General features: G+C 38.1%; 1 non-coding gene and 2 pseudogenes across 1 annotated transcript; 2 read left to right on the top strand and 1 right to left on the bottom strand.

Annotated features, from left to right (window-relative positions):
- The first annotated feature begins 23,179 nt into the window (after positions 1–23,179).
- On the top strand, positions 23,180–23,943 carry LOC150042540 (TATA box-binding protein-associated factor RNA polymerase I subunit D pseudogene; annotated as a pseudogene).
- Positions 23,944–24,959: 1,016 nt separating this feature from the next.
- On the top strand, positions 24,960–25,091 carry LOC150042539 (small nucleolar RNA SNORA40). The gene has a single exon (XR_016533620.1). It is a non-coding gene; the product is annotated as a small nucleolar RNA SNORA40 (small nucleolar RNA).
- Positions 25,092–85,266: 60,175 nt separating this feature from the next.
- Positions 85,267–127,222, bottom strand: LOC150042538 (vomeronasal type-2 receptor 116-like; annotated as a pseudogene).
- Positions 127,223–144,179: the final 16,957 nt, after the last annotated feature.

The raw sequence follows: 144,179 nt of genomic DNA, 5'->3' as shown, positions 1-144,179 counted from the left end.
AAATTGGCTCAGGGACAGCAGGCAGGCTCTCAGTTCAACTCAGTTCAAACCCAACAATGGGCCAAAACCAATTAAAGTGGCTAAGAATGAACCAGATAAAAAAGAAGAGGCCATTTTAGGAATATGCAAGTCTGGAATTCCCTAAAAGGAAAAGGCAAATTTACATTATGACTCTCAGATTCCAGTTTCTTTGTATGTATCTAAGGTCAAAGAATGTTTGTGTTATGCTAGCTCAGCAAAAAGCAGGGTTATACCCAACAAAATCACTAAATGGCAAAGGGAACTAAAAAGACTTATCAAAAGAAGAGGTTAATATGGCAAAGAAACATGAGAAAATGCTAATCATCCATAGTTATGAAGGAAATGCAAATAACTCTAAGATACCAAATTATCCCAATTAGAATGTCACATATTCTGAACTCAGACAATGACAAATGTTGACAGTGTAGTGCAGGTGGGAATGTAAACTAGTACAGCCATTCTGGAAGGCAGTTTGGGGATTTCTCAAAAAACTAAAAATAGACCTTCCCTAAAGTCCAGCTATAGCCATCCTGGGCCTCTACCCTGATTTACATAAGCCAGGAATTGAGAAGGACACCGGTTTGTCGTTGCACTATTTACAATAGCCAAGTGATGGAAAAAAAACAGATGACCCACTATAGATAAAAGGATAAAAATGTGGCACATATATACAATGAAATTCTACATAGCCAACAGACAAGATAAAATAATGACATTCACTGGGAAGTGGATGACACTAGAGTAAATCATGTTGAGTGAGATAAGTCAGGAGCAAGGGAACAAAGGGCTTATGGTCTCCTTGATATGTGGATATCAGATCCAAACAGTAAAAGAGTGATACCTCAATATTCAGGTACCCAAGTTTATTGATATGGTCTTGGAGTTATAAATATAACTACATAGACATAAAAATCTATGATGGGATATATACTCTATATTAGACATGATATATTATATACATTAATATGTATCTATGACATACAAAATCCCAGGTTTATTTAAGTTAAGTTCTAAAATCGATATGCCAGTAATTACATATAGAGAGTCCCTTCTTTTTTTAAAAAATATATCAGATAACAAGGTTAAATATTGTAACAATATGAGATAACAGGCTAACAAAAGAGATGAGAGATAACAAAGTACATTAAGGACAACAATCACTCATTATATGGCTTTTGTGTCCTTATCCTGGAGGTCCTTACATTTAGTGTCATACTATTTGGCCTTTTATCTCTAGATTTTGTTCTGTTATAAATATCTGCTAGGAGAGCCAAAGGTTTCTACTGATTATGACAAATAAAGGAAACCACTGAGCCTATGTTCCTTTGAGTCTGGCTTACTTCACTTAATAAGATTTTTTTCTAAGTCTTTCCATTTTCTTACAAATGGGGCAATGTCATTCTTTCTGACAGCAGCATAGAATTCCATTGTGTACAAATACCACATCTTGTTGATCCACTCATCAACTGAGGGACATCTGGGTTGGATCCATATCTTTGCTATGGTAAATTATTATTATTAAACAGTCACAATGAAAACCTTTCATAACATATAAGATTTAACAGTATTATATTTACCGTTGGAAAAATGAATTCTTTTTTGTCTTTTTGGCCCAAATTTCAGTTTTTTAATCAATTAAATTAAAAAACCTAAATATTAATGTGCAGTTTATTTAATAGACATGTTCACATGTAAGTTTTCCTTAAAAACTTCACCTAGAACTGTAAACATGAGAAAGGATATATAAAGGAAAAACGTCCACGATGAAAACAAAAGTCATTATGTAAATGCACACTCAGTAAGAAAAGTTTTGGATTGGAGTGGCAGAAGTCTTGCCCTAGCTGTGTAAGACTTGGAAGCTGCGGAAATCAGAGTTCCAGTCCAGTTTTCTGTGGATATTAGTATCAGTAGTGGTGCATGCCTCTAATCAAAGATATGGTGGGAATACAAAAAGGATTATAATCCATTTGTTCACAGAACCAGGAAATAAAAAAACTTATTACAAAAATATAAAGAGTCAGCTGTGTGCTGGTGGCTCATGTCTTCTCAAGAGCCCAAGATCTGAAGACTGCAGTTTAATGCCACCCTATGAAGAAGTGTCAATAAGACTATTTTCTCCAATGGACTATCCAAAATTGTGACATGGTACAATGGTTGAATATGCTAGATCATTCACCTTGAGCAAAAAAGCACAGGATAGTGTCAAGATTCTGAATTAAAATACCAAGATTGGCATAAAAATTACTCAGGTGGAAGATACATGACAGGATTTTGTTGGGGGTAACATTACCAGATAAAATTTAAGATAAAACAATATACTACAGATAAGAAAATCAATGACACATTTCTCTTAGGCCTTTATCTTTCTTCCGTCAATAAGCTATAATTGACCAATTGGATTGTATTGAACTAAAATCCTTGGCACAACACAGTAAACAGTCAGTAGACTGAGTAGATGCCCTTCAGAATTAGCCAGATAAACATACGACAAATCAGTCTTCTGTGCAACTCACATATGCTGCTAAGTACTTTAAAATGTCAAGAGATAAAAGTCTTACACAATGTAATGAATATGCAAGTAAAATAGATAAGTAGCAAGCTCATGAGAAGTTTTCTTGGTCATGCTATTTTAAAGTACAGATGCTGTTCAGTCCTTTATTTATGAGACACATATTTTTTGATATCCACTTCATGATTATGGCAAGTATATCATAATGTGCATCCATCATTATGACCTTATACAGAGTATATTCACTGACCTGAAATAACTCTGTTTTCTTGGCCACTGTGGTCTCTGCATTTTATTGGAGTCTAATATATTTTGATGAGTATAATAATCAGGGATGGTTTTGATATTGATTTATTCTTCTGATAGAGAAAAATTTCCTCTATTACCGCATGTTCTTAAACCAGTGCATCATAAAATATCTTGATCCACATTAGCATCTGTAGTAAAAACTGCCAGCATGAATGTGAAAGTTCTGAATAATAATGTATAACTCAATTTTGGCATTGATCTTTACATATTGTGGTTATCTTATTGAGGGTATTTTTCATAATACTTTGGTCTGAGAAGATGTGCTAAGAAAGGCAATTGTTTTCTGTTACTAGACTAAATCAATATCTAAACCAAGTCTATGTTTTGTATTTGTGAAATGTATTAGATACAAATTCCAGGAAAAGATTTCAATATGGAGCAGCATTGCTTCTAAGGAAATAGTAAATAAGTAAGTATGTGGAGGCCTAGGAACATAGTATGCTTATTGAAACTTCCATAGACCAACCTGAACAATTGTGTGGCTGTTGTGCACACTTGGTTTGTTAATAAAACCTCTGGGATTGATATCCTAATAACTTTATAGCTTTGATAAATATCTCACTTGCAAAATTTTTTTCTGGCCATTTCACAAAGAATCCTCTGATATAATATAGATGCACAGTCCCAATGGCTTTCAGACAAATAGTTTCTTAACACAGACTCTAGACCAAATATAATCAAAGATGAGTTCTTCCCTGGGCCCTTATTATCTGTGCTTTTGGAGGAAATCATAGCACCTGGGAAGAAGGAGAATTTGCAACCAGGTTTTTAAACTCTTATTTTTCTTCTGGATGTAAGGTCTCAGATGCAGAGCCTCAGGGAAGATTTAAACCTACTTACTGACAACTCACAAGACAGTTCATTGAAAGATGGGCTACATTGTACATCTCTGTCAATTAAAGGACATATATGCACATATAACAAGATAAATGAATATATACATATATATGTATGAAACTGTGGGCCTCAATTAGAGCCAGAATTTCAGTTTGACAGAAAATTCAGGGATGAAGCCTTTGACTTTCACATTCCTTCTTCTCCAGATTGCCCTCCCTGTCAGATCCTTGGTTAGTACAAGCTGCTTTCTACAATGAAGAAGAGAGCATACATGCATGGAAATGTGATGATTGCCTGGTTTTTCCCTCTCTACACTTTGGGAACAGACCACAGTAACAGTGATGCTTATGGGAAAGAAGTGTAAAAGCTGTAAGTAACTCTTCAACTTATTTCCATTTACTTTTTTATTCTCTGGGTAGGCAATGTATGAGGAAATTTGGGTATACACACGAATGCTCTCTTTCTTCCCAACACTCACCACTCATCCCTGTTGCCCCCCAAATAACTTATTTTCATTATTTTATCTCACATCTATTGTTGAGTAATTTTCTACCTGTTAGCATAAACGAACTCTGGTTTCATTCCATATAGCTTCCTTTTCAGGACTCTAGGCTCTTCACTTGATTCCAGCATCTCTGAATCTTCTCCATCCCAGCAGTCACTGCAGGGGATGAAGTGATGATAACTTTTTACCAGTCCTGGACTTGAGCTCAGGGTCTGTGCACTGTCCTTGGGGTTTTCTCAAGGCTAGAGCTCTAGTGCTTGAGCTACAACATAAGTTCCATTTTTTTTCTGTGTATGTGTTACTGAGGAATCTTCTTGTTTGCTAGGCAAGTAGTCTACCACTAGGTCAAACTCGCAGCTCTGAAGTGATGATATTTAAAAATACAAAGTCAATTGCATGAGTTTTGTCTTAAACGTGCAGACACACTACTTATCAACAGGCCAGAAAATTGAAAACTTTTCTTTGTAAATACTATTATTTGAGAACACTGATAAACATTTTTAATGTAGGCTGCTGGCTCATAATTGCAATCCTAACTATTCAGGATATTGATAACTGAGGATCCGGGTTTGGTAACAGCTTGGACACTTCCAACCATAGCTGTAAGTATAGATTTGGGTCAAGTAGCAGAATGCTATGCTTGAGAAAAAATTGAAACCAGTGACTGGGCTCTGTTCTGATTCTCTAAGGCACACACTTACTCACTCTCTGCCTCTCTCTATCTGTCTGTCTGTCTCTGTCTCTATCTTTCTCTCACTCTAACTCTCTCTCTCTCTCTCTCTCTCTCTCTCTCTCTCTCTCTCTCTCTCTCTCTCTCTCCCTCTCCATCTCCTCTCTCTCTCTCTCCTTTACTGTAGATGAGCAGTTACTGTTGAACTAAGCACCATGTCATTATTTCATGTCAGATATGCTCCATAAGCCTGACCTTACCAAGCAGGTCAGCATTACATACAATCCCTTAATGGAGAATTTTATTTGCCCAGGATGAAATCTGCTTTAGTTGTAGACATAACCTTTTCTTTTCTTTTATTTTCTGTTGCAGACTGTCCAGTTATAAATGGCTGTACTAAGCAAAATATACCAAAAAATCACAAAATATAGAGCTGTGTGCCAGTAATTCACAGCTACTCAGGCTGAGATCTGAGGATCATGGTTCAAGGTGAACCCAGGTGTAAGCATCCATGAGACTCATAATCTCAAATTAACCACCAGAAAACTGGAAATGGCATTGTGGCTCAAATGGTATCTTGCTAGCTTTGAGATGAAGAGCTCAGGGACAGTGCCTATGCCCAGACTTCAAGTCCCATTACTGAAAAACAAAACCAAAAAAATGAAAAGAATTATAGAAAGAAGACAGAAAAACGAATTTACAGAATTTCAGGAAATTCTAGCAACCTATTTGATGTGTGTTTTAACAGAAAATATCATTGGCTCTATCATTTGCACTCATTTTCAAGTGCTGGCATGAGATGTATAGCTTGAGATAGTTGCCCACAGTTGGGAGCAGAGATGGCAGGGTAAGAATTACTCTCTTTCCTACTATGGAAGATATATGTCCTTATCATATATTTCACTGGTATGTTCATCTTTTTTATGCTACCGCTGAGATCTTAGGGCATGTGCATGGTCCCAAGCTTGTTTGCTCAAAGACGGTGCTTTACCATTTGAGCCACACCTATATAAATAGTTATTTTGTTTGTTAAGTGGGGATAAAAGTCTCACAGTTATGCCTGTCAAAGATGGTTTCAAAATATGATCTTTAGATCTCAGCCTCTGGAGTAACTAAGAAACAGATATGAGGCATAAGTGTGTGGCTTTCCTCATTTTTCTTATTAACCAGTCTTTAACTATGTTTAACTGATTTTTCTTCTCTTAATTTTCCAAATTATGTTTGAATATTTTGCTTGAGAATAAAGCTTCCAGCCAATGGATTGATAAGTACCTATAGATATGAAGTATGTATGAAGATCTTCTCCCACTCTGTAGGCTTCCTGATTAGTTTACTAGCTATGTCCTTTGCCATACAAAAGCTCTGCAGTTTAATGCAGTCCCACTTACCCAGCTTTTCTCTGATTTGTTGTGTTTCTTGGTCCTTATTAAGAAAGTTTCGACCTGTGCCAAGGAGGCCTAGTGTATCTCCTATTCCTTCCTGTAGAGTTTTCAGTGTTTCAGCTTTTACCTCCAGGTCTTTGATCCATTTGGAGTTAATTCTAGTGCAAGGTGACAAAGAAGGATCCAGCTTCAGTTTTCTGCAGGTGTTTAACCAGTTCTGCCAGCACAACTTGTTGAAGAGGCTGTCTTTCTTCCATTCTATTTTTTTGGCTCCCTTGTCAAAGATTAGGTGGCCATAGGTCTGTGGTTTAATATCTGGGTCCTCAGTTCTATTCCATTGGTCTTCAGGCCTGTTCCTGTGCCAGTACCAAGCTGTTTTGATAATTATGGCTCTGTAATAGAGCATAAAGTTTGGAATTGAAATTCCTCCAGTGCTGTTCTTTCTGCTAAGAAGTGTTTTTGCTATACGGGGTCTTTTATTATTCCATATGAAATTTTGGATTGCCTCTTCTATTTCTTTAAAGAATGTGATTGAGATATTGATGGGCATTGCATTGAATTTGTAGATAGCTCTTGGCAAGATTGTCATTTTCACAATGTTGATTCTTCCAATCCAGGAGCATGGGAGGTTTTTCCATTTCCTTAGTTCAGCTTTAATTTCCTTTTTTAGGGTTTCAAAGTTTTCGTCAAAAAGGTCCTTTACATTCTTAGTTAAGCTAATTCCTAGGTACTTTATTTTCTTTGAGGCTATTGTGAAATGAATTTCTTTCCTGATTATTGCCTCGTTCCTCTCACTGTTGGCATAAAGGAAGGCAGTTGATTTTTGAGGGTTGATTTTATAGCCTGCTACTCTTCCAAAGCTTTGAATCAGCTCAAGGAGCTTGGGAGTAGAGTCTATAGGGTTCTTTAGATACAGAATCATGTCATCTGCAAAGAGGAATAGTTTTATTTCCTCTTTCCCTACTTGGATCCCCTTTATGCTTGCTTCTTGCCTTATTGCACTGCCTAGGAATTCTAGTACTATGTTAAAGAGGAGTGGAGAGAGTGGGCATCCTTGTCTCGTTCCTGATTTTAGAGGGAATGGCATTAGATTTTCACCATTAAGTGTAATACTAGCAGTAGGTTTCTCATACACAGCCTTTATTACATTGAGGAATGTTCCATGGATTCCTAGTTTCTCCAGAGCTTTTAACATAAAGGGGTGTTGGATCTTGTCAAATGCCTTTTCCGCGTCTATTGAGACAATCATGTGATTTATGTCCTTGCTCCTGTTGATGTGTTGAATTATATTAATTGATTTGCATATGTTGAACCAGCTTTGCCTCCCTGTGATGAATCCAGTTTGATCATAGTGTATAATTTTTTTGATGAGTTGTTGTAGACGGTTGGCCAGTATTTTGTTGAGAAGTTTTGCATTGATGTTCATCAAAGATATAGGTCTATAGTTCTCTTTCTTTGATGAATCTCTGTCTGGTTTGGGGATGAGGGTTATACTGGCTTCATAGAATGAGTTTGGTAAGGAAACTTCATTTTCAATTTCGTTGAAGAGCTTGCGGAGTATTGGTGTGAGCTCTGCTTTGAAGACCTTATAGAATTCAGCTGTGAATCCATCTGGCCCTGGGCTTTACTTAGGTGGAAGTTCTCTGATTGCCATTTCTATTTCAGAGCTTGAAATAGGGAGAAGATCTTCACCAACCAAACAACGGACAAAGTCCTCATATCTAAAATATATCAACAACTAAAAAATTGAATCACTCCAAAACTTACCTCCAAAGTAACAACCATCCCATTAAAAATGGGCCAAAGACTTAAAGAGAGTCTTCTCTGAAGAAGAAACAAAAATATCCTATAGACACATGAAGAAATGCTCAACATCTCTGGTCATAAAAGAAATGCAAATCAAAACAACTCTAAGATTCCACCTCACTTCAGCTAGAATGGCCAGGATCAGGAAAACGAATGACAACAGATGCTGGAGGGGATGTTGCCAGGAGGGATCACTACTACACTGTTGGTGGGAGTGCAAACTCGTTCAACCACTATGGAAAGCAGTGTGGCAGTGCCTCAAAAGGCTAAACATAGAACTCGCCTATGACCCAGCAATTCCACTACTTGGCATTTACCCAACCACCCAGAAACAAGGACATACTAAACCCACTAGCACAACAATGTCCATTGCAGCAGTATTCACCATAGCAAAGATATGGATCCAGTTGATGAGTCCCTCAGTTGATGAGTGGATCAACAAGTTGTGGTATTTGTAAACAATGCAATTCTATGCTGCTGTCAGAAAGAATGACATTGCCCCATTTGTTAGGAAATGGAAAGACTTAGAAAAAATCATATTAAGTGAAGTAAGCCAGACTCAAAGGAACTTAGGCTCAATGGTTTCCCTCATTCATCATAATCAGTAGAAACCTTGGCTCTACTAGCAGAGATTTGCAATAGAGCAAAATCTTGATACATAAGGACATATAATGTGAAGCTAATTGAAAGGACCTCCAGGATAGTGAAACAAAAGCCATATAATGAATGATTGTTGTCCTTAATGTACTATGTTGTCTCTCATCTCCTTTGCTGTCCCTTGGTTATCTCATATTGGTATAGTATCTCACTTTGTTATCTGATATATCGAATTTATTTGTATTTGGATATTTGAAATTTGATAGGGAAGGGGGGAAAACCAAGACGGGTGGGGGGTGTGGGGGGGAGGGAAACGGGTACCAAGACATGTGAAAGGGTATTAATGTATGTGAATTAATGCACCTTCTATCTGGCAAATATCATGTAACCCTTTTACTAATTACAATTAAAAAAATTAAAAAAATAAAAAATAAAAAAAAATTAAAAAATGAAGTATGTATGATCTGGGTTAGTAAAATAATATTCATAGTACTCACTACAGATAGCAATTTTTATCCAGGAATCCTTTGTTGCAGATCAGTGGAGCAAAGAATTTAGACATCAGTAGGTAAGAGGTTTGTGTCACCTGTATACCCACTGATGTTAGGACCACTTTTCTCAATTTTCAAAAACTGTGGTATTTGTGCCAAATATCACGTTCATATTGTAGTTCCACACACTGCATGTCATATACTTGGATTATAGTCACCACTATATTATCATTTTTCTACCTTGTCTCACATCCTTTTTCTCTCACAGATTACTGTCTTGTTTTTATTTTCAGTTTCCTGAGGTAGCTGAATTTATGGTCATGAACCACTGGTGCTTGGCTGCTTTTGCACTCTTGGTAGCTCTTTTATCACAGGCTGATGCTCTATCAATTGAATCATATGTCAACATTTTTGTTGTTTTTGATTAACCAGAGATAAGTTTGTTATGGACTTTTCTGACCCAGCTGGCTTTGAAGCAAAATTCTTAGATCCTTATCTGCTAGGATTGCTGGCACGAGCCATCAACATATGTAATTTTAAATTCTCGAAGTATCTCCAATCTTCAGTATTTTGTGTGTGTGGGGGTGTCATGCAGCTTGAACTCAGCCTGGAGGCTCTCCCTGAGCTTATCAGCACAAGGATACTGCCCTACCCTTAAGTCAAGCCACACTTCCAGTTTTCTACAGGGGAAAAGCAGATAAAGAGTTTGAGGTCTTTTGTACCCAGGGTTGCTTTGAACATTGATCTTCGGATCTCAGCCTCCTGAGTAGTTAGGATTACAGGCATGAGCCACTGCTCCTGGCCAGGTTGTATATACCATCATGAAAACTGAAATTTTAGGGGGAGGACTAATTTAGAATTTTATGTTTTTGAATTAATATAGATTATATTATGAAGGTTTTTCTTTGTGATATTCCACACATACACAAAATTCATTTGAAATAAATTCATCTTCTTTGTTGTTTTCTAATAAAGAAATTCAGCAATTTTCAGAAGTGATATATGTGTTCCAGAACGTCTGTAACACAAATGGCTTGCTTGTTTTATACAGTGGTAGATCTGGGTACAAAAGACAATGAGTCATAGGATTGTAAGTTATCTACCTGTGAATATACTTAAAAACAATATTGAATTGAGGAGGTTATAGTTCTTATGACCTTTATGAGAAGAACTTTATCAGGAAAAAAGGCAAAGACTGTGGAAATGAATTCCATTTCCATAGAGCTATTTCCTAACAAAAATTTTAAGAAGAGGACGAAATTAATTAGGAAGCCTACAGAATGGGAGAAGATCTTCACTAACCGTACAAAGGACAAAGGCCTCATATCTAAAATATATCAACAGCTCAAAAAATTGAATCACTCCAAAAGTAATCTCCAAAGAAACAACCATCCCATTAAAAGATGGGCCAAAGATTTAAAGAGAGTCTTCTTTGAAGAAGAAATAAAAATGGCCTATAGATACATGAAGAAATCCTTGACATCTCTGATCATAAAAGAAATGCAAATCAAAACAGCTCTAAGATTCCACCTCACTCCAGTTAGAATGGCCAGGATCAAGAAAACTAATAACAACAGATGCTGGAGGGGATGTGACCAGGAGGGATCACTACTACACTCTTGGTGGGAGTGCAAACTCATTCAACCACTATGGAAATTGTATGGCAGTTCCTCAAAAGACTAAACATAGAGCTCCCCTATGACCCAGCAATTCCACTACTTGGCATTTACCAACCCATACAGAAACTAGGGCATACTAAATCCACTAGTACAGTGATGTTCATTGCAGCACTATTTACCATAGCAAAGATATGCAACCAACCTAGATGTCCCTCAGTTGATGAGTGGATCAACAAGTTGTGGTATTTGTACACAATGGAATTCTATGCTGCTGTCAGAAAGAATGATGTCGTCCCATTTGTTAGGAAATGGAAAGGCTTAGAAAAAATCATATAAAGTGAAGTAAGCCAGACTCAAAGGAATGTAGGCTCAAGGGTTTCCCTCATTTGTCATAATCAGTAGAAACCTTGGGCTCTACTAGCAGTGATCTGCAATAGAGCAAAACCTTGATACATAAGGCCATATAGTATGAAGCTAATTGAAATGACCTCCAGGATATTGAAACAAAAGCCATATAACGAATGATTGTTGTCCTTAATGTCCTTAATATCACATTAATGAATTAATGTCATCTCTCATCTCTTTTGCTGTCCCTTGGTTATCTCATATTGTTACAGTATTTCACTTTGTTATCTGATATATTGAGTATATTTGTATTTGGTTATTTGAAATTGGATAGGGAAGGGGGGAAAGCAAGATGAGGAGTGGGGGTGGGGAGGAGGGAAATGGGGACCAAGACAGGAGAAAGGGTATCAATGTATGTGAATTAATGCACCCTCTATCTGGCGAATAAAATGTAACATTTCTATTACTTACAATAAAATATATGAAATATAAAAAATATTTTTAAGGAGATTAACCAGTATTTAATTAACAAGTAGATTAATATATATGAAATGGCTAATTTTTAACTTCTACAATAGGGAAGGAACATTTAAATATAATGTTTCTACCATGTTTCTCCAGCTCAGAAGTCATCTCAGTTGTTATGAAATCGATATCATCATTCAAAACTGCATACTCTTTCTGCCCCAACTCTCATCTTCCAACTAGTAAATGAGAATTCAACTTACTTTTCTCTGTTCATGAATTTTCAGCTTGATATTTATTATCCATTCCTTTACTTTCCAGATAAATTTTTCATTTTTAATGAAAAGACACTTTTAAGTTAATAAGTGTTCACTGTAGCTGTGAACTGTATTGTCCTAACTGAAGCATTGGATTAGTATTTGTAATTTTGTTTTTTTCCATATATATTTATTGTAATTAATAGAAGGGTTACATTGTATTTGACAGATAGAAGGTGCATTAATTCACATATATTGATACCCTCCTTTCTCATGTTTTGGTCCCCATTTCTCTCCCCCAGCCCCACCCCTCATCTTGTTTTCCCCCCTTCCCTATCTAATTTCAAATAACCAAATACAAATATATCCAATATATCAGATAACAAAGTGAGATACTATAACAATATTAGATAACCAAGGGAGAGCAAAAGAGATGAGAGATAACATAGTACATTAAGGACAACAATCACTCATTATATGGCTTTTGTTTCTATATCCTAGAGGTTCTTTCATTTACCATCATGCTATATGGCCTTATGTGTCTAGGTTTTTCTTTTTTTTTTAGTTTATTTTTTATTGTAATTAATAAAAGGGTTACATGATATTTGCCAGATAGAAGGTGCATTAATTCACATATATTGATACCCTTTCACATGTCTTGGTCCCCATTACCCTCCCCTCCACCCCCCCCCAAAGTAACAACCATCCCATTAAAAAATGGGCTAAAGACTTAAAGAGTCTTCTCTGAAGAAGAAACAAAAATGGCCTATAGACACATGAAGAAATGCTCCACATCTCTGGTCATAAAAGAAATGCAAATCAAAACAACTCTAAGATTCCACCTCACTCCAGTTACAGTGGCCAGGATCAGGAAAACGAATAATAACAGATGCTGGAGGGGATGTGGCCAGGGGGATCCCTACTATACTGTTGGTGGGAGTGCAAACTTGTTCAACCACTATGGAAAGCAATATGACAGTGCCTCAAAAGGCTAAACATAGAGCTCCCCTCTGACCCAGCAATTCCACAACTTGGCATTTACTCAACCATCCAGAATCTAGGGCATACTAAATCCACTAGCACAACAATGTTCATTGCAGCATTATTCACCATAGCAAAAATATGGAACCAACCTAGTGCCCCTCAGTCGATGAGTAGATCAACAAGTTGTTGTATTTGTACACAATGGAATTCTATGCTGCTGTCAGAAAAAAATGACATCGCCCCATTTGTTAGGAAATGGAAAGTCTTAGAAAAAAATCATATTAAGTGAAGTAAGCCAGACTCAAAGGAACTTAGGCTCAATGGTTCCCCTCATTTGTCATAATCAGTAGAAACCTTGGGCTCTACTAGCGGAGATCTGCAATAGAGCAAAACCTTGATACATAAGGCCATATAGTATGAAGCTAATTGAAAAGACCTCCAGGATATTGAAACAAAAGCCATACAATAACTGATTGTTGTCCTTAATGTACTATGTTATCTCTCATCTCTTTTGCTGTCCCTTGGTTATCTCATATTGTTACAGTATCTCACTTTGTTTTCTGATATATTGGATTTATTTGTATTTGGTTATTTGAACATTTTTAATTTTGAATTTTTAAAGCATCTTCTCATGACTATGCTCTTTGAATTTTTTTCCTATTGGTATTTTTATTTTACACTCTTCTCTTAATGAATAGCTAGTAAGAGTTACAATCATTCATTTAGCTGACCCACTCTTTCTTTCTTTGTCCCAAATCATTTCAATATTATGCATCCACAAGTACTTTACATTTCCAGTATTTGTATGGAATTTAGTGCCTTGTGATTGACACAAAGGAGGCTTAGCCAAACCTACTAGTTAATTTTTCTGCTTTGGATGGTCATGGGGTTTGAAGTCTGAGCCTGGGCACTGTCTCTCAGTTCTTCAGCTCAAGGCTAGTGCTATACTACTTTCAGCCGGTTTTCTAGTGCTTAATTGGAGATAACAGTCTCATGGACTTTCATGTCAGGGCTGGCTCTGGACCATGGTACTCAAATCTCAGCTTCCTAAGTAGCTAGGATTACAGGTGTGAGCCACAGATTCCCCAGCTGTACAAGTTAATTCTTGATAATATCTGATGAGCTATTTGAGTTATATTAAAGTTATCAGCATATATATGCTTCCCCTCATTTTCACTCCTTGTAACGTTCCTGGTCAGTTTTATTACTTGTAAAGTCTCTGCCCAATTTTGAGCTTACAATATTACAGGTTGAAAGATAGTTTAAACATGTGCTTTATAGATGGATACCCCGTTTAACAGTGTCACACCTTACTTGGAGTGCCATCTTTAAGACACATATTATTTATCAACGTCTCCATGTATTAGATATCTGTACTTGTTTGCAATTATTACTGTCTTACATTTCATTGATCTATGTGTCTATTTTAATCATGGTTCTCTTTTTTGCCTAATAAGGCTTCACAGTATAACTGAAAACAACTGTAATTATATTTTATTATGTCTTTTGTGTGTTGAGAGGATTTCCTTTTTCATAAAATTTTGTCTTGCCCTCCATTTCTGTCTAGGAAGTAATAGGAATTTTAATGGAGACTACAATGTATCTGTAGGTGTTTTTCAATAATTTGGCTAATTTCATCGTACTGATTCATTTCATCCCAAATCATGGGAGGTATATGTCGATATATGCAATTCTATTCACTTCTGCTATGATTGTTTAAATTTTTACTTGTGTTTTCAAACTTTCAATTTTTTTCTACTCATGTTTTTCATCAGTGCTTATTGCTATTCTTTTTTTTGCCAGTCCTGGGCTTGAGCTCAGGGCTTGAGCACTGTCCTTGGACTTTCTCAAGGCTAGAGCGCTACCATTTGAGCCTCAGCACCAGTTCCGGGTTTTTTCTATGTATGTGGTACTGAGGAATTAAACCCAGGTCTTTGTGCATGCTGGGCAAGCACTCTACCACTAGGCCAAACTCCCAGTCCCTACTTACTGTTATTCTGTTTTTATTTTCTATTTCTTTTTGTCTCACTTGAATATTTCAATTTTTCTACTAATTTTGGGTTTGTTTTTCTAGTTCCTTGAGGTGAAGTGTGGGTTCTTTACGTCAGTGTTTTAACTCTTTCTTTAAGCAAAGATTGTTAGTTTGCTTTTATGCCTCCTTTTCTATATCTATAGGTATCTAATACTCTGGGTTTTACAATATGTTCCATGGATCAATGTGCCTTTAAATAAATTGAATAATTTTAATTTAATAGTAGATTAAGTAATTGATGATGGTTGAAAATTTAGTTACTTAATTTTCATGTTATATGTCCTCAGTAGAGGTTTAACATTTTTAGAAACTAGGTGTTTTTGTCCTACCCTGTCATCTCTCCCATATAATGTTCAGTATGTTAATGAGACACATTTCATTCAAGAGAATTTGGTTGAAATATTCTGTGGCTGTGTATGAGGCATACACGATTGAGGGTGAAATGTAATTCTGATGCATTCTTGTTAATCTTGTCTGCAAGGACTCTCCATAAAGTCCTTAGCTATTATTGTATTGAGGACTACTTCTAAGTCTCCCAATTTAGTTCAATTCTTGGATAGTGTGCCTTATTACCCTTAAAATTAGTATTTCATTTTATAAACTTGATCTTTTCTTCATGGCAAAATAATTGCCAGTTTTCAAAGATTTGATTAAAATCCATTTGATGTAATGTTTCGTAGCCGCAACAACTTTCTTTCAGCTTTCATTTGCACAGAGTGCCTTATTGCACTTATTTTTAAATTTTTCTTATACTTATTTTAAAGATGAAGTACACAGGTATTGCAGTTACGTAAGTAAAGTAATGAGTATATATAATGGTGAACTTTGTCACCTCTTCCCTCAATTTCTCCCTGATTTTATCTACTAAAATTCTTCCCATCAAGTTAAATAGTTCCCATTCAAAAGTGCCTAGTGAGTGCCTGTGAGTGGCACATTTTTTCACCCTTTGTTCCACCACTTCTGTGCTTCCACTTACTCATTCAAAAACAAATAATTTATATATAATACAGAAATCAAAAACAGCAACAAAGCAGAAAACAAACTAACACAACTACAAAGAAAATTGATAAGTACAACTTGCCTTCATTTCTTGGAATGCATTGCAACAAACATCATTTTAAGATCATAGGCATGTAATTATTGAGCCTATATGATAATCTCCGCAGAATATCTTCTCTTGGTCTCACTTTGTAATTGTTGAGAGTTCTATATGATTGATCATGTAAAAGTTTAATTTTTCAGGTTTCTTTCAACTATGTTTACTTGTAGATACTTTAAATATATATATATATATTATAGGTATACTTTTCCATTTATTTTTATTGTAATTAATAGAAGGGTTACATTATATTTACCAGATTGAAGGTGCATAACTTCACAAACATTGATACCCTTTCTCATGTCTTGTTCCCATTTCCCTCTCCCCATCCGCACACCTCATCTTGTTTTCAACCCTTCCCTATGCTATTTCAAATAACCCAAACACATATATACACATATAACATGATGAAATACTGTAACAATATGAGATAACCAAGGGACAGCAAAAGAGATGAGAGATAACATAGTACATTAAGGGCAACAATCACTCATCCTTTGGCTTTTGTTTCTATATCCTGGAGGTGGGGAGGGTGATGGGAACCAAGACACGTGAAATGGTATCAATGTATGTGAATTAATGCACCTTCTATCTGGCAAATATTATGTAACCCTTTTATTAATTACAATAAAAAATTATTTAAAAAAAAAGGAGGGCTGGGAGTTTGGCCTAGTGGTTAAAGTGCTTGCCTAGTATGCGCGAAGAACCAGGTTCGATTCCTTGGTACCACATACATACAAAAAAAAGCTGGAAGTGGTGCTGAGGCTCAAGCGGTAGAGCTCTAGCCTTGAGAAAGTCCAAGGACAGTGCTCAGGCCCTGAGCTCAAGCCCAGGACTGGGAAAAAAAAACAAACAAATAATAAAAAAAAAGGAAGGAACGTGGCGCGGAGACAATAGGGACGCTGCCTAGCTCTCTCTCACAAAAAGAGAGAACCAGGGAATCCCACAAGCCAACTACCTTAAGAAATCCACAACAACAAACTCAAACAGCAACAGAGAAGGACTCAAACCAGAAAAGAAATCCAGATAAAGCTTACATCCAACTTTCTCAAAGAATTCGGAACGCGAGGACCCCTCCCCCACCTCTCTCCACTGGCTGCAAGCCACAAAAAGCTGCAGCTGGCGCCGGCTCCAAGCCACAAAAAGTGGCGGTGGGTGGAGGGCGCCAGACTGGGAACCCAACTGCTGCAGAAACCAGCACAGACCGGGCCAGCGAATGGCGGAAGCAGGCCCTAATAAAAGCTTTTAAAAATGGTAGGAACTAATAAATATCTCTCAGTCTTAACACTCAATATCAATGGACTTAACTCTCCAATTAAATGGCATAGGCTGTCTAGTTGGATCAAAAAGCAAGAGCCATCGTTCTGCTGTCTTCAAGAGACACATCTCACCCAAAAAAAACAATCATCTTTTGAAAGTGAGAGGTTGGAATAAACTCTATCAAGCTAACGGCCCCCATAAACAGGCTGGAGTTGCCATCCTCATATCAGATAAAATAGACTTCAAACTAAAATTAGTAAGAAAAGACAAAGAAGGTTACTACATACTACTAAAGGGATCTTTCCTCCAGGAAGACATAACGATCCTAAATATTTACACACCCAATCCCAGAGCTCTGAACTTCATCAAGCAAACTTTACTTACAATGAAACCATACATAGATTGAAACACAGTTATTGTCGGTGACTTTAACACACCACTCTCACCTATGGACAGATAAACAAGACAAAAACTCAACAGAGAAACCTTAGAACTGAACAACTATATAGACCAACTAGATCTAACAGACATCCTCAGAATATCCCACCCAGAAACAACACAATATACGTTTTTCTCAGCAGCACATGGAACATTTTCCAAAATAGATCACATCTTAGGCCATAAAACAAACCTGGACAGATTCAGAAACACTGAAATTATTCCATGCACACTCTCAGACCACAAAGGCATCAAATTGGAACTGAACACACATCTCCACCAACGAAAACCCTGTAACTCATGGAGACTGAACAACACATTGTTGAATCACCAATGCGTCATCGAAGAGATCAGAACAGAAATCTAACAGTTTATGAAATTTAACAGTATGGAGCACACAACATACCAACTCCTTTGGGACACAGCAAAGGCAGTACTCAAAGGAAAATTTATAGCGCTGAGTGCCTACAACAACAAGTTGGAAAAATTGCAAACCAACAAGTTAATGTCTCACCTTAAGCTCCTTCGTTGGTAGTTATTTGTCTTAAGGTCATGACCATGTTTGCATTGTCTCTGCTGAGAAATCTGTGGTTATTATGATAGGTTTTCCTTTGTATGTGATTGTTCTCTTCGCCCTGGAATCTCTATTAGGATCCTTTCCTTGATCTCTATTGATCCTGTGTGGATTATAATGTGGTAGTGGGTTGTCCATTTTTGGTCAGGTCTGTTTGGGTTTCTAAAAGCTTCCTGGGTCTGGATGTGCCTGCCCTCTGGAAATTTGGGAAGTTCTTTGAGATGATTCCCTGAAGTGTATTTCTAATTCCACTGACCTCTTTCTCCAGGCCCACCTCTATACAAATTAGCCTTAAAATTAGGCTTCCCAATTCTATCTTGGAGCTCCTGCCAAGATCTCTCATATTTCCTAGATTTGGTTTGACTCATTTTCTGTTCTTTCTCTATAATATCTAGATTATCTCTTCTGCATTGTCTCACCTGTTGTGAACACTTTCTACTTTGTTCTTCATCTCCCTTCTTCCAATTGGTTATTTTTGATGCCTTGTATCTCTTGTTTTAGATTGTCTATGGACTTCTTTACCTCCTTGATTTCTATTTTTCTGGTCCCTTTGAAGTCCTTTAGCTCAGCAGCTTTATTCTCATTGGCCATTTGTTGGAGTTCAGTTAGCTTTTTGTTTGTGGATTCTATGAATTAACCCATTTTTGACTGGCTTCCTCAGTCATATATATCCTTCTTTATGGCTTCATCACATTTATGTATATCCTTTTTTATGGCTTCCTCTTGTTCTCTTATATCTTTCTGTATATTTTCAAATGTTTCATTAATAATGTTTACCAATTGCATTTGTATAGCTTTTAGAAAACTCTCCTCTCTGTTTGCCATTGACTACTGTATTGCCTTTTATATTGGGTATGAGATTCTATTCCTTGATTTGCCAGATTTCTTGAGTTTTCTTGTCTGTCCATTTGAAAATGGGAGCAAGACTAATACCACACAAGATTTCAATTTTATGATATAACCAACCTAGAGCACTTTACCTGGCCAGATAATAGAATTTCACAATTGTAGACTGATATTATCACTATTCCTCTTTTGGAGTAATTACAGACAAATCTAAATACTGCCATCCAACACAGTTTTATGACCAAAAAAACCCCAAATCCAATCTCTATGATATTTAACTCACTCTGTACCTACTGCATAATTGAACACATACATATACAGTCTTGGTCAACAGCAATCAACTGTAGATCCATGCATTATAAAAATTGAAGGAAGAACAAAGAAAGAAAGGTAGAAAAATAGTATGAAAGACAAGAGGAGAAATAAAAAAAGACTAATGTAGGAGTGTAAGAATAATATAGCAATGAAGGACAGGAATAGAGTGAGGGTAACTGACCTAAAGTGATAAAAAGGGAAAATCATGGAATGCAAATTATAGAAAAAATAAGATAAAACTTGTAAAAAATAAAAAAGGAATAAAAAGAATATATGAAGATGAAAATACATATGAGAGAGATCCATTGATCTTATTGATGTTTATTTTTTATAATAATAAAAATTAAACAAGGGGAGAACACCTCATAATTGTGAGTCCTTAAACAAGAAAAGGTTAAGAACCAACAGATTAAAAGGCAGAGGACTGTATCAATAATAATATAATTTCTAACAAGTCTGTACACTGTGCTGTCACTATGTTCTAGGAATGACCACAATGACAGAGGAAAGAGAAATAAAATTAGAATTAAAAAATTATTAAAAAAGAGGGGAAAAAAGAGGATGAAGGTAAAATGGCAAAAAAGAACAAGTAAAAATGCAAATGAAAAAAGTTGCAAAATTTGAAAAAAATATGGTTAGAAAAGAACAAAAAGGTATTCTTTTTTGATGGACTGGTGGGAAACTTCTGTCTCCACTAAATTCAGGATCCAAACATTATTTTTTATTAAAGAATTTATTAACATTGATTTTTACATCATATTTCAAATGACATATTTAACAAACAAGTATTCAAGAAGAGAATCTCTATATACAATCACTGCCACTTAGATTTTAGAACATAATTAATATTAGTTGTTTTTATATTTCCAATACCATGTCCATAGAATTGAGTACACAAATAATTATTTCTCACTCTTGTACTATTTAGGGATCCAAACCTTTTAAGAAGTCTTTTTCTCCTGTTATTTGGCTTTTCAACTTTTCTGATCAGTTGGCTTGATTAGGCAGAAAATGTTCTGCCTTACATATTTAGTTTGGGGACTCTGTGACAGTACACCCAGGTTAATTTACTGGTAGGACAGTGCACTTTAAGAGTCCTGCAGGAGAAAGTTGACTATTTTTGGTAGCTTGAGCTTTAGTCAGTAAGGCAGAGAGCCTGGGCTTTGTTTACAGGGAGAGTGGCCGTGCTCCAGAGGAACTACTTCCGCTAGAGCCAGGAAGTGTATGTCTGGTTAAGGTGACTCTGGGAAAAGCATTTTGAAAGATTGCACTGCAAGAACCACTTTTCAGGCTCCAGCTGGTATGGCAGGATCTTGCCAGTAATCAAGATGGTGCTGCTGTCTGCTGGTGGGGGAGGGGCTACCTTCCCAATGCTTTTCTGTGAGCATTAGTGAAAATGTCTTTAATGAGATACTCACAATTCCCTTGGTTGTCTGAGTCTGTGAAGCTGGCAGGTCTGGGCTGCAGATAGGTGACAGGCTTGTGGCTCTGTCAGGCTCTGTCTGGCATGTCTGAGCTGTCAGTGGGAGGCTTTGTCTCAGCAGAAACAGCTGAAGCTTCAGCTGCCAATGGTGTCAGCTCCAAACTTTCTTCTTGGTCAGGCTGCCTGACTTTTTCCTCTCTTACTGAGATCTCTGTGGTGCTAAATTTTACTTAGAATTAATCATTAGGTATAAACTTTCCACTATGATGATAGAACTAGTATCTTGGTGAGAACTTACACTCACCCTGAACGCTGCCATCTTCTGCCAATCTCCCATGAGTACAATTATTAATGAAGCATATCTCCTTTGGTTGCTCTCTCCCAGTCTTTATCTCTCATACACACCCACAAACTATCCATATTATCTTCCACATTTTCTTATGGGCATCATGTTGTCATTTTTATTCTTTGTTCTACCTATTATGTGCCTTACTTCCCCGCTTATAAATGGAAACACACATACAAGACAAAAGAAAAAGAAAAGAAAATCAGCAATAATGGCAAAGAATGGCTCTTGCTTCCTTTTCTTTGATTTCATTTCATATATTTTTTGATATTTTCATCTGTACATATTTACTGAGCTTTTGAATATTTCTCCAAAGAATAGCTTAATTTGTCACTGTATGTGGTTTTTTCTATCTTTTTCCTTTCCCATTTCCCCTCTCCTCTTCTTACCTTCCCTTTCCCTCATTTATGTACTCCAGCATACTAATCCTCTGCCCTCTTGTCCATTTTTCTCCTCTAATTCACCTAAAACTGACACCACTGCATCACAAATACACTCCACAAAATTATCCATCTCCATCCTAACCTTACCTCACAACCTCAATACTGTCATCAGATAGTCAAAATTTAACAGTAAAATTCTACAGCATAACTGAACCCTTCAGGAAAATGTGACAATTCTAAGTATCTACATACCAAACATTACAGCAGCTTCATCAAATACATACTACTTGACATAATACATAGATCAAAATACAATGAATGTTGCAAACTTCAGTACATCATTTTCATCTATGAATGCATCATCTAAAGGAAAACTAACCAAAGCAAAGTTAGACTGAAATAACTACATTAACCAAATTGATTTAACAGATATGTACAATTTATTTCATCAATTGGCATCAGAATATGTAATCTTCACCACATCCCATGGCTTAAGTTCCAAAATAGACCATATTGTATGCCACAAAGCAAACCTATACAATTTTTTTAGAATTGAAATTATTCCCTGAGTCCTATCAGACCACAGTTGATTAGAATTATAGCTCAATAGAAAATGCCAGAAACTCATGGAGAATGAACAACACGTTGTTGAAAGATCCGTGGATCAATGAAATTAGAAAGGAAAGTCAAATGTTTATGGAATTTAATAAAAATTAACACACAAAATACCAGCTATTCTGAGACATAGTAAAGACAGTCTCAGAAGCTCTGAACATAAAGAAATTGGAGAAAAGTCTAATCCACACTTCATTGATGCACTTCAAGTACCTAGAAAGGCAAGAACATGCCAAATCCCAAATCACAATAAAAACTAAATCAGAAATAAAAGGATTAGGGGCTAGGACTTTGTACTAGTGGTAGAGTGCTTGACTTGCATGCACAAATACCTGGGTTTGATTCCTTGGTATAACATACATAGAAACCAGAAGCCGGAAGTGGTGCTGTGGTTCAAGTTCTGTACCCTTGAGAAAGCCCAAGGAGAGCACTCAGGCCCTGACTTCAAGCCCCAGATTTAGCTAAAAATAAATAAATAAATGAATTAGAGGATTATTTTTAAGTATGTCGAATATTCAGCAATATAAAATGCTCTTGTTTGACAAAATGAACAAAATGTACATACCTTAAAATTTTCACGAAAGAAAAAGAATATAACCAAATTAATAGCATTGGAGATAAAAACTGGAACATCGCAACAGATATATACAATGTTCATAATATTACCAGGGAATTCTCAGCAAAAGTTTATGTCAATAAATTTGTGAGTCTGGGAGAAATACGGTTGAGGAGGGAGGTGGCTGCTTTCCCGCCGAGCGGTTGGGCGGAGGGCAGGTTGCAGCTGGGTTGCACTGAGACCTGGGGTTCCAGCCCTGGACAGCATGTACACACCGCGGGCTTGCATGAAGGAGCGGGCCATGGCTCTGCACTCGGCCCTCATTGCTGCTCAGGATGGGAAGCGTTGGTCCTAAAGGTGTAGCTGGTGTAGTTACTGCTGGAGGGAGGCCCCAGCATTTCAGGATCTGATCCCGCCAGAAAACTTAAGGGAAAAGAAGTAGATGAATCAGAAATGGATTGTCATGACTGTAGATCACTTGATAGAGCTATGGTAATGGGAATTCAAAGTGAACACTCCTCCTCTGGTGGCAGTTTGTTTAAAACACAGTGTGTTCCTTTCTCACCTAAACGGAGTCAAATAGACTTTCAGAAAATCTACTCTTACTCATTTGGTTTTTAAAGTGTTGAAACAGATACATCAAGTGATCCCTTTATAGAACCAAGACCTTTGACTTTAAAAGCTATTTTTGAAATATTCAAGCAAAAGAAATGGAAACGTAAAAAAAAAGAAATGTAAGCGAAAATTAGGACCAAGGAAAAGACCAAAAGTCAGAACAAATGCTAGAAGATCCCCAATAGATAAGAAACAAATTAAAGACCAAGGACCAAGGTTTCCATTTTTACAGACTGAGAGTGGAGAAAAAATATTACCATGAAGGAAAATTTTGACCTTTGACAAAGCTGTTGCAAAAAGATTTTTTAAACCACATTGAAAAACTGAAGTATGAACACCACCATAAGGAATCATTGAAACAAATGAATGTTGGGGAGAATTTCAAAAAAGATCTGGATAGTTGTAGATACAAATACTTGGATGATGATGGATCCATTTCTCCTATTGAAGAGTTAATAGGTGAAGATGAAACTGCACACCGTGAAGATGGTTGTGATATCCAATTGGTGGAGCACAATTTTTTCATAATCAGTTCTAAATTCCCAAATAAAAGGAAGGCAGATTTATCAAAAAAGAGTAATGAAGATACATTTTCTAAGAATAGAACTTCTAAGGCTAAAATTGGGAAGGAAAGATTGGCCTGAAAAGGAGATGAATATCAAAGAAGGTAATCAATACAGAAAGGTTAAATGTGAATGTAGGAGTCACCCTTGGATGAAGAATTTGTATATCAAGAAACACCCAAAGGAGAAGAATAAGAACATCTGAAGAAGTGTGAAAGAGAACAAAATTATTAAAATGTGAAACACTGAGAAAAATATTGGGATATTGTTCCCTAAACAATAGTCCTGTTTTGGGACCAATGATAATCATTTTAGAGCAAGATATCTTACAGATGTTACAACTTGAAATGATGAAGAGAAAGTCACATTTTTAAAATAATTTTTATTTTGATTAATAGAAGGGTTACATTATATTCACCAGATAAAAGGTGCATAACTTCACAAACATTGATTCCCTTTCTCATGTCTTGGTCCCCATTTCCCTCCCCCACCCTCACCCCTCATCTTGTTTTCCCCCCTTCACTATCCAATTTCAAATAACCAAATATGAGGGTCGGGCCTGGTTGGTACTTGGATGGGAGAGAAATTCCCTTTTATCCAACAATCGACTTGTTTTTGAGAGGTCTAATGTGTAGTTCAAGCTGTCCTTGAAATAACTGTTTTCATGCTGCAGTGTTAGAACTGTAGGTATTTGTCACCATGGCAAAGTATAATTTAGATAAAAGTGATCTATGAGCCAGGTGTTTGGCCTAGAGGTAAAGTGCTTACCTAGCATGCATGAAGACCTGGGTACAATTCCTCAGTACCACTACACAGAAAAAGCCAAAAGTGGTGATGTGGCTCAAGTGGTAGAGCTCTAGACTTGAGGGAAAAAAAACAAAGGACAGTGTTCAGACCCTGAGTTCATGACCCAGGACTGACAAAAAAAAAACCAGTTAGTTTCCCCATGCCTTGGTGATTAGGTTTCACTCATTAAAGTTCAAGACCATAAGTTCAATCTCTAGCATCATAAAATACTTCCATTCTCATATGTGTAATACCTTTACTTTCAATTACTGTAATTACATTGTTCTGAAATATGTATTGATGTATCGTAGAGCATTTGTGTGGGTATATCTTTGTTTAATTTGTAACAAAGCTTTACAGACAGGTGCAAACAGTAAATCCTCTTTTACAACCCAGAACTCTTTGCTGAATAAGAGATTTTAGTACGAGTAAGAAGGAATACAATTCCTACAACAGTTGGCAATGTGGGGTTGTTAATTCACAAGTTGGCTCTGAGAATAAAGTTATTGTAAAAGCTAAAAAAATTGAAATTAAAATAGAAATAACAGCTCTCTCCTCCCAAAAAAGCACAGGAAGAGATGCATCAAAACCTGAGTTATATAATGTCTTCTGACTATAACTCATACCCATACTACTCATATTCTTCAATGAAATAGAAAATAAAAGGTCGCTAACAAACTCATTCTTTGAATCCAGAATAATGAACCTCCCCAAATCAGATAGGAAGCCATCAATGAAAGAAAACTGTAGACCTACCATCTTGATGAGTAGTAATGCAAAACTCCTCAACAAAATCTGGCCATAAAAAAACTAACCAAAAAAAGTATAGATTCTGATCAAATGAATTCATTCCATGGTTCCAAGATTGGTTTAATATATGCAAGTCAATTAATATAATTCAATACATCACTAAAAAGCACTTAATGAAACTCAATGGAAAGTACCTCAATATAATAAAGCCTCCATAGGACATATATTTAATGACCCAAAAAAGCATTTTGTCTAAAATTAGAAAGAAGACAAAGATGCCTATTCTCTCACTCCTTTTCAATATTCCTAGCAAGAGCAACAAGAGAAGAAAAACATACAAAAGAAATACAAATTAGGAAATAAGAAGTAAAACTGTCCTTCCTTAAAGATCCTGTATCTAAAGAACCCTTAGGTTCTTCACCAAGATATTTTAGTTGATTCAAAGAACTGGCAAATTAGTGGGTTACAAAATCTGCCATGAATTTTTTGGTTCCTCTCATCATGCTCATGAATTTCCTTGCAAAGCCTTTTTTTTAAAAAAGATGTAATTATAGAAGGATTAAATTATATTTGCCAGATAGAAGGTGCATTACTTCTTAAACATTGATACCCCTTCTCATGTTTTTGTCCCCTTTCTCTTCCCCTATCCACACCCCTCATCTTGTTTTCCCCCTTCCCTAATTATTTCAAATAAATAAACATATATACAATTTCAGATAACAAGATAAGATACTGTAACAATATGAGAATAAGCAAGGAATAACAAAAGAGAAGAGAAATAGTACATTAAGAATAGTCACACATTATATGGTTCTTGTTTCCATATCCGAGTAGCCTTTTAAAAAAATATTTACCATTTGGAAAATTATCTTCTAAGATCTTCATTTTCTGTTCAATAATATCTTGTTTATTAAGCTTCCTTTCATTGCCATTTTTTCTTGTATTGATCTTTTTTATTTAAAACAGTTTTGGTTTAATTTTCTAGGTGCATGAAATCTTTCTAATGCTTTCTTCACTGTGTTTTTGGTTTAGCAGCCAGTTGATGGCTTACTATTCCTTAAGGTTTCTTTATCTACTTCAGAGTTTGTTGACATATAAATTTTAGGATTAGTGTTCAGTTGCATTGAGATGCTATTACATTAACACTGCCTATCAGTTGGGGAAAATTGCATTGGTTATTCAGGGGAGGTTTGGAGAGTAGTAGATGTTCAGAGAGAAATATGGGTTAAAGGAGTCTAATGTTATAGAAGATTTAACTGTAGAGCATGAAAAAGAGGGTTGGTAGTGGCTGCAAATGTGCAAACAAATGAGGGAGAGAGACCTTGTAGTATAACCTTGTAGTATGCCCCTCTGAAGAAAATCAAGTGTGGAGTCTGCATCGGACACCCCTAAACACTAATATTGACTACAGTGTGAAGCCTGTCATCCTTGTAACTATTCCTCTATATGAACAGATCTTAATTTTGGGATGGGAGAGACAATTGTGGTGAAGAAAGTGTGAGTATTTGTGCTTGTAACTGATATTAAATTCAGTTGTAAGAGTCAACATAAGAAAATTCAAAATTGCAACCACAGAAACAAAATCACCCCATAACTGAAACCACAACAGGAATACAAACACTCTAATTAAATAGACCTTAATTGAATAGACTGGAAATTAGAGAATTTAAATTGTAGAAAGGGAATTTTCTATCAATGTCAAGCTTCACTTTTGTTTCAGATAGGGTATTATGATAAAAAATGAAAATGGCTAGATAGATAGATAACTACATGCATAGATATACAGATAGAAATAGATGTAGATTTACAGCTACACAGATATGTGACCAGTGAGTAAATCAGTTTTAAAGTTCATAATAAACCAAACAACAAAGATTATAGAACAAGCCAATTACACATAGTGAAAATGGAAATGAAGACAATCAAATAGAAAAACTGGGATGAAATGAAAAAGAAAAGAAAGAAAAAGAACCAAACAAAAGGATAAAATAATAAAAGTACAAGTAATACAAATGTAGGAGAATATAAATAAGGAAAAGAAAAAGGTTGAATAATAAAAAATGTATACAGTATTAGGCAGGCACACAACTAATAAACTGGCTTGGCAACTTCCATAGACATACAATACATATAATACAGCATACACACAAAAAAATATAAGTGCCTGCTTAAATTAATCATCCATTGTGCTTACTGGTCCATTTGTCTTCAGAATTGCTGTATTAAGAATCTTATTGGAGTCACTGCTTTAGTTACTGAGATGTGCATCTTTTCTTATAGCCATGGTCTGCGCACCATTTTGGGTTGGATTTCCTTAGCTCACAGGTAAGAAATTTATTTGATTATTGTAGATTGGGTTCCAACTTATTAAGTGCAGGGGACTGGTGCTTTGTCAGCTTTCAAGAAACATTTTTTTCTACATCTACAATACCATGTTACCTAAGCTGGATAACTGAAGAACAAATATTTTTTCACATACGCAGAGATAATTTCCCAAAGATAAAGGTAACAGACTATCTGGTGTCTCATTAAAGCTTTTCATGTTTAACAAATAGTCTTGTCTTGTGCTGCATTTGGTGGTGAGTTAAAATAAGCTTTCTCATGACTTATATAAGTTTCTGAATTTCATTCATGGCAAATTATCTTCATGTCCTTCCCTAGTTCTACACATACAAACATTAGACAATTTGCTCAAATTTCATTCTAATTGAGGGTAATATTTATCATATTGATTGGGAAAAAAGTAATCACTCAATCTATCAAAATCCTAAGTTTTAAAACACTCCCCTTAAATTTCTATGGTCATTATGCGGGTTTTTCTTCAATAATTACCCGTTTGTTTTGGCCATGGCTTTTGCTGTTGAAGAGATAAAAAAAAACAACTTACCTTTTACATAACTTAACTCTGGGATTTGATATATATGATGTTCAGTATGAAATTTTGGTAGCATTCAAAAATCCTTTCATTTGCCTCTTTGGAAAGTACAAGATCCCAATCTATTCCTGTATGAAAGACAGCAAATCTATAGCAATACTTACTGGACCATCAGGATTAAAATCTGCCCTGATTGGGACACTGTTGGACCTCTACAAGTTTCCACAGGTGAGAGTGATAAACAGGTAGGGGGTTATTATAAAATATGTAATTGAATGATACAAGAGTTATAAGAAAATTAAAAGAAAGACTGGATTTAGGAACCTATAAAATTTTGGGATATCAAAGAATAACTATGAAAGATTATCAGATATTTATTTTGCAATTTATTTGGAAAAGTGAATGGAAAACTTTAGCACAAAACATTTAAAATTTATCAATAATTTTCTTAAAGTTTTAGGAAACTCAAAATGACCTTAACTTGTGATGATATGTTTAGCTGGAGCACTCACACCTATAATTCTGGGTACTTAGGAAACATATCACCAATTAACATGAAAAAGTAGGAAGTAATGTGTGCCTCAAATGTTAGAGTACTGAGTCCTAAGGCAATAAACCAAGATGAGTTTGTGGCCATGTTCTAGCACATACATACATGTGTATTCCTATGTAAAATACATTGAATGAATTTAGCTTCATAAAGTAATAAATATGCAATAGTAATATATATCAATATATTGGTATATTTATGATGTTTTAATTTATGAGTAGTAGCATGTATTACATATTGATACATATATAATATTAATATGTGTAATTTTATGTAAAGTAATAAATATGTAATAGTATATATAAAATATGAAGATGAAATATGAAAAATGTATAACAAATGTATTAATTTACATGATGAATTTGATGACAGTATGGTACATATAGAGGTAGAATTTAATGATGTTTCCTTTCTGATAAGCTAATAGTATAAAAATTGGACAGCAGAAAGCTAAAGCACATCTTGTCTGAGATGGGTAAGTGTTGACTGTCTGTGAAAAGAGGCTTAAAATAGTGAGTAGATAAATGGGCAACTAAATATAAGATTCAATGTACAAATGTGAAAATGGAAGTGGTAAATAAGGGGATGGGTTGGGGTGATATAGATTGGAGAAACTGATGAAAACTGTAACAAAATTCAAGAACCACTATTCTAATAAACTGATACATTGTACAATACTATTTTTCAAATTTGGGGTACCTGAAATTCTACATTCTTTGTAGGCTGAGATCTGAGTATTGTAGCTCAAGGGCAACCCAGGCAGAAATGTTCTTGAGATTCTTACATCTACTACTGAGAAAAATTAAAAGTGGCACTGTGGCTCAAATGGTAGGTCCCTGTCCTTGAGCCCAAAGAGGTTCCAGGACATAGCCCACAAACTTAGTTGAAGACTCCCGATGGATTAAAAAAAATTGAAATGACAACAAAAAAAACTTACATTTCTTTTTTTCCCAAAAATTATAAGGAAAAGTAACCTTTCACTTACTTCAGATAGTTATATAGTATACATCATGACGGTGACTGTGATGCATGGACATATTCTCTTTGATGGAGCATTCAATATTCATTCCTTTTAGCTTACTTTTGGACCTTTTGATCATGCTCTGAGAGACCATAACAAGTTTCCTGCTTTCTGTCAGATGGCTCGGAAGGACACATCTATAGTCACTGCCATGTTCTCATTACTGCTTCACTTCGGTTGGAACTGGGTGGGACTGTTAATCTTAGAAGATGAGGATGGTTTGTGGATTCTTCCTGAATTGAAAGAAGAAATAAACAAGAACAGAATTTGTGTTGCCTTTGAGATAGGAATTCCAAACCATATTGTATCATATATCTTTAAGATCATGGCACATTATAGCCAGATTAATAAATCTTTAGCAATTAACCTTATCATATATGGTGATAATGAATCCCTGCTCTGTTTAATGATGTGTGTTGAACAAATTTTAATAAAAGGCAAAATTTGTATCATGAACTCCCAGTGGGATTTATGCACGAGGAGCATATACGCTATGCTAGGTTCAGTCCATGCATCTTTTATTGTTTCACACCATCACCCAGATGTTCCTGTATTCACAGCTTTTATTAAGACTGTTCACCCATCTAAATAACCAGAAGATTTTTTTCCTTGCAATGCTGTGGTTTCACTCCTTTAATGGCTCAGATTCTGAGTCTGACTGTGTAATGTGGGAAGACTGTCCTCATGATGCTTCAATGGAATGGTTGCCTGGGCATGTTTTTGATATGACTATGAATGGACAAAGTTACAATATATACAATGCTGTTTATGCTGTGGTTCAAGCACTCCATGAGATGCATATTCATCAAGCAGAAGTAAAATTGAGGGGAAGCATAAAAGTAACACTACCTTCCCCTGAACAGGTGAGGCCTACTGTTTTGGGTGGCATACATCATGAGGTAATAACTTCCTAGAAGGTATTTTTACTGTACATATTTAATTGAGGCATTTTTCTAAAACCTAACCAATTATACTTACTTAAATGTTTAGAAATTCTCTACACATGTAGTCATGTACTCTAAAGGAAAAGCAGGCCAATAGACTGTTTTCCATGTTTTTTAGTTACAAATGTACTCAACATTTACATAGATAATGTTTTTAAAACTATATATTCAATATTGCACTATGGGTTTCTTAAGTTATAGCAAAATATAATCTACTAACCAGAATTAACCATATTTTCATAAATAATCTAGGATCATTGTATTTTATGTATTAGAATTTTACCATGCTCAAATTGTAGACATTACTAAAACTAGTTACAGTCAAAAACTGGAGCTAGGCAAATGTGAATTTTCTCATTCATGACTATTTTCATGGAATTGGGTTCTCTTGAAAACACACCTTCTACTTCTTTGCTGAGTGACCAGGTATCAAAAAAAATAATTTAATTATGTGTTACATGTATGTATATATATATGTATGTATAAGAGATTATTTAGATTAAATATTATATGTATGTATATGATTTCTTCTGATATACCTTATTAGGTTTCTGTGTGATTTTTGAATTCTGAATCAGAAAATAAGGCATTCATGAGCTTTGTTTAGTTCAGGTTTACTGTTTTAATTCTAACACACACTTAATAAGATTATACATTTCTTCTAGCTGCACCCTTTTCTGAAAAAATCTAATTTTATAATCCTGCTGGAGATCAAGTGATTTTGAATGAAGAAAGGAAATTAGAGGCAGAGTATGACATTTTGAACATTTGGAATTTTCCAGAAGGTCTTCCTCTTGAGGTGAAACTAGGAAAGTTTTCTCCATGCACTCTAAATGGTCATCAACTATCTTTTCTGAAGATATGGTACAGTGGGCCATAGGAACTATAGAGATGTGTGTGCAGCATAAGTAAGCAAAGTTCACTCTCAAAATTTATGCCTGGCTGTGTATGACAAACCCACTGCTAGTATTATACTTAATAGTGAAAAGCTAAAGCCATTTCCTCTAAAATCAGAAATGAGACAAGGATGTCCACTCTCTCCACTCCTCTTTAATATAGTATTAGAATTCCTAGCCAGAGCAAGAAGACAAGAAGCAAGCATAAAGGGGATCCAAATAGGGAAAGAGGAAGTAAAACTTTCCCTCTTTGCAGATGACATGATTCTGTATTTAAAGAATCCTATAGACGCCACTCTCAAGCACCTGGAGCTGATTCAAAACTTTGGAAGGGTAGCAGGGTATAAAATTAACCCTCAAAAATCAACTGCCTTCCTCTAAACCAACAGTGAGAACCCTGAAAAAGGAAATTGAAGCAGAACTGAGGAAATGGAAAAACCTCCCATGCTCCTGGATTGGAAGCATCAACATCTTGAAAATGGCAATCTTGCTATGGGCTATCTACACATTCAACTCAATACCCGTCAATATCCCAATGGCATTCTTTAAAGAAATAGAAGAGGCAATCCAAAATTTCATATGGCATAATAAAAGACCCCGTATAGCAAAAACACTTTCTAGCAGAAAGAACAGCACAGGAAGAATTTCAATACCAAACTTTAGACTCTATTACAGAGCTATAATTATCAAAAGACCTTGGTTCTGGCACAAGAACAGGCCTAAAGACCAATGGAATAGAACTGAGGACTGAGATATTAAACTACAGAAGTATGGCCACCTAATCTTTGACAAGAGAGCCAAAGAAAGAGAATGGAAAAAAGACAGCCTCTTCAACAAGTGGTTCTGGCAGAACCGGTTAAGCACCTGCAGAAAACTAAAGTTCGATCCTTCCTTGTTACCCTGCACTAGAATTATCTTCAAATGGATCAAAGACCGCGAGGTAAAAGCTGACACACTGAAAACTTTATAAGAAGGAACAGGAAACACACTAGACCTCCTTGGCACAGGCTGAAACTTTATTAAATGGACAAAGAATCACAACAAATCAGAGAAAGGCTGGATAAGTGGGACTGCATTAAACTGCAGAGCTTTTGCATGGCAACAGACACAGCTAATTAATTAATTAGGAAACATACAGAATGGGAGAAGATCTTCTCTAACCATACAACGGACAAAGGCCTGATATCTAAAATATATCAACAGCTCAAAAAAATAGAATCACTCGAAAGAAACAACGATCCCATTAAAAGATGGGCCAAAGACTTAGAGAGTCTTCTCTGAAGTAGAAATAAAAATGGCCTGTAGACATATGAAGAAATGTCGACATCTCTGTTCATAAAAGAAGTTCAAATCAAAACAACTCTAAGATTCCACCTCACTCAAGTTAGAATGGCCAGGATCAAGAATACTAAAACAACAGATACTGGAGGTGATGTGGCCAGGAGAGATCACTACTACACTCTTGGTGGGAGTGCAAACTCTTTCAACCACTATGGAAATCAGTATGACAGTTGCTCAAAAGACTAAACATAGAGCTCCCCTATGACCCAGCAATTCCACTTGTAGGCATTTACCCAATTGTCCAGAAACAAGGACATACTAAATCCACTAGCACAACGATGTTCATTGCAGCACTATTTACCATAGCAAATCTCTGCTATGAGAGGCCAAGTTTTCTACTGAATATGACAAATGAGGGAAACCATTGAGCCTAAGTTCCTTTGAGTCTGGCTTACTTCACTTAATATGATCTTTTCTAAGTCTTTCCATTTCCTAACAAAAGGGGCGATGTCATTCTTCCTTACAGCAGCATAGAATTCCATTGTGAACAAATACCACATCTTGTTGATCCACTCATCAACTGAGGGACATCTGGCTTGGTTCCATATCTTTGCTATGGTAAATAGTGCTGCAATGAACATCGTTGTGCTAGTGGATTTAGTATGTCCTTGTTTCTGGACAGGAAAGACTTAGAAAAAATCATATTAAGTGAAGTAAGCCAGACTCAAAGGAAATTAGGCTCAATGGTTCCCCTCATTTGTCATAATCAGTAGAAACCTTGGGCTCTCATAGCAGAGATCTGCAGTAGAGCAAAACCTACATACATAACGCCATATAGTATGACACTAAATGAAAGGACCTCTAGGATATAGAAACAATAGCCATATAATGAGTGATTGTTGTCCTTAATGTACTATGTTATCTCTCATCTCTTTTCCTGTCCCTTGGTTATCTCATATTGTTACAGTACCTCACTTTGTTATCTGATATATTGGATATATTTGTATTTGGTTTTTTGAAATTGGATAGGGAAGGGGGGAAAACAAGATGAAGGGTGGGGGTGGGGGAAGGAAATGGGGACCAAGACATGAGAAAGGATATCAATGTATGTGAATTAATGCACCTTCTATCTGGCAAATATAATGTAACCCTTCTATTAATCACAATAAAAATACATGAAAAAAAGTGATTCTTGACATTTTAAAACTGTCAAGGGAAAGTAGGTAAGGAGGAGGATGAAGAAAGAACCTGAAATGAATAAAGAGAGGGAAAGGAAATGGAGGTATATGGCTAAAGTAGATGAGTGAATAGGAAAACATAACTATTATAAAAAACACAGTCTAATTAATGTAAGGAATTTTGCAACTAGTTAAGAAAAATATTGAGGAAATTATACAAGGATTAAAAGGCATAGTGCTATATATGCAGAAATTTAATGCATGTTAAAATTTAGGGAAAATGTCCATAATCCCAGATACTCAGAAAGCTGTGATCTTGAGGTCAGACTTGGAAGACCACGTGGGCAGGAATCCCCATGAGAATGTTGTCTTCAGTTAAGCAATAGAGAGCTAACAATGGATCTATGGCTCTATTGATCAAGTATGAGATTTAGCCAATTAACTCAGAGACAGTACGCAGGATTTATGTTCAACTCCAAGAGTGCCAACAAATTAAACTGTAGGCAAAGCATTAAGAAATCAAAATTAGAGAACAAGTCAATAGTAAAAGTATATTACAGGGAATGATGAAATAAGCATAGAATTAATAAGAATAATAAAAATATATGGAAGAAAATTCAAATATAGATGGCTACAACTTGTGAGTGTACCAACACAGGTAAAATGAGTAATCACTCATATACTGATGTGATTCAGAATATAATAATAAATATCTGAAAGAAGAAAGGAATGTTGACTTACTCTAGACCTTCTGCATATTTGATCAAACATGTAAGTTACATCTTAAGAGGAATTATTCCTCCCAGCATGTTTTTGTCCTGCAAGCCAACCAGACAATTTCTGTTGCCAGGGTCTGATCCTTTTCTCCACAAACTCTCTCCTTGGGTGGACAGGCATTTTACTTTCTTCCTATAGCACATGTCAGTTTACCCTTAGACTTTATGAGTACTAGGTTTTTAAATGTGTTTTTTAACAGTGATATTTTAGAGATTTTGGTTTTAAAATACCAAAGTGCTCAATTGACTGCCTGGGATGGAATTTGTCAAAAATGTTAACATTTTCCTTTCTCCCTGCTCGGGTATCATGAGATTGCCTCTTGCTGGCCTTGGAGAGGGTCACTGGGAGAGGTGGTACAAGGATAACAGATTCCTTTATCCTTTTCAAAAATGTGTCACTTCTTTTCAAGTGTTTGTGGGTTAGGTATGCTGGTAGCCTCTTTGTCATTTTCCAAAAGGTCCACCTTCTCGGTGGGGGAAAGGAATATTGAGCATATGCTCTTCTAGTGGTGAAAGATTCGCTTGTTGGTGTTTGTCGGGAGCAAGAGTAGAATCAAACTGTACTTTGATTTGCATCAGATAATTGCTTGATTGTCTTATTGTTTTTTGGCCTTCTCCTGTTCAATTGATCTGAGATTTACCATATGAATGTAACCCCCAACAGTTCCCTGATTAACCATCTGGATATAACACCTGGCAGTGCCCTGGTCTCAAGAAGGGATATAAGCTTTGGGTGGAGAATAAACGAGGCGCTGCAGTTTTTGCCTGGGCTGCAGACCTCCCGGACCCGATGTGTTTGTCTCTCTTCTAATTTTTCCAGTCCCTGCCCCCTATTTCAGGAACCCCAATTTGCTGCTGGTAGGCCCCGGCATCTGGCGCCCGAACAAGGACCCTGAAAATCTGGGAAGACGGTGGAGGACCCCGCTGTGGTGAGTAACACATCGTAGGACTATTAAGAGAGGATCTTAAGAGAGTGTATAGTCAGGAGTAAAAATTATGGGTCAAGTTAATAGCCATAGGTCATTTGTACCGATCTTAGCAGACCTACTTGAAGCCCACGGAATGTGGGTGGAAAAAGGGGTGCTTCAGAGCTTCCTACAGTTTGTTGAGGAGGCATGACCGAGGTTTTTAGAGGAGATATTCCAAAAAACCTGGCAGCAGATAGGAAAAAGAATTCAAGAATATTATAATGTATATGGCCCTGAAAAGACCCCAGTAGAGGCTATTGATGTATGGAATCTAGTAAATGAATGCCTAGATCCTCAACATGAGAATGCTGAACTTAATCTTGAATTAAGGGAAATTTATGAGTTAAAGGACCCTTCTCAAAAACCTGAGGCTGAGCCATATGCAGCAGCCCAAGACAGTCTAAGTGAGATCTTGAAAAGGGAACAACAACCAGTAGATATTGAGTATCAGAATTCAGGTTTGAATATCAAGGAGGAAAGTTATGATGAGTCAATGGAGGGCCGGGTGGCTACGATAGAGAAGAAGTTAGAAGAAATGCTACATTTTCTATCGAAAATGGGGATGGAGCAGAGAGCCCCCCCAGAAGTAGGAAAGAAAGATGACCCTCAGGCCACTATGATGTCTGATTCTAAACCTTACCCCTCACACCCACCGCCACCAGCTGCAGCCTTACGGCCTCAATCCCTTTTTCAACCTTTAGGCAAGCCTAAGGCCCTAGCAACAAGTCCCTTTTAACAGGCACCACAACCAGGCACAGTGCATCGCAATTAAACCTGACTCAGGCTGCTAGAGAGAGGGAAGATATTTCAGGGCCTTGATGCTTCCCTAGTTTAGTTGATCATGATGAACAAGTATACCATCAACCTGTTCCTGTTAAACTATTACAAGATTTAAAAAGTGCCTGCTCCCAATATGGGCCAACTGCCCCTTTTACTCAAGTAATATTGGAGGCCGCGTGTGCTGGTATTGCATGCCCAAATGACTGGAAGCAGCTTGCCAGAGCATGCCTTAGTGCAGGAGAGTACTTATTATGGGAGACAGAGTTCACTGCACAGTGTCGGGCTAAAATTGAAACAAATAGGTCTAAGAACCTGACTTACACTGTTGATCAGTTGTTAGGAGAGGGAACCTATAAAAACACCGAAGATCAATTGGGTTATGCAAAGGAGGCCTATTTACAAATAAATGCTGCAGCAAGAGAGGCTTGGAAAAGGTTACGCAATTCCAATCGTACAAAAAATCTAGTAGAAGTTAAACAGGGACTGAATGAACCTTATCTAGAATTTTTGTCTCGATTAATGGAAACTGCAGACCGCCTAGTACAAGATGAGAACGCAAGGAGGATTATAGTTAGACACATAGCCTATGAAAATGCCAACACCGCCTGTCAGGCGGCTATCAGACCCCATAGGAATAAGGGAGGAATCACGGACTTTATTTCACTGTGTGCTGATATTGGACCCTCCCATATACAAGGCCTTACTTTAGCCGCCGCTCCTCAAGGAAAGACTGTTACTGAATTTCTAAAATACAGAAGTCAGCGGCATTCTCAGGATGCTAGACCCCCAGGGCGTTGCTTTTCTTGTGGACAAATAGGACATTAGATGACGCAATGCCCACGCCAGGCCAGGCAAAAGAGAGAAAAATCACCTGGCACATGTCCCACACTGTGGTAAAGGGAAGCACTGGGCTAAAGATTGCAAGTCAGCAACAAATCGCAATGGCCGCCCGTTTTCGGGAAACTGGAGAAGGGGCCAGCCCCTGGCCCCGCAAAACCATGGGGCAGTCCCTCCCTCTTCTCGGCCACAAGTGCATCTTCTAACAACCCCCAAGATCAGTCTCCAGCCTCCTCCGTGCCACCCCAGGCAGTGCAGGATTGGACCTCTGTTCCTCCACCTGCTCAGTATTGACCCCAGAGATGGGGACACAAGCTCTCCCCACGGGGGTCTTCGGCCCCCTTCCCCCGGGAGTGGCTGGATTGCTGTTAGGGCGAAGTAGCTCAGCCCTTAAAGGGATACAGATTACACCTGGCAAAATTGACCAGGATTTTACTGGAGAAATCAAAGTTATGGCCTCTGCCCCGAAACACGTGGTATCGATCCCAGCCGGTCAAAAATTAGCACAATTAATACTTGTGCCTTTACCTCCCGGGGAGACTGCTAATTCCCCATGTGGACAGAGAGGATTTAGATCTTCTGATATCTATTGGGTACAAAGCATAAAACAAGAGAGGCCTGAGATGACAATATTTATACAAGAAAAGCCCTTTAAAGGAATATTAGACACTGGAGCAGATGTGTCTGTGATATCTAAAAAACATTGCCCCGCCCAATGGCCCCTGACAACCTCTATGACTTCCCTACAGGGGGTTGGGCAAGCAACTGACCCACAGCAGAGCAGTGCGATCCTTGTTTGGAGAGATGAGGAAGGGCACTCTGGTCATTTTCAGCCATTTGTCTTGGATCATCTGCCAATTAATTTATGGGGTCGTGATATCATGGAAAAAATGGGAGTGTATATGTTTAGTCCTAGTGCTGCGGTCACTAAGCAGTTACTTGATCAAGGCCTCCTCCCCTTTAGGGGACTAGGCCGAGCAGCACAGGGGGAGCTAGAGCCACTCCAACCCCAGTCTCACCCTACGAGACAAGGATTAGGGTATTCCTTAACGGGAGCTGTCGTTTGTCCTCCCCCTCATGCTGATCCCATAAATTGGCTCTCGGAAGAACCGGTATGGGTCGAACAGTGGCCTCTTTCACTAGAAAAGATCATTGCAGTACAGCAGCTGGTACAGGAACAGCTGGACTTGGGACATGTGGCCCCTTCTAACTCTCCATGGAATTCTCCAATTTTTGTTATAAAGAAAAAGTCAGGTAAATGGAGGCTGTTACAGGATTTGAGAAAAGTGAACGCGTCAATGGAACTGATGGGGGCCCTACAGCCTGGCTTGCCTTCACCCATGGCAATCCCAAAGGATACTTATAAGATTATTATAGATTTGAAGGATTGTTTCTATACTATACCCCTGGCGCCTCAAGACGGTAAGCGCTTTGCCTTCAGCGTCCCCTCTGTTAATTTTAAAGAACCCATGAAGCGATATCACTGGCTTGTGCTTCCACAGGGCATGGCAAATAGCCCAACTTTATGTCAAAGTTTTGTAGCTAGAGCCATTTCTTCCACTCGTGAAAAATTTTCTTCTGTTTATATTGTTCATTATATGGATGACATCTTGTTGGCTTGTTCTGACCCTATCGTCGTACAACAAGCCTTTGGACAACTAAAGCAAGATCTGAGCCTGTTTGGCCTTATAATAGCAGCTGAAAAGGTTCAGGAACACCCCCCTTTTACATATCTAGGCCATATATTAGGCCCACACTATTTTAAAAGCCAAAAAATACAATTAAAAACTTCACACTTAAGAACTCTTCATGATTTTCAGCAATTCTTAGGAGATATAAATTGGCTTCGGCCTTATCTAAAGCTCTCCACAGGAGAGTTAAAACCCCTCTTTGATCCCTTAAAAGGAGATACCAACCCTACATCCTTACGCGAATTAAATCCTGACGCCAGGAGGGCCATCCAAGTTGTAGAAAAGGCAATTTCCCAGCAACAAGTGAACTATTGTGACTATTCTAACCCATGGGGAGTTTACATTTTAGCTACTTCTCACTCCCCAACTGCTGTATTGTGGCAGGATGGCCCACTTTTATGGCTTTATCTACCATCAACACCCGGCAAAGTGCTGACCCCCTACTACGAATTGGTAGCTAATCTGATACATATGTGCCGAGTGGATTCCCGTAAATATTTAGGTCAGGAACCTCATTTTATCTGTGTCCCATATAATCTACAACAACAAGATTGGCTATTCGCCCATTGCGATCCTTGGGCCATTGCTTGGGCCAATTATACGGGAAAAATTTTACATCACTACCCGTCTAACAAACTTCTCCAATTTGCTGCGTGTCATACGTTTCTATTTCCTTCCATAGTACAGGCCTCGCCTTTATCTTCTGCCGCTTTGGTATTTACAGATGGATCCTCTAATGGATCGGCTGCTTTGACCATTAATGGGAAAACTCAATCTTGGGTTACGGGTTTTTCCTCCGCCCAAGAGGTGGAATTAGAGGCTGTTTTACAAGCACTCGTCCTGTTACAAGACGAGCCCTTTAACTTATACTCAGACAGTCAATATGTAATTCGTGCTCTTCAAGTCATAGAAACTGTTCCCTTTATTGGAACTACTAACTCCAATATCCAGACCCAATTTCACCAAGTACAAACTTTGCTTTGTTCTCGCAACCACTCCTGTTTTTTGGCTTTGTTCGAGCTCACACTAATCTTCCTGACCCTTTAAGTGAGGGCAATGTGGTTACTGACTCTGCCACCAGAGTTTACTTAACTCAGGTTGAACTTGCTAAGCAGTCACATGCCATCCATCATCAAAACAGTCGAGCCTTGCGCCGACAGTTTAAATTATCTAGAGAAGCAGCACGACAAATAGTTAAGACTTGCTCCAACTGTGTCCCTTTTTCTCCAGCCCCCCATTTAGGTATAAATCCACGAGGACTGCTTTCTAATCACATTTGGCAGATGGATGTCATGCATGTTCCATCATTTGGCCGATTAAAATATGTTCATGTTACTGTAGATACTTAATCTAATTTTATCTTGGCCACCCCCCTTGCTGGGGAAGCCACTAAACATTGTATTTCTCACTACATTCGATGCTTTGCTGTGATGGGGATTCCCTCACAAATAAAAACAGATAATGGCCCTGGCTATGCAGGCCGAGCATTTCAATCCTTCTGCCATTCATATAATATCACTCATATTACAGGCATTCCTTACAATCCTCAAGGTCAAGGCATCGTGGAGAGAGCTAATGGATTATTAAAACATCAAATTGCTAAAATACAGAAAGGAGAGTCGTATCCCGCTACCCCTGTGAATGTACTTAATCATGCTTTATTTGTTTTAAATTTTTTGAATTTGGATTCAAATAATTTATCTGCTGCTCAGCGATTCTGGGAAAAAAGAGAGCAGCGTGCTTTTGCCTTAGTAAAGTGGAAGGATCCCCTAACTGGTGCTTGGCATGGACGCGATCCTGTTCTAACCTGGGGTCGAGGGCATGTATGTGTTTTTTCACAAGGAGAAAATGACGCCTGCTGGCTGCCTGAACGCTGCGTTCGGATCGTGGAGAGTGACAGGGGCCATCCAAGCAGCGACTCACTGGGCCTACACCCCCAACCCTCCAGTGGTGCATCCTGCGACGTGGGAAGGACCTGAGTTATTTGTGCATGTCAATTGGGACTGCTACTGATCCACTTGTTCCACACATTCATATGAGCTGTGTTTCTCCTCCTTTTACTATTATGTAGGGACCTTTCAACATATTCATTGACTCTACACAATTTAATATGTGACATTATTTTGTCTTTACCATCCCTCTTCTTAATAACCTTTTTTTGTAAAAGATGCCCAGGTGAAAAGCAAAGGCCTCCAGAGGTAAGTAGAAGTCGGCCGACCCCCTGTATGTCTGTGTTTTATTTTATTTTATTTTATTTTTGTTTGTTTGTTTGAAAAGGTGCACTGTGGGCCTAAAACAGAGGCCTGGGTGGTCAAGGGACGCCTTGACCCCCCCTCCCCTTCTGAGTTTCTTGTCGATAACAAGGCACACCTGAGAGTCCCACCAGCAAGACATGTCTAAATCTAAAAATAACTGTTTGGTGAAAACATTCATTTGAGCTCATGTTTTTTATGTTGTGTATCTGATTGAGTCCAAATTTCTTGTTATATGTCAATGTCTGATTCTGTTTAAAAGTCTCTGCTTCTCTGTCTTGTTCGTGTTACTTAGTTTTCCTTGGGTATTTTGTTTTGTTTTGTTTTGTTTTGTCCAGTTTTGTCTTTAAAATTGGTACCAGTTCTAAATATGGATCCTTATGGTTTTTCTGCGTGTACACAAGCACATCCTTGTTATCTTTTTGAATATTTCTGGGAAGTAAAAAGTTTTTCGCTCCACTCGGGCCTGGTATGGCCCCTCCCAATTGGCTGCAGCTGAGGTGAGCAGAGGCCAGACAAAGCAGCTGCAGTCTTCGTCTAGTTTCCTTTTTCCTACAACCTGCTGAAGTGACAGTCTAGAGACAGTTGGTGGCAGGACACAAACTTCAGTCTTTAATTTTAGCGAGTCGCTTTGTTAAAAAGGGCTTTGTTTTAAAACTTGGTTGTTACCCACAGGAATAAGATTAGCAAAAAACCTTCATGATACTAAAATTTTCCGGAAAATGAACGGCCGATTTTAATTTTGCGCGCTTTAAGATCTTTGAGTATGAATGTGTGTGCGAATGGGTGTGAGTGAACATGTTCAAGGTTAAATTGTCAGCATGCTGTATAAAACAATGGTTGAGCTCATTTGAAACACAAAGGGAATTGGGTAAATCTAAGTCTGAACTTCAAAAAAAATTAGTAGGTTTGAATGTTTCCTATATCTCAAAGGTTTATTGCATTGTCTTAAAGAAAAGCTGGTAAATATTTTTCTAGATCCTGAAATCTGCATGTTATTGCAAGGCATACAGCTGTTTACATTGTAAACATTGTATCCTGTTTAGCACAGAGGTGTTAGGGAATTTGGGATTTATTACTTTAAGTTAAAGTTTGGAAACATGTATTAGAGATCTCAATGTAAAATTGTTCATTAACGTCAGAAACTTTGCCTGTCTGTCTTTTCTTGCAAACTGACACTAGAAATCTGATGGTAAAATGTGGATAATGTAATTAGTATTTTAAAGGAATGTTTAAAGGTTTATCTCCATGCAATTGGGTGTATTTTAAAAAAGGGAAGGAAACTAAGTCCAGACTTAGGCTTTTGGTGCACTGATGTCTATAGTTCTTGCATTAGGGAAAAACTGTTATTTGAGTTTAAACTGTTGTTGGAGTTTTAGACAGTAATCTAAACTGCAAAAGAGCCCCTTTTTTCTAAAAGGCAAGAGGAGTGCCTTGGGCCCTAGGGGGCCTGAGGGCAGAAGGATTTCTTTGTGCCCTTAAAGGTTTTTCAATTGCAAATAAAGGCTAAGGTGTTAATTGTTTAAGCCAGTATCAGTAAAAGTTATTAAGAACATTGGAAATGGGTTTCTAAACAATATTTGAAAGTGAAGTTGTCTTAAATGTTTAAAGAAAGAGAAAAAAGGAAAATTAGGACTACCAAAGTAATTGCTTAATTGCTATTTCAGCTTGCTCTTGTAAGTTACCTTATACCAACTTCCAGCTAGCCCATGGAGAAGGACAGCAATCCTTATTCAGATGTAACTTTGGCTTTTACCAGGTTCTAGGTAAGCTCATGCTTAGAGACTATTTCTGTGTTGACCACCTTGTTGCTTTAATTGGAATAACGTGGCCTTTTGTAGGATTCATTGATCTGAAAGCCGCAGCTTTGAGCCTGCCCGGGCAAAGCAAAGTCCCTGTGAGATTGTGGTGTCTAATCTGGCAGCAGAGTGCTATTAAGGCAGAGTTGCTTTGGAGCTCGTAGCCGCAGAGTGCTAGCTCTGAGCTAAAAGCTGGGGGACAGCACTCAAGCACCCAGCTCAGGACTCACTGTGGCCGAGTGCGAGCCTTGAGCTGCAGAACTGAGGTGCGGCACTCAGGCCCTGAGTTTGGGACTCAAAAGTGGCAGGGTGCTAGCCTTGAGCTGGAGAGCTGAGGGACAGTGCCCAGGCCCTGAGTTCAAGCCCAGCAACTAAGCAAGTGAAATGCCAATGGGACATTTATCCCTGTGTGGAGAAACACTACTGGGACACGATGCAGAAAGCCTCTGCTTGGATGGCAGAGATGGTGTCAGATCTTAGTCACTTGTGCTTGGCCAATCAAATTAATCAGAGCCGGGAGGTCATAGAATAGTTTGTAAGCATGCCTTACTAGTGCCCGTGCCTTTCATAACTGGGCAGGAACTTGTCAATCTTCTGTGATAGTGGGTAGTTTAAAGTCCTAATTGAGCGAAATTTTTATTTATTTATTTATTTATTTTTGACACCAACCACAAATTCAGGAAAAGTTTGTGGATCTGAGGCTTGTGTCTCTATTAATCTGTTTAGATCTGACAACTGAAGCATTGTTAAGGTTGCAGAAATTTAGTTCCCCAGACAATCTAGAAAAAGCCTTTGCAAATGGGTGCTATGTAAGCTACACTATTATAGCCAAAGATGGTTTGTGCAGTTGTTAAATGTTAAATATGATCTCCAGTTTGGAGCAAATTATTATTCCTGATATCTAATCCTTGCAATCCCTGATAAAACAGGCTAGGCTTCTTAAGGTCCCTGGTCAAGCACAGAGACAATGCCCTTGAGTCAGCTTGAAGAAGTCACAGAAGCTGAATCTCTGCCCATCAATCCCCTTTAGATGAAGGGATCAGTCATTTTTGGAAAGTGAGACAGGATAATTAGAGATATTAGAGATAGTGGAAAGAATAGAAATTGCACTTGTGTTTCTTTTAAAATAAAAATGGGGGATATGTCGGGAGCAAGAGTGGAATCAAACTGTACTTTGATTTGCATCAGATAATTGCTTGATTGTCTTATTGTTTTTTGGCCTTCTCCTGTTCAATTGATCTGAGATTTACCATATGAATGTAACCCCCAACAGTTCCCTGATTAACCATCTGGATGTAACACCTGGCAGTGCCCTGGTCTCAAGAAGGGATATAAGCTTTGGGTGGAGAATAAACGAGGCGCTGCAGTTTTTGCCTGGGCTGCAGACCTCCCGGACCCGATGTGTTTGTCTCTCTTCTAATTTTTCCAGTCCCTGCCCCCTATTTCAGGAACCCCAATTTGCTGCCGGTAGGCCCCGGCAGGTGTTGTGGCAAATTGTCTCTGCATCTGATTGTTCCCTGTGTTGGTGTCAGCCCTGGTTCATGATTTTTCCTTTGCAGGCTCCGGAAATTCCAGTCTGATGATAGGTAGGAAGCCATCAGCACAGCAACCATAGTCCCATTTTACTGGTTGATGTATCACAGGTTTCTCTATTCTTAGGTGATCAGTTTAACATCTTCTTTTTAAATGTATGTCTGTTCAATTACAGCTTGCTTGGTGTGATGGTCATGACATGAGTTTCCAGCTAGGACATAAATATCTGGTTCACAGAGAGCTAAGGTTTAATCCCAGACTCACAATGCCACCTTCAGGATCAATTTCCCTATTCCATTTTTCTTACAGTCATTGAGTGCCATTGATTGTGAAATGAGTTTCTTGAAATCAATCTATCGTTTAGCCTTCAGTTTTTATTTATTTAGCCATTCTAGCTCTTATATTGGTGGACCTTCCTGAATTTCCATTCTTGTTCCTTTTTGAGAGATTATGCCTCATTCTGCCATTATATAACTTGTGCTCCAGATTTATTGACATATCTTCCACTCTCTGTCCTTTTAGAGTATTCAGAGGCTAGTAAGTAAATTCAGTATCAGTGTATTCTGATATCTGGGTTATTTGTTTTCATTTGACTCATAGATTTTATGGTACCTAAGGATCTTAAAATAGATTACAGAAAGTTATTTTGTCATGATGACAATTATCTTTGATGATGGGGATGAAAAAATGATATAAAATACATGACTAAGAGAGAGCTACGATCAAAGTCCATAAGTAAATTTTCAGAAATGTTATAAGGAAATCTTTTCATTCATTTTAATGTAACCTTTAATATTTCAAAATAAAATAAAAATAAATATAGCAGCTACATTGTATTCCTCTCAACATCTGCAATATTAGATATTCTATTTTACATTTTTAATATCAATGCTTCTGACATGTTCAAGCAACTTGTGGCTCATTTCGTTAAAATGTTTGTTTATTGTTTTGAGAGGGTTCACCACTGAAATCACCCCATAGTTCAGTCAGTTTGAGTTTGTTTCTATGCATGTGACATCATGCTGTTTTATATATACATATATATTTCATATTTCAAGTTTGTATATTAGATATGACTTTCACATATGAGAAAATATACTTTCTTTGTCCTTCTGAATCTAACTTATCTTCACTTAACATGTATTCACTGCATTTTAAGTTATTTTCCACATACTGAGAGCTTTGCAGAGTTATTAATCAAGCTTACAGCTCCAAGTAAACTCTTGGTCCATTCTAATCTTTCATGTCTTTTGCGAACAATGGAATGTAGATATACCACTGTTTGAGTACTTTTTTAAACTTTGTTAACTCAGTGTATGTATAAAAGGAAAAGCTCTCTGTCAAAATACACTTCTCTGAGAAAATAAATAAAAATGGACAAATAGATCCACACAAAGCAAACTTTATCTTTGGTAGACTGAGTACTTATTTTTGTTAATCAAATTTCATAGATTCATAGGTCCCATCTTTTCAAATTGCTTTCTTTACATACTTTAAAATTGCACCAAAGTAGACATGTTTTTATGTAACTCCATCCTTCCCATTGTCACTGCAGAAATTTTCAGAGTTCCAGCAATGCCTAATTTGTGACAATGATGTTCCTGATGTTCTTGTAACTACTCATACAGACTTGATCTCTCTCCTACAGGTGTAGCTTGGCATTTGTATTGTGAAGAAAGCTAACTAAATGGAGTTGCAAATGCTAACAGAGTTCTGAAATAATCATTTTATAGTTATCACATTCTTGAAATCATGTTTTATAAAATATCAGGGTTCTTATTAATCTCAACAACAAACTCCAAGCCTAGAACAAACTGGTCATTTTTGTGCACAGTGAGCAAAGATATTTGGGAGAAGTATTTCAAAACTTGATCTTCAAGTATAATGCAATAACTTTGGTGGATTGACTGTTTCATTACTGCAAATGAATGCACTGAAATATCTCCCGTTATTGGGATTCAATGAGAATGTTGGGTCATATGCAGGTATTAAGGATTAGGTAGGGAAATGAAAATAATTTATCATTAATGAAATGCAAAATCTTTTTTAAAATTTTATTTTAGTGTCAGGATAATGTATAAAGGGGCTACAGTTACATTTGTCAGGTAATGGGTACATTACTTTTTAAACCTTTATATTGCTTCTCTAATGTGTTTGTCCCCCTCTCCCTCTTCCCACCCCTCCCCAAAATCTTATGTAAACCTAGAGACATTTGCTTTTCTATCTCCCACAAGCAACACAAAAAATGCTGCTCGCCGCTGAAGCTTGGACAAGGCCATCACATTCCTCTGTTGATTTGACCTTATTGCAAGAAGCTCCATGAGTCAGGTAATAAGTACACTTACATGAGTCAGGTAATAAGTACATTTACCTTTAAACACTGTCACCGTCTTCCTCATCCACTCACATGTTTTCCCCTCCCAACTTCCCCTTCAAAGTCATATAGTTCATTGTCAACATAGTGTCTACTGAGTTTCACTGTTGGATTGGTTCACCCTTTGTCCAACTATTTCTGTGCTTCCTCTTCCATACCCCACAAATCAGAAAACTTATACAAGATATCAGTACAGAAATTAAAGAAAAAAAACAGAAATGGAAGGGAATAGTCAAAGAAAAATGGAATGAAAAAAATTACAGAAAAGAAAAGAACTAAAAATAATATAATAAGAAATCTCTTAAATTTCCTGGAGTTCATTTTGATAAGCATTATTGTATATGATCTTATACATGTAAGTATTGAATCATTGTGATCCTCCTAAAGATAGCCTCCTTTATTCTGAAAGTGTGAATGCTTACATTTCTGTTTAATCATATCCAGGTGTAATTATTGGTCTTTTATTATTCATTGGATTTACTTTTAGACTTATAGGTACATTCTCAATGTTGAAAATGTGGGAAAACATGCAACCTATATTTTTGGTGGTCTAGCATATTTGGCTTAATATACCTCTTTCCAAGTCTTTCCATGTCCTTACAAATGGGTCAATTTCATTCTTCCAGTTGGAAGCATGGATTTTCACATATATAATATATGTATTTATCATATAGCATATATATTTTTCATATGCCGTTTATCATACATAACACACACACACACACACACACACACACACACACACACACACACACACATTTTCTTGTACCATTCTTCCAATGATGGGCATACAATTAAGTACCCAAAAGCCAGAAGGGAAGCTTTGGAGCTGTGACCCAAATGAGGGAATAATAGACTTCAACACAAAGGCTTAGGGAGAGTACTCAGGCCCTGACTTCAAAACTTCAAGACCAGAAAAAAATTCCAACCAAGAAAAATACAACAATGTGTGGCTTCACTATATAGCAATTAACACATTTGCTAATACTAATTTTCTGTAACTTGTTCCCCCAAAAATACAAGTAAAAGGAATTTCTCAGAGGACATCCTACCCTGATACCAATCACAGAATAAAGAATAAAAACTACTTAATCTCTATGGGAAATATTAATCAACATCTTCATCAAAATTGTAACAAGTTCACAACATACATAAGACTATTCCTTATGGTGACTAGGACTATATGGACCACATAAATTTTTGCAATACAAGAGAAATAATTATCACAATCAAGAGAGAACACATAAGATGGGACAAAATCTTCACTAGACATTCCTAAAGGAATATATATATATGTATATCAAGAGGTTAAAAAATTAAACAAAGACACCGTTAATATGCAAATGAATCAAACAGTTCTCACAGGAAGCAATACAAATTAGTTAAGGTAAATGAAGAAATCTTCAGTTTTGTACATGAATGAAATGTGAATCAAAACTACATTAATATTCCATCTGATCAAGGAACAACAATCATTAAGAAAATAATAAGAAATGCTCTCAAGTATGAAGAGAAAGAAGAAATTCTTACACTATTCATAGTGCAGGCAATATGAGTATCTTTGGATTTTTCAAAAAAGTAGAGTAGATATGTATTATGAATCCTATATTGCACACTCTTTGCATACATCTAGGGTAAGTTATACCTTTATACCTGAAGCCTGACAAATTGACACCATTTTGTCCCCCAAGGAAAAAACCATCTCCTCACCAGAGAACTGATGTTTGCTAAAACAGATTGTGTAAAAAGCTATTTACTCACATGTCTGCCAATAAATAAATAGATAAAAATTAAAAGTCTACCAGAATGTTCCAATCACCAAGTGTTTGGTGAAATAAGTCTAAATTTTCTGACAATGCAGTTTTGCTACTGTGTATGCTTCACAAAACAATAATATCTGTATACATTGCTGGCCTCCAAGGGGTTGTTTTTTTGTTAAAAGACTAACTCTGAGATGTCACAGTGTTACATGCCTTCAGAAGCCTATATTCCCATTTAGCCTCCAGTCATTCCAATTAAAATGGTGTATTTTGGCTTATTTAATGTGGTGTCCTTTCTTTACTTGCAGATTGGGTTACAACAGTTTTGGAGGCCCTACCTTGATTGTGCCTACCAGCATTTGGGAGACCATTCCTGAGTCTGATGTCTGTAGACATTTGTCCTCTCCTTGCCAGTTGTCAGTCTCTATGGAACCTCTAAGGGAGCTGTCCCCTGAAATGTTATAGAGTCCTTGAGAACTCCAAGGAAGGTTTTGATATCTGGCGAGGAAACATCAGCGCCCCCTTTCCACATAACAGAGTCTGTCTGCCTTTGTGGAGGTGAGTCATATCACTCCATCTGTTTGGGTACTTTGTAGGATGGACCATGGGAGAGCCAGACAGCCTGAACTCCCTGCCACCGGATTCTCTAACGTGTTAGGGAAAGCTGTTGGAGGTTCCTAGAGTGGGAATTTGTGGGCACTTTTATTACTAAATTATCTTATTTCTGTTTTAAAGTTGATATATTTAACCTTTCGATTATAGTTGTCTCTGCTTTGTGATATTGACTCCTCCTCCTCCTCCTCTTCCTTCTCCTTTCCTCCTCCTCCTCCTCCTCATTCTCTTCCTCCTCATTCTCCTCTTCCTCCTCCTCCTCCTCCATCAAGGATTTGTTTTCATGGTTTGGTATTGCTGTCATTGGTTCCCAGCTTATAGAGAGTTGTAGTTATGGCTGCACATGGGGAGGGGACTTATAGTGGGAGATACCCTAATCCACATTTCAGTTTTTGTTTTCTGTATTATCATCTATTGTTTTCTGTGTCTTGTTTGTCATTTGAATATCTGTGGAGGAAGTCAAAGTTTATTTTTTATTTGTCGATCATGGGGCTTGAACTTTGGGCCTGGGTGCTGTCCCTGAGCTCTTCAGCTCAAGGCTACTACTCTAACTCTTGAGCAACATACCCATTACTTGTTTTCTATTGATTAATTGGAGATAAAAGTCTCACATTCTTTAAGGCTGGCTTTGAATGGCAATCATCAGATCTTGGCCTCCTGAGTAGCTAGGATTACAGACATGAGCCACGAAGCCCAGCTTCAAAATTCTAATATATGACTGTAGCAGCAATCTGCCAAGCACTGCAGTTGGAGTTTGGACATGGGGCATGGGTGTCCTCAGTCCTATTTCAAATCCCTTGTTAACTTTGGCAACTTAAAATTAAAATTGTAAAGTTCTCTTATCTAAAACTAGGTAAAAGACAGAGTCAGCTTACCGGAAGAGATGCATTAGTTTCAGGTAAACCCCTAAACTTCGTCAATTTGGAGTTATTCTAATGTCAACTGTATATGAATGCCTGCCTTAACAGGCAAGCCCTCAAAAATGAGGCTGAAGGATGCTAATATACTTTGTTAAAAGTTTTATCTTAAATTTTGGTCATCTGTACAAGTAAGATTAGCAAAAGTATCTCTTGTACTGGAATTCCAGAAAAGTGTGTTCATTATGAATTTTTGCACATTTTAATATTTTTGTTCACAAGTGTGTGTGAACATTTTCAAGATAAAAGCTCTTTGTACGATAATCAAGATTCATTTGGCTTGAGAAGGAGATCTCAAGGATAGCACCCAATCTCGGAGTTTAGGCAAATGCTAGTGGGGGCATTATTCTGCCATAGAGAAATCACTACTATATCAAAGCAATGGAGCATCAACAGGCAGTTTGACAACACTTCTCTGAGAAAAGGAGATGGTGTCAGGTATTGGAATCATTTGTGCTTGACTCTTCAAAATTAATCATAGCAAGGAGGTAATATGTACATAGTTTATAAGCATGGATTTCTAATGTCCATGTCTCTCTACTTTGTAATGGGACAGGAGCTTAATACCCTTACATATGAGTCATCTGTTATAGTAGGTAGTAACAAGCTGAGGTTATTATACGGGGAATATGTTAAGGTTAATAGAATTCCCAGAACATAGTATGTGCTTAATGCACTAACAATCAATGAGTTTGTGGCTGATATTAGCCATATAAATTCATCTGTTTAGGAAAAGAGATTTGTAATGAATAGAGCATCAACCCTAAATCATATCCCTCTTGAACTGTCAAGGGACATTCACATGTAAGTGTTCCATATTGTGAAGATCAGGTTCATCAGGCATTCTGGTTTCACAAACCAGAGTATTAAGTAAGCTACACTTCTCTATTTCAAAAGGTCTTTCCAATCTAGAGTAAATATTGGTCCTAAAGATATTTGATCCTGGCAACCTCCTGGTAAAATACAAAGTCATTACATCTATATTTATGTGGGCAAGGGCCTCAAGCTGGTTTCAGAAAGTTATATAAGACATATCTTTGCCCATCAACTTCCCTTAAGATCAAGGGACCAAGGTCATTTTTAAAAATGAATCCATAAATTTGGAAGATGGCAGTGAGATAATCGGGACCCATCCTAGCTCCCACAAAAAGAGAGAATCAGGGAATCCCACAAGCCAACTATCTTAAGAAACCCACAACTACAAATTCAAGAAGCAATTGAGAAGTACACAAGCCAGAAAAGAAATCCAGATAAAGCTTATATCCAATGTTCTCAAAGAATCCGAAATGCAAGGACCTCTCCCCCACCACTCACCGATGGCTAGAAGCCGGGAAAGCCACAGCTATGGGCGCTGGGGCACTGGAAGCCCCGAACTCCAGCAACTCCAGCAAGCGGGGGAATCTAGATGCAGAAACGCAAACAGAGGGGCTGCGGGAAGTACAGACAGCAACAGAGACCAGAGAGGAGACAAACGACCCTCCAACACCATGGAGCTAAACCCCAATACGTAATCCAGTGGGTTCCCCCAAACCCATCGGGAAAGCAGAGCTGGTGGTGAGATTCAGAACTTAATCTAGACCCCTCCCACCCCACCCAAGAAAGATTGGCAAATGCATGGGGGGTAAGGAATTCAGAATCTTGTCCTTACCCTAATAGCCCCCTCCCCCAGACCACTGACTGGAGACTGACAGGTGGGTGGGTGCTAAGGCCCAACACCGCAACAAAGTGAGTGGAGTTGTCCCTGCTCCCACCTGCCCAACAGTCTCCTCTCCCAGGCCACTGAAACTGAAGACTGTGGGGTGATAAGACCCTGCCTTCCAATAGCAGGTGGTGGGGTGTGTGAGTCTGCCAGCCAGCATCTGATTGAACCAAACATAAGAGGGGCGTCCTCTTGCTGGGAGCCCCCAGAAAGACAACACCAAGGGCCTCCCCACCGAGTCACAGGAAGATCCTCAGCCAAGGAGACTGAAAGACAACAGGGAACTGAAGGGGCAGACCAGCAGGGGCCGAGCTCATCTCCTGAGAACCAGAAAGGTGCGGATCCACTCTAAGAGCTCATATGCTCAGCTGGGCCCCACCCCTGGGAACAGGGAAAAATCCAGGCTGGCTGGTTTAGCTGAGAGCTCCAGACCCTCAGCTGGGCCCCACCCCTGGGAACAGGTTAGGAAAACAAGCCATCCGCCAGGCTACCTGAGATTGAAGTGTGCAACACCATCCTACAGCCCACTGTGGGGCCAATGGTTGGGCTGAGAGCTAGCTGTGCATTGGCATACAGTATCTGGGAACAGGCCGAACACCTGTAGAAGCTGCAAACTTTGACCTAGTCAGTGGCAGAACTAATTTGGCTGAGAACCACATGTATACACAGATTCCCAGAACCACTTGTCCCAAACCAAATAAAGACTGCCACCTATCAACCACAGAAAGAACCTGCAACAACAGTCCTCAAAGACTCGGAAAGTGCAATAATGAATTATGACATATATAAATAAAGTCCTACACAAAGGCCCAAAGTAAACAAGAGTGAGGAATAAGAGATATGTCACCATCCCAAGAAATGACACCTGAAGAGACATGAAACATGACTCTATTCAAGGACATGATTGTGGACATGACTAAACAGATTGAAGCAGAATTACAAAATCAATTCCAGGAACATAATGAGGAAATTACAAAGGAGCTCCTCGATTTCAAAAGTGAAATGGAAGAAAAGATTATAACCCTCTCAGCAGACATGATCAGCTCAGTGTCCACAATTCAAGGAAAAACAGATGCATTAAGCAACATATTGACTGAGATGGAGAATACGACATCAGGAAAGCAAGATCAAATGCAAGACCTGGAAAAGAGAATCATCAGTCTGGAAAAAATCAGAATTCACCAAAGAGAACTCCAGGACCTGACAGACACAGCCAAGAAATCCAATCTTTGTATTGGATCGATGAATGGGGGGATGAAGGAATGCAACCATTATTCACCAAAATCATAGAGAACTTCCCAACCTCAAAAGGGAAAATACTCACATTATCGAAGCTTTCAGGACTCCAAATAGGCAAGATCCTAAAGGAACTCGTCTAGACACATCATAGTAAAAACACTAGACCCGAATACCAAGGAGCTGATCTTAAATGCTGCAAAAACAAAGAAACAGCTATACTACATGGGAAAAAATAAGAATAACTGCAGACCTCTCCATGCAAACCTTAAATGTAAGAAAAGCTTGGTAAAATATCATTCATACTCTGAAGACCAACAACTGCCAACCCAGACCTATATATTCAGCAAAACTAGCATTTACATGGGAGGGAGAAACAGGACTATTTTACTCCAAATAGAAGCTATATGAATACATGCACACTAAACCAGAATTAAAAAATACTAAATAATAAAGAACAAAGTGCAGAACAGCAAAAACCCCCATCAAGAAGCAATTACCTATAAATCACTAAACACAAAAGGGGAAAATAAAGAGAAAAAACTCAGAAGTAAAAATAAATAATGACAAAGAAACTGACCACTTCTCCATAATTTCCCTTATCTGTGAATATGCTGAACAATCCAATCAAAAGACACAGAGCAGCAGACTGGATTAAGAAGCAAGCCCCGTCCATATGTTGGCTCCAAAAGACCCACTTCACTTCCAAAGACACTAACAAACTCCAAGTGAAAGGATGAAAAAGAATTTTTCACTCCAATACACCGGGCAAAAAGCAGGAGTAGCAATCTTAATTTCTGACAAAATTAACTTCTCAGTAAAATCAGTACATAAAGATAAAGATGGCCATTACATATTAATAAAGGGTACAATTCATTCCCACTTTATTACAGTTATAAACATTTACACCACCAACACGGGAGCACCCAAATAAATCAAGAAAACACTCTTAGAATTACAGAACAAGATAGACTCAAACACAATCATAGTGGGAGACTTCAATACGTCACTCTCACCAAATGACTGGTCAATTCAACAAAAGTTAAGCAAAGACACCATTGACTTAATGACACCATAGCCCAGCTAAGTATAGCAGATATACACAGAGTCTTCCATCCAACTGCAAAACTAGGGAAAGACCAAACAAAAAGGAGAACTACAAACCTACCTCTCTAATGAACACAGATGCAAAACTCCACAATAAAATACTAGCCAACAGAATCCAGGAACAAATAATATGCGTCTATGATATACAAACCCTTAGCCTAATTATGTTATGTTCTAAAAACTAAGTGGCAGGGATTGTATATAGAGATTCCCTTCTTGAATACCCATTTGTTAAACATGTCATTTGAAATATGATGTAATAATCAATGTTAATAAATTCTTTAATAAAAAAATATACACATTCCTGAACAGAATCCCAGGGCCACACATTGGAGAGAGACTTGATAAATGGGACTATCTAAAAATAAAGTTTCTGCACAGATAAACACATAGTCACAAAAGTAGAGAGACAGCCAACCAACTGGGAAAAGATATTCACCAATAATAAATCTGACAAATGCTTAATATCGAGGGAACTCAAGAATCTAATCCCCCCAGCAAACCCAACAAACCATTCACTAAATGAGCAAGGGAATTAAAGAGAGACTTATCAGAAGAAGAGATTAAAATGGCAGAAAAGCATATGAGAAAATGTTCATCATCCATGGTCATAAAAGAAATGCAAATAAAAACAACCCTAAGATACCACCTTACCCCAACAAGAATGGCCAAGATTTTGAACTCAGACAATGACAGTTGCTGGTGGGGTTATGAAGAAAAAAGAACCCCACTACACTGCTGGTGAAATTGTAAACTAGTTCAGCCAGTCTGGAAAGCAGTATGGAGGTTTCTTAAAGAACTGAAAATTGACCTTCCCTATGATCCCTTCCATACAATGCCCATGTTCTGGGCATCTACCCTGAACATCATGAACCAAGATATGAAAAGGACACCTGCTCAGCTATGTTTATCTCTGCACTATTCACAATAGCTAGGAGATGGAAATATTCCAGATGCCCTACTGCAGATGAATGTATACAGAAAATATGGTATATTTATAAAATGAAATTCTACATAGCCAACAGACAAGATAAAATAATGGCATTTGCAGGGATACAGGTGAAGCTAGAGCAAATCATGTTGAGTGAGACAAGTCAAGACCAAAGGAACAAAAGGAGCATGGTATCCTTAAAATGTGGCTATTAGATCCAAACACAACTACACAGACATAAAAACTTATGACTCTGTAGACATAATGTTTTATTGCATAGATTAATATATATAGATTACATACAAACCCTCAGCCTAATTTTGATTATGTTCTAAATTCTAAGTGCCAGTGATTGTATATAGAGATTTCCTTCTTGGATACTTATTTGTTAAACACGTCATTTGAAATATGATGTAAAAATCAATGTTAATAAATTCTTTATTTAAAAAATGTAGCTCATCCTATCTACTTCCCAAAGGTACTTTGGGTATAATCAGATGACATCATAGCTAAGCTGTGTGAAAGAGGACAGAAATAAACAGAACAAAACAGAACAAAAAATAATGAGGCAAGACAGATTAACAAAAAAAGCATAAAAAGAGTGATAGCATGTATTCAAGTTTTGTAGACACATTTGTGAGAGGTCAGTTTCCTAGGCCATATTGGTGAGGTTGAAAAGGTCAAGGCACAACTTAGCCCAGCTAGCTGCGGCTGGCAATGGTGTCTCTGAGAGGCCATTTTCTGGTGGCAGGAACTTGTAGATTGCCTGCTCCTGAAACTTCAAAGTTAGCAATTATGCAAAGAAGGGGAATCATATGCTGTCCAAGAGGGCAGAACAGTTCGAGGCCTATCCCAGAGGTAGCCTTACTTTACTTCACAAGCCATAGCTACACCTTCTGACTGGGCATCAGTTGCCATCTCAGCCAGGTGCGGCAGGTGGGCACTGGACCACAAGTTAGGCCTCCTTTTCTACAGCATATGTTTCCATTTCTCTGCTGTGTGGTGCTCCACATCTTCCCCTTTTTGTTTCATTAGCATGTGCTTGCCTTACTCGAGGATGTGCCTTTCTTAGGTTGTCCCTCTATGGGGATCTTACCCATCATCTTACCCGTTGGCAGACCCAAATGGAGATGTTAAGGAAGGGAGATGGCCAATGTCCACAAAGGAAACCCTTCTACCCTCTGGTCTACACCTATACATCCTGGTAAGGGCCAGGGCCAACCGTATAGGGTTCCCAGTCTGTGTCTTGTTATAACGGCACCCATGAGTCAAACCCTCTCCCAAAGTTAACAGAGGGGCTGGCTGGCTCCTGCCAGGTGTTTGGACAAGGGGTAGAGGAGTTGGGCGAGGTAGCATGGTGTTCCAATGCTTATAAGCAGGAGAAAAATCCTTTAGACTCGAAATTTAAAGTTCAATATAAATAAAGCATGAAGGAGCTTATCTTGAGGCCTCATGCCTTAGGTACCTGTATTCCTCCATTTATATTTATTTTTCTAAGGGGGCCTATGGCCAAGAGTGGGCTAGCTAAAGTCCCAGGAGTGGAGTCTGGACGAAGATCCATGTTCTGTAACTTCTTCAAGCTGACTCAGGGGTGTTGTCTCTATATTTGGCCAGAGACCAATAGTTTATCTTATTTTATAGATTAGTCGGCACACAGCCTCAGGTTCACAAGTTCTTTCCTGAATTTATGGCTTGTGTCAACCCAAAATCTGCTCAGTTAAGGCTTAGAGCAAAATTAGATTGCAAACTACCCATTATTTTGACAACCTTAAATTTTAACTACCCACAATTATACTTACAAGTTCCTGACCAGTAGGCACAGGCATTAGTAAGCCATGTTTACAAACTATTTTTGACCTCCTGGCTCTGATAATTTTGGATGGCCAAGCACAAGTGACTCCAGGATCTAAAACGGTCTCTCACAAAGGAATAAATGTCCCATTGACATTTCACTTGGTTGGTTGTTGGACTTGAACTCTTTATCTCTTTTTTGAAACAAACATTTATGATAACCTCACTTCCAACTTTTGGCCAGAAACTCAGCTCTAATTTGCCTTAAAACATTAATACTTAACACTTTAGTTAAACATTTCTGCTAAAACCCTTTTTCCCAATTTAATACATTTTAGGGGCAAGTTTAAGAAATACGAATCACATCACCCACTTTACCATCAGATTTCCAGTGTCAGTCTGCAAGGGAGAGACAGGATGAAGCCCTGTCCTTTCCCTGATGCCTTTTTTGCTCAACAGAATATAATGTTTACAATGTAAATAGCGCTATATAATACAATGCTAGACTTTAAAGTAGTTCCTCTTTAAAACAATACAATAACCCCTGTGGCATTTGACTTTGCTTTGAGTTTAGACTTAGATTTACCCAACTACCCCTTTTTTGTATGTTAGTTTCAAGTATAATCTTGTATACTTGTATACAAGTATAATCTTGAAAATGTTCACTCACGCACATTCACACACATTTACACTCAAACATCTGAAAGCACGCAAAATTAATATCAGCCATACATTTTCCGAAGTTTTCAAGAGATTCAAATAAATAACAAAGATGGGCACTTACACACACAAAAACCACGAGGATCCATATTTAGGACTCTTACCAATTTCAAAGACAAAACTGGATAAGAAAAAATACCCAAGGAAAAACATGTAACATGGACAAGACAGAGAAGCAGAGATTTTTAAGTGACCCCCAAACTTCTGATGGCATGCCTGGCCTTAAACTATCAGAGTGACAGAAAGCCAGCGGAAGCCATTCTCAAGTGAGAGGGAACGCAAAACAACAAGAAAATTGGGCTGGGTCAGATACACTTAACACAAAAATATGAATGCAGATGAATATTCTCACAAAACAGCTTATTTAGATTTAGACATGTCTTGCCGATGGGACTTGAACCCACACATCCTCTCAGACATGCCCTGTTATCGACAAGAACTCCAGAAAGGGGGTCAAGGCGTCCCTTGACCACCCAGGCCTTAGAGAGCTTGCTGCGTCCAATTTTTCCTCTCGGTTTTAGGCCCACAGTGCACTTTGTAGAAAAAATAGACATTCAGTGGAGTCGACCAACTTCTACTTACACCTGGAGGCCTTTGCTTTTAACCTGAGGGTCTTTTACGAAAAGGGTTGTATTATGAGGGATGGTAAAGGAAGACCCCTGCTTATAGAAAAAAGCGATCCTTTATCTCAACAGTATAAATATACGAATTATTGGGAATTGATGAGAGACTTGGGAGCCCTGATTGGGTGGCCCCCATGTGTATATTACCCGCAGGGAGATAATGAAAAAACCTATATTTGAAACCTGTATTTGCCTGACCCTTACGATAAAAATGGGGAATTCTGAAGCTGTTCCTATATTAATTTTAGTAGCTCCAGTTGTTTTCCTGCCAATTGGCCACTGCTCCACCCATACGGGGTCATGCAATTTCCAAGTAGGGCAAAATGAAAACCATGGGAGACTGTGGCCCCTAGAATTGGGGGGAGCCAATTATGCCAATTTTCTCATAGATAATGTTGTCATCATAGAATGCCACAACAGCCATATTTTATAAAAGGCAGATTTTTTACAAAGGGGGATTGCAGGCCATTCTCAGAAACTGACTTCAGATTTTGAAGCGGTTCTAGGCTGTGTGGTTCCCAGATCCGCCAGGGTGGATTGCTGTCTGAAGGAAGGTAATCGAAAGCTGGGGAGTAACAATTACCTGGAACACTTCCAGAAGGCTATGTTGAGGGTTCAACTTGGCTTCAAGTAAGGAAGCATGAGAGGATTATTGAGGGAAGGGCTACCCACTCCAGGGGATTCCTGAGGAGGCCGAGGGGGGTAGGGAAACCTCCATGGAGGACATGCCAGGATGTGGGGGAGGTCTGCTTTCATTTTTGAGTTTGAGATCAATCAGAGATGGATAAATTTGCTGGCCTGTGCCTTTAATTACAGGGGCGGGTTGGCAAGGGTCAGTGGTCAGTCCCTTATCCACGAACTCCACAGCAATCGTGGGTGAGGCCACACCTTTATTTACAGGGGCAGTGGAGCATTCTTCCAAGGGGAACCTGGTCTCAGCAACTGGCACCGGAGCAAAGATGGCTGACCCCAGAGGCAACACAGAATTGCTGTCATCATGGGGAAGAAATAAGGAGGCAAATCACCAATATGCTCCTGTTTCTGACCCTGCCGGGCTACCCCTTTCCAAGTGGACTCATTCCGTATCCTGCCAGCAAACCCCCACAGGCAGAGAGACAGAACATTTTAAGAAAATTGCTCAAGCTTTCTATCAGAAAAGTGAAGGTGCCTTCTTTCCAAGATCCCTTTCCACATCATTGCTTGAAGAGGTCCACTTTTCCCGGATTGTGACCATCACCCAATGGTGTCCTGAGACACGCCCCATTTGCCGGGAGTATCCTGGGGCTCCTGCTTCAGGTGGAAGGGGTCACCCTCTGGCTCCAGACTGCTTGTGTCAATGAGTGTGTACATCTTGAAGCACAGGTGGCAAGCACCAGGGCTCTCATACCACTAGCTAGGAGTCCCCACAGGTCTGGATAAGAAAAGTTGTGTCCCTGGTAAATTACCCAGGGTCCATTGCCTAAAATTGTACTAAAAGTTGGAGTGCTCAGAATAAAGCAGCCAGGAAAATATTGGGAGAGTTCACCGAATTCAAGCTACCACATTAGGTCCTTAAATCTATATATAAAACTTGCAGGTATCCCAGCAGGAGGTATGAAAAGAGTTTGAGAGGTGCTAGTATATTGCCACAGGGTAATATGTCCCATCCTAGATCCAGTTCAAACCTTCCAATCTGGAGATTCCATTTGTGTTAAGTTCATCAAGAATGGCCAGCAGCCATCTAAAAGGGATTTTGCATTGTCATTCCAACATGACTACATCATTCCTGGCTCAAGAAGAAAAAAAACCCAAGAATGGAAAGTTCAGAGATCTCCAAACCCCTTAAAGCAAAGATATTTTGGGTCTGTCTTAATATTTGTCTTTGGAATTACTGTAAATGTAAATCTGCATAAATGAGCAATATGAAAACTCAGATGACATTGCTGTGGAGATACATACAACTAAAACTCAAAGTGAGCAAAAGTGACAGTAAATATAGATTCATGCTCCCTTTTCAGGAACATAATCTACCTGGGCCCTGAAGAGGTTGTAGGAAAGAATTAAAGGGATGGTATGTGCCTGTAACACCAAAAGATAAATAAACACCTTGCTCCTTCAGCTTTGGGATATTTATATGATAAAGGTAGGGTCTGGCTTCAATGCTACATGAAGGTATGGTCTTTTTCTTTGCTCTAATTACACCTGGTGTTACCTTATGAGTTTCCAGGTAAGAATGCATCCTGCCATGAACCATTGAGGAAAGGAGGCACCTGTTATCTGTATTTTGGGCATCTATCTCAAGTTTTTTTTCAGGAAGACATATATTTTTCCAGTTATCTGTTAAGTTGAGTGAGATAGTCATCCCTCAGGAAGACATGCACTCTGTTGTTTCTCTTTGAAGCAAAGATAGCACTTCTCTATTACTACCACATTTTAAGTTGCTTTCACCAGGTATTAGTTTCAATAAGTTATCCTGCTTCATTTCCCCCAAGATGACTTTTGTTCCTTTAATCTTAACTGAGGTACATGAATGAATATCTCCTCTACTTCCTGTAAGTTGACCATTCCTCATGTTTCCTTCATCTATCCTGCTTCATTGCCTCTAAAATGATTTTGTGCATGAAGGAATATCTTCTCTATTTACTGTAAGTTGACTGTACCTTATTTTCCTTAGTCTACCTGGATTCAATAATGGATACTTTGTCTCTGGTATAAACAAAACAATTCATGGGCTGGGAGTTTGGCCTAGTGGTAGAGTGCTTGCCGAGCATGCACGAAGACCCAGGCTCGATTCCTTGGTACAACATACTTAGAAAAAGCTGGAAGTGGTGCTGAGGCTCAAGTGGTGGAAAAATCCAGGGACAGTGCTCAGGCCCTGAGCCTAAGGCCAAGACTGGCAAAAAAGCAAGCTAAAAAGGAAAAGTACGGACAAGGGAAACAGTGGTTCCAAAATTTGTTCAATTGATCTCCATGGATAACCTCACTCATTTTAGACATTCATGCTTCACAAGTTCTGTTATTGTTGGCTCTAACAACTGGATCTTGCATAATAAATTCAATAAATTAGCTTTTTGGAACCACTGAAAAGAAAACTACTAACTCATGAATGTAAATGTAACTCTTCTATATATCACCCTAATAATAAAATAAAATAAGAAAATTAATTTTATCAAACTCCTCATGGTAGGAAAGACTTATACTCAAATTCCCAAAAATATAGACAAGGAAAATGAATCAATGACTTAATTCATGCACAAAAACCCACTTGGAAATGAAGCAGATTATGTCCTTATGCCTGGAGACTTACAAAAGTGATATAATTTTGTCCCTAGCCCCCGGAACTGTTATTTGTTCAAGCAGATTTTGCAAAAAGCTGTTGGCTAAGCAGATTCTGAAAAACAGTCTTCTGAAATGTTCCAGGCATTCAGAATTTTGGGAAGTGTATCTATATTTAGAGATAATCCCTGGTTTGTTTCTCTATATGCTTCACAAACACACTCACAAAGCTCTATATAGAGAATCAGCGGAAGATGGCGGCAGTTCAGAGTGAGACTTACTGAGCTTCTGCCAAGATTCAAGTTCTGGCAGCATAAGGGACAGTTCTTTACCAAAAAAATTGATCCTAAGTAACCTTTAGCACCACAGATATCTCAGTCAGAGAGGAAAAAGGCAGAATACTGGTGCAAGAGGACAGCATGGAGCCCTGCCAGCCGTGGAGCAGACAGCGCTTCAAGGTAGGGCAGACACGCCGGCTGCAGACAAAGCCACTCAGAGCCTGCGTGAGCCCAGAGCTGACACCCAGCCGTGCATGGACCTGCCACCTTCACAGAACCGGAGAATCCAGCAATTTAACAAGAAACTAATGAAAAATGTCAAATCAAGGCATAGCATCTCCCACAGAACATAAAAAGTCAATGGAGCAGTCAGTGGCAAATCTAGAGGAGAGTCTTCCAAGTCCTATACAAATGCAATTGATAAACATTATTAATAAAAAGTGTGAAAACATAAACAAAGAGATAAGGAAGGAAGCCATAGCTAAACAAGAGGAAACCATAAACAAGGTGATATATGAAAGAGGGGAAGCCATAAAGGAGGCCATAATAAAGGTTTTTCAAAGAAAAATTGAAGAATTCACAAACAAAAAGGTGACCGAACTCCAACATATCTCCAAAGAGAATAAAGCTGCTGAGCTAACCACTCAAATGGAAAACAAGGAGTTAGAGAAATCAATACATGATCTAAAACAAGAGATGCAAGGCATTACAAATGTGCAATTAGAAGCAAGGGAGATGAAAAATGAAGTAGAAAGCTTTGATACCACGTTAGACAATGCAGAAGAGAGAATTTCCGGGATTGAAGATAATTTAGTTGTTATAGAGAAAGAACAGGAAATGAGTCAATTCAAATCAAGGAAATATGAGAAAACACTTCAGGAGGTCCAAGATACAATTAGGAAGCCTAATTTAAGGCTAATTGGTATTGAGGAGGGTCTGGATAAAGAGGTCAATGGTATTGGAAATATACTTCAGGGAACCATCTCACAGAACTTCCCAAATATCCAGAAGGGCAGGCCCATCATGATACAAGAAGCTTTTAGAACCCCAAAAATACCAGAACAAAAAAGGACATCCCACTGCCACATTATAATCCGAACTGGATCAATAGAGGTCAAAGAAAGGATTCTAAAAGCAGCGTGGGAGAAGAGAACAATCACCTATAAAGGCATCCAATCAGAATAACCCCAGATTTATCATCAGAGACCATACAAACAAGAAGAGATTGGAAGGATATATGTCATGCCGTGAAGTCAAATAACTATCAACCAAGAATACTGTAGCTAGCTAAGCTCTCATTCATAACTAAGGGAACAATAAATACATTCCATTGCGGGGAAAAGCTTCACCATTATGTAGCAACCAAAGCAACATTACAGAAAATTCTCAAAGATATTCTACACATAGAAAACCAATACAAATGTAATACAGAGAAAGACATGGCACCTAAAACTGATACCATCTAAGTATCACAGGAACTGTCAAGACACAGGCCCTAATGAAAGCTTTTAAAAATGACAGGAACAAATAAATATTTCTCAATCCTGACTCTCAATATCAATGGACTTAACTCCCAATTAAATGACAGAGACTATCTAGTGGGATCAAAAAGCAAGTTCCATCATTCTGCTGTCTTCAAGAGACACATCTTAACCAAAAAAACACTAATTTTTTTGAAAGTGAGGGTTTGGAATAAGCTCTATCATGCTAACGGCCTCCATAAACAGGCTGGAGTTGCCATCCTCATATCAGATAAAATAGACTTCAAACTAAAATTAGTGAGAAAGGACAAAGAAGGTTACTAAATACTACTAAAGGGATTTTTCCTCCAGGAGGATGTAACAATGCTAAATATTTACACACCTAAATCTGGAGCTCCGAACTTCATCAAGCAAACTTTACTTTCACTGAAACCATACATTGATCAAAACACACTGATTGTTGGTGACTTAACAAACCACTCTCACCTATGGGCAGATCAACCAGGCAAAAACTCAACAGAGAAAACTTGGAATTGAACAACAGTATAGACCAACTACATCTAACAGACATTTGCAGAATATGCCACCCAGCAACAACATAATATACATTTTTTTCAGCAGCACATGGAACATTTTCCAAATTAGACCACAGTTTAGGGCATAAAACAAACCGGTGCAGATTCAGAAACACTGAAATTATTCCCTGCACTCTCTCTGACAACAAGGGCATCAAATTGGAACTGAACATCAATCTCCATAAACAAAATCCCTGTAACTTTGAGTGCTGTGAGTGCCTACAATAATAAATTGGAAAAATCGAAAACCAACAATTTAATGTGTCACCTTAAGCTCCTGGAAAAATTGCAACAAACCAACCCTAATCCCACTAGAAGGAAGCAAATTATTAAAATCAAAGCAGAACTGAATGAATTGGAATCCAAAAAAACTATAGAAAGAATCACCAAAACAGGAAGATGATTCTTTGAAAAAATTACCAAAATTGACAGACCCTTAGCAAAACTTACCAGAAAAAGAAGGGAGCATACCGAAATAAACAAATCACAGATGAAAATGGTAATATGACGACATAAATTACCAAGATCCAGAGCATCATGAGGGAATACTTCTTAAATATTTACGCCAACAAATTTGAGAATCTAGAGGAAATGGATGAATTCCTAGCCAATATTAACATACCCACATTGAACCAAGAAGAACTAACCCAACTAACAAGCCTATTTCAAGCACTGACATAGAAATGGCAATAAGAGAACTTACACCTAAGAAAAACCCAGGGTTAGATGGATTCACAGATGAATTCTATAAGATCTTCAAAGCAGAACTCACACCAATATTCCTCAAGTTCTTCAGCAAAATTGAAAATGAAGGTTCCTTACCAAACTCATTCTATGAAGCCAGTATAACCCTCATCCCCAAACCAGACAGAGATACATCAAAGAAAGAGAACTATACACCCATTCCTTGGATGAACATGGATGCACAACTTCTCATCAAAATACTGGCCAACAGTCTACAACACCTCATCAAAAAATTAAACACTATGATTAAACAGGATTCATCTCAGGGAGGCAAAGCTGGTTCCACATATACAAATCAATTAATATAATTCAACACATCAACAGGAGCAGGGACAAAAATCACATGATTGTCTCAATAGATGTGGAAAAGCATTTGACAAGATCCAACACCCCTTTATGTTAAAACATCTGGAGAAACTACGAATCCATACAAAATTCCTCAGTATAATAAAGGCTGTGTATGACAAAACCACAGCTAGTATTATACTTAATGGCGAAAACTAAAGCCATTCCTTCTAAAAACAGGAATGAGACAAGGATGCCCACTCTCTCCACTCCTCTTCAACATAGTATTAGAATTCCTAGTCAGAGCAATAAGGCAAGAAGCAAGCATAAAGAGAATCCAAATAGGGAGGAAGTAAAACTTTCCCTCTTTGAAGATGACATGATTCTGTATTTAAAGAATCCTATACACTTCACTCCCAAGCTCCTTGAGCTGATTCAAAACTTTGGAAAGGTAGCAGGCTATAAAATTAACCCTCAAAAACCAACTGCCTTCCTCTATGCCTACAGTGAGAGGAATGAGGCAAAAATCAGAAAAGCAACTCCTTTTGCAATAGCCTCAAAGAAAATTAAGTACGTAGGAATTATCTTAACTAAGAATGTAAAGGACCTTTTTGATGAAAACTTTAAAACCCTAAAAAATGAAATTGAAGCAGAACTGAGGAAATGGAAAAACCTCCCATACTCCTGGATTGGAAGCACAACATCTTGAAAATAACAATCTTTCCATGGGAAATCTACACATTCAACACAATACCCATCAATATCCCAATGGCATTCTTTAAAGAAACAGAAGAGGCAATTCAAAATATCATATGGAATAATAAAAGACCCCATATAGCAAAAGCACTTCTTAGCAGAAACAACAGTGCTGGAGGAATTTCAATACTGAAGTTTAGATTCTATTACAGAGCTATAGTTATCAAAACAGTTCGTTACTGGCACAGGAACAGGCCTGAAGATCAATGGAATAGAACTGAGGACTGAGATATTAAACTACAGAACTATGGCCACCTAATCTTTGACAAGAGAGCCAAAGAAAGAGAATGGAAAAAAGACAGCCTCTTCAACAAGTGGTGCTGGCAGAACCGGTTAAGCACCTGCAGAAAATTAAAGTTCTATCCTTCCTTGTTACCCTGCACTAGAATTATCTCCAAATGAATCAGAGACCTGGAGGTAAAAGCTGACACACTGAAAACTTTACAAGAAGCAATAGCAGATACACTAGGTCTCCTTGGCAGAGGTCGAAACTTTCTTAATAAGGACAAAGAATCACAACAAATCAGAGAAAGGCTGGATAAGTGGGACTGCATTAAACTGCAGAGCATTTGTATGGCAAAGGACATGGCTAGTAAATTAATTAGGAAGCTTACTGAATTGGAGAAGATCTTCACTAACCATACAACGCACAAAGGCCTGATATCTAAAATATATCAAGAGGTCAAAAAATTGAATCACTCCAAAACTAATCTCCAAAGTAACAACCATCCCATTAATTGATGGGCCCAACGGGCCGGGAGTTTGGCCTAGTGGTAGAGTGCTTGTCTAACATGCATGAAGACCCGGGTTCGATTCCTCGGTACTACATACTTATAAAAAAAATCGGAAGTGGTGCTGAGGCTCAAGTGGTAGAGCTCTAGCCTTGAGAAAATGTCCAAGGACAGTGCTCAGTCCCTGAGCTCAAGCCCAGGACTGGCAAAAAAAAAAAGATGGGCCCAAGACATAAAGCAAGACTTCTCTGAAGAAGAAACAAAAATGGCCTATAGACACATGAAGAAATGCTCAACATCTCTGGTCATAAAACAAATGCAAATTAAAACAACGCTAAGATTCCACCTCACTCCAGTTAGAATAGCCAGGATCAAGAGAAGTAATAACAACAGATGCTGGAGGGGATGTGGCCAGGAGGGATCACTACTACATTGTTGGTGGGAGCGCAAACTCGTTCAGCCACTATGGAAAGCATTAGGGCAGTGCCTCAAAAGACTATAAACATAGAGCTCCCCTATGATCCAGCAATTCCACTACTATGGATTTACCCAATTGTCCAGAAACAAGAACATACTAAATCCACTAGCTCAACGATGTTCATTGCAGCACTATTTACCTTAGCAAAGGTATTGAACCAACGCAGATGTCCCTCAATTGATGAGTGGATCAACAAGATGTGGTATTTGTTCACAATGGAATTCTATACTGCTGTCAGAAAGAATGACAGCGACCTATTTGTTAGGAAATGGAAAGACTTAGAAAAAATCGTATTAAGTGAAGTAAGCCAGACTCAAAGGAACTTAGGCTCAATGGTTTCCCTCATTTGTCATAATCAGTAGAAACCTTGGGCTCTCCTAGAAGAGATTTGCAATAGAGCAAAACCTAGATACATAAGGCCAAATAGTATGATGCTAAATAAAAGTCCCTCTAGTATATAGAAACAAAAGCCATATAATGAATGATTGTTGTCCTTAATATACTATGTTATCTCTCATCTGTTTTGCTGTCCCTTGGTTATTTCATATTGTTACAGTATCTCACTTTGTTATATGATATATTGGATATATTTGTATTTGGTTATTTGAATTTGGATAGGGATGGGTGGAAAACAAGATGAGGGGTGGGGGTGAAGGGGAGGGATATGGGGACCAAGACATGAGAAAGGGTAGCAATTTATGTGAATTAATGTGCCTTCTATCCAGCAAATATAATGTAACCCTTTTATTAATTACAGTAAAAATATATGAAAAAAATGTCTATATATTACGTGCCTAAAAGTACATGATCTTATCTTTAAAAACTAATTCTGAGTCTCATGCCTGTAATCCTAGCTAACCTGGAGGCTGACATCTGAGGATCAAAGTTCAAAGCCAGCCCTGGGAACAGAAGTACCTGAGACTCTTTTTTTATATATTTTTTATTGTAATTAATAAAAGGGTTACATGATATTTGCCAGATAGAAGGTGCATTAATTCACATACATTGATACCCTTTCTCATGTCTTGGTACCCATTACCCTCCCTCCCACCTCCCCTCACCCCCACCCCGTCTTGGTTTTCCCCCCTTTCCTATCAAATTTCAAATAACCAAATAAAAATAAATTCAATATATCAGATAACAAAGTGGGATAGTGTAACAATATGAGATACTCAAGGGACAGCAAAGGAGATGAGAGATAACATAGTACATTAAGGACAACAATCATTCATTATATGGCTTTTGTTTCAATATCCTGGAGGTCCTTTCAATTAGCTTCATACAATATGGCCTTATGTATCAAGGTTTTGCTCTAGGGCAGATCTTTGCTAGTAGAGCCCAAGGTTTCTACTGATTATGACAAATGAAGGAAATCATTCAGCCTAAGTTCCTCTGAGTCTGGCTTACTTCACTTAATATGACTTTTTCTAAGTCTTTCCATTTCCTAACAAATGGGGTGATGTCGTTTTTCCTGACAGCAGCGTAGACTTTCATTGCATACAAATACCACAACTTATTGATCCACTCATTAACTGAGGGGCATCTAAGATGGTTCCATATCTTTGCTATGGTGAATAGTGCTGCAATGAACATTGTTGTGCTAGTGGATTTAGTATGCCCTAGATTCTGGATGGTTGAGTAAATTCCAAGTAGTGGAATTGCTGGGTCATAGGGGAGTTCTATGTTCAGCCGTTTGAGGCACTGCCATACTGCTTTCTATAGTGGTTGAATGAATTCGCACTCCCACTAACAGTGTAGAAGTGATCCCTCCTGGCCACATCCCCTCCAGCACATGCTATTATTCGTTTTCCTGATCCTGGTCATTCTAACTGGAGTGAGGTGGAATCTTAGAGTTGTTTTGATTTGCTTTTCTTTTATGACCAGAGATGTTGAGCATTTCTTCATGTGTCTATAGGCCATTTTTGTTTCTTCTTCAGAAAAGACTCTCTTTGAGTCTTTGGCCCATCTTTTAATGACATGGTTGTTACTTGGGAGATTAGTTTTGGAGTGATTTTTTGAGTTGTTGATATATTTTAGATATGAGGCCTTTTTCCGTTGTTTGGTTGGTGAAGATCTTCTCCCACTCTGTAGGCTTCCTAATTAATTTACTAGCTATGTCCTTTGCCATACAAAAGCTCTGCAGTTTAATGCAGTCCCACTTATCCAGCCTTTCTCTGATTTGCTGTGATTCTTGGTCCTTATTAAGAAAGTTTCGACCTGTGCCAAGGAGACCTAGTGTATCTGCTATTCCTTCTTGTAAAGTTTTCAGTGTGTCAGCTTTTACCTCCAGGTCTTTGATCCATTTGGAGTTAATTCTAGTTCAGGGTGGCAAAGAAGGATCCAACTTTAGTTTTCTGCAGGTGCTTAACCAGTTCTGCCAGCACCACTTGTTGAAGAGGCTGTCTTTCTTCCATTATATGTTTTTGGCTCCCTTGTCAAGGATTAGGTGGCCATAGGTCTGTGGTTTAATATCTGGGTCTTCAGTTCTATTCCATTGGTCTTCAGGCCTGTTCTTGTGCCAGTACCAAGCTGTTTTGATAATTATAGCCCTGTAATAGGGTCTAAAGTTTGGAATTGAAATTCCTCCAGCACTGTTCTTTCTGCTAAGAAGTGCTTTTGCTATATGGGGTCTTTTATTATTCCATATGAAATTTTGAATTGCCTCTTGTATTTCTTTAAATAATGCCATTGGGATATTGATGGGTATTGCATTGAATTTGTAGATAGCCCTTGGCAAGATTGTCATTTTCACAATGTTGATTCTTTCAATCCAGGAGCATGGGAGGTTTTTCCATTTCCTTAGTTCTGCTTTAATTTCCTTTTTTAGGGTTTTAAAGTTTTCATCAAAATGTCCTTTACATTCTAATATAAGCTAATTCCTAGGTACTTTATTTTCTTTGAGGCTATTGTAAAAGGAGTTGCTTTCCGGATTATTCCCTTGTTCCTCTCATGTTGGCGTAAAGAAAGGCAGTTGATTTTTGAGGGTTAATTTTATAGCCTGCTACCCTTCCAAAATTTTGAATCAGCTCAAGGAGCTTGGGAGTAGAGTCTATAAGATTCTTTAAATACAGAATAATGTCATCTGCAAAGAGGGATAGTTTTACTTTTTCTTTCCCTACTTGGATCCCCTTTATTCTTGCTTCTTGCCTTATTGCACTGGCTAGGATTTCTAATACTATGTTAAAGAGGAGTCATTCCTGATTTTAGAGGGAATGGCTTTAGATTTTCACCATTAAGTGTAATACTAGCAGTGGGTTTTCATACACAGCCTTTATTATATTGAGGAATGTTCCATGGATTCCTAGTTCCTCCAGAGCTTTTAACATAAAGGGGTGTTGGATCTTGTCAAATGCCTTTTCCGCATCTATTGAAACAATCATGTGATTTTTGTCCTTGCTCCTGTTGATGTGTTGAATTATATTAATTGATTTGTATATGTGGAACCAGCTTTGCCTCCCTGTGATGAATCCTGTTTGATCATAGTGTATAATATTTTTTGATGAGTTGTTGTAGATAGCAGAACGATGGCTCTTGCTTTTTGATCCAACTAGACAGTCTATGCCGTTAAATTGGAGAGTTAAGTCCATTGATATTCAGAGTTAGGATTGAGAGATATTTATTAGTTCCTACCATTTTTAAAAGCTTTTATTAAGGCCTGTGTGTTGACAGTTCTTGTGGTCCTTAGATAGTATGCTGTTTAGGACCTGAGACTCCTGGCCTGTGGGGCGGGTGCTGGGAAGACAGCAGGGAGCCATAGACCATGTTTGGTGTCTTTGAAACAGCCTTCTCACTAGGCAGTAAGAAGTTAGCCTCCCCGGGCACCCTGTAGCTCAACACCCACCCAGCACACCTTTTAAGAGCTGTGGCCAGTCTTTATTTGGCTTGCTCAGGGATAAAGACTCTTTATGGAATTGGAATGAGGCAGGCACCTGAGGACGTAGTACCTCTTCTCATTTTCAGGGGATGCATGTTTATTTGAGTCTTTCAATGTATCCCTTAGGTCTTGCCAATAAAGTCACTGAACTTCATGTTTCTCCCATTGCTGCTGAACTCATCAAAATATTGATCCATGCATGCCCATGGCCAGTTATTAAAATCGTGAAATTTATCCTTTTAAAAACTGTCTTTGACTTTTGTGAAAACTATCTTCATAGGTGGCTCTATGGATTGGTTCAAACTTCAGTTCATATAGGAAAATTGAAAATTTGCAATAAAGTATGGGGATATTTGGGGAGGAGAGTGTAGAAAGTTTCATGTAACTATTTTGTATGTTTGCTGGCTCCATTCGGATTTTAAGCTGCAAGGCTGAAGTCAGAGCCATATTTTATTAACTTGGCTTATTAACATTACCACAGTGGCTGGCATGAAATTTAGTAACCCTTTTATATCTAATCATAACTTCTTAGAAGAAAAATTACAGAGGGTAAGATTACCATTTCAACTATTCTGTTTTGAATTCATGTAGTTGCCCTAGAAAGTATAATTTGTTCCAAATGAGCAAGACTGAGAAGGGGCATTCTGAAAGATATCTTCAGGTTTTGCCTATTGGCCAGATATTATTTGTAGTTGGTAGTTGATATAAGTGAGTAGTAGGGTTTTTTTAAAAACAAAAACTGGTCTATGTGTAATGTTTAGTTTGTTATGAGCAATAGGAACATCATTTTTATTACAAAATCATCTTCCAACATGGTGTTAATGGAATACCTACGGTGCCAACCCTCTGTCACTTCAGGAAAGGGATTGGTGTTGAGACAAATGGAACACATGTTTTTCACAAGTTTCTGCACTGGAGACAGTGTGGTGAGGCGAGATCTGAACTTGCATGGACTATGATTGTTCTAGATGGTGTCAAATTGCATTCATAGACATCCAATTGTTGTTGAAGAAGGTTGGCTTCAAAACACACACAGGTTTGATACCAAAATACTGGAGGAAAAATAACTGCAGATTATCACCACCATTGTCTCCTGGAGAATGTGATGACTGGTTCCACTTCAGTCTTTGAATGACAGAGCCAAAGAATTGATTACTAAATATATTATAGCATTGTCATCTCCCATGCTTTTTTTGTCTTAGATTTTGAGATACTTTTGTTTTTCATCTAAATGCAGAAAAATTTTATTTGGTGTCTCACCTGCTATAAATTCTTGCATCTTTGGTAAATGTTAGACTTTTTGGGGTTGTTCTGTTAGTCATTTCTCTCCTAACATAGCTTGATTCCTTTTTTTTACTGGCTATGCTATTTATGCTGTCTGAAGTGGCATTAGACCATAAATTACCTTAATGAGTTTGGAAAAGTTGTGTGATGATTATGGATAATTTAAAATCAGTAGGAAAATTTGGTAATACATACATCAAACTTTTTCATGGATATTTACATGAAGGTTTATCCGATATTATCTTTAGATTACTTGAAAATATATTTGCCTCTTCTGTTTACCTTGTCTTCTCTTTCTATTCATCTTCCCTCCTTTCCTTCTTTTTCTCACCTCTTTGTGTTATGTATATAGTATTCTCATTTTAAATTGAAGTCCAATTTGTATAGTAAATATAGCCAAATGTTTCATTTTGTGAAATTATTATGATGTATGTTAATGCTAAAATCCATTATTTCCAGAAATGTTTTCATATGTCTTTGGGATATTCCATTTCTACAGAAATACTAATGCTATATATGAGTAAAGATATTTTTCTGAAAATCTTTGTTATTTGTATTCTTTAACACTTCTATATGGTTTTCTAAGTTGATTCTATTCCTCAAGCATACTAGGCACTATGGCAGCCATCCACTAGTGACATGTATTATTACACTTGAGTACTGTGAGTTGTTTAATTTCTCTAATGATTTAGATTTATCCTGTGAAATTTAAAATTTATGATTATATGTTTACTTCTTCAGAGGTTTCTAAACCTGATGCTGATCAGTTTTATTTCACCATATTTTGAGAAACTTAGGCAAGTTATATGCAGGACATTTTCTACCCTGGTGGGTAAACTATTTAATTGAATAGATTATGTACATTACTGCCATCATTGACATGAAGTATTTTATGACATCAAATGGCTTTCATTGAGTAATTATGCTATACATTGGAACTCTGTCATTACTGACTTTCTTTGATTTACAATCTATTGCTAATCTAAATGTGTCAAAATCCACATACAGTTTGGATGTTGGCTTTAGTTTTCTATTTCTTTGATGATTTGATGCTTTGTTTACCATAATTACAGTTAAGAAACATTATGCCTCCAGGTAAAATATTTAAACATTAATTATTCTTATTTAGAATTAGTCTTATTGTTCAAGTACAATGTTTTCTTTCCTGAGTTTTAATTTGAATAGTTTCACATAAATATATTTGGTATGCTTTGCATGTTGGTTTTTTTTGTAGGTCATAAGGCTTGAACTCTGAGCTGTCTTTGAGTTCTTCAGATGATGGCTAGCACTCGGCCACTGAGCCACAACATTGCAATGTCTGGTTTTCTGGTGGTTAATTGCAGGTAAGAATCTCAGACTTTGTGCCTGGCTTGGTTTTAAACCATGATCCTCAGATCTCAGCCTACTGAATAGCTAGGAATACAGTCATGATCCACTGGCTCTTGGGTTTGTATGTTTTTATAGTTTTTATATTGTTTGTGATTTCCCACTTATTGAAATATGTTTACAACTCGTTGGTCTTCCAGTTACAGTGTACTGTTTCATTAATAGTGCAAATTTCTTGGTATATTCTCAACTCCTGGTGTTCATTTATTAAATAATTGAAATTATTCACTTTATATTATACTTATCTATGAATTCCCAGTAGCTTTTGTATATTCTCATGTCAAAATACATTTATTGAAAACAGATTTGTATATGAAAAGTTGAGACTTTTTTTACACTTTTGTATACTAATTCCTAACACTGTCATTTTTTTCTAATCAGAGTTCTTAATTTTTCCCTCTCAATTTTTGCAAAATGGCAGTTAGTGATATTGTCTCAACATTGTGTTGTTTTCTTCAGCCTGTATGATTCACTCACTATCTTTTTCTTTATGTATGTTTATTGTTATATTTTCAATTTGGGATATTATTATTGTTGAATAGATAACAGTACTTGAGATCTATTTTTATTGTTATTTCTTTTTGCATAATTTTTGCTAGAAACATTTTTATATTGTTGAGATAATGTATAGAGAGATTACAGTCATACTTGTCAGGTGTAGATACTTCTTCTTATTTTTTTCCCCATTTCACTCCTCAATCCCTTCCCAATCATCTTGTTTTCCCCCACCCCTTTCCTATTTCAAATAAAAAATTAAATTTATATACAATATAACAGGCAACAAAGTCATATACAGTTACAATATGAGATTAACCATAAGGGCAAAAAAAGAGAGCAGAAATAGCATAATATGTTAAGAACAAAAATCACACAAAATAGAATTCTTGTTTCCTTATCCTAGAGTTCCTTTCATTTAGTCTCATCATTTATGACCTTGTGTACTTAGGTTTTGAGCTATTGTAATCCTCTGCTAGGAGAGTCCTAGATGTGTACTAAGTTTTACAAATGAATGAAACCATTGAGCCTATGTTAATTTGAGTCTGGTTTACTTCACTTATTAACCTTTTTTCCTACCCATTTCCTTATAAATGGAGTGATGCCATTCTTTCTGATGGCAGCATAGAATTCCATTGTGTATAATTACCATGTCTACCCACCATCATCTGGGATGGTTCCATATCTTCACTATGGTAAATAATACTGCAACAAACATTATTGAGCTACTGGATTTAGTATGTCCTTGTTTCTGGGGTTAATGCCAAGGAGTGGAATTGCTGGGTCATAAGGGAGCTCTATAGTTAGTCTTTTGAGGAATTGCCATACTAAAGTGGTTGAATGAGTTTATACTCCCACCAACAGTGTAGTAGCGATCTCTCCTGGACACACCCCCACTCATACCTTGGTCAACAGATTTCTTGATAATGAACATTCTAACTGGAGTGAGGTGAGATCTCAAAGTTGTTTAGATTGCATTTCTTTTACAGCCAGAAATGTGGAGCATTTCTTTATGTGTCTATAGGCCATTCTCATTTCCTCTTCAGAAAAGCCTCCTTTTAATTCTTTAACTCACCTTTCATGGGATAGTTGTTTCTTTCAAGATTTGTTTTGGAGAGATTAATTTTTTTCAGCTGTAGATATATTTTAGATATTACACCATTGTCTGTTGCATGGCTAGTGAAGAACTTCTCCAACTCTATGGGTCTTTTATTTAACTTGATAGCTACATTCTTTGCCATATAGAATATCTACAGATTAATGCAGTCCTATTTATCCAAACTTTCTTTAATTTGTTCTCTTTCTGGGTCTTTATTAAGCATGTTTCAAGCTATGACAAGGAGACCTAGTGTATCTCCTATTTATTCTTGTAAAGTTTTCAGGGTATCTGCTTTTATCTTAAAGTCTTTGATCCATTTGGAATTAATTCTGCAGCAGGGTGACATAGAGGGTCCAACTTTAGTTTTGTGTAGTTGCTTAATCAGTTCTGACAGCACAATTTGTTGAGGAGGATGTCTTTCTTCCATAATACTTACTGGGCTCCCTAATCAAAGATTAGGTGGCCATAGGTCTGCAAGTTAAATTCTGGGTCTTCAGGTCTATTCCATTGTTCCCAGGCCTGTTCTTGTGCTGATAACAAGCTGTTTGTTTACTATAGCTTTGTAATAGAGTCTAAAGTTTGGTATTGATATTCTTTCAGCACTCTTCTTTCTGCTAAGGATTGTTTTTGCCATCCAGGGTCTTTTATTATTCAATATGAAATTTTGGATTGCTCCCACTATTTCCATAAAGTATGACATTGGGTTATTGATGGGCATTGCATTGACTTTTTAAATGACCCTTGGCAGGATTGCCATTTTCACGACATTAATTCTCCCAATCCAGAAACATGGGAGGTTTTTTCCACTTCCTCAGTTCTACTTTAATTTCCTTTTTCAGGTTTTTAAAGATTTTTATTATAAGCGTCCTTTACATTCTTACTTAAGTTAATTCAAAGATACTTTATTTATTTTGAGGCTATTGAAAAATAGCCTGCATTCCTGATTTCTGTCTTACTCTTCTCATTGCTGTCATACAAGAAAGCAGTTGATTTTTTTGCCAGTCCTGGGCTTTAGATCAGGGCAGGGGTGTTGTCTTTGGACTTTCTCAAGGCTAGAATTCTACCACTTGAGCCTCAGCACCTCTGGCTTTTTTCTATGTATGTGGTACAGAGGAATCGATCCCGGGTCTTCTTTGCCAGTCAAGCACTCTACCACTAGGCCAAACTCCCAGCCCTGAAAGCAGTTGATTTTTTGAGGGTTAATTTAATACCCTGCTACATTGCCAAAATATTGAATCAGCTCAGAATATTTGGGAGTGGAATCTATATGTATCTTTAAATACAGAATCATGTCAACTACAAATAAGGAACGTTTCACTTCTCTTTCTCTGTTTGGATCTCTTCCATGATTACTTCTTTTCTTATTGCTCTGGCTAAGAATTGTAGCAATATTTTAAAGAGGAATATAGAGAATTGGCATCCTTGTCTCATTCCCAAATAGAGGCTATAGTTTTAGCTGTTGGCCATTAAGCATAATGCAAATTGTAAGTTTGCCATACACAGCTTTTTTTTAATACTGAGGAATATTCCATAGATTCCTAGCTTCTCCAGAGCTTTTAGCATAAAGGGCTGTTGGATCTAGTCAAATGCCTTTTCTGCATCTATTGAGACAACCATGTGGTTTTTGTCCTTGCTCCTATTGATATGATGAATTATAGTAATTGACTTATTGAATCAGCATTGCATCCCTGTGATCAATCCTGTTTCATCGCAGTATATAATTTTTGGATGAGTTGTTGAAGATAATTGGCCAGAATTTTGTGGAGAAGTTTTGAATCATTCTTCATCAAAGAAACATATCTAGAGTTCTCTTTCTTTGATGAGTCCCTGTCTGATTTGGGGATGAGGTTTATGATGGTTTCATAGTGAGGAGCATAGAAAATATCCATATATTTTCTATAAACCTATGTTAGCCATTTGTATTTTTATACTTGTATTCATTTGTATGTTTATACTTGTATTTCCTTAACTTGCCTTTCTGCTTCTGTATATCTGCTTGCTAAACCCTGAGAAATGCAACTGCTGTCCTTGTGGCTAATCTACAACCACCCATTTGTCCTTGGTTCCCAGACTGACCTACACTGTAGTAAGGAGTATACACATTCCAAGCCAGGAGCTAGAGATAGTAGCCATCTAGTACCAGCAAATTCGGATTTGTGAGGGCCAGCAAACTAGGGCAGATGTCATCCAATCATAAGACTGTTACCATGGAGATGCCCCTAGATTCATAGCTGGCCTAAAACCATCCTCCTAAAATGACAGTCAGCTAGACTGACCAATGATTAGTCACGACCCATTTCCTGCTTTGTGTTGCACCAATCATTTAATGGAATATAGTATAAAATCTCCCACGTGGTGTATTGATTGGTTGCTGGAACCTTCCCCCTACCAAAAAAATGTATTAAAAGGGGCTGTAATCTTGTGCTCGGGGCCTCTGGTCTGCACTCGACTATCAGTGCACAGAGACCCGTGCTCGAGCTCGTCAATAAAGACTCATTGCAATTTGCATTGATCTTTGGTATCTGGCTACTGGGAGGGGGGGCTTCAAGTTTCTGGACACAATAATAGAATGAGTTTGGAAAAGAACTGCCACTTTGTAATTCATCGAAGAATTTGAGGAGTATTGGTGTAAACTCTGCTTTGAAGGTCTTACAGAATTCAGCTTTTAGTCCATCAGGTCCTGAGCTTTTATTGGCTAGGAGACCTCTTATTTCCATTTCTATTTCAGTGCTTGAAATATGTCTGTTTATTGGTTTAGGTCTTCTTGGTTTAATTTGGGTGTGTTAATATTGGCTAGAAATTCATTCATCTCTTCTAGATTGTCAATTTTTTTGGCATAAAGGCTTGAAAAGTATTCCCTATCATGCTCTGGATCTCGGTGTTATGAGGGGCCATTAGCTTCATAGATTTTATTCCAGCCTTATTGTTTCACTTAAACACAGCAGAAAGTTGGATATTGCTTTTTGATCCAACTAGACAGTTTATATTATTTAATTGAAGCGTTGAGTCCATTGATATTGTGGTTAGGATCGAAAAATATGTACTAGTTCCTGCCATTTTTTTATTTCGTTAGGGCCTGTGACTTGTCAATTCTTGCTGTAATTAGCTGGTACACTTTTTAGGAGCCATTTCTCTGTCAGTAACATGTTTGTGTTGACTTTCAATGTGTAGAACATCTTTGAGAATTTTCTGTAATGCTGATTTGGTCGCTACATATTGTTTCAACTTCTCTTTGCTGTGGAATTTTTTATTTTTTTACTCAGCTATGAATGAGAACTTAGCTGGTTACAATATTCATTGTTGGTAGTTACTTGACTTTAGGTCTTGACATACATCATTCTAAGCTCTTCTTGCTTGCATGGTCTCTGCTGAGAAATCTGTTTTTATTCTGATAAATATTGCTTTGTAGTTGATTATTCTCTTCTTGGCTGCTTTAAGGATCCCTTCCTTGTTCTCTGCTGATCCCATAGGGATTATAACATGGTGGTTTGATGTCCTTTTCTGGATGTCTGTTTGGCATTCTAAAAGCTTTTTGTATCTGAATAGGCCTGTGTATTTCTGTATATTTGGGAAGTTCTCTAAGAAGATTCCCTGAAGTATATTTCCAATTCCATTAACTTCCTTCTCCTGGCCCCACTCAATAACCATTAGCCATAAATTAAGGTTCTTAATTGTATCTTGGAGCTCCTGAAGAGATTTGTCATATGTACACAATGAAGGAGGACTACTAGTAATTGTTGTCACTATGTTTCTAGGAATGAACAAATCCACACAAAAAGGCAGGGGAAAATGATGGAGAAATAATGGCAAAAAGTGGAATAAGTGAAAATGGAAATAGTAGTAAAACTTTTAAAAATTGTGATTAGAAAAAATATTTTCAGTTTTTTTTATTTTTGGGGGGGGATTTGTGTCTCCGCTGAATTTGGGATCCAGTCTCTTTATGAAGTCCCTTATCTCCTGTGATGATTCATTTTCCTTTTCCTTAGTTCACTTGAGTGGGCAAAAATAATTCTGCCTTACTTACTTGGGGTCTTGTGACTTCCCACCCAGATTAATTAGCTGGCAAGTCAATGAGCTTTATGTGTCCTGCAGGAGAAATTTGGATGTTTTTCAGCAGCTGGAATGTTAATGGAGGTATATTCTATCTAGAGTAAGTGGTGAGCTTCAGAACTCACTCTGATCCAGCATGAAACCACCACTATTGTTCTTGCCAGTTTAGGTGAGAGTAGCCTTATGGTGGAGCCACCTCTGGCTTTGTTTACCAGAAGAGGAAAGCCCCCACCCAGGAAGGAATTTCTCTCTCAGGGGTGGGGACTGATGGCTCAGCTAAGACTGATGGTCTTATCCTTTTGCCCTTTTGAGGAATGGTGCTGCTATCACCACCTCCCCAGTTCCAGTTATCTGCTACTTGATCTAGCAGGATCTTTGCCAATAGCCAAATTAGCGCTGCTTTTGGCAGGTGGGAGAGGGACCACCTTTCCAATGTCATTCTCTGAGAAGGAGTGAGGATGTATGTATTGAGTTAATAACATTACCCCTGTTGTCTGCATCTGTCTGTAGCTGGCAGGATGAAAATTTCAGCTTGTAATCACCCAGTCTGTACTTCAGGTAACTGAGGCTCAGGCTCTGGTGCCTTTGTCTTGGCATAGCTGCTCTAGGGACGGCAGCCACCTCGGCCTTGATCTTCTCCACCGCGTTGCTGCTATTGAGGTTTCCACAACCACCACTAATGTGGGCTCAAACCTGTCTTCTTAAGCAGGCTGCCTGACTTTTTGCTCTCTGACTGAGATCTCTGTGCAACTAAAGCTTTCTTGGCATTGTTCTTTAGCTATAAAATTTCTACCACACTGCTTTAACTTGTATCTTGGCGAGAGTTCAAAAAGACTCACCCCGAACCTCTGCCATCTTCCCCAAATCCTGTTTGTCCTTATTATTGTTTTTATTCTTCAGGAGTGATTTTTTTGTGCATTTTATTCTAGTGACCTAGTGAGCAACTGTAACAATGGCTTAATTTTACTGATGTTATGTACATAATTTCTCCCTTTTGGTGATTTCTGTTTTTTTTTTTCTTTTTTGCAAGGTCTAAGGCTTGAACTTAGGACCTGAGCACTGTTCTTGTGCTTTTTCCTCAAGGCTGCCACTACCACTTGAGCCACAGCACCACTTCCAGATTTTCTGTGTATGTGGTACAGAGGAATGAACCCGAGTCTTCATGCATGTTAGTCAAGCAATCACCAACTAGGCCAAAATCCCAGCCCCACCTTTTGGTGATTTCTAATTCTTTGTTGATATTTCTCTTGTTGTTCATCCTGGGATTGAACTTTTGGCCTGGATTGTGTTCCTGAGCTGTTCAGCTCAAGGATAGCATTTTACCACATGAGACTCAGCACCACTTCCAGTTTTCTGTTGGTTTATTGGACATTTAAGTTGCACATACTTGTATGCCCGGGATGGCTTTGAGCAGCAATATTCAGATCTCAGACTCGTATACAAATATATTTTCCCCTTGTTTCTAACATTTGTTTTCTTTTCATGGAGCCTGTGAACACTTTTATTGCACTTTGGACAGTAATAAGAAAGTGTTGCCTAATAACTCTTTTATCAGTTGACAGAAATTGTTTCATTTTCATTAGCAAATAATTTCCCTTTATGATTAGTCATATTTATATTATTTATATTTACATTTTATTTTCAGATCTTATTTCTCCATTGTCATTGGAGAGCAGACATTTGAATAGTATAATTTCATAAGTTCTGACATTAAATTAAATTAACTTTTTCCCAATGTAGGAATCCTTGTTGTAGAAAGTTGTGAGGTGTTTAGCCATTTGGGAAATCTGTTTTTTTACAGCAGAACATAGGTAAACCCCAGTGTTTGAATCTGGATTTTCTACCCTCTTCTCCCTAGCATCAGAACTAGCCAGGGATTTTGCTCTGTATGTCAACGTGAGAACATGGTGCAGGATTTTTAATTTTTAATTGTTCCAGTATAAAGCAACTTTTATTTCAAAACTGGGATGTTTAAGTTTGTTTGTTGCAAACTTTGAGACCAGATAAGATTTAAAACTTTTGTGGTTAAATTCACTGAAAAATGAGTATCAAATCTTAGACCATAAAGTTCAGATTTTTTTTCTAGTTTAAAAGACGTGAACATTTTTGTTGCATTTCATGGAATCAGTACTTCTGGACATAATGCTTTCACTAAAGTCTTTATTTGAATTTCAACATACAAAACATGTGGGAGACAAGTGAGTGAAATGTATTTGAAAGAACCTGCTTAATGATCCTTGATAACGCTTATCCTACCAGTTTTACAAAGCTTTTTCATATCTCTCTTCTAAGAAATCAGTGATACAGTTCTTCTTTCAGGAGAGTAAGGCTATCACATTGGACTAAGGTGACTAAGTACACCCCTCTCTTTCATTCAAAATAAAGGGAGAAGATTTGAGGTAAAACAGTTGAAATTCAATATTTCAGATGTCACACAAATCAGATTAAGAATGACCAAATTATTGCCTATGATGGTTTTTTTAGAGAAATGTCAGAATGTAGTATTTATTTCCAGATTGTAAGTCTCATGCTTAAATTGAATTCACTTGACTCCTTAAGTTTCTTGTTTTAAAGAGTATTGTTTGTTTTAATTGGAAAACGAGCTTTGTTTTTCATTATTTTTAATCAAGACATTAACAGAAAGAATAGTGATGTCAGCCTTATTACATGAATTTTAATTGGGATGTGAAAGATTAGCCCTCCCATTTTGATCACTCAGAATGTGTTTCACATTTACTGGTTTGTGTGAATATGTGGTGTGTGTGTGTGTGTGTGTGTGTGTGTGTGTGTGTGTGTGTGTGTGTGTGAATTCCTCATTTGACCAGCAGATTTTTACAGATAGGTGCAAGATCTCTTAAAAACTATGTGTCCCACTTAAATTTCCTGGAAACCCTGTTCAGAAATATGGGATAGTTGTTACTGATCTTACAAGAAATACTTTGACATATTCTTCTTTGAAAACTGAATGAGAAGTAAACAATGAGATAACACACATTTGCTTAGCAACCCGATAAATAAGCATTTATCTTTACAGGGTTTTTCCTTGGCATCAGATTAGTACCAAGAAAGTAACATTATGATCCACAAGCATCAATATCAGGAATTCTGTAGGCATTGCAACTTCCTGCAGTGAAACACTTTGTTATGGATTTTGTAGTGTGTAGAATATGCTAAAAGTACCACAGAAACCTACTGTAATGATTTGAAATTTGTGTTCTCTCTGCTTCAACAGTTCATTAAGGCACATTTGATTTTCCTGTCTTTGTTTTTAGGGATTTCAGCTGAAGAACTTTACTGCTTCTCTGAGCTTTTTATCTAGGTCAGTGATGGGGCATCCTTGGGTTCTCTTTTGCTCAAAGTTAGAACTCTTAACACTTTGGGCCAGAGCTTCACTACTGGTTCTCTGATGATTAATTGGCAATAACTGTTTCATGGATTTCCATTCAAGGCTAACTTTTAAACATCATCCTCAGATCTCAGCCTCATGAGAAGCTAGTATTACAGATGTCTGCTATAATTCCTGGCTGAATGTTGTTATTATTTTTAACAGTATAGATACTATGGATTGTATTTGATCTAAAAGAGTTGTTGAAGTTTATTTTCTTTTCGTGTGCCTGTGTGTGTGTGTGTGTGTGTGTGTGTGTGTGTGTGTGTGTGTGTGTGTGTATACATGTATGCATGAGAATCCTTCCAGGAGGAAGTATAAGTTAAAAGTATACGATATTACAATGGTAACAGAGTTTCAGTACGACTTTCGTTTTTCAATTGTATTTTATTGTCAGGGTAATGTATGGAGGGGTTACAGTTCACCAAGCATGACTCTGATTTTTTGACTCATTTAAAGATAAGATTATAAAAAGTTTGGGAACATCATACTTTTGAATTGTGAGTGGACTCATACCACCTAGACTGCTGCTCCTGTCAGTTAATATTAATATATATTATATATTTAATACATATATCCCTGAGATACTTGATTCCCATTTGGGAGTCCTATTTATCTCATGACCCTTCATTTAAATGTCATCTTTTATACCCTACTTTTCACCAATGTCAACATCAGAACATGCCCTCTACAATTGTCTATAATATTTGCACAATAGTGGCAGAATGCTTTAAGGACTATCTCTTTTCTCTTTTTTATTACTGACATTTGATAATTTGTACTTCTTCCTGATGGCCAAAATGCACTTCTGCATAGTAGTGTGGAACTACAATGTTGTAACAAGTATTAATTGCTTGCTACTTAATAGGAAATCAGGGTTTCACTGAACAATTAGAATCAAACAGCATTGATTTAATCATTAAAACCAAGAAGAAAGTTAGAATATGATGTTCATTATAAACTGAACATCTCTTGATAAAAATATAGATGATTTGGAAATATATATTAAATAGTGTGCCTTTCAAAAGGATCATGAACACAATGTGGTTTTGTTGTCACTATATTTTATATTTCTAATTCAAAATTAAACCAATAGAAGTCCATTGCCAATATGTAACACTCACATAGTAGAAACACAATGGTCTGTACCAAGTGCAAAGAACAATAAGAGAGAACAGAAAGGTCTACTTTTATGTGACAATTTGCTTTATATAATTAATCTTATTTTTGAACATGTACTGAAACCCAATAATTCAGTCTGTTTCATAATGAAGAATGCATTTCTTATAAAAATCACAATATTGTGAATGTAACATTTTCTTGTTATTGACAAATATCACATTAAATTGATAACATAAAAAGAAAAGATACATATGCATACATAATATGTATAATTTGAATGTATAATATTTAAAGTGAATAAACAAAAATAAGTTGAAAATTATATCCAGCCATTGAAAAGCAAACTATTATGAATCTAAACTTCCCTCAGCCAATAGTCTATAAATCCAATACATTCTGATATAAAATTTAAGTGTAGGGCCAGGAGTTTGGCCTAGTGGTAGAGTGTTTGCCTAGCATGCACAAAGACCCGGGTTCGATTCCTCGGTACCACATACATATAAAAAAGCCAGAAATGGTGCTGACGCTCAAGTGGTAGAGCTCTAACCTTGAGAAAGTCCAAGGACAGTGCTCAGGCCCTGAGCTAAAGCTCACAACTGGCAAAAAAAATAAGTGTATTTTTGTATGGTGAGAAATCCAGTCTTGAAATTTTGAAGCCATATAGAAAAAGCAGAGAGTGAGAGGGAAAAGAAAGCATAAAAGCAAAAGTGACATGTAATGGAAATGGAAAGAATGGGGGTTGATTGTTCCACAAAAGAAGATTAAGGAATATGACAAAGGACACCAGTGGCTCACGCATGTAATCCTTGCTACTCAGGAGGCCAAAATCTAAGGATTGCAGTTCAACACCAGCCTGGGCAGGAAAGTCTGTGAGATTCTTATGTCAAATTAACCACCAACTGGAAGTGGTGCTGTGGTCCATTGTGGTTGAGTGCTATCCTTGAGCTGAAGAGCTCAGTGGTTAAAAAAAATAAATAGAAAAATATCCATGATCACATCTACTCAGAAGTCTGTGATCAGGGAGTCATGTAGTGACATAATAGAGAAATTAGGGTCACTTATTTTCACTGAAGTGATTCCAACAATATAAACTAATATCAGATGGCAAAAAGGAGTATGTGTGTATATATATATATACATATATATATATATATATTTAGGGTAGTCCCTCTATATTTTCATCAAACATAAATTTCTTCTTTTTTGTCTGTCATGGGGCTTGAACTCTTGGCATTGGTGCTATCCATGAGCTCTTCAGCTCAAGGTTGCCACGCTCCCACTTGAGCCACAGTGCCAGTTCTGATTTTCTGGTGGTTAATTGGAGATAATAGTTTCAAGGACATTTGTGCCGGGACTAGCTTTGAACAGTGATCCTCAGATTCAGCCTCCTAATTAGGAAGGATTGCAGGCATGAGCCACAGGTGCCTGGCTAAGTTTCTTTAAGAGGATTTATTTCTCCCAGTAAGTGTTTTGTCCCGGAAACCATGCAGAAAAATTCTATCTTTCCTTAAGAAGATGACGTAGCACTTGGGGGCAAAGATGCACCCTAGGAGCCCTGCACTGGAGGCCAAGATGGAGAAGACCTCTATAACCACCATGAACTTCCCCTTAGCACTATGATAGACAGGCAGGAAAGTGATCCAGACACTGCAGAACACCAGCATGCTGAAGGTCAGGAATTTGGCTTCATTGAAGGTTTCAGGGAGGTTTCTAGCCAGGAAAGCCATAATAAAACTGGCCAAGGCTAGGAAAACCAGGTATCCCAAGACACAGTAGAAAGCAATGAGGGAGCCTTTGTTACATAGAATGATGATGTGGCCATGTTCAGAATGTGTATCTATGTCAATGAAGGGAGGAAAAGTGCCTAGTCATAATACACAGAGAGTCACCTGGATCAGAGTGCAAATGGGAATGATGAAGTTTGGCGCTCCTGATACCAGCAGCCACCTCATCCATCTTCCTGGAGAAATGACCTTGAAGGCCAACACCACAGTTATAGTTTTGGCCAAGACAGAAGAAACAGCTACAGTGAATGCAACTCCAAATGTGGTTTGCTGAAGAATGCATGTAACTTCGTTGGGATGGCCAATAAAGAACAAAGAACAGAGAAAACAGAAGATGAGGGAGATGAGCAGGATGTAGCTAAGAGCCTGATTATTTGCCTTGACAATGGGGGTGTTGTGATGTTTCACAAAAACTCCAAGAACAACTACTGTGAGTGTGGATAAAGAAAGAGCCATGCAGGACAACACCATTCCTAAAGGCTCTCTATAAGCCAGGAAACTTGCAGATTTCAGGAGACATTGGTTTCTCTCTGTGTTAGCATACTGATGAACTGGGCACTTCACACACTGCTCCGTATCTGATGAGGAAGAACAAAAGCCATTAGTCTCTTCTCAGTACTTAAATGGAGATTAGAAAATCATTACATAAGGATGGTGCTACCATGTGAAAAGCAGACAAATGAATATTACCCAATATTTCTGGCCATGCTCTGTATTTTTTTTATTTGTTCATGATTCTACATGTATTTCCAAATTCTCACTTTTTTATTGTAATTAGTAAAAGGGTTACATGATATTTGCCAGATAGAAGGTGCATTATTTCACATACATTGATACCCTTTCACATGTCTTGGTACCCGTTTCCCTCCGCCCCCACACCCCCCACCCGTCTTGGTTTTCCCCCCTTCCCTATCAAATTTCAAATAACCAAATACAAATAAATTCAATATATCAGATAACAAAGTGAGATACTATACCAATATGAGATAACCAAGGGACAGCAAAGGAGATGAGAGACAACATAGTACATTAAGGACAACAATCATTCATTATATGGCTTTTGTTTCACTATCCTGGAGGTCCTTTCAATTAGCTTCACATTATATGTCCTTATGTATCAAGATTTTGCTCTATTGCAAATCTATGCTAGTAGAGCCCAAGGTTTCTACTGATTATGACGAATGAGGGAAACCATTGAGCCTAAGTTCCTTTGAGTCTGGCTTACTTCACTTAATATGATTTTTTCTAAGTCTTTCCATTTCCTAACAAATGGGGCGATGTCATTCTTTCTGACAGCAGCATAGAATTCCATTGTGTACAAATACCACATCTTGTTGATCCACTCATCAACTGAGGGACATCTAGGTTGGTTCCATATCTTTGCTATGGTGAATAGTGCTGCAATGAACATTGTTGTGCTAGTGTGACTGAAGTATTTTTACCCACAGTGACCATGAAACATAGATGTATTATTTATTCCCATTTCTAATATCAAAAACACTCTGTACCTATTCATGCTGTCATAGTAATAATCAGTCTTCTGTGTCCTGCTCAAATCCCTAATGCAAAATTATACATAGTAAAGTTTTCACTCCCTGGTATCTTTAAATCCAATATAAATAGGATGCCTGAAGTCCATTGCCACAATTAGACTAATAATTGAAGGAAGGAATATTTAAGGGTGCAATCCTAATACATAGTTATTGCGTTGTATGAATTTGGGAACACTAGGAGAGAGTATAAATTTCTAGCTAAGTCATGAACTTACCTGTACCATTAGCAATCTCATTCTCTGAACAGGGTGTGCAATCAAAGCAACAGGCAGGCATTCCCTCCTGAGGGGATTTCCTGAATCCAGTATCACAACTCTTACTACAGAAAGAGTGAGGAGGCTGAGAAAAATCAGTTATGTGTCAGTAGCTGTTCAGAATTTCACCTAAAATGCCCAAAACCATTGTTTTAAATAATATGATTATTAGGGTCGGGAGTTTGTCCTGGTAGTAAGACTTCTTGCCTAGCAAGACTGAGTTCAATTCCCTGGTACAACATACATAAAAAATCAGGAGGTGATGATGTGGCACAAGCGGTAGAGCTGTACCCTTGAGAAAGCCCAAGGACAGTGCTCAGCCCCTGACTGTAAGCCCTAGGACTGGCCAAAAAAATAAAGAACATACAGCCTCTTGAACAAGTGGTGCTGGCAGAACAGTTAAGCACCTGCAGAAAACTAAAGTTGGATCCTTCTTTGTCACATGGCACCAGGATTAACTACAAATGGATCAAAAACCTCTAGGTAAAAGCAGATACACTGAAAACTTCAAAAGAAGTAATAGGAGATACACGAGATTTCCTTGGCAAGGTTCAAAATTTCTTAATAAGGGCCAAGAAACACAACAATTCAGAGAAAGTCTGGATAAGTGGGACTGCATTAAACTGCAGAGCTTCTGTGTGGCAAAGGACATAGCTAGCAATTCACTAGAAAGCCTACAGAGTGGGAGAAGATCTTCACAAACCATACAATGGACAAAGGTCTCATATCTGAAATATATCAACATCTCAAAAAATTGAATCACTCCAAAACTAATCTCCAAGGAAACAACCATCCCATTAAAAGATGGGCCAAAGACTTAAAGAGAGTCTTCTCTGAAGAAGAAATAAGAATGTCCTATAGAAACATGAAGAAATGTTGGACATTTCTGACCATAAATGATATGCAACTCAAAACAACTCTAAGATTCCACCTCACTCCAGTTAGAATGGCCAGGATCAAGAAATCTAATACCAAGTGATGCTGGTGAGGATGTGGCCAGGAGGGATCAATACTACACTGTTGATGGGAGTGCAAACTCATTCAATCACTATGGAAACCAATATGGTAGTTCCTCTAAAGTCTAAACATTGAGCTTCCCTATGACCCAGCAATCCATTACTTGGCATTTACCCAACTGTCCAGAAACAAGGGCATACTATACCCATTAACACAACGATGTTCATTGGAGCAAAGATATGGAACCAACCGAGATGCACCTCAGTTGATGAATGGATCAACAAGATGTAGTATTTAGACACAATGGAATTTTATGCTGCTATCAAAAACATCGAAATGGCCCCATTTGTAAGGAAATGAAAAGACTTTGAAAAGATCATATTAAGTGAAGTTAGTCAGACTCAAAGGAACATAGGCTCAATGGTTTTCCTCATTTGTCATAATCAGTAGAAATCTTGGGCTCTCCTAGCAGAGATTTATAATAGAACAAAACCTATATAAATAAGGGCATATAGTATGACGCTAAATATACAACGCGTGATTGTTGTTCTTAATGTACTATGTTATCTCTCTTCTCTTGCTGTCTCTTGGTTATCTCATATTTTTACAATATTTTATCTTGTTTTCTGACATATTGTATATATGCGAATTTGGTTATTTGAAATCGGATAGGGAAGGGGGGAAAACAAGTTGAGGGGCAGGGGTGGGAGGAGGGAAATGGGGACCAAGACATGGGAAAGGTTATCAATGTTTGTGAAGCAATGCACCTTCTATCTGGTGAATATAACATGCCCCTTCTGTTAATTACAATAAAAATATATGGAAAAATAAATAATATTATTATAAAGTATATTAATTCTATGCACATAGTCAGTTAAATGACTACTGTCAGATATTCCAATAGCTTTGATCTCTGTCTAGCCTGTTGATTTGATGAGAAATGCGAGACCTTTGGAAAGTTAGAAAGTAGTCCTAGTGATAGGCCTTATGAAACTTCCTTGAGTACATTTCATTATTATATTTTACTCCACCTCATCTGAAACATGATTAGGTGCAAGGAGAATGAATAATCTTTGAAGATATAAATGTATGCTGTTGAGATCAGTGTAAGATGGCGGCGGTTCAATGTGAGTCTTTCTGAGATCTCTCCGAGATACCAGTTCTAGCATTGTAGGGGAAAGCTCATACCCAAAGATGGATCCTAAGTAAGCTTTAAGCACCACAGAGATCTCAGTCAGCGAGGAAGAAGGCAGAAAACCCACGCAAGAAGACATCGTGGAGCAGCGCCAGTTACTCAGAGCCATGGTGGAGACAAAGCCTAGGTCCTGAACCTGAGCAGACAGTGCTTCTCTGATGTGCAGACCTGTTGGCTCCAGACAGAGCCAAATAGAGCCTGTGTGAACCAAGAGCCGTCACCCAGTCATGCTGCAGTCCTGCCAGCTTCACAGAACCAGAAAATCCAGTAATTTGTGAGTACTCCATGGAGAAGTTTCTTCTTCTGCTCACAGAAAGGCATTGGGAAGGAATCCCCTCCCCCACCAGCCGAAAGCAGTGCCATCTTGACTGCTGGCAAAGACCCGGCTAAACCAACTGCACCCTGAGAAGTGATGCTAGCAGCGCCGTCATTCAAAGGGGCAAAGATTTCCCAGAGGCAGCTTAGAAGGACATTTGCCCCTGGAACTAGAAGAAGTTGATTCCCCTGGGCGGGGCCACAGTCCTACTAAACAAAACTGCTCCTGGCTCCACCGGTTTTTAAATTTTTTTTTCTGTGTAATCAAGCAAACTGATTAGAAAAACTGCAAAGCAAACTGCAAGAGAAAAATACTTTTTGATGGGTTTGGATCCCGAATTTCGTGGAGACACAACTTTCCTATCTGAGTCCCCCCCCCAAAAAAAAAACTGAAGAATACACTTTTTTTCTTTTTCTTTCTTTTTTCTTTTCTTTTTTCTACCCTTTTTCATTTGCATTTTTGTGTTCTTATTTTTTGCCATTTTACCTCCACTTTTTTTAAATGTTATGATCATTTTCTTTTTTTTCTCCTACTTTCCTTCTGTCATTGATGTCATTCCTAGAAACATAATGATAGCACTTGGTACAGACTGCATACAAGTGTTATTCAGAAATCAGACAACTAAATATTAGAGGAGTAAGTTGCCAGAATCCAATCAGGTTTAAATATTAAAAGTAAAATTACATACTTAATTCCTTAAAATTGTTACCATTAGATTCAACTTACCTCTATAGTTCCTATGGCCCACTCTACCATATCTTCATATAAAGACAGTTGATGACCATGTACATTATGTAAAGAAAACTTTCCTACATTCACTTCAAGTTGAAGACCTTCTGGAAAATTCCAAATGTTCAAAATGTCATACTGTGCCTCCACTTTCTTTTTCTCGTGCAAAATCACTTTATCTCCAGCAGGATTGTGAAACTGAATGTTCTTCAGAACAGTGTGCAACTAAAAAAAACATACATCAACTTATGGTAGAGTACATTCCAGAATTATGACTAAAAACCTGAATGAAGGAAAGCTCTTGACTGCCTTTAATTTCTGATTCTGAATTCAAGAATAGTTGAGAAAACTAATGAACTATCCAAGAATAAAATCTATGGAGGAATAAAAATAATCTTTTGCAATCCCTGTCACTCTGAAAAGAAGTAGAAAGCTTCCTTACAAAAGAAATTAATTCCATGAAAATAGTCACGAATGTGATAATTCTCAGTTGCCTAGCTACAGTTTTTCATAATATCTACTTTTATGAATGTTTGTAGTTTGAACTTGGTAAATTTTAATTTTCAAAGCAGACCAAAACTAGAACACTTTTGAAAATTATGGATAATTCTGTTTAGTAGGTCACCTTCCTTTCACTATTATTAAAGAAACTCAATGAGCAAAGGTGAATTTATAGTTTCAAAACTTGAGTTATGAGCATGTCGAGGTTATTTATAACTAAAAGAATGTATAGAAACATGGAATATATTTTATCTTTGTTACTGGCCTACTATTCCTTAAGAGCACATGAACACAAGTCTAATGTTCTTCAAAGACATTTTAGAAACTATATATTTTGAGTTCTGGGAAAATATCTGAAATATTTAATTTCATATAATAAAAAAGCCCTCTACGATGTGACTGCCTACATGGTGTGTGCCATCCAAGACAGAAAGCCATACCTGTGCAGGAGAAGGCACTGTTCCTTTTCTGTTTATCATTGTTTGTACTTCTGCTTGATGAAGAAGCATCTCATGGAGAGCCTGAACAACAGCATACACAGCATTGTATATACTGTAACTCTGTCCAGACATAGTAATGTCAAAAATATTACCAGGCAACCAATCCAAGGAGGCATCTTGAGGACAAGTTTCCCATGTTACGCAGTCAGAATCTAAATCTGAGCAATTAAAAGAAAGAAACCATAACCTAGCAAGAAAAAAGTCTTCTGGGTATTTGGAAGGGTTAACTGCCTTGACAAAATGCGTGAATTCAGAAATATATGGGTGATGGTGTGAAAAAATGAAAGGTACATGAAATGAACCTAGAATGAAATATCTCCTTCTGATGGTTAAATCCCATTGTGAATTCATGATACAAACTTTTCCTTTTACTAAAAATTGCTCAACACACATCATTAAATATAGTAGGGATTCATTATCACCATATATGATGAGAACATTTGCCGAAGATTTATTTATATAGTTGTAATGAGCCATCATTTTGAAGATATATGACACAGCATGGTTTGGGATTACTAGCTCAAAGGCTACACAAACTCTGTTCTTTGCCATTTCTTCTTTCAATTCAGGAAGAATCCACAAACCTTTCTCATCTTCTAAGGTAAACAGACCCACCCAGTTCCATCTGAAGTGAAGCAATAAGGAGACCATGGCAATGGGTATTGATGTGTCTTTTGGGGCCATCTGATAGAGAGCAGGAAACTTGGTATGGTCACTCAGCGCATGATCAAATGGTCCAAAGGTAAGCTAAAGAGAATGAAAATCGGATGGTTCATGAATAAGAAGTTATATAGGAGAGATTCTGGGAATATGGCCAAAGTTCAGGGTAAGACTTTCTCAGATCTCACCAAGATACCAGTTTTAGCATTGTAGCAGAAAGTTTATATCTAAAGAACAAGACCAAGTAAGCTGTAGTAGCACAGAGATCTTAGTCAGAGAGCAAAAAGCTAGGCAGCCTGCTTACGAAGACAGTTTTGAGCCTACACCAGCACCAGCAGTGGTGGTGGGCATGGCGGCAGCACTGTCAACATCAGTGTGGAATACACCAGTGGTACCGGCTGCCGCTGCCCAGAGATACTACACTAAGACAAAGCCACCAGAGTCTGAGCCTCACTTACCTGCAGCACAGACCAGATGACTACAAGCAGAAATCTTCAACCTGCCAGATACAGACAGAGGCAGACAACCAGGAGGAAGTGTGAGTGCCTCATTAAAACATTCTCACTTGGGCTGGGAGTTTGGCCTAGTGGTAGAGAGCTTGCCTAGCATGCACAAAGACCAGGGTTCGATTCCTTGGTACCACATACTTAGAAAAAGCCAGAAGTGGTTCTAGCCTTGAGAAAAATCCAGGGACTGTCCTCAGGCCCTGAGCTTAAGCCCATGACAGGCAAAAAAAAACCTCTCACTCCTCAGAGAACTTAATTGTGAAAATAAGCCCTTCCCCACCATTTGAGAGAAGTGCCCTCTTGGCTACTGGCAAAGACCCTGCTAGACCAACTAGCAGATATCTGGAGCCTGATAAGTGGTGTCAACAGTCCAATTCCTCAAAAGGGCAAAGGTATCTGAACAGTGGCAGCTTTGCCAGGCAATTGGTTCTTCACGCTGTTGGGAGCAAAGCAGATGCTGCTCCTACCCCCCCCCAAGTTACTCTCACATGAACTGACAAAAAATAGTGATTGCAGGCTATGTCAGAGAGAGTTCTGAAGCTCACCACTGACTCCATATAGAATACACCTCCATTAATATTGAAGCTTCCTAAAACACTCAAATTTCCCCTGCAGGACACATAAAGCTCATTGCCCTGCCAGTAAATTGACCTGGGTGGACAGTCTCAAAGATCCCAAGTCTGTAAGCAGAATCTTTGTCTCCATTCCTTTTTCTTTTCTTTTTTTTCATTGTGGATCTGTTCATTCACAGAATCAGTCACCAAAATTAGCAGCAGCTGTTCTTCATTAAGTACTTACATATTTCAAATTATATTATTTTTAACTCAGTCCCTGCTTTTTTAATCTCTTGGTTTTAATATTAATATTTCATAATCAAAATCATAATATTTCATAATCATGATTTTTGAAATCATTGATATATTTCTCCTTTTCCTTTATATAATATTTTAATTATTATTTAAGTTGATTTTTAAAAATTTTTATTCATTTATTTTTCCTATGTCACTATGGTCGTTCCTAGAAACACAGTGACAGCTCTGGGTAGAGTTTGAATAAAAACGATATACATATTGATACAGTCACCTGCTTTTAAACTCCACGTTCTCAATCCTAGTATCAATTGGGTAAGAACTCAGAACAGTGAGGACTCTCCCCACACCTTTTCTTTTTTTTATTTTTTGTTTTAGTTTTTGTTTTGTGTGTGTGTGTGTTCTGTTTTCTTTTATTTTGTTGCTGTTTTGTTTCTTTTTATCTTTTTTTTCCTAAATTGTTATCACTGAAATCTCCTATATCAACTTCTCTCTTCTCTATATATTCTTCCTATTACTCTTCTTATTTTCATAAGTTTTATGTACCTTCATCTAAACTTTCTACACAAATGCTCTACCTCTCTATCACCTTATGTCAGTTATCCTTACACAATACCCTTTCTGCATTACTATAATATTCTTACACTCCTGTGTTATTCTTTTCCTACCTCCTTTGTTGTCTTTCCTATTATTTTTCTATCTTTGGTGCTCTGCTCATCCTTCAACTCTTATAATGCATGGATCTACATTTGAAGGTTGTTGAGCAATGCTTTGTATCTAGGTGTTCAATTACACTCTAAGTACAAAGGAACTTAAATAAAATAGATATTGTACTAAGGGGCTTATTGTTTTGGTCATAAATTGGTCAACAGTGGTTGTATTAGATTTGTATGTAAGTGTACAAAAAGAAAGAGAGAGGGTTACCAATCTAAAAGAGCTAATACCTATTGTCAGAAACTAAAAAGGTCTAGGTTGGTTATATCTGAAAAATTATATACTTGTTTAGTATTAAACTTGCTCCCATCTTCAAATTGGCAGAACAAGAAGCTCAGGAAAATTGTCAAATCAAGGAATAGCATCTCCCACCCAACATAAACAGGCAATGGAGTAGTCAGTGGCAAATCTAGACGAGAGCCTTCCAAGTGCAATACAAATGCAATTGATAAACATCATCAAGGAAAAATGTGAAAACATACAGAAAGAGATAAGGGAGGAAACCACAGCTAAACAAGAGGAAACCATTAACAAGGTGATATGTGAAACAGGGGAAGCCATAAAGGAGGTCATAATAAAGGTTTTTCAAAGAAAAATGGACGAATTCATAGAATACAAAACAAAAAGCTGACCGAACTCCAATAGCTGTCCAAAGAGAATAAAGCTGCTATGCTAACCACTCAAATGGAAATCAAGGAGCTAAAGAAATCCATACATGATCTAAAAGAAGAGATACAAGGCATCAAAAATGAGCAATTAGAAGCAAGGGAGATGAAGAATAAAGAAGATAGCTTTGATAGCAGGTTAAACAATGCAGAAGAGAGAATTTCCAGGGTTGAAGACAATTTAGTTGTTATAGAGAAAGAACAGAACATAGGAAATATGAGAAAACGCTACAGGAGGACCAAGGTACAATTAGGAAGACTAATTTAAAGCTAATTGGTATAGAGGAGGGTCTAGAGAAAGAGGTCAATGGTATTGGAAATATAGTTCAGGGAATCATCTCAGAGAACTTCCCAAATATCCAGAAGGGTAGGCCCATGATGATACAAGAAGCTTTTAGAAACCCAAACAGACCTGACCAGAAAAGGATACCCCACCGACACATTATATTCCGAACTGGATCAATAGAGGCCAAAGATAGGATCCTAAAAGCAGCCAGGGAGAAGAGAATAATCACCTATAAAGGTAAACCAATCAGAATATCCCCAGATTTCTCAGCAGAGACCATGCAAGCAAGAATAGATTGGAACGATATAAACCATGCCCTGAAGTCAAATAACTACAAACAAGAATACTATACCCTGCTAAGCTCCCATTCATAACTGAAGGAACAATAAAAACATTCCATTCCAAGGAAAAGCTTCAACATTATGTAGCAACAAAACCAACATTACAGAAAATCCTCAAAGATGTTCTACACATGGAAAACAACACAAATGTAATACACAGAAATACATGGCACCTAAAACTCATAACATCTAAGTACCAAAAAACTATCAAGAAACAGGCCTTAATGAAAGCTTGTAAAAATGTCAGGAACTAATAAATATTTCTCAATCCTGACACTCAATATCAATGGGCTTAACTCTCCAATTAAATGGCATAGATTATCTAGTTGGATCAAAAAAGAGATCCATCGTTCTGCTGCCTTCAAAAGACACATTTACCCAAAAAAACAATCATCTTTTGAAAATGAAAGGTTGGAATAAGCTCTATCATGCTAACGGCCCCCATAAACAGGCTGGAGTTGCCATCCTCCTATCAGATAAAATAGACTTCAAACTAAAATTAGTGAGAAAAGACCAAGAAGGTTACTACATACTACTAAAGGGATCTTTCCTCCAGGAAGACATAACGATCCTAAATATTTACACACCCAATCCCGGAGCTCCGAACTTCATCAAGCAAACTTTACTTACACTGAAACCATACATAGATCGAAACACAGTGATTGTTGGTGATTTTCACACAACACTCTCACATTTGGACAGATCAACAAGGCAAAAACTCAACAGAGAAACCTTAGAATTGAACAAATATACAGACCAACTAGATCCAACAGACATCTGCAGATTATTCCACCCAGCAACAACACAATAAACATTTTTCTCAGCAGCACATGGAATATTTTCCAAAATAGACCACATCTTAGGCCATAAAACAAACCTGGACAGACTCAGAAATGCTGAAATTATTCCCTGCACTCTCTCAGAACAAAAGGGCATCAAATTGGAACTGAACACACAACTCCACCAACGAGAAGCCTGTAAATCATGGGTCATCGAAGAGATCAGAACAGAAATCTAACAGTTTATGAAATTCAACAAAAAAGGAGGACACAAAATACCAGCTCCTTTGGGACACGGCAAAGGCACTACTCAGAGGAAAATTTATAGCTCTGAGTGCCTACAATAAAAAATTGGAAAAAATCACAAACCAACAATTTAATGTGTCACGTTAAGCTCCTGGAAAAAGAGCAACAAACCAACCCTAATCCCACTAGAAGGAAGCAAATTATTAAAATCAAAGCAGAATAAAATGAATTGGAATTCAACAAAACTATGGAAAGAATCAACAAACCAAGAAGTTGGTTCTTTGAAAGAATTAAAAAAATTGACTAACCATTAGCAAATCTTACCAAAAAAAGAAGAGAGCATACCGAAATGAACAAAATCACACATGAAAATGGTAATATCATGACAGAAATTACCAAGATCCAGAACATTATGAGGGAATATTTCTCAAACCTTTACACCAACCAATTTGAGAATCTAGAAGAAATGGATGCATTCCTAGCCAATATTAACATACTCACACTGAACCAAGAAGAACTAACCCAACTAAATAAGCTTATTGCAGGCACTGAAATAGAAATGGCAATAAGAGATCTTCCAACTAAGAAAAGACCAGGGTCAGATGGATTCACAGCTGAATTCTATAAGGTCTTCAAAGCAGAGCTCACACCAATACTCCTCAAGCTCTTCAAAGAAATTGAAAATGAAAGGTCTTTACCAAACTCATTCTATGAAGCCAGTATAACACTCATCCCCAAACCAGACAGACATTCATCAAAGAAAGAGAACTATAGACCTATTTCTTTGATGAACATCGATGCAAAACTCCTCAACAAAATACTGGCCAGCCATCTAAAACAACTCATCAAAAAAATTATACACTATGATCAAACAGGTTTCATCACAGGGAGGCAGAGCTGGTTCAACGTATGCAAATCAATTAATATAATTCAACACATCAACAGGAGCAGGGACAAAAAACACATGATTGCCTCAATAGATACAGAAAATGCATTTGACAAGGTCCAACACCCCTTTCTGTTAAAAGCTCCGGAGAAACTAGGAATCCATGGAACACTCCTCAATGTAATAAAGGCTGTGTATGAGAAACCCACTGCTAGTATTACACTTAATGGTGAAAATCTAAAGCCCATCCCTCTAAAATCATGAATGAGACAAGGATGCCCACTCTCTCCACTACTCTTTAACATAGTACTAGAATTCCTAGCCAGTGCAATAAGGCAAGAAGCAAGCATAAAGGGGATCCAAGTAGGGAAAGAAGAAATAAAACTATCCCTCTTTGCACATGACATGATTCTGTATTTAAAGAATCCTATAGACTCTACTCCCAAGCTCCTTGAGCTGATTCAAAACTTTGGAAGGGTACCAGGGTATAAAATTAACCCTCAAAAATCAACTGCCTTCCTTTATGCCAACAGTGAGAGGAATAAGGCAAAAATCAGGACAGCAAGTACTTTTGCAATAGCCTCAAAGAAAATAAAGTACCTAGGAATTACCTTATATTAGAATGTAAAGGACCTTTTTCATGAAAACTTTAAAATCCTGAAACAGGAAATTAAAGCAGAACTGAGGAAATGGAAAAACCTCCCATGCTCCTAGATTGGAGGAATGTATATCGTAAAAATGATAATATTGCCAAAGGCTGTCGACAAATTCAACGCAATACCCATCAATATCCCAATGGCATTCTTTAAAGAAATAGAAAAGGCAATTCAAAATTTCATATGGAATAATAAAAGACCCCGTATACCAAAAACACTTCTTAGCAGAAAGAACAGCGCTGGAGGAATTTCGATACCAAACTTTAGACTCTATTACAGAGCTATAATTATCAATACAGCTTGGTACTGGCACAAGAACAGGCCTGAAGACCAATGGAATAGAACTGAGGACCCAGATATTAAACTACAGACCTATGGCCACCTAATCATTGACAAGGGAGCCAAAAAAATAGAATGGAAGAAAGATAGCCTCTTCAACAAATGCTGCTGGCAGAACTGGTTAAGCACACGCAGAAAACTAAAGTTGGATCCTTCTTTGTCACCCTGCACTAGAATTAACTCTAAATGGATCAAAGCCTGGAGGTAAAAGCCAACACTCTGAAAATATTACAAGAAGGAATAGGAGATACACTAGGCCTCCTTGGCACAGGTTGAAACGTTCTTAATAAGGACCAAGAATCACAACAAATCAGAGAAATGCTGGATAAGTGGGACTTCATTAAACTGCAGAGCTTTTGTATGGCAAAGGACATAGCTAGTAAACTAATCAGGAAGCCCACAGAGTGGGAGAAGATCTTCACCAACCAAACAACGGACAAAGGCCTCATATCTAAAATATATCAACATCTCAAAAAATTGAATCACTCCAAAACTAATCTCCAAAGTAACAACCATCCCATTAAAAAATGGGCCAAAGAATTAAAGAGAGTCTTCTCTGAAGAAGAAATAAAAATGGCCTATAGACACATGAAGAAATGCTCAACATCTCTGGCTATAAAAGAAATGCAAATCAAAACAACTTTAAGATTCCACCTCACTCCAGTTAGAATGGCTAGGATCAGGAAAACCAATAACAACAGATGCTTGAGGGGATGTGGCCAGGAGGGATCACTGCTATACTGTTGGTGGGAGTGCAAACTCGTTCAACCACTACGGAAAGCAGTATGGCAGTTCCTCAAAAGACTAAATGTAGAGTTCCCCTATGACCCAGCAATTCCACTACTATGCATTTACCCAATTGTCTAGAAACAAGGACATACTAAATACACCAGCACAACAATGTTCATTGCAGCACTATTTACCATAGCAAAGATATGGAACCAACCTAGATGTCCCTCGGTTGATGAGTGGATCAACAAATGTACTATTTTTATACAGTGGAATTCTATGCTGATGTCAGAAAGAATGACATTGCCCCATTAGTTAGGAAATGGAAAGACTTAGAAAAGATCATACTGAGTGAAGTAAGCCAGACAGAACTTAGGCTCAATGGTTTCCCTCATTTGTCATAATCAGTAGAAACATTGGGCTCTCATAGCACAGATTTAAAGAGAGCAAAACCTTGATACAAAAGGCCATATAGTATGAAGCTAAATGAATGGATCTCTAGGATATAGAAACATAAGCCATATAATGAATGATTGTTGTTGTTAAGGTACTATGTTGTCTCTCATCTCTTTTGCTGTTCCTTGGTTATCTCATATTGTTACTGTATCTCACTTTCTTATTTGCTATTTGAAACTGGATCGGGAATGGGGGAAAACAAGATGAGAGGTGAGGGTGGGGGGGAGGGAAATGAGGACCAAGACATGTGAAAGGGTATCAATGTATGGGAATTAATGCACCATCTATCTGGCTAATATCATGTAACCCTTCTATTAATTACAATAAAAATATATGAAAAAAAAGAAAGGAGCACACCCAAATAAACAAAGTCATGAATGAGAATGGAAATATCATGAAAGAAATTATCAATAACCAGAGTATCAGAGGGAATAATTTTCAAACTTTTATGCCAACAAATTTGAGTATCTGGAAGCGATGGATGAATTTCTAGCCAATATTAACATACCCCACTGAACCGAGACCTAAACCAAATAAACATATCTATTTCGAATTGTATATGACCTTGAAAGCAGAGCTCACACCAATACTCCTCAAACTCTTCAATGAACTAGAAAATTAAGGCTTTTTGCTATACTCATGCTATGAAGCCAGCATAACCTGTAATCCCAAACCCAGGCAAGGAATCATCAAAGAAAGAGAACTATAGACCCATTTCTTTGATGAACAAAAGATAGGGTGGAAGAACGGTAGCCTCTTCAACAAATGGTGCTGTAAGAATTGGAAAAACATGCAAAAAAATAAAGTTGGATCTTTATATGTCACCCTGCACCAGAATTAATTCCAAATGGATGAAAGACTTTGAGGCAAAAGTAGATACCCGAAAACTTTACAAGATGGAATAGGAAAACACTACATCTCCTTGTCACAGTTCAAATCTTTCTTAATAAAATCCCAGAAACACAAGAAATTAAAGAAAGTTTGGGAAAATGGGACTGCATTAAACTAAGAGCTTCTGTATGGCATAGGGCATGCCTAGTAAGTTAAATAGAAAGCTGACAGAGTGTGAGATGATCTTCTCTAGCAACACCAAAGACAAGGGCCTCATAAGTAAAACATATCTTGGGGCCAGGTGTTTGGCCTAGTGGTAGAGTGCTTCCCTATCATGCATGAAGACCCGTGTTTGATTCCTTACTTAGAAAAGGCTGGAAGTGGTGCTGAGGCTCAAGTGGTAGAGTTCTAGCCTTGAGAAAAATCCAAAGACAGTGCTCAGGCCCTAAGCTTAAGCGCAGGACTGGCAAAAAATTGAATCTTTCCAAACAAATCTTCAACAAAACAACCATCCGATTAAAAGATGGGCTAAAGACATAAAGAAAAACTTCTCTTAAGATAAAAATAAGAATGGCCTATAGACACATGAAAAGAAATTCTCAACATCTCTGGCAATAAGAGAAATACAAATCAAAATAACTTTGAGATTCCACCTCACTCCACTTAGAATGGCCATGATCAAGAAATCTAATAAACACAGATACTGGTGGGGATATGGCCAGGAGAGTTTGCTACTGCACTATTGGTGGGAGTGCAAACTTGTTCAACCACTATGGAAACAAGGGAATAATAAAGCCACTATCACAACAATGTTCATTGCCCAATTATTTACCATAACGAAGATATGGAACCAACCAAGATGCTCCTTAGTAGATGATTGGATCAAGAAAATGTGGTATTTATACACAATGAATTTCTATGCTGCCATCAGAAATAATGGCATTGGTTCATTCTTTTTTTTGCATTTTTTATTGTAATTAGTAAAAGGGTTACGTTACATGATATTTGCCAGATAGAAGGTACATTAATTCACATATATTGATACCCTTTCACATGTCTTGGTACCCATTTTCCTCCCCCCCCAAACCTCCCACCCGTCTTGGTTTTCCCCCCTTCCCTATCAAATTTCAAATAACCAAATACAAATAAATTCAATATACAGGTAACAAAGTGAGATACTATAACAATATGAGATAACCAAGGGACAGCAAAGGAGATGAGAGACAACATAGTACATTAAGGACAACAATCACTCGTTATATGGCTTTTGTTTCAATATCCTGGAGGTCCTTTCAATTAGCGTCATACTATATGGCCTTATGTATCAAGATTTTACTCTATTGCAGATCTCTGCTAGTAGAGCCCAAGGTTTCTACTGATTATGACGAATGAGGGAAACCATTGAGCCTAAGTTCCTTTGAGTCTGGCTTACTTCACTTAATATGATTTTTTTCTAATTCTTTCCATTTCCTAACAAATGGGGTGATGTCATTCTTTCTGACAGCAGCATAGAATTCCATTGTGTACAAATACCACAACTTGTTGATCCACTCATCAACTGAGGGACATCCAGGTTGGTTCCATATCTTTGCTATGGTGAATAGTGCTGCAATGAACATTGTTGTGCTAGTGGGTAGTATGCCCTTGTTTCTGGATGGTTGGGTAAATGCCAAGTAGTGCTGGGTCATAGGGGAGCTCTATGTTTAGCCTTTTGAGGCACTGCCACACTGCTTTCCATAGTGGTTGGACGAGTTTGCACTCCCACCAACACTGTAGTAGTGATCCCTCCTGGCCACATCCCCTCCAGCATCTGTTACTATTCGTTTTCCTGATCCTGGCCATTCTAACTGGAGTGAGGTGGAATCTTAGAGTTGTTTTGATTTGCATTTCTTTTATGACCAGAGATGTAGAGCATTTCTTCATGTATCTATAGGCCATTTTTATTTCTTCTTCAGAGAAGACTCTCTTTAAATCTTTGGCCCATTTTTTAATGGGATGGTTGTTACTTTGGAGGTTAGTTTTGGAGTGATTCAATTTTTTGAGCTGTTGATATATTTTAGATATGAGGCCTTTGTCCGTTGGTTGGTTGGTGAAGATCTTCTCCCACTCTGTAGGCTTCCTAAATAATTTACTAGCTATGTCCTTTGCCATACAAAAGCTCTGCAGTTTAATGCAGTCCCACTTATCCAGCATTTCTCTGATTTGTTGTGATTCTTGGTCCTTATTAAGAAAGTTTTGACCTGTGCCAAGGAGGCCTAGTGTATCTCCTATTCCTTCCTGTAAAGTTTTCAGTGTGTCAGCTTTTACCTCCAGGTCTTTGATCCATTTGGAGTTAATTCTAGTGCAATGTGACAAAGAAGGCTCCAACTTCAGTTTTCTGCAGGTGCTTAACCAATTCTGCCAGCACAACTTGTTGAAGAGGCTGTCTTTCTTCCATTCTATTTTTTTGGCTCCCTTGTCAAAGATTAGGTGGCCATAGGTCTGTGGTTTAATATCTGGGTCCTCAGTTCTATTCCATTGGTCTTCAGGCCTGTTCTTGTGCCAGTACCAAGCTGTTTTGAGAATTATACCTCTGTAATAGAGTCTAAAGTTTTGAATTGAAATTCCTCCAGCGCTGTTCTTTCTGCTAAGAAGTGTTTTTGCTGTACGGGGTCTTAAGGAAATGGAAAAACTTGCAAAAAAAAATCATATTAAGGACATAAGTGACATGAGTGACATAAGCCACATCCAAAGGAACGTAGGCTCAGTGGTTTCCTTTATTCGTAATAATTCGTACACATCAAAGTCTTTGCTAGCAGAAGGTTACAATAGCTCAAAACCTAGGTACATAAGGTCATATAGGATGAGACTAAATGAAATGAACTCTAAGATCTTATAACAAGAGTTTTATTTTGTGTGATTGTTGTTTTTAGTATACTATGTTATATCTCTTCTTTTTTTTCCCTCGTGGTTAATCTCATATTCTTACAGTATCTGACTTTGTTACCTAGTATATTTTATATATGTTTATTTGAAATAGGAAAGGAAAGGAGGGAAAACAAGATCATTGGGAGGGGGCCCAGGGAGGGAAATTGGGAAAAACATGAGAAAGGGTATCAATGTGTGAGAATTAATGCACCCACTTCTGAATGATGTAACTGTAACCCCTCTGTACATTACCCTGACAATGAAAAAAGATTAAAAAAAGATTTATAGCTATCACAACCCCAATCATGATGCATATTAAATAACCATTTGAATCAATTGGAAAGTAGGTATTTCTTTTATCATTGAAAAAATGTATTTTAAATTGTTTTTTTAGTTTTTGTTCTTTATACCTATTTATTTTTACAATGTCTCTGTATCTTAGTTAAAGTTTCTATCACCTTCTCCCATCCATATGAGCCCCTCCAATTCTCTTATTTTCCTAATTCCATTTTCTCATATGTATATTAAATTTTATGTGTATTTGACCACTTTCCTCCTTGGTATTCCTCTGTCCCTTTCCACATCACTTGCAATCCTACCCCTGGCAGAGAAGACATGCTTCAGCTTTTTGGGTTTATTTTTTATACTGCCTATTAGTTGATCATAGAGTTTACACCATGAATTTCTACCCCTATGGGTGCCTCGGTTTAGTGAGATTCATCATATATATATATATATATATGTATATATTTCTTCTATATATCATGATCATAATTTATATCTTACATTAGATACAACCCCCCCTTTTGCTTTCTAAGCCTAACTTCATTCAACATATCTTGTATATGAACATATTTGCATGTGTGTGTGTGTGTGTGTGTGTGTGTGTGTGTGTGTGTGTATGTGTGTTTAAGCTAGTACTTGGCCACAAACTCATGGAATTATACAATTCTTGCCTTTTTTCTAAAGGGTAGCATTCTACCCTTTGAACCACACATTATTCCCTGCTTTTTACTTCCTAATTAAAAATGATTTTACTTGCTAATTAGAAATGTTTGCTGAGTAGCTAGGATTGTATTTGTGAGACACCAGCACTTAATACAGATTATCTATACATATTAAACTCATTTTCCTTTTCCTTTCTTTTTAATGAAAATTATTGATAAGCCTTAAAAATCCAAATAACCCTATTGTCCTACTGTATTTTGAACAACCCCATTTCCAAACTAATGGCAATATAAATATATATGTATATATGTGTGCTCATACTTACATATATGTATATACTTTGTGTATATACGAATATGTATATATTCCATTTCTTAAACACTTAATTTTGATTTCACAAGATTTGGTAAATTCACAAATCTAGTCTCTTCCTATCATTCACTTTTAACACCTGAAATAGTACCAAATTAAACATTTGTTATAATCCCCACCATCTTCCTATTCTCACCTGTGGAAACCTGTAGAGGTTCAGTAGTGTACCAATCTGTGCAGATATTATTCCTGATGGTCCTGTAATTACTGCTACAGTGTTGTTGTCTCTCATAGAGGTGTAGTTTGGAGTCTCGTATTTCCCAAAGATGCAAATGAAGGGATTATGAAATGGTGTCCATGTTCCATATTGAACATCATAGATATCAAATCCGACAGTCAAATTATGTAAATAATCATGGTTTTTGTTGATCTCTTCGATAGCAAAAGCCAAGGCCAAAACAAACTGGTAATTTTTGAAGATAAACCTACAAAATGAACATAGAATTTCAGGAGGAGTATTTCAAAATTAATGACATTGCTAGATTACATGCTTTTTCGTCTGCCAGTGATATATTAAAACATTACCATCAGTTGTAATAGAATGCCAATGTAACGTCTTGCAACTGTATATAGAATTAGGTTATGACATGAAAGCAATTTGTTATCATTGAGATTTAAGAACTTAGGTACACCGAGAGGGCTTGTCTTATCCACACAGTGGAACTACAGATACCACAGCAGGAAACTGACCAGAAAACATGGAATAGATTTTCATGAAACACATATTCTGTTACGCTCACTCATATTCATGAAACAACACACATTATATTACCTTCAACTTTTTTCAGCACCCATTCTATGTGGCATGGTTATGTGAAAGGTCAGGCTAGGTAACAAATTTTCAACTTAAGAGAATCTTTTAGGAAGACTCTTTTAGGAGGAAATTATCATTTACAAAATGGGGAATATTCCATAGAAGTTCTCCTCACAGATCCAAATGAATGAACAGCTCTTCCTGCAATATCAACCAGAACATTTGCTCAAATATCAGGTGAGCAAATGCTAGTCTTACTTTTGTTAAAATTTTAAAAAATAGAAATAAGTAATAGAGATATATCAAACTCCAAAGAACTTATTACGGAGAGAGCAACCTAAAACATTGGGGATAAGGAAAGAACTGTGAGCAAGCTTTACACTGAAAATTCAATTCCAGGGCCTCCACGGAAAATTGAAGTGATATATATGCTGTTATCAAGATATTCAGAATGAGATACTAGAGAGAAAATAACATAGAGGGGTAAAGATGGTCACTTTCCTTTCTCTTTTGTCATGTCAGTGTGGGCAATGGTGTGTGTGCGTACATTCTAAAGAAATTAATATAATGACAGTAACACACATTTTTCAAATAAGAAAACAATGGAGGCAAGATAATAATACAAATTAGATGATTGGCTTGTACAATATAATGCAGTCATTTTAAAATTTCAAAATGAAAGCCTCTTAGTGATGCTTTCTATACAGAAGAAAATAGAGTTTGAAGAAAACCTAATTAAACATACACATATGTGTGCATGAACAAGAATTCAAATGTGTTCAAAATTTTTTGTCAAAATTGGGAAATAGGAGCCCTTATTTTGGCCTAGTGGTAGAGTGTTTGCCTAGTATGCATGAGGACCCGGGTTTGATTCCTCAGTACCACATACATAGAAAAAAGCTGGAAGTGGTGTTGAGGCTGAAGTGGTAGTCCAAGGACAGAACTTGGGCCCTGAGATCAAGCCCAGAACTGGCAAAAATGGGAAATACTTTTCACAAAATCAAATATTGAGAATAGGAAGATGGCGCCGAAACAATAGGAACACAGCCTAACTCTCTCCCACAAAAAGAAAGAATCAGGGAATCCCATGAGCCAATTACCTTAAGAAATCCTCCACTCAAATTCAAGAAGAAACAGAGAAGTATACAAACCGGAAAAAAAAAAAAACAGAAGAAGCTTATATCCAATGCTCTCTCAAAGAATCCGAAACACGAGGACCCCCTCCCCCCTCGCTGCAATCTGTTCCAAGCCACAAAAGCCATTGAGGAGGGCACCGGGGCCCAGGAAGTCTGGAACTCCAGCAAGCAGCATAATCCAGTCATAGGAACCCCACACAGACAAGGTACAAAAGCAGTGGCGGCCAGTGCAGGGGCCAGAAAGCCTAGAACTCCAGCAAGTGGCAGAATCCAGACACAGGAATCCCTCATAGACCAGGCTTAGACAGCACAAATGTCGGTGGAGATCAGAAGGGAGGTGAATGACCCTCCAACACCACAAAGCAGATCACAGCCAAACCCCGATCAGTAGGTAGTCTAGCGGGCTCCCTCAAACCCATCTGGAAAGCAAAGCTGGTGGTGAGTTACAGAACGTAACCCAGTCCCCTCCCACCCTGCCCAAGAAAGACTGGCAAGTGCAGAGGGGGGCAAGGAATTCAGAATCCTGTCCATTCCCCCAACAGCCCCCTCCTCCAGGCCATTGACTGGAGACTGACAGGCAGGTGAGCACTTAGACCCAATACCCCAACAAAGGGGGTGGAGTTGTCCCTGGTCTCATCTGCCCAACAGCCTCCTCTCCCATGCCTCAGAAACTGGAGACTGAGGCGTGCTAAGACCCTACCTTCCAACAGCAGGTGGGGTATGAGTGAGTCTGCAAGCCAGCATCTGACTGAACCAAACCTAAGTGAGGTGCCCTCCTGCTGGGAGCCTCTGGCTGGCCAGCACCAAGGGGCCCCCCACGGAGTCACAGGAAGACTCTCAGCCAAAAAGCCTGGTACTTCTCTGAAACAAAGCAGGGAATTGAAGGGAGACCAGCAGAGGCTAAGCTCACACTAGGAGAGCAGCTCTGCCCTCAAAGCCCACTTCCTCTGCTGGGCCCCACCCCTGGGAACAGGGCCGAATCCAGCCTGGCTGGTTTAGCTGAGAGTTCCTGGAAACTCCCAAAGTCCAGGCCCTCAGCTGGGCCCCGCCCCTGGAAACAGGGTAGAAAAACTAGCCATCCACTGGGCTAGCTGAGACAGAAGTGTGCAACTCCATCCTGCAGCTCACTGTGGGGTCACTGGTTGGGCTGAGAGCTAGTTGTGCAGTGGCACACAGCCTCTGGACATTGGCAGACACAACTTTTTACAGGTGCAAACTCTGACCCAGTCAGCAGTGAGTGGAACTAATTTGGCTGAGAACCACACATATATACAAATTCCCAGAACCACCAGTCCCAAACCAAGTAAAGACCGCCACCTCTGAACCACAGAGTCCAGAGGTCTACAACAACAGTCTCCTTTTTCTTAAAGTGGTATTTTAGAGCTCAAGATGAACCCATCTTTAAATGAATCTATACTTATTCCAAGATTTTGGTATATTTGGCTAGCTCATTTCATGCAGTAGCTACCAATTTCACTGAAATTTTTATTCTCATTAAAAGAAAACAATGTCAATATATTGTTTCATTTAATGGAAAAACCAAAAGGTACACAAGTCTATGTCAGTTGTTAGGGCATTAGGTCAAATACAGTGTATAGTCCCAGAAATAGCCACATGTTCAACCTAGTCAAATGTTCTTTTTTGTCCATCAATCCAGTCATAGTGTTTGTGCATTTCTTAATTTTCTTATCTGTTTTTTTAAAAAAAATCTTTGCTGTGTTTTATTGTTGGGGTACTGTGTAGAGAGGTTACAATTACATTCATCAGGTAGCAGGTACATTACTTCTTGAACATTGATACCCCTTCTTATGTTTTATTTCTAAATTTTCAAAAGAGCATATCATCGCTTTTGTACTGTTTGGATCTAATAGCCACATATTAAGAATACCATGTGCCTTTTATTCCTTTGGTCTTGACTTATCTCAAGATCCAAAAAGTACAAGAGTGATGACTCAATATTTGCAAACCCATTGTTATGGACATGGTATTGGAAATATAAAAATAACTACATAGACATAAAATTTATGGCTCTATAGACATAATGTTTTATAGCATAGATTAATATGTATGTATGAAATACAAACCCTCAGCTTAATTTTAATTATGTTCTAAAATCTAAGTACCAGTGATTGTATATAGAGATTCCCCTCTTGAATACTTGTTTGTTAAACATTTCATTTGAAATATGATGTAAAAATCAATGTTAATAATATCTTTAATAAAAAGGAACAAAAAACAAATATTATTTTGTGAACTGAGTAAATGATTGAGTTTTCCAATAAATAATGTTTGTTCTAATATGTAATGACAAAATTTAAAATTTCTAATGCATGCATGAAAATATGTTATATAAAAAGGAAAGGTTATTCGAAGTTTCACAATAACCTCTACTCGTCTACATTATAATCGAGCTATCACAAGTGAAATAAATATCGAAGATTCTCTAGACTAAAAGGGAAATAGAACCCATACCACTTCAGATTGCTTCTGATTCCTTAACAGTTGACTTCTTACAACAACAACAGCAAAATAAAAAGAATGAGAGATAAAAGATAATCATATTTAGAGACAAGAAGCATTTAGAACTCCAAAAAATCATAGTAGAAAAGGCACATTGTAATCCTTAGAGAATCAAATGGCGTCAGGGAGGAAAGATTGATTACTTATGAAGGAAAATCAATCACAATAATTATAGATTTCTCAGCTGAGACCATGAAGTTGAGGAGAGCCTAGGGTGATGTATGTCACAGCAAACTACCAATCAAGAATATTTCTTCCAGCAATATTCCCTCCATTACTAAAGGAAATAATTTTTCATAACAGAGATATTAAAACAATTTATCTCCACCATCCCAGCACAAAAGAAGTTATTTAAAGATGACTTACATACATAAAATGAACAAGAACAAGTGGAACTCATAGGCACAGGCAAAAGATTCCTGAACAGAATCCCAGGGTCACAACAGATTGGAGAGAGACTTGATAAATGGGACTATCTAAAAATAAAAATTTTCTGTACAGATAAAAGTATAGTCGCAAAAGTAGAGAGACAGCCAACCAACTGGGAAAAGGTATTTACCAATAATACATCTGACAAATGCTTAATATCCAATATCTACAGGGAACTCAAGAAACTAATCCCCCCAAGACCCAACAAACCATTCACTAAATGGGCAAGGGAACTAAAGAGAGACTTATCAGAAGAAGAGATTAAAATGGCAGAAAAGCATATGAGAAAATGTTCATCATCCATGGTCATAAAAGAAATGCAAATACAAGTAACCCTAAGATACCACCTTACCCCAATAAGAATGGCCAAGATTTTGAACTCAGACAATGACAGTTGCTGGTGGGGTTGTGAAGAAAAAAGAACCCCACTACACTGCTGGTGAAATTGTAAACTAGTTCAGCCAGTCTGGAAAGCAGTATGGAGGTTTCTTAAAGAACTGAAAATTGACCTTCCCTACGATCCCTTCCATACAATGCCCATATTCTGGGCATCTACCCTGAACATCATAAACCAAGATATGATAAGGCACCTGATCAGCTATGTTTATCTCTGCACTATTCACGATAGCCAGGTGATGGAAACAATCCAGATGCCCTACTGCAGATGAATGGATACAGAAAATGTGAGATACACACACACACACACACACACACACACACACACACACACACACACAATGGAATTCTATATAGCCAATAGTCAAGATAAACTAACGACATTTGCAGGGAAGTGGATGAATCTAGAGTGAATAATGTTGAGTGAGACAAGTTCAAGACCAAAGGGACAAAAGGCGCATGTTATCCTTAATACGTGGCTATTAGATCCAAACAGTACAAGAGCGAGGGCTTAATATTTGCATGTCCAATGCTATGGGCATGGTATTGGAAATATAAACATAACTACATATACATAAAACCTATGATTCTATAGACATAATGTTTTATTTCATAATTTAATATGGATCTATGATACACAAACCCTTAGCCTAATTTTGATTATGTTCTAAAAATTAAGTGCCAGTGATTGTATATAGAGATTCCCTTCCTGAATAATTGTTTGTTAAACATGACATTTGAAATATGATGTAAAAATCAGTGTTAATAAGTTGTTTAATAAAAAAATGAACAAGAACAGGATAATGGCAGAGAAATGGCCCTTACCAAGGTCCCAGATAAATATAGTAAACAAAATTGAGGCACAGCCACTGAAAAGGTTGATAAGATTGGAAGTGTTATCAAGTACTTCCCAGTCCTGAGTCAATATTAATGCATTTAACTCTCCAGTTAAAGAGTATAGATTGAATAATTGGGCCAAAAGGAAAGAACAAAGCATCTGTTATCTACAAGAAACACGTCTTCCCCAAGGAAATAAACATTCTCAAAGAGAAGGACTGGAATTAAACCTTTCAAGGAAATGGTCCCAAGAAAGAGTACAGCTGCAATCCTAAGGTGAGATATAATAGATTTCAATTAAAACTAATGAAAGGAGTAGGGAAATGGGGACACAAACATAAGAAGGGATATTAATGTGTGGGAAGTAATGCACCTATTATCTGGTGAATGTAGCTGTAACCCCTATATATATTACCTCGATAATAAAAAATTAATGAAAAGACAAGGTCATAACACACTAAAAATGGAAACTCTCCTACAGGAAGATACAACAATTCTAAATATCTACCAATGCAGCAGCACCCATATTTGTCAAATAAATATTTTAATATAAAAATAAACATAGATGCAAGCACATTGATTATTGCTGATTTCAACATATCATTGGCACATCTCAATAGACCATCCAGGCCAAAACTATTCAAGAAACCTCAGGTCATGGCATCTGACACTTACCAGATATCTAGACAATAGTTCACTCAGGAGCAACAGACTATGCATTTGTCTCTCCATATCAAGGAACTTTCTCTGAATTCATATTTTAGATTGCAAAGCAAATTTTCCAAACTCAAAAAATTGAAATAAATTGTTCCCTATAGCCTGATTAAGCACAGTGGAAAAAAATTAAAACTCAACATGAAAAGATATCACAAAAAACTCTCTAATTCATGGAGACTGAACACGACATTGCTGAATGAATACCGGCTCATTGAAAACATTATTAGAGCCATCCAATCATTGTTAGAATATAACCAAAATGAACAAACATACACGCACACACACACACACTCACTCACATACAAGTCTTCTGAGACAAAAGGAAGGCAGTACTCAAAGGGAAATTTAAAGCCCTGAGTACCAAAATAAACAAATTGCAGAAATCTCATAAAAAGAGTTTAATGGTAAATTTCAATCATCTGGAAAAAACAAATGAAATCAAAATGAGTAGTTGGAATCAATGTAAAATAAGAGAAAAAGTGAATTTGAGAAAACATAATGGGCAAAGGGTGAACCAGTTCAACAGTGATAGTAGACATTATGTTGGCAATGACCTTTACTACTTTGGGGGAATGGGAAAAAATGAGAGAAAATGAAGGAGGGGGGTAACACTGTTCAAAAATAAATTTACACATTACCTGACTTATGTAGCTGTAACCAATTTGTAGGCAACTTAACAATAAAATTTAAATGCATTTAAAAATAAAAAATCCAAAAAGCATTAACAAAACAGAGTTGGTTTACAAAAATAAAAAAATTATCAGGTTCTGAGATACGTATATAAGTAAAATTAGAACATCACGAAAGATACAGGTAAGATTTAGGACATTAACTGGAAGTAACTTGTAAAACTTTATGCTAAAAATGGAGAATCTGAATGAAATGAAAGAATTCCCAGAGAATTTTAATGTATCCAAAACAAAACCAAGAGATTGGAACCAAATAAATAGACCCATAAAGACCTCCTACCTAACAAAACCCAGGATCCAATGGCTATATAGCTGAATTCTATAATGGGCTCAAAGGAGAATGAACTCCAATTGGCCTTAAATTCTTTTTAATTTATTTTTTATTGTAATTAATAAAAGGGTTACATGATATTTGCCAGATAGAAGATGCATCAATTCACATATATTGATACCCTTTCACATGTCTTGGTCCCCATTACCCTTCCCTCCACCCCCCCTCCCCATCTTGGTTTTCCCCCCTTCCCTATCCAATTTCAAATAACCAAATACATCCATTGTATGGCTCCAGGATATTGTCCTTAAATTTTTAAGTGAAACAGAAAGGGAAAATCACCATGAAAATCTTTCTATGTGCCAGCATAACCCATCCCCAAACCACATACGGACTCATCAAAGAAAGTGAACTACAGGTCCATCACTTTGATAAACATCAAAGCAAAACTTAACAATAAAATTCTTGCAAACCAAATTCAACACCTAATCAAGAAATATCATGCACTATCATCACATAGGATTAATTCCAGGAATGTAAAATTGGTTCAATAAAAGCAAGTCAATTAATGTAATTAATCACATAAACAGAAGGAAGTGCAAGAACCATATGAACATGTCACTCAATATACAAAAATAAACTGACAATATCAAGAAAACCATTTATGATTTAAAAAGTCTCTCTGGAGAGATTATAAATGCATGGAAATAAAGGGTGTACATGAAATAATTATAGCCAGCCTTATTCCTATTTGTAAAATGTATAAACATTTCCTCCAAAATCAAGAATGAGGAAAAGCTATCTGCTCTCTTCACACCTCTTCAACATATTTCTGATATATATATAGCAAGAGCACTAATGCAAAAGAAAAGCATAAAGAAAAACAGATAAAGCTTATATCCAACTTACAATAATCCGAATTGTGAGGACCCTTCCCCCACCACTCGCCACCTGTTATAAATCACCAAAGTGGTGGCGGCAGGTGCTGGGGCCAGAAAGCCTGGGACTCCAACAAGCAGCAAAATCCAGACGCATGAATCCCACATAGACTGGGCTCGGACATCACAGACAGCAGAGGAGACAGAGGGGAAGCACAGAAACCTCCAACACCATGGAGCAGCTCACAGACAAAACCAAGGAGTAAGTAGTCCAATGGGTTCCCCTAAATCCATCTGGAATCAAGGTACAGAACTTATCCCAGTCCCCTCCCACCCTGACCAAGAAAGACTGGCAAGTGCAGGGAGGAGCAAGGAATTCAGAATCCTGTCCCTTCCCCCAACAGCCCCCTCCCCCAGGCCATTGACTGGAGACTGACAGGCAGGTGGGCACTTAGACCAAATACCACAACAAAGGGGGTGGAGTTGTCCCTGCTCTCACCTGCCCAACAGCCTCCTCTCCCAAGCCCCTGAAACTGGAGACTGAGGGGTGCTAAAACCCTGTCTTCCAAGAGCAGGTGGGGATGTGAGTGAGTCTGCAAGCCAGCATCTGACTGAACCAAACCTAAGTGGGGTGCCCTCCTGCTGGGAGCCTCTGGGCAGCCAGCACCAAGGGGCCCCCCACGGAGTCACAGAAAGACTCTCAGACAAAGAGCCTGATACTTCTCTAAAACACAGCAGGGAACTGAAGGGCAGACCAGAAGAGGCCAAGCTCACACTCAGAAAGCCAGAAAGGCAGGGCTCTGCCCTCTGAGTCCACATCCTCTACTGGGCCCTTCCTCTGAAACCAGGGCCACAAACTAGCTGCCTCCAGGAAACTCCCAAACCCCAGGCCCTTGGCTGTGTCCCACTCCGGGAACAGAGCCTCAAACTAGCCAGTAGTCTAGCTGAATTCTCACTAGAGCTCCCAAACTGAAAGCCTTCTGCTAGGACCCGCCCCTGGAAACAGGGCCCTCACACTAGCCACCGGGCTAGCTGAGATGACAATTTCACTAAAGCTCCCAAACTGCAGGCCCACAGTGAGGCCACGGTTTCACCTAGTTGAGAGATAGCTGTGCAGAGACACACAGACTTTGGGAATGGGCTGACATACTTGTAAAGGCTGCAAACTCCAACCCAGTCAGCAACGGAATTCATTTGGCTGAGAAACATACATATACAAATATTCCCAGAACAGCCAGCCCCAAGCCAAATAAAGACCGCCACCTACTGACCACAGAGCAAACCTACAACAACAGTCTCAATTCCAATGTGAGAGAAATGGCAATGACAAATCATGAAATATATAAATAATCAAAATCCCACACAAATCCCAAAAGCAAACAAGAGTAAAGGGACGAGAGAGATGTCACCATCCAAAGAAATGACACCTGAAAAGTCATGAAACATGACTCAGTTCAAGGAGATGATTGCAGATATTACTAAAGAAATCAAAGCAAAATTCCAAAAACAATTCCAGGAACATAAGCAGGAAATCACCAAGGAGCACATCAATTTCAAAAGAGAAATAGAAAAAATATATATTCCCATAAAAGGAAAGATTAATACCCTCAGAGCAGACATGGTTAGCACAGTGTCCACAAGGCAAACTATAATGGAAGCATTAAGTAACTGATTGACTGAGATGGAGAATAGGACATCAGGAACAGAAGATAAAACACAATAGCTGGAACATAGAATCATCAGTCTGGAGAAATCAGAAATCAAAATTCAATAAAGAGAAATTCAGGACCTGGCAGACACAGCCAAGAAATCTAATATTCATATAATAATAATACAAGAGGGGAGGAGTTTCAAAATAATTAAATGAAACACTTATTCACCAAAATTATAGCCGAGATCTTCCCCAACCTCAAAAGGGAAAATACTCACATTATTGAAGGCTTCAGAACTCCAAGCAGGCAAGACCCCAGAAGGAACTCATCTAGACACATTATAGTAAAAACATTAGGCACAAATACTAAGGAGCTGATCTTAAATGCCACACAAAGAAACAAAGAGCTATAGTACAATGGAAAAAAAAATAGAATAACTGCAGACCTCAACATGCAAACCCTAAATGAAAGAAAAGCTTGGAAAAATATCATTCATGCCCTGAAGACCAACAACTGCCAACCCAGACTGATATATCCAGAGAAATTAGCATTTACATTTGAGGGAGAAATAAGAATATTTCATTCCAAAGAGAAACTATACACTAAACCAGCATTAAAAAACGTTAAATATGGCTTTTGTTTCAATATCCTGGAGGTCCTTTCAATTAGCTTCATACTATATGGCCTTATGTATCAAGGTTTTGCTCTATTGCAGCTCTCTGCTAGTAGAGCCGAAGGTTTCTACTGATTATGAAAAATGAGGAAACCAGTGAGCCTAAGTTCCTTTGAGTCTGGCTTACTTCACTTAATATGATTTTTTCTAAGTCTTTCCATCTCCTAACAAATGGGGCGATGTCATTCTTTCTGACAGCAGCATAGAATTCCATTGTGTACAAATACCACAACTTGTTGATCCACTAATCAACTGAGGGACATCTAGGTTGGTTCCATATCTTTGCTATGGTGAATAGTGCTGCAATGAACATTGTTGTGCTAGTGGATTTAGTATGTCCTTGTTTCTGGATGGTTGGGTAAATGCCAAGTAGTGGAATTGCTGGGTCATAGGGGAGTTCTATGTTTAGACTTTTGAGGCACTGCCATACTGCTTTCCATAGTGGTTGAATGAGTTTGCACTCCCACCAACAGTGTGGTAGTGATCCCTCCTGTCCACATCCCCTCCAGCATCTGTTGTCATTTGTTTTCCTGATCCTGGCCATTCTAACTGGAGTGAGGTGGAATCTTAGAGTTGTTTTCATTTGCATTTCTTTACCTCTCATCTCCTTTGCTGTCCCTTGGGAATCTCATATTGTTATAGTATCTCACTTTGTTATCTGATATATTGAATTTATTTGTATTTGGTTATTTGAAATTTGATAGGAAAGGGGGAAAACAAAGTGGGGGTGGGTAGGGGGAGGGTAATGGGTACCAAGACATGAGAAAGGGTATCAATATATGTGAATTAATGCACCTTCTATCTGGCAAATATCATGTAACCCTTTTATTAATTACAATTAAAAAAAGAAATGCAAAAAATGTTAAATAATCAAGAACAAATTGCAGAGCAGTAAGAACTCCCATCAAGAAGCTATCATCTATAAATCAGTAAACACAAAGGGAGAAAAAAGAGAGACAAAGAAACTCAGAAGAAAAAATAAATAATGACAAAGGACACTAACCACTTCTGCATGATTTCCCTGCATATGAATGGGCTGAACAATCCAATCAAAAGTCACAGAGCAGCAGACTGGATTAAGAAACAAAATCCATCCATATGTTGCCTCCAAGAGACCCACCTCACTGCCAAAGACAAAAACAAACTTCAAGTGAAAGCATGGAAAAGAATTTTCAACTCCAACGCACTGTGCAAAAAAACAGGAGTAGCAATCTTAATCTCTGATATATAACTTCTCAGTAAAATCAGTACATGAAGGTAAAGTTGGCCACTACATACTACTAAAGGGGACAATTCCTAACCAGAATATTACAATTATAAACATTTACTCCCCCAACACTTGAGCACCTAAATTCGTCAAGCAAACTCTTAGAATTGCAGAACAAGATAGATTCAAACACATAGTGGGAGACTTCAATACACCACTTTCAACTCAACAAAAGAAAAGCAAAGACACCACTGATTTAATTGACAATATAGCCCAGCTGGGCTTAACAGATACAGAGAGTCATCCACCTAACATCATATCTGTATACATTTTTCTCAGCAGCACATGAAACATACTCCAAAATAGATCATACAGATTCATACAGAAAACTTCAGCAGTTACAAGAGCACTGATATAATCCCATGCATTCTATCTGATCACAGTGGAGTCAGACTAGTTGTAAGCAACACAGAAAAAGGTAAAACACATTCAAATCCTTGGAAGCTGAACAACACACTTCTCAATAACTCCTGGGTTACAGAACAAATCAAAGATGTAATTCAAAACTTCCTTGAGTATAATGACAATCAAGATGCATCACAAAGGAACTTATGGAACACAGCAAAGGCAAATTTAAGGGGTAGATTTAACACACTGGGAGCGGAAATTAACAAGACAGAAGAACATTTAAATAACCTAAAGAAGAAATTGAAGCACCTAGAGGAACAAGAAAAAGTTAATTCTAAAACAAGTAGAATGACAGAAATACAATAAAATTGGAAATATCAGAGATTGAAATAATATCTGCTATACATAAAATTAATAAATCAAAAAGTTGGTTCTTTGAAAGAGTTAACAAAATTAACAGACCCCTGGCAATATTAATCCAAAAAAGGAGAAGGGAGACGCAAAAAAAGAAGATTAGAGACTCCACAGGAATAATCACAACCAACATCCAAGAAATTCAATCCATTATGAATAAGTACTACCCCAACAACAAAAAAAGACATTATAGACCTATCTCTCTATTGAACACAGACACAAAATTCCTCAATAAATTATTAGCCAACAGAATCCAGAAACAAATTTAAAAAATTATACAATCATGTATGCTTCATCCCACAGATGTAAGGCTGGTTTAATATTTGCAAATCAATCAATGTGATACAACATATCAATAGAGCAAAGGATGAAAATCATAGGATAATTGGACTGTACATGGAAAAGGCATTTGAAAATACCACATCCATTCATGTTGAAAGTACTAGAAAAAAGAGGTACATTCCTCAAAATAATCATAGCCATATATGAAAAACCTACAGCCAGTATTATACTAAATGGAGGAAGACTGGAACCATTTACCTTAAAATCAGGAACTAGAACGGGATGCCCATTCTCTCCACTTCTCTTCAATATTGTGCTGGAACCCCTAGCCAGAGCAATAAGGAAACAATAGGACATCAAAGGCATCCCCATAGGGAAAGTAGAAATTAAACTATCCTAATTTGCAGATGACATGATCATCTACCTGACTGACCCAATAAACTCCACTCCCCAAATCCTAGACTTAATAAGCCAATTTAGGAAAATGGCAGGATTCAAAATTAACCTGCCAACAATATACAAACAGAAAGCCAAATCAAGAAAAGGATTCCATTTGCAATAGCCCCACAAAGAATAATATACTTACAAAATAACTTATCCAAATATGTAAAGGAATTATTTAATGAAAACTATAAAAGCCTAACGAAAGAAATAAAAGACAATACCCGGAATTGGAAAGACATCCCATACTCATGGGTAGGGAGAATCAATATGGAGAAAATGGCCATACTGCCAACATTGATACACAAATTCAATGCACTCCCCATCAAAATCTTAAAGACATTCTTTATTTAAATGGAAGGTGTAATCCAAAGGTTCCTATGGAACAACAAAAGATCTAGAATAGCCAAAAACAATTCTAGGCAAAAGGAGCAATGCAGGTGGTATTACAATACAAGACTTCAAACTCTACTATAGAGCCACAGGAAAAAAATACAGCATGGTATGGGCACAAAAATAAACCAGAAGATCAATGAACAGAATAGAAGTTCCATAAACAGAACTACATACCTATAGTCAACTTGTATTTGATAAAGGAGCCAAAGATATATAGTGAAACAAACACAACCTACTCAATTATTGGTGCTGGCAAAACTGGGCAGCTGCATGCAGAAAACTACAAATTGGCCCTAGCCTTTGGCCATGCACACACATTAAGTCAAAATGGATCAAAGTCCTCAATATCAGACCAGAAACCTTGAAACTGCTACACGATAGATTTGGAGAGACTCTGGAACTCATAGGCATAGTCAAAAAATTCCTGAACAGAATCCCAGGGTTACAATAGATGGGCAAGAGACTCGAAGAAAGACAGCCAACCAAATGGGATAAGATATTTACCAATATTACATCAGACAATTGCTTAATAGCCATTATCTACAGGAAACTCAAGAAACTAACCCCCTCCAAACCCCCAAAAAACAATCATTAAATGGCAAGGGAACCAAAGAGAGACTTAACAAAAGAAGAGATTAAAATGACAGAAAAGTATATGAAAAATGTTCATCATCCATGGTTATAAAGGAAATGCAAATAAAAACAACCCTAAGATACCACCTTACTAGAATGGACTCAGACAATGACAACTGCTGGCTGTGTTATGGAGAAAGAGGAACCCTACTGCACTGCTGGTGGGAATGTAAACCAGTATTGCCACTCTGGAAGGCAGTTTGGATATTTCTTAAAGAACTGAAAATAGACATTCCCTACTATCCCACCATACCACTCCTGGGCATCTATCCTGAACCCAGAAGATGATACAGAACGTTGCTCAGCTATGTTCATCTCTGCACTATTCACAATAGTCAGGTGATGGAAACAATCCAGATGCCGTACTGCAGATGAATTTATATATATATATATATATATATATATATTAAACAATGGAATTCTACGTAGCTAACAGACAAGATAAATTAATGGCATTTGCAGGGAAGTGGATGAATCTATAGGGAATCATGTTGAGTGAGACAAGTCAAGACCAAAGGAACAAAAGGGGCATGGTATCCTTAATCTGTGGCTATTAGATCTAAACAGTACAAGAGCAAGGACTCAAAAGTTGCATACCCAATGCTATGGCCATGGTATTGGAAATATAAACACAGCTACATACACATAAAAATCTATGACTCTATAATGTTCTATTACATAGAATAATATGTGTCTATGACATGCAAACCCTCAGCCTAATTTTAACTATGCTCTAAAATCCAAGTGCCACTTCTTGTATATAGAGATTCCCTTCTTGAATACTTGTTTGTTAAACATGACATTGGAAATATGATGTAAAAATCAATGTTAATAAGTCTTTGATAAATAAGTCCACACATACACACAAATACACAGACACAGACACACACACACACATACTAAGCTAACACGATATGGAATCAACCCAGATGCTCCTCAGAAGATGACTGGATCAAGAAAATATAGTATTCATACACAATGGAATTATATGCTGCCTCCAGAAAAAATAATGACATTCCATTTATAAATAAATGGAAAGACTTGGAAAAATCATATTAATTGAAGTAAGCCAGACTAAAAGAAACATAGTCACCATCATTTCCCTCATTTGTAACCATTAATATACATCAAGGATTTTTCTACAAGAGGTTCATAATAGCTCAAAAGCTATTTGCATATGAACATGTGGGATGAGGCTAGGCGAAATGAACTCTAGGATATGGAAGCAAGAGGCTTATCTTTGTGGTTGTTCCTTTTAATATATTATGCGAAGTTATTTCTTTTCTTTCCCCCCCCCTATGTTTGGTCCCCTGTTTTACTATATTTGACTTGTACCTGGTATCTTGTATATACATTTATTTCTTTATTTGTATTAGGGAAAGGAAGGGGAAAACAAAATGATGAGGCAAACGAAAAAGGGTGAATCAATGTAACAGTGATATTCACAAGACAATATGTTGGAAATGAACTTTACAGTCTGGGTGTGGGCCTAGTGAGGGAATGTGAAGAAAAAAACTTGGGAAGGAGTATCAGTGTTCAAGCAGTAGTGTACTCACTACGTGGTGAATGCAACTGTAACCACTCTGTACATCACTCTGTAAATAAAATAAAATAAAAAGAAAGATAAGCAAAGCCATGCAATAATATCTCATGTCTGTAATTTTATCTACTCAGAAAGCTGAAATTTTAGAAGCACACTTTGATAATATCATGGACAGGAATGCCTGTAGGACTCTTATGTCCATTCAAAAAGCAGAAGTCTAGAAATATTCTCACTCATCTAGTAGAGCACTTGCCTTAAGCAAAATATCTCAGGGATGACACAAAGGCTGTGAATTTCTGGGACTAGAACAGAAGAAAGAAAAATAGCCAAAGATATCAGTGACATATAAAATATGGATATATATCTTCTATAGCAGAAAAGAGAGCTATTTGTATTCCCCTACCATCTCTGTCCCTTCTGGGACCTCAGGTTGCACTTGTCACACCAGCAATTGAAAAAGAGAGCAAATGATAGAGAAGTGACATATTCTCTTGCAATCATTATCAAAGAGACTGCCAGGATTTCCTGAAGTTCTGTCTAACAATTTTCATGTTTCTTTTTTATATAGCCATTTATTAGTGAGACCCTCTGTTACAGACCAAAAGCCAAAGATATTCACATGCATAAGTAAAGCAGATCTAATTTTTGGCAGGTAAAAGTGACCATTTATAATGCTTCCCTGCTTCGTAAGAATAGGATTATAAAGCATATCTGACATGAAATAATGGCATGGGCCTTAGTTTGAAAGTGTAACTCATTTTCTATGATAGAAGACACAAGCAGAGAGAGAGAGAGAGAGAGGGGGGGGGGACAGGGACAGAGACAGGGACAGGGAGAGATCTACAGCGTGATGGCTTGAAATCAAAGCCTGGATATTGCCCTTGAGCTTTTATATTCAAGGCTAGTACTCTGGAGCTTTACCTCCACTTCCAACATTGGCTGGATATTTGGAGATAAAAGTTTCATAGATTTTCGTGCCCAGGCTGGCTTCAGATCTCTATCCTCCATTATCATTTTCAAGTAGTTAGAGTTAGAGTCATGAGCCACCAGCCAACAATAATAATTAGTATCATTGTCCTCAAAATGTAATTGTTAACAAAGAAACGTTCTCAGACCATTAGCCTGTGGGGAAAGAAATGTGTCTGAAGCCTTTTAGTATGAAATTAGTGCAACTGACTCATGTTGTTTCTAGTAACATTATTTCATCCTCTGCAGTGAAAGATGATAAAAGTATAATGGAATAAAGTGAATAACTTAAGCTCTGGAAAGAAGAAGCTACATGTAAGGAAACCAGAGTCCTCTCCTACTAGCAGGTAGAAATTTACTCAAAAGTAGATTAAAAATTATGAGCCAGAGCTGTTTCAGGTGCAATATGGATAGAGAAGACAGAGGATGTTGATGTGGGCACCCGAGTTCCCTTAGCCAAAATCGATCCCAAGAACAATGAATGGAATTAAAATGATGTGTTACTCACGGCTTGTTCCCTTGCTGACTGGAAGCATCACTGTTATTGTGATCTGTTCCCAAAGTATAGAGAGGGAAAAATCCAGCAATCATCACATCTCCATCCATATGTGCTCGGTGCTTCATTGTAGAAAAGCATGTAGTGTCAGTCAATGTCCTCAGAAGGAGGGAAAGATAGAGAAGAAGGAATGTATAAATCAAAGAGCACATCCCTGAAGCATCTACCAAGCCGAACTTCTGGCTAGAAATAATACCCATAGTTTTATGTCTATATATTCATATGTAGCTTGTATTTGTGCATATGTGACTTTTTATTGACAGATGTAGAATATAGCCTACCTTTCATTGAAGGTTTTTGTGATTCCCCAGGAAGAATGTGTTAAACTCTTCCCTTGGGATCTGCATCTGAGGCTTCAAATGCAGGAGAAAAACATGAGTTGGAAAACATGTTTGCAGATTTTCCTTCATTATCCCAAGTGCTATAATTTGCTCCAAGATCACAGACAGTGAGGCCCCATGGATGAAGTTATCTTTTATACATTTGGTTTAATATCTGTGTCAAGAGACTTTTTGTCTGAAAGCCATTTGGGATGATGAAACTAGATTGCATCTTAAGATGCCATGTCTGATGCCTAGAGAAATGTCTAAAGAAATCTATGCCAGTGAGATTTCAACCAAGGTTATTATAGCAACATATCCAGAGGATTTATATACACACCCAGTGTCCAGAATAGATACAGAATATTATTGATTAAATCAAGCATGTTTCAGTAAGAATTCCATGTGTAGAGGCTTCCACGAGCATCCATTTACTATTTCCCAAGCAATAAATGATGCAATTAGAAGCCAATAAGTCACATTTGCATCATAACTTTTACCTTAAGACAAGTAATTTTTACTTGATATGCTAACATAGGTCATTATTTTTTAATGGTCTGATAACATGTGCTAACGGGTCAAATCTTTATCACAAACCTAAATGAACATCAAAATCAACTCTGTTTTCTGTTTGTCAAAAATATTATTTATATTTTCCATGCACAAGCTTCAATCACTCCAGAGAAGAGAGCTACTTCAGGATAGTAAATGTACTCCATACAAGGCTGCAGTGTTCGATGCACATTATGCCCATAATCATGCAGTGGTTATCAGAAAATATGCATCACAGTATAAATGAAGATTTGAACAGCAAGTGTACTATAAAATAGCAGAAGGAAAAAAAAACAATTTCTAATGAGGATGACACTTATCTACTGTTGGGGTCCTTCTTGGACCTCTAGGAGTGGAGTAAGATGGCGACGGAGCCCACAAATAATCCCAGGAACACAGATTCCACAGACCAGACTCGGTGCAGATCTAATTTATTTTAGAAAATATGCTCACTAAACACAGATGGAGTGGTGGCCACCACATCAGCAAATAGGGACGTCCCTGAATGCAACCATCAGCTAATGGTGTTCTGAGATACACCCTGCTTACCTGGAGTATCTGGGAACTCCTACTCCAGGTGGGAGAAGCCAGGTGCCCTCTGGCTCTGGACTGCTTCTGTCACTGAATGTGTACATACTGAAGCACAGGTGGCAAGCTGTGGGGCTCCTGCACCACTACCTAGGAGTCCTCACAGATCCCCCTTTTTCTTTATTTATTGACATTCATAATGGAATGTAGGATGGGGCCTAAATGGTGCATAAAGACATTAGCTAGATGGCATCTAGGCAAACCTGGATAAACTCAACCAACTTAGCTAAAGAAAACATGGGTCACGATGCTGTGGAAATGAGGAATCACCTCCATCAGGCTCATCTTCTGCAGCACTGGTTGTACTGGTTCCATTTCCCTAGACTGTGTGGGGACGTATATATCAGCCGCAAATCCAGATAGGCTTCTCTGCTCCGTCTGGAAAAACACAAGCAAACCCTCCTCCCATTGTTAACAGAGGGGCTGGCTCCTGCCAGGTGTTAGTGATCAGGTCCTTCCATCGGACAAGGGGCAGGGGTGTTGGGCAAGGTAGCATGGTGCCCAATGCTTATAAGCAGGGGAAAATCCTTTAGAATCAAAATTTTAAAAGTTCAATCTAAATAAAGCATCAATGAGCTTATCTTGAGGCCTTATTCCTTGGATACCTGTATTTCCCTTCTTTATTTGTTTTTTGAGTGTCAGGTGAGCTACTTCAACAATACCCTGCCCCTGTAGGTTAAAGGGGATGCCAGTTGCATGCTTAATATGCCATTATGTGCAAATGACAGCAAAGGCAGAACTGGAATAGACTGGTCCATTGTCAGTCTTTAAAGAAAAGGGGACATCCATTACTAACATGGCCTGTTTTAAGGAGGCTATAGCCATATGTGCGTTTTCTTTGGGCTGGGCTACTGCAAACATAAAGGAGGAAAAGGTATCCACACAGACATGTACATACTTAATTTTGCCAAATTCATTAATATGAGTAACATCCACCTGCCATAGAGCATTAGGTTTCAGCCCTCAGGGATTTATTCCTTGTGGCTGAAGGGGACCTAGGGGCAAATGTGGGCTACAAGAGGAACAGGCATTAACCAGGTGTTTGCAAGTATGTTTAGTTGTCAGGAAACAGGGTATGAAGGGAAGAGGCAGAGTTGCGGAAATGGGAATGTAAAGATCGTAGGTGTTCCGAGGGGGCTACAAGGAAGGAAGACACCAGTCGATCCACTTCCTCATTGCCCTGAGCTAAAGCCCCTGGAAGGTTAGAGTGAGACCTGATATATTGCAAATATAGAGATTCCCCTCAGAGCTCCAGCAGTACTTTTAATTGTTGCATGGCCAGGTGTAGTGGGCCTTCCACTGGCTTAATGGAGGAAAAGGGGAGAGCGCAAGCAACATTAGTTGCATACTGGCTATCACTAAAAAGATTTAATGGCCCAGAGTAGTCACAGAGTAGGGCAAGCATAGCTAATAATTCTCCAAGTTGGACTGAGCCACAAAATGTCTGTCTAAATAGGCGAGGATTTTGTGAATCAGCCGGGTGTAAAATGTACCCGAAAGAATTTCGGAAAGGGTTGGTAAAGCCAACTGCAGCTTTAATTAGTAGTTGTGTTTTTAAAGGCCTAAAGGGTAAAACAGGCATTAAGGGTAAGATGGAAAACAAGTTATTTTTAGGAAAATGATTATCAATGGGCTGCTGATAAACCAATGCAAAAGTCTGAGCAATAGAATGTGCACTAAAGCACCAGGCTAAAAGATCGTGGGACAAGGGTAAAACGACTTTGTCTAAGTCTTGATCAAAGAGGGTAAGGCTAGTCCTGACCATCTTAAGGGCAAGACAAAACACTGGATCCAAAAAGGGCAAAATCTTCGGGGCATTAGAGTAAGCAAGATGTATCCAATAAAGAGTATGAGGGGGGATGAAAAAGTGTAGCTGTCGGCAGTCCCTTAGTGGGAAAAACAAGTCCCCACAGTTCTAACGTATGATCATACCGGTGGAGAAAGGCCCAGTGGAGGCTAGAATTGACAAGCCACAGTGCCTTCTGTGCTTCCCTAGTAATTTTTAATGTCTCCTTAGGTCTCCTAGGCCCCTTAAGCAAGTTGAATAAGGGCCTCAGTTGTCCTGATTTTACAGGAAGACTAGGCCTAATCCATGCAAGGTTACCTAGGAAGGTTGGATGATCAGGGAACGTAAATTCTAACTTTTGGGGACAAACTGTCTTGTCATTAATAGTATGACCCAGAAACAAGTACGGCTCTCATCTCTGGACATTCTCAGCTACAATCTGTAGACCAGCTGCCCTGAGGGCCTCAGAGATATCTTTTAGCTTGGCAGACAAAACAAGAGGTTTATGATGGCTAATTAGAATGTCATCCATATAGTGAATGACATACATATCGGTCGAGACTTGCTTAATAGCCTCCCATACAAATATTTGGCAAATGATAAGGCTGTTTTTCATTCCCTAGGGGAGAACCTAGTAAGATACCTCTTACTAGGTTTTTGGTAGTTAATAGAAGGGATGGTAACGGCAAACCACTGTTTATCCAGGGGATGAAGGGGAATAGAATAAAAGCAATCTTTTATATCAATAGTATAAATATACAAATTATTAGGGATTGATGAAAGATTTGGAAGCCCTGGCTGGGTGGCCTCCATTGGCTGCATAATATTATTTATCTCACAGAGATCATGAAGAAACCTGTATCTGCCCAATCACTTTTTAATAACAAAAATGTGGGAATTCCAAGGGCTTGTTGAGGCCTCTATGTGCCCTTGCACAAAGTTATTCCTGTATTAACTTTAGTAGTTCCAATCATTTTTCCCCTGCCAATAGGCCACTGCTCCACCCATATGGGGTCATTCGATTTCCAAGTTAATTGTAGGTAGAAGTGGAAACCATGGGAGACAGCGGCCTGTAGAATGGGGGAGGGGTCAACTTCATGCCGACTTTTTCATGAAAGTTGCAGCCATCATAGGATGCCTTGCCATCTGTAGTAACCACAACATCCATGCCTTGTAAAATGTCTCTCCCCCAGAGGTTATTGGGCAGGTTCTCTAAGACCAGCAGCTGAACAGCTCCTTGATTACCATCATTATCTCACCAGGGCAGAAGGCGTGCCATTTGCCAAGAGGCAACGAGGCCACATACACCCTGGACTCGGGCCCCAGGGTGGAGCTTCCAGGAGGCAAGAACTTCCTGCCTTCTAAGGCAAGTTCTCTCAGCTTCAGTATCTGTTATTCCTCCAAACACAGTACCTTCTACCTCTATTTTCATCCTGGCTTGATTTTGTCCTATTTGTATGGTCTACATTATGGGGGTGGTCTCAAATGCATCTTGCGGTCTCCCTCTCACTTGAGGGGCTGAGGAGTTCCCACATCATCTGAAGTTTAAAGGTTGCTCCTCTATGTCCATCTTGTATTGGCAATCCTTGGTCCAGTGAAGGCCCTTTCGATATTTGGGGCAAACCGATGGGGGTCTTTTTTCTGCCTCTCCCTTCCTTTTAGGGCACTGCCTGGCTAAGTCCACACTTAGCCACCACACTCCCAGCATCCTTTCCCTTGCAGCTTGTCCCTGGCCTGAAGGTGAACTGCCAGGGCCGCCATAAGACCCTGAGCAGTGCTGCCAGCTGTCCCTATATCCTGAGTGGCCAGTATCCAATCATCTATCTCCCTACTATGAACAGATGCGATGGCTTGATGAGCCTTGCTGGTAGAACCTTCCCATATAAGTTCTTTGGTCAAGGCCTCTGCTGCTGTGCTATGACTGACCCTGCAACTAACTGCCTGCTGGACATGATGGACAAAGTCCACAAAAGATTCTGTGGGGATGCAAGGGCTGCTGAGGGGAACAGTGGCTCCTTCGGTCACTTTTCTAACAACCCTCATGGCACAAAGGCGCACTTGATCAAAATAGTTAGGGGGGTGCCGCATCTGCTCAGAGGCAAAGCTTCCCTTGCCTTGTAAGGCCTGGGAGAAAATCTGAACTTCACGAGTGGCATTGGTATTGCCCCTGACCTCAGCTTCATCATAAAAAGCCGCATTTCATTGTAAAAAAAAACTGTCCCCCTGAAAGTATTGTCTGCATGATCGTTTTCCAGTCCTGAGAGGTATTTAAGGTGGTAGACATTGTTTCAAAGATTTGATCTACAAAGGGAGAGTGTAGACCATTTTCAGAAACTGCCTTCTGATATCTTTGAAGCATTTCTAGGCTATGCGGATCCTAGATCCTGATTGCCATCAGCCTGAGGAGTGATGATTATCAGGAATGCTTCAAAAAGGCCAGATTGAGGGTTCAACAGAAGGATGGGCTCCCCATCCCAGGCTAAGGGGGCCAAAGGGCACAAGGAAACATCTATGGAGGACACGCCAGGACAAATTTGCTGGCCTGCTCCTTTATCGACAGGGGCAGAATGGCAAGGTTTGGTGGTCACTCCCTTATCTACGGGAACCACAGCCATGGTTGGTGAGGATGCGCCTTTATCTACAGGGGCAGTGGAGCATTCTTCCAGGGGGGGCAGTCTCATCGACCCACCACCATGGGAAAAAATAAGGAGGCAAATCACCAATGTGCTACTCTTTCTTACCCTGCCAAGTTATCCCTTCCCATGTGGACTCATCCCATATCCTGTCTGCCATCCCCCATGGGCAGAGAGATAGAACAGTATAATAAAATTCCTCTAGCATATTGTCAGAAAACTAAAGTTGCCTAGCCTCCAAGATACCCTTAAGAACATGAACTTCCTCTCACTGAGAGATTGTGTTCCCCATAGTTGCTTGAAGAGGTCCACTTATCCGCTAGTCATGCCCCACGTTGGGCGCCAGTTGTTGGGGTCCTTCTCGGACATATAGGAGGGTGGCAAGATGGCGACGGAGCCCACAATCCCAAGAACACAGAATACACAGACCAGACTCTCGATGCAGATCAAACTTTATTTTAGAAAATGTGCTCACTAAATACAGATTGAGCAGTGGCCGCCATGTCAGCAAATAGGGATGTCCCTAAATGTGACCATCAGCCAATTGTGTCCTGAGACATACCCTGCTCGCCTGGAGTATAGGGAACTCCTACTCCAGATGGGAGGGGCCAGGTGCCCTCTGGCTGTGGACTGCTTGTGTTACTGAGTGTGTACGTCTGAGTCACAGGTGACAAGAAGCGGGCTCCTGCACCACTAGCTAGGAGTCCCCACAATCTACAATACTTTATACTCATTATATTACATAGGATTTTATCACTTATTTTTTAAATTTTCAGAGGATTTATTTAGACACATTGCATGTATCCATCCTGTGGGTATTCGCATTGGCTCATGACATAAATTTATCTATACTTCCTTGAGTAATTTACATTTTTATTTCCATCATACATAGATAAAATTTCATTCCTATGAATTGTGTGTAAATGTTCCCTTACCCTTAATTCTTGCCAGGATTTGTTATTAATTTTCTTCATGATAGTCATTATCACTGGAGTGAGATAAAATTCAATGCCCTTGGCCAGGAGTTTGGACGAGTGGTAGAATGCTTACCTAGCATGCAAGAAGACCCAGATTCACTTCCTCAGTACCACATACATGGAAAAGCCAGAAGTGGTGCTGAGACTAAAGTGGTAGAACACTAGCCATCAAGAAAAGCACAAAAGTATGTGAATTAATGCACCTTCTATCTGGCAAATATCATGTAACCCTTTTACTAATTACAATTAAAAAAATAAATAAATAAAATTAAAAAAAAAAGAAAAGCACAAAAGACTGTGCTCAAGTCCTGAATTCAAACCTCAGGAATGGCAAAAAAATTCAGTGTCCTTTGGTTTTGTATTTCCTTTATGACAAAGATGCCAAGCACATCTTAGTGTAATTTTATCAGTTATTTATATTTCTGATTTTGTGAAGCTTCTTTTAAGTTTTTTGACAATTTGTTAGTTGGCTTGTTGCTTCCTTATGAGTTTAGTATTCTGAGCTTCCTGTATTTCTGGTTATTACTCACTTGGAAGATATTTATTTATCTAATTCTGTTGGCTGTCTAGCCCTGCTAGTGACTCTAGCTTGTTATGTGATGTTTTTGATTTAATGTAGTCCCATTTGTCATTTCTTGATCTTACGTACTGAGCACGCTTCTGTCTACACAAAATGTTTAATGACTGTCATTATTTGTATTAAATTATTTTATCTTGTTTTATCTCTATAATTTCTGGTTTATAGAAAAACAAGTATCATTCACAACTTAGAGTTTAATGGAGTATGTGGAAACAGTGTCCTGCAAGTGTGATCATGGAGAAGCTTTGTGAATGGATATATTATTTAGTCAGCACAAGTACTTCCTTTGTTTTTATATGTTGTGACCTTGCAGCTGGAGGGAAATGCCAGGCTCATAGACTAGTAGTCTCCCTGAAGTCAGCAGTTTCTTCTAGGACTCTGAAAAAGGAAGCTTCTAAGGTGAAATATTTACCCATTTAGCTTTTTAAAGAAGCAATACTGTATTAAATAGAACCGTAATTCATAAAATATTCATAGACACTAATAGGAAGCCTAGTGTATTTCTGATAACAATGAGTAATATAGGAGAGATTTTACCTGTTATTTAAGTAACAGTTGCAGCATCTCTATTTCCTTAGAATCACTGTATGTATAGTTTGTTGTCACTGATGCCATTAAGGTTTCATGGAGTAAAATATTGTCATTATCACCTGGGCAGAGGTGAGCCTTTACAAGGTGTTCTAGAACTAGACTTCAATTGTCAAAGGTGCTGAATTCTTGAAAATATTAAATCTTCTGGTCCACCTCAAGTTTACTAATGCCCAGCAGACACTGATACATGGGTTCAAAACTGGAGTGCCAACTCTAATAACATGGGACTCTTTACCTGCAGATTTAGTAAAAGTAATAGAGCGTGTAAAGAGGATGCTCAGAGGAGAACCATCATTAGCTGTTGTCAGTACCATGTACTATGAGTAATGGAGATGTGGCCCTGTGGAGTATACCATCCACAACTGTGTGATTTTCTCTGTGGCACTTCTTCCTTATGAAGACAAAGTTCTCTGGATGCAGTTTCATTATTTGAGGCCTGAAACAAAAAAGAGTTATTAATAATGAGATCACTAGATGCTATCGAGCGTGAGCATTTATAATAAGAAACACAGAGCAAAGATAGATGAGAGGAGAATTAGACAATAGACATATAGGATGGTCAGAAAGAGCTGGTTTTCCTCATTCATTAAATAGATATGAACCACCTACAGTGTTGTAACAGCATTACTCTAGGCACTGAGCAGTTTACTCAGCTAAGCAGGAAAATGTCTTAGAGGAGTTTCTGCTTTTTTGTCAGTTAATATTTAATATTAGTAATAGCTGTTAGGTTTGAAGCATCAGTTATCATCAGTTATATGTAAAGAAAATCACCTTCCAAGAGGTATTTAGACACATGTGAACACATGCTTTAAATTTGGCATGGGGGATAGGTGAAGTCACAGTTAACAATGCTAAAAAAAATCCTCATTGTCAATGACACAATTCATATAAAATATTTCTCTAAATATATCAATTAAGATGTTAAACTCATCTACCAGCAACTGTGCAGTCTTATCCTGCTGTCATAGAAATGAACCACAGGTTTTATGAAGAAGAGTAATCAATACAGAACAGAGGTACATGGACACCTCTCACCTGGGTTATGAACACCTTGATCCCTCCTGAAGCTGAGTCATCCTCTGTCACACCCTCTGTATGCCTCCTCCCACTGAAGGCATCCACTGCTTCCCAGAGCCTCTAGTTAAGCTGGGTTACTCAAAAACATTAATTCCAGCAATTTAGACATAAGTTGATAGTGAATTTATTTCCTGGAACCACACTTAACTTTATCTGTACATCATTAAAGTTTTCTTTTCAAAGAAAAGTTTCGTATATCTACACAAAGTATTTTCTGATTAGTTGAAACACTGGAGTGGTTTCTCCTTCAAAGAATTTGAAAGGTGATGAGAAATCTCCACTCAGCTATGGGCTAGGCAAATACTCAAAGACAAGAGTGAAGAAGCCACCAGCTGAACCTAGTGGTCAGAATTAACTTACTAAATGGAGCGACTCCATGGAAGAACACCTCAACCTCATTTTGGTGCACCGGCAACAGCAGGAAGCCATTACTTAAGCATGACATCCTCTTCCATAAGCACTTGTACATTCTCATGCAATGTAGTGTTCTAATATAATTAAGTAAACAGATTGAAGAAGTTAAATTTATTTCAAAACTCTAGGCACTGTGAGAGAAAGCATCTTAAGACAGCACAGTTTGTCTTTAACAGCTGGTTCATCCCCAGCTGTCCTTTTGTTCTACCTCGGCTGAGGCCCTATGTCTAAAGTTAACCTCTTTGTCTCAACAAGACAATGACGGCACAAACAAAATAAAACAAAACATTAAAGATGTTGAAGAAATGGGAAGAATCCTTTATTGTGTTCCTGAAAGAAAGAAAAAGTAACTCTTATGCCATGCACAATAGTTTAACCAGCAGTATTGTTTCATCTGATAGACTCACATCTTAGTTTGTGGAGTGGATTGGTGGTGACAGTAGGGGATCATTATTGTCATTTTGTTTACAAAAGCAATATATGGTAGAGCTGTGTAAAGTTATAATAATTTCAAAATAACCTTTATCTTTGATAAAAAAATAAAGATGTAGTTGTGTTTATATTTCAATACCATGTCCATAGCATTGACCAATGACTCTATAGACATGTTTTATTACATAAATTAATATGTGTATATGATACACAGTGGAATCCTACATAGCCAACAGACAAGATAAAATAATGGCATTCACAGGGAAGTAGATGAATCTAGAGGGAATCATGACTTAGACAAGTCAAGACCTAAGGAACAAAAGGCGCATGGTATCCTTAATATGTGGCTATTAAATCCAAAGAGTTCAAGAGCGAGGACTCAATAACTGCATACCCAAAACTATGGACATGGTAATGGAAATATAAACATAACTATATAGACATAAAAACCTATGATGCTATAGATATAATGTTTTATTTCATAAATTAATATGTTTCTATGACATACAAACCCTTAGCCTAATTTTGATTAAGTTCTAAATACTAAGTCCCAGTGATTGTAAATAGAGATTCACTTCTTGAACACTTGTTTGTTAAACTTGTCATTTAAAATATGATGTAAAATCAATGTTAATAAATTATTTAATAAAAAATTAATGTGTATATATGATATACAAATCCTTAGCCTAATTTTGATTATGTTCTAAAAACTGCCAGTCACTGTACACAGACATTCCCTTCTTAAACACTTGTTTGTTAAACATGTTATTTGAAATATGATGTAAAAATTAACATTAATAAATTCCTCTCTTTTTCATATATTTTTATTGTAATTAATAGAAGAGTTACATTATATTTACCGGATAGAGGTGCATTACTTCACATGCATTGATACCCTTTCTCATGTCTTGGCCTGTCGGGAGCAAGAGTGGAATCAAACTGTACTTTGATTTGCATCAGATAATTGCTTGATTGTCTTATTGTTTTTTGGCCTTCTCCTGTTCAATTGATCTGAGATTTACCATATGAATGTAACCCCCAACAGTTCCCTGATTAACCATCTGGATGTAACACCTGGCAGTGCCCTGGTCTCAAGAAGGGATATAAACTTTGAGTTGAGAATAAATGGGGCTGCAGTTTTTGCCTGAGCTGCAGACCTCCCGGACCCGATGTGTTTGTCTCTCTTCTAATTTTTCCAGTCCCTGCCCCCTATTTCAGGAACCCCAATTTGCTGCCGGTAGGCCCCGGCATCTGGCGCCCGAACAGGGACAGGTTGATGGTATACTTGTTCATCATGATCAACTAAACTAGGGAAGCATCGAGGCCCTGAAATATCTTCCCTCTCTCTAGCAGCCTGAGTCAGGTTTAATTGCGATGCACTGTGCCTGGTTGTGGTGCCTGTTAAAAGGGACTTGTTGCTAGGGCCTTTAGGCTTGCCTAAAGGTTGAAAAAGGGATTGAGGCCGTAAGGCTGCAGCCGGTGGCGGTGGGTGTGAGGGGTAAGGTTTAGAATAAGACATCATAGTGGCCTGAGGGTCATCTTTCTTTCCTACTTCTGGGGGGGCTCTCTGCTCCATCCCCATTTTCGATAGAAAATGTAGCATTTCTTCTAACTTCTTCTCTATTGTAGCCACCCGGCCCTCCATTGACTCATCATAACTTTCCTCCTTGATATTCAAACCTGAATTCTGATACTCAATATCTACTGGTTGTTGTTCCCTTTTCAAGATCTCACTTAGACTCTCTTGGGCTGCTGCATATGGCTCAGACTCAGGTTTTTCAGAAGGGTCCTTTAACTCATAAATTTCCCTTAATTCAAGATTAAGTTCAGCATTCTCATGTTGAGGATCTATGCATTCATTTACTAGATTCCATACATCAATAGCCTCTACTGGGGTCTTTTCGGGGCCATATACATTATAATATTCTTGAATTCTTTTTCCTATCTGCTGCCAGGTTTTTTGGAATTTCTCCTCTAAAAACCTCGGGCATGCCTCCTCAACAAACTGTAGGAAGCTCTGAAGCACCCCTTTTTCCACCCACGTTCCGTGGGCTTCAAGTAGGTCTGTTAAGATCGGTACAAATGACCTGTGGCTATTAACTTGACCCATAATTTTTATTCCTGACTATACACTCTCTTAAGATCCTCTCTTAATAGTCCTACGATGTGTTACTCACCACAGCAGGGTCCTCCACCATCGTCCCAGATTTTCAGGGTCCCTGTTCGGGCCATTTCCCTCCCCCCCACTCATTGCTCATGTTGTTTTCTTCCCTTCCCTATCCAATTTCATGTAACCCATCAAGCGTATAGACAATATATCAGACAATAATGTGAAATATTGTAACAATATGAGATAACAAAGGAACAGCAAAAGAGATGTGGGATAATATAGTACATTAAGGACAACAATCACTCATTATATGGCTTTTGTTTCTATTCTGGAGGTCCTATCATTTAGCATCATACTATCTGGCCTTATGTATCTAGGTTTTGTTCTATTGTAAATCTCTGCTAGGAGAGCCCAAGGTTGCTACTGATTATGACAAATGAGAGAAACCATTGAGCCTATGTTCCTTTGAGACTGGCTTACTTCATTTAATATGACTTTTTCTGTCTTTCCATTTCCTTACAAATGTAGCAATGCCATTCTTTCGGGGAGCAGCATAGAATTCCATTGTGTATAAATAACACATCTTGTTGATCCATTCATCCACTGAGGGACACCTGGGTTGGTTCCATATGTTTGCTATGGTAAATAGTGCCTCAATGAACATTGTTGTGCTAGTGGATTTAGTCTGTCCTTGTTTCTGGACGATTGGGTAAATGCCAAGTTGTGGAATTGCTGGGTCATAGGGGAGTTCTATGTTTAGTCTTTTGAGGAACTGCCACTTTCCACAGTGGTTGAACGAGTTTGCACTCCCACCAACAGTGTAGTAGTGGCCTCCTAGCCACATGCGCACCAGCATCTGTTGTTATTAGATTCCTTGATCCTGGCCATTATGACTGGAGTGAGGTGCAATCTTAGAGTTGTTTTGATTTGCATTTCCTTTATGACCATGGATGAACATTTTCTCATATGCTTTTCTGCCATTTTAATCTCTTCTTTCGATAAGTTTCTCTTTAGTTCCCTTGCCCATTTAGTGAATGGTTTGTTGGGTTTGGGGTGGAAGATTAGTTTCTTGAGTTCTCTGTAGATACTGGATATTCAGCATTTGTCAGATGCATTATTGGTAAATATCTTTTCCCAGTTGGTTGACTGTCTCTCTACTTTAGTGGCTATGCTTTTATCTGTGCAGAAAATTTTTATTTTTAGGTAATCCCATTTACTGAGTCTCTCACCCATCTGTTGTGACCCTGGGATTCTGTTTGGGAAGCTTTTGAGTGTGCCTATGAGTTCCAGTGTCTCTCCTACTCTATCATGTAGCAGTTTCACTGTTTCCGGTCTGACATTGAGGTCTTGATCCACTTTGAGTTAATGCTTGTGCATGGTGAAAGCCTAGGGTCAATTTTTAGTTTTCCGCATGTGGCTGCCCAGTTTTGCCAGCACCAATAATTGAATAGATTGTGTTTGTTCCACTGTATATCTTTGGGTACTTTGTCAAATACAAGTTGACTATAGGTATGTGGTTCTATTTCTGGGTCTTCTATTCTGGTCCACTGATCTTCTGGTCTGTTTTTGTGCCAATACCATGCTGTATTTGTTATTATGGCTCTATAGTAGTGTTTGAAATCTGGTATTGTAATACCACCTGCATTGCTCATTTTGCCTAAAATTGCTTTGGCTATTCTAGGTATTTTCTTGTTCTATATAAGCCTTTGGATTGTATCTTCTATTTCAGTAAAGAATGTCTTTGGGATTTTGATGGGGATTGCATTGAATTTGTATATCAATTTTGGCAGTATAGCCTCATGGTTCTCCCTAACCATGAGGATGGAATTTCTTTCCATTTCCTAGTGTCCTCTTTAATTTCTTTCATTAGGCTTTTATAGTTTTCATTAAATAATTCATTTACATCGTTACATCTTTGTTTAATTTAATTACCAAATATTTTATTCTTTTGAGATCTCTTGCAAATGGGATCATTTTTCTTGATTTGGCCTTCTGTTTGTGTATTGTTGGTATACAAGAAGGCTACTGATTTCTGAAGGTTAATTTTATATCTTGCCACTTTGCTAAAGTGGTTTATTAATTCTAGGAGTTTGGGAGTGAAGCTTATTGAGACACTAAAATAGAAGATCATGTCATCTGCGAATAGGGATAATTTAATTTCTTCTTTCCCTATGTGGATCCCTTTGATGTCCTTTTCTTGCCTTTTCACTCTGGCTTAGGGTTCCAACACTATATTGAAGACATGTGGAGAGAGTGGGCATCCCTGTCTAGTTTCTGATTTTAAGGTAAATGGTTCCAGTCTTTCACCATTTAGTATAATACTAACTGTAGGTTTGTCGTATATGGCTTAAGTATTTTTAAGGAATGTTTATCTTATTTCTATTTTTTCTACTGCTTTCAACATGAATGGATGTTGTATTTTGTCAAATGCCTTCTCTGTGTCCAGAAAAATTATCATATGATTCTTATCCTTAGCTATAATGATGTAATGTATTACATTGATTGATTTGCGAGTGTTAAACCAGCCTTGCATCTATGGGATGAAGCATACTTGATCGTAATGTACAATTTTTTAAATTTGTTTCTGGATTATCTTGGCTAGTATTCTCTTAAGGAGATTTTTATCTGTGTTCATTAGAGAGATAGGTCTGTACTTTTCTTTTTTTGAGAGTAATATTAGTTTCATAAAATGAGTTTGGTATTGCTCCTTTTGCTTCTATTTCTCGTAAGAGTTTCAAGAGTATAGGTGTTATTTCATCTTTAAAGGTCTTGTAGAAGTCCGCAGTGGAAACATCTGGACCTTCCCTTTTTGGTTGTCATTTCCCTGATTGCTTCCACAAATTCATTGTATGAAAATGAATTATTCAATTTGTTTACCTCTTCATTGTTCAACATGGGCAGCCTATATTTATTTAAGAAATCATCCATTTCTACTAGGTTTTCTTGTTTCTTGGAATATAGGCCCAGGAAGCCCTTATTCATGATGGACTGGATTTCTTGGATATCGGTTGTTATTTTTCCCATGAGGTCTCTAATCTTGTTTATTTGAGTGTCCCTTCTTATTTTTTCCTTTTTGATTAATCTTGCCAGGGGTCTGTCTATTTTGTTGACTCTTTCAAAGTACCAAATTTTTGATTTATTAATTTTGTGCATAATGGATGTTATTTCAATCTCTGATATTTCTGATTTTATTTTTGTCATTTCTGTCCTTCTAGTCGTTTTAGAATTAACTTTTTCTTGCTCCTGTAGGTGTTTCAATTTCTTTTTTATGTTATTTACCTACACTTCTTCTCTATTTTTAGTATGTGCTCCTAGTGCGATAAATTTTCCCCTTAAAACTGCCTTTCCTTTTGTCCAATAAGTTCCTTTGTGAAGTCTCTTGATTGTCATTACATTCAAGGAAGTTTTGAATTTCTTTTTTTATCTGATCTGTCACCCAGGAGTTATTCAGAAGTGTGTTGTTAAGCTTCCAAGTGTTTAAATGTTTTTTGACTTTTACTACATTGTTAAGAATTCGCCTTACTCCACTGTGATCAGGTAGAATGCATGGGATTATATCAGTCCTCTTGAATCTGCTTAAGTTTTCTGTATGAACTATTATATGATCTATGTTTCATGTGCTGCTGAGAAAAAAATATAAAGTTCCACTGTTTAATGGAAGACTCTGCGTATATCTGTTCAGCCCAGCTGGGCTATGGTGTCATTTAAGTCGATGGTGTCTTTGTTTAATTTTTGTTGAGTTGACCTATCATTTGGTGAGAGTGGAGTGTTGAAGTCTCCCACTATGATTGTGTTTGAGTCTATCTTGTTCTGTAATTCTAAGAGTTTGCTTGATGAATTTGGGTTCTCCCGTGTTGGGGGAGTAAATTTTAATAACTGTAATATTGTGGCTATGGATTGTACCCTTTACTAATATGTAGTGGCTGCCTTTATCTTTATGTACTGGTTTTACTGGGAAGTTAATTTTGTCGGAGATTAAGATTGCAACTCCTGTTTTATTGCAAGGTGCATTGGAGTGGAAAATTCGTTTCCATCCTTTCACCTGGAGTTGTTTCTGTCTTTGGCAGTGAGGTGGGTCTTATGGAGGTAATATATGGTTGGGTCTTGTTCCTTAATCCAGTCTGCTCCTCTGTGTATTTTGATTGGATTGTTCATCCAGTTCACATTTAGGGAAATATGGAAAGGTGGTTAGTGTCCTTTGTCATTATTTAATTTTACTTCTGAATTTCTCTTTTTTCCCTTTTGTGTTTAGTGATTTATATATAATTGCTTCTTGATGGGGGTTCTAGCTGTTCTGCAGTTTGTTCTTGATTATTTAATATTTTAATGCTTTTTAATGTGCATATATTCATATAGCTTTTCTTTGGTATGAAATATTCTTCTTTCACCCTCAAATGTAAAAGCTAGTTTTGCTGGATAAATCAATCTGGGTTGGCAGTTGTTGGTCTTCAGGGTATGAATGATGTTTTTCCAAGCTTTTCTTGCAGTTAGCTTTTGCGTGGAGAGGTCTGCAGCTATTCGAATTTTTTCCTATTGTAGTATAGCTCTTTCTTTGTTTTTGCTACATTTAATTTCAGCTCCTTGTTATTTGGGTCTAGTGTTTTTACTATGATGTGTCTAGATGAGTTCCTTCTAGGATCTTATCTATTTGGAATCCTGAAAGCTTCAATAATGTGAGTATTTTTTCTTTTGATATTGAGGAAGTTCTCATCTATGATTTTGGTGAATAACCGTTGCTTTCCCTTATCAAGGAACTCTGCCCCTTCATCAATCCTTATTATATGAAGATTAGATTTTTTGGCTGCATCTGCCAGGTCCTGGAGTTCTCTGTGGTGAATTCTGACTGATTTTTCCAGGCTGATAATTCTCTGTTCCAGCACTTGTGTTTTATCCTCTATTTCTGATGTTCATCTCAGTCAATCTGCTGCTTAACGCATGCATCTTTGCTGAATTGTGGACACTGAGCTGATCATGTCTGGTGAGAGGGTATTAATCTTTTCTTTCACTTCTCTTTTGAATTTGAGGAGCTCCTTGATAATTTTCTGCTTTTGTTTTTGGAATTCTGCTTTAATCTCATTAGTCATATCCAAAATCATCTCCTTCAATAGAGTCATATTTTGTGTTTCTTCAAGTGTCATTTCCTGGGATGGTGACATCTCTCTCGTCTCTTCACTCTTGTTTCCTTTTGGGATATGTGTGGGACTTCTATTATTTATTTATGTCATAATTCTTCTTTGTTCTTTCTGAGGCATTGAGGACTGTTATTGTAGGTTCACTCTGTAGCCGGTAGGTGGCGTTCTTTAGGTCTTTACTTGGCTTGTGATTGGTGGCTCTGGGAATCTGTGTATAACTGTGGTTCTCAGCCTAATTAGTTCCACTGCTGACTAGGTCAGGGTTTGCAGGTTTTGCAGGTGTTCGGCCTATTCTCAGAGGCTGTGTGCTGCTGCACAGCTAGCTCTCAGCCCAATCAGTGGCCCCACAGTGGGTCATAGGATGGAATTGCGCATTTTGGTCTCAGCTACCTCAGCTCATGGCTAGTTTTCCTGCCCTGCTCCTGGAGGCGGGTACCAGCTGAAGGCCTGGTATTTAGGAGTTTTTGAGTGCTCTCAGTTAAACTAACCTGACTGGTTTCCGCCCAGTTCTCAGGGGTGGGGCCCAGCAAAGGATGTGGCCTCTGAGGGTGGAGCAGTGCCTTTCTGGCTCTCAGAGGGTGAGCTTAGCCCCTGCTGGTCTGCCCTTAAGTTCCCTACTGTGTTTCAGCCCCTTTGGCAGAGAGTCTGTCTGTGATTTTGTGTGGAGCCCCTTGGTGCTGTCTTGCTGGAGACTCCCAGCAGGAGGGCACCTATCACAGGTTTCAGTCAGTCAAATGCTGGCTCCCAGACTCTTGCACACCCTCACATGCTGTTGGAAGGCATGGTCTCAGTGCCCCTCAGTCTCCAGTTTCAGTGGCCTGGGAGAGGAGGCTGTTGGGCAGGTTGGAGCAGGGACACATCTGCCCCCTTTGTTGAGGTGCTGCGTCTTAGCGCCCGCCCACCTGTCAGTCTCCAGTCAATGGCCTGGGTGGAGGGGGCTGTTGGGGAAAGGGTCTGGATTCTGAATTCCTTGCCCCCTGCACTTGGGCAGGGAGGGATGGGTCTGGGTTAAGTTCTGTAGCTTGCCATCAGCTCTGCTTTCATGATGGGTTTAGGGGAACACGCTGGAGTACTTACTCCTTGGGGTTAGGATGTGAGGTGCTTCTTAGTTTTGGAGGGTCGTTCACCTCCCCTCTGGTCTCCACCACCTTCCGTGCTGCTCGCACCCTGGTCTATGTGGGTTCCTGTTCCTCTGCCACTTGCTGGCATTGCTGGAGTTCAGGGCTTCCTGGGCCCAGCACTCTCCCCTACTGCTTTGCAGCTTGGAGCCAGTGGCGATAGGTGGGGGAGTGTTCCATGCATTTCAGATTCTTTGAGAACGTTGGATATAATCTTTATCTGGATTTCTTTTCCAGTTTGTGTACTTCTCTGTTGCTTCTTGAATTTGTAGTTTTAGTTATCATAAGATATTTGGCTCATGGGATTCCCTGATTCTTGCTTTTTGTGGGAGAAACCTATGATGTGTCGCTATGGTCCCAGCGCCATCTACTCTCTCCATATAGGCCATTTTTATTTCTTCTTCAGAAAACACTCTCTTTAAGTTTTTGGCCCATCTTTTAATGGGATGGTTGTTTCTGTGGAGATTAGTTTTGGAGTAATTCAATTTTTTGAGCTGTTGATATAATTTAGATATGAGGCATTTGTTCCACTCTGTAGGCTTTCAGTTAATTTGCTAGCTATGTCCTTTGCTATACAGAAGCTCTGCAGTTTAATGCAGTCCCACTTATCCAGACTTTCTGTGATTTGTTTTGTTTTTTGGTCCTTATTAACAAAGTTTTGACCTGTGCCAAGGAGACCTAGTGTATCTCCTATTTATTCTTGCAGAATTTTCACTGTATCTGCTTTTACCTCGAGGTTTTTGATCCATTTGTAGTTATTCCTAGTGCAGGGGGACAAAGAAGGATTCAAATTTAGTTTTCTGTAGGTGCATAACCAGTTCTGCCAGTACCACGTGTTGTAAAGGCTGTCTTTCTTCCATTCTATTTTGTTTGTCTCCCTTATCATAGATTAGGTGACCAGAGGTGTGTGGGTTAATATCTGGGTCCTCAGTTCTATTCCATTGGTCTTCAGGCCTATTATTGTGCCAGTACCAAGCTGTTTTGTTCACTATAGCACTGTAGCAAAGTCTAAAGTTACGTATTGAAATTTCTCCTGTGCTGTTCTTTCTATTAAGAATTGTTTTTGCTATACGGGGTCTTTTATTATTCCATATGAAATTTTGTATTGCCACTTCTATTTCTTTAAAGAATGACATTGGGATATTGATGGGTATTCCGTTAAATTTGTAGATAGCCCTTGGCAAGATACCTGTTTTCAAGTTGTTAATTCTTCGAATCCAGGAGCATGGGTGGTTGTTTCCATTCCCTCAATTATGATTTAATTTCCTTGTTCAGGTTTTTACAATTTTCATCAAAAATTCCTTTACATTCCTAGTTAAGTTAATTCCTAGGTACATTATTTTCTTTGAGGCTATTGCAAAAGGAGTTGCTTTCCTGATTGTTTCCTCGTTCCTCTCACTGTTGCATATAGGAAGGCAGTTGATTTTTGAGAGTTAATTTTATACCCTTCTACCTTACTAAAGCTTTGAATCAGCTCAAGGAGCTTGGGAGTGGAGTGCATAGGGTTCTTTAAATATAGAATCATGTCATGTGCTGGCTTCTTGCCTTATTGCTCTGGCTAGGAATTCAAATACTATGTTAAAGAAGAGTGGATTGAATGGGCATGCTTGGATATTTCCTGATTTTTAGAGGGACTGGCTTTAGCTTTTTGCCATTAACTATAATGCTAGCTGTGAGTTTGTCATACACAGCCTTTATTATATTGAGGAATGTTCCATGGATTCCTAGTTTCTCCAGAGCATTTAGCGTAAAATGGTGTAGGATGATGTCAAATAGATTTTTTGCATCTGTTGAGTCAATCATGTGATTTTTATCCTGTTCCTGTTGATGTGTTGAATTATATTAATTGATTTGTGTATGTTGAACCAGCTTTGCATCCCTGTGATGAATCCTGTTTGATCAGTGTATAATTTTTTTCAATGAGTTGCTGAAGATGGTTGGCAAGTATTTTGCATCAATATTCATCAATGCAATGGGTCTCTTTCTTTGATGAATGTCTGTGCCGGGGCCAACCGGCAGCAAACCAGGGTTCGCAGATTGGGGTTCCTGAAATAGGGGACAAGGACTAGGAAGAAAAAGAAGAGAGACAGACACACCGGGTCCGGGATGTCCGCAGTCCAGGCAAAGACTGCCGAGACTGCCACGTTTATTTTCCACTGCCCCTTCTTCCCTCCTCCTCTCCCAGGGAACCTCCAGGTGTTACATTCATATGGTAATTCTCAGGTCATTTACATAGAATAGGGCCAGAAAGAAATAAGACAATATAGCCATCATCTGATGCAAGTCAAGGTACAGTTTGATTCCACTCTGGCTCCCAACATGTCCCCCGTTTTTTATTTTAAAAGAAACACAAGTGCAATTTTTACTCTTTTCTATACCCCTAATTTATCCTGTCACATTTTCCAAAAATGACTTTGGTCCCTTGGTCCAATGGGGATTTGATGGGCGGAGATTCAACTTCCGTGACTTCTTCAAGCTGACTCAGGGGCGCCGTCTCCACGCTTGACCAGGGACCTTAAGAAGCCCAGCCTGTTTTATCAAGGGGTTGCAAGGATTAGACACCAGGAACAACAATCTACTCCAAACTAGAAATCATACTTGACATTCAACAACTGCACAAACCATCCTTGGCCACAACAGCGCAGCCTGCCTAGCACCCATTTGCAAAGGCTTTTTCTTGATTGTCTGGGGAACTAAATTTCTGCAACCTTAACAATGCTTCAGTTGTCAGATCTAAACAGATTAATAGAGACACAAGCCTCAGATCCACAAACTTTTCCTGAATTTGTGGCTGGTGTCAAAAATAAAAAATAAAAATTTTACTCAATTAGGACTTTAAACTACCCGCTATCACAGAAGATTGACAAGTTCCTGCCCAGTTATGAAAGGCACGGGCATTAGTAAGGCATGCTTACAAACTATTCTATGACTTCCCGGCTCTGATTAATTTGAATGGCCAAGCACAAGTGACTCTAAGATCTGACACCATCTCTGCCATCCAAGCAGAGGCTTTCCTGTCCCAGTAGTGTCTCTCCACACAGGGATAAACATCCCATTGGCATTTCACTTTGTTGATTGCTGGATTTGAACTCAGGGTCTGGGCGCTGTCTCTCAGCTCTCCAGCTCAAGGCTAGCACCCTGCCACTGTGAGTCCCGAGCTTGGTGCTTGAGTGCTTCCCCCCAGCTTTTCAGCTCAGAGCTAGCACTCTGCCACTTCGAGCTCCAAAGCAAGTCTGTCCCAGCATCCTGCTGGCAGATTAGACACCACAGTCTCACAGGGACTTTGCTTTGCCCGGGCAGGCTCAAAACTGTGGCTTTCAGATCA

Source organism: Megascapheus bottae, chromosome 35 (genome assembly GCF_031878675.1).
Source record: "Megascapheus bottae isolate mThoBot1 chromosome 35, mThoBot2.hap1, whole genome shotgun sequence".
In the NCBI taxonomy this organism is placed as follows: Eukaryota; Metazoa; Chordata; class Mammalia; order Rodentia; family Geomyidae; genus Megascapheus; species Megascapheus bottae.
This window is presented reverse-complemented; position numbering and strand designations above follow the sequence as displayed.